This window comes from Cygnus olor, chromosome 3, assembly GCF_009769625.2.
Source record: "Cygnus olor isolate bCygOlo1 chromosome 3, bCygOlo1.pri.v2, whole genome shotgun sequence".
Lineage (NCBI taxonomy): Eukaryota > Metazoa > Chordata > Aves > Anseriformes > Anatidae > Cygnus > Cygnus olor.
In genome coordinates, this window is record NC_049171.1 from 88,256,670 (window position 1) to 88,398,366 (window position 141,697).

A 141,697-nucleotide genomic window follows, 5' to 3' on the forward strand; every position below is an offset into this window, starting at 1 on the left:
TAGTACAATCTCCAAGACAGTGGAGAGTGTTGGTATTATAAAAAATAGGGACATCCCTGGTGCCTTCTGCTGCTGTTATACTGTAACCCAGAGGACAGATAACTTAAGAGCAGTGATGGCCTGGTATATGCCCAGAACAGTGCTACATTTGTCCTTTGAGAGTATTTCTAGGGCAGCCTTCATAATCTGTACCAGCAGAAACAGTGACAGGGATCAACGATTGCTTGTCTTTCTCCTGAGATGAGGCATACTGGAGAACATGAAGGAAAATGAGCTCACTTCCTACTACATCACTAAAGGTATTTTCAAATGTTTTATAATGCTGTGCAAGGCATACAGGAGCCACTGTGCACTCAGCAGTAATTTACATATATTTCAAGATATTCGATGCTGCAAAGAGCCGTACAAGCTTCAGTACCTTGCCCAAGAGGAGTGCAAGGAGTTTGATTTCTCACCCAAAAAGTGTCACCTGCTCTAACAGGGCAGCTGTGCTGTGGGGTGGAGCAGGGAGGAGCTGAAGCATTTTGGCACACAGGTATACGTCTTGTTTGGTCAAAGGCAGGAGAGCTCAGTGCTCTGATGGGAGACTGCCGTGCACCGCTGGAGCACAGCACCTTCCCTCCCTGAAGGAGGCCTCTGAGGAAAGCTGCCTGACCTGAGCCCTGCTGAATGATGCCCGGTGCCTATCTTCTTCCCTCCTGGCTGCCTGACTGCTGAGCTGCTTGTTTGAGCCTGCGATGGCAACCGATGGGAGAAACTGCTTTCAAACTGTTTAATAACAGTGATGGTAACCTCTGACCTTGCTGAATAGCAGTGCTTTTGACCTTTCATTTGTTAAATAATACAACCACTTACTTCCCGATGCTTATCAGTGTTTAGTAATTGGGGTCAAGACAAAGCAAGGCAGAGTACAGTTGCCCACCAGACTTTGCTGAACCAGGAAGAATTTCCTTAAGCTACAGATTTCCTTTCTGATAATCTTCAGTCAGGACAAGCAAAGATTGGAGACTGGGTGGCTTAGAAGATCCATAACAGGCTAAAGAGCCGCTCAGCTGCTAGCATCTGGTTTGAATCCAGTTGTGGTTGACAGTGGCAGAAATTCATTATGGTCTCAGGTTGCCTCTCTGACTCATATGAAATGAGTATGGCTTGCAGTTCTCGTGTTTACTGGCCAGCCAGCCATATCATAAAATATTAGTGCAAGAAATGGTTCTAGCAACATTGGTCGTTATATGAGTTTACGAAGCCTGAAAACGCCTGTTCCTGTAGGGAAAATCAGGCTAAGGCACAGTGGTAGGTGACAGTGTGGACAAAATTTTGTGGTCACTACTGCATGTTCTGCGTGATTCATGTTAAAGAGAAGTGGTTAACCTGCAGGAATCCAAGTTCATTTTTGTGAGACGTAAGTAAAACTAATGGGCCTGATTGCATGCTGTACAGCTCATCGAACATCTCGCTTGACAGACAAGCAGGTGACAACCGTTACAGGCAGCAACCCTTAGATCAGTGTTTTCCTTAGGTGTGAACAGGAAATAGATGAAAAAAGAAATACAAGAATTTATGATGTGACGATGGATTTAAATATATGTGCACATACATATATTTATGTAGTGCACATATAAAGATTTAAACTTCCTTAAGATATCAAACACAACTTTTATTTGTCTAAGCAGCTGGATGACCTCATTATTTATTTACTGACGTTTGTATTAGGCCGGTCTGCAAGATTTTTAGGGCAGGAGCTATTTCACGAATGTCTGTCTGTGTGTGATTCAGCAAAACCTGGCCCCACACAGTGATCCAAATACTGTAATTTAAAAATAATAATAATAAAAAGCCATCTACTTATGGATGTACATGAGTTAGATAGCAAGGTCAGTAAAATGACACCGTGCAGTGGAATTCTGACGTAATTTTTGCTGCTGGCTATGTAAGACGTGAGGAAAATGGAGCTGCTGGTGGTATCCCAGCCAAGGTGTCCTCCAGCTTTTTAGAGACACCTTTGGCTTTAGCCCTCTGAGGAACCCTGAGGGACGCCCGCCCCTGACTGCAAGCTTAACACACTGCTTGCCAGCGCCCCCGGGGCTCAGATAACGGGTTAGGGTTACACGGGCCTGACACACCCAGCCCTGCCCGTGCGACGCCCTCCCTCAGCCCAGCGGGGCCGGCCGCCATTTTCCTCCCGGGGCCGCCGCGCCGTTGCCATGGCAGCCGTTGCCGAGGCGCCGCCATTGCCGCCCGTTCGGGGCCGTTCCCCCGGCGGCACTACGGCGCGGCGGGCGGCCCGAAGGCCGGTTGCCCGGCGACGGCGACGCGGCGGCCATGGAGGCGGCGGGGCTGCCCGCCGCGCTGGAGCTGGCGGCCGGCGGCGGCGCGGGGCTGAGCCCGGAGAAGCGGGCGGCGCTGGGGGCTTCGCTGCCGCTGCTGCGGCGCGACTACCGCTTCGAGGCGGTCTGGTTCTGGGGCTGCGTCCAGGGCGTGCGCGGCGCCTACTACATCGCCCAGGGGCTGGGGACAGACCGCGCCGCGCCCCGCAGCCGCCTCTACAGGTGCCCGGGGGACTGGGAGAGGGAGCGGGACGGGCGTCCCCACCCCAAAAAACGGTGTGGGGGGAAGAGGGGGGGGCTTAGGGGTCTGGAGAGCGCCCCGAGGGATGAGAGCGCCAAGCCCCGTTGTCGCGCTTGTCGCCGACAGCTTGGACTGTGTGGAGTGGAGCCTGCTGACGCCGGTGACCAAGGAGGTGGAGGCGCAAGCTGAGAAGCTGAAGGGCCGTTTCCAGGGGGATCCGTCTTTTCAGTACGAGTACGCCGAGGTAAACGCGGAAGATGCCGAAAGATTGCTCGAAGACGGTAACGTGGTAAATACAACGAAACACTTTCAAACTCGTTTCGCTACGGTTGTACCCCACACACCAAATAGACTTTGCCTTGTTTGTAATAGGCAGCTGATGGGTCACAGGAACAGCCTGGCTCCTACTCGTTTAATCACAGAATGGTTTGGGTTGGAAGGGCCCTTAAAGATCACCTGGTTCCACCCCCCTGCCATGGGCAGGGACACCTCCCACCAGACCAGGTTGCCCAAAGCCCCATCCAGCCTGGCCTTGAGCACCTCCAGGGATGGGGCATCCACAGCTTCTCTGGGCAACCTGTGCCAGTGCCTCACCACCCTCTGAGTAAAGAATTTCCATCCAAGTATTCTTTCCAAACATCCAATTTAAATCTGCCCTCTTTTAGTTTAAAGCCCTTATCCCTTGTCCTATCACTACACTCCCTGACAAAGAGTCCCTCCCCAGCTTTCCTGTAGGCCCCCTTTAGGTACTGGAAGGCCGCTGTAAGGTCTCCCCGGAGCCTTCCCTTCGCCGGGCTGAACAACCCCAACTCCCTCAGCCTGTCCTCATATAATTGGAATATTCATAATAATTCTGATAATTGGCATGTGTCCCAGCTGCTCCAGGCAAAATTTCCCAGTCAGGGGCACTTCTTTCTTCAGAACCAGCACACTTTTACCTGGACACCACTGACTGATGCCTGAAAAGTTATGGAAGCAAGAGTGGGAGACAAGTGGGACTCCATATCTCCTATTTTACATCTGTTTAGAAAGGCTGTTTCTGTGGTTTGTTCTCTAGTTCTTGGAGTATTAGCCATAGGTAACGCTCCTTCCAAAATGCATGCCTTCAAGAATCTCCCTGTTCACAGCAGGTGGAATATACCCGCCTTCCTGTTCTCTGTCATTGTGTAGCAACAGCTTCTTGATTGAACTCTTACTTCAATTATTCCTGGACTTAGATATGGCTCAGAAATATCATTTCTCCTTCATGTTTTATTATGTGCAATTGGTACAGATCCTCACTGCAGCGTCTGAAGCTCTAGGCAGGAACTGCAGGTATCACTCTTTCTAACTGAATAGTCACAAGTAGCTTAATTGAGGGGGAGGAAATGGTTGAATGAAGGGAGGGACAGGTAATTCTCTTGGAAATCTAGACTCTCTGCTCCTAGCCATGTTTCCTGTCATATCTTATGAGAAGAACGGCTGATTTGTGATCATCTTTGGATAGCCACTGGGCACCAAGATGAGTTGGTTGTGGTTTCTATTGTCACACTGAGTTTATTTTCAGAAACAACAAGAAGGAAAGCCCTGCCTTTAAAATTTGCCTCTTTTTTAAAAGCCTGTGATCAAGGAGGAGGACCGCCTCATAGCTACGATAGACCAGATAGACAGAGCAGTTGGTATCATCCCCCGAGGTGCGTTTGTGAAGACTCCTCTTGGGTCTGTGCATGAAAACAGAAACTTTGAAGGTAAATTCTCATTGTCTTTATCAGAATCAATTGTACTTTGATCATAAAGGCAGTAAATGAAGATGACTTTCTCTCTCTAGCTGATGCTTTGATTTCAGGTTTATTTTTGACCTGGGTAAGATGAACAGGGAGGAGACAATCCGGTGCCACTCCTGCCATTCTGATTCACACCACAGAGCTGTGAATATAATCACTAATGTTCAGGTGCACGATTCAACTCTGGGAGGTGGGAGGAGAATCTCTGAGTCATTAAACCTGTAGTTTCATTTGTCTGTGTGTGGTTTATGCCAGTGTTTAGCCATTACAGCTGCAGTGAATTCATCATCTGCATATAGTATGTAACCAAATGGGCAGAGAGTTGGTCTTGCCCCAGTGCCCATTGCGTATCTGGGACTGCAGTTAGCATGGCCCACAATGCATCGGGGAGTACTGCCACCCACTTGTGGCAAGTCTGTGGACTTTTGTGGAGTCCGTTGGAGAAAGACTGTGATTCTGTCCTGTGGGCATTAGAGAAAGAACATAACTGTCTGTGATACTATGTACATTAGCCCAACTCACTGTATTAACGGTCAGGAATGGCTGTTTGCAGGTCTTTCTTTAACGGAGGCAAAAAAACTAAGTTCCTATTTCCATTTTATGGAGCCTGTTAATCTGAAGAATAAAACCCTGCTGGAAAAGGCTAACTGGGACCCATCCACTGACTTTCTGGACTCTCTGGAGCATGATATCCCACAAGGTAAAAACAGCAGAGTCAAGAGATGCAATGAAAGGGAAGGCAGTCTGCATAGCCTGGAAAACGCCGAGGAGACAAGGAGTGGGTTACAGTGGAGTTGGTATGCTTAGGGGAACCCCCTGCTAACCTGTAAACATTATTCTTTACTAAACGTTGTACTTAACTCCTTTTTTTAAAGCAATTATAAACACTTAAAATGGTAAGTGTACCAGGGCAGTTGCATCCTTACAAAAGGTCTTCTGACCACACCACCACTTCCCCCCTCTCGGCCTCAGTGCTGTATTCCCTCCTGACTTCTGTAAAGCCTGTGACAGCTGGTGACCCTATGGGGGGAGATAAATTCCCCGTCATTGGCGGAGTTACATGGTTTGGAGTATTTCACACCTTCCATCCCACCCAGTATTGCTTTTCTTTGCCTAAATGGGCTCTCATTAACACTAAGCTGATATCCTTGAGAGGCTGTGTTGAAACTTTATTTTGATAAACTGTGTTAGAAATACTGTAGTGTGGAATAATCTGTCCTCTAGCAGGATTATACCCTGCAGAAGGAGAAAGGACGATGTGCATACTGGACTGTATCTTCAGTTCACATCTCTACTGTTCTTCTGGGCAACTGTTAAATATAAATACATTGAACCTCATCCAAGGATTCCTCTGGTGAGGTATTTCTCTAAAGAGATGTTACCAGTTTGGATTTATGTTGCTGTTTTGCTTCTGGAGCTTTGAACAGGGATTTAATTTCTCATTCAGAGAGAGTAAATCATTATATCTACCACCTGGTCTGCAGCTGCATTCGTCGTTACTGTGCTACATTCTGAAGTACATAGAATTCTACAGAACTGCTTTACGTCTGTAAACTGGGAATGACTTTTTTTTTTATTTTTCCTAAAAAAACACTGCTTTTTGCTGATACAGTGCGTTTTTGGGCTGGGCCAAACATTTCCACATCCTGCTGTCTAGAAAAATTTTTGAGTCACAATCAGACTTTACGTTTGCTATTTTATTTCTGTTCTGGAGTAGGAGGATAGGATAGTAGCTGTCCTGTGCCAGATAGAATTGGCTGTAAGAACTGGAATATATATATATATATTTGCCCAATCTTTCCTCTGCCAAAATGGAATGGAGAATGAAACTAGTGAGCTCTGTCCTGAATTCTGAAAATTCTTGACTCTTCAGAGTATAAACAGCACTAAAATCAAAACTGTCCAACTTACTGGTAGTGTCCTTGCTGCAGTCATTTTTCAGAAATGTAGTCTGGACACACTGCATGTTTTTACGTACGCTGGCTCATTGAATTGCTCATTTAGACTCAAAAAGGGATATTGCAAGTGCGGTTAGCTCCTAGATGTTTCCTAAGAAAATCTTAGTTGCAATTTTGTATGGCAGTTAAGGCATTGCTGCTACTTAGATTTTTTTTCCCCTCTCTTTTTCTAGGGTTTCTGATGGGGAGAGTCTTTAGTTTTGTGAGACCTCCAGGCACAAAGCCACTGCAGCAGGAGATGAATCTGCAGTGCTTTGTGTGTTTCCACTGGGAAACTGGCACCAAGGGATAAGAGCCTGAAGGCTAGTTTGCATCACAGGGCTGGTTTTAGCCAGCTTCAGTGTGATGGGGAATGGCAGTTTCTAAAGATTAGAGACCCCATCCTGCAGTTTCCCATCTAGTTCAAGGGTTCAGGCAACTGGCAGGTTGTGCTGTATATTAGACACGAAGGTGGAGGTTTCGTGGAAGTCTTTAAATCAAATGTGACTTGTAGCTCTATTTTACCCAGTGACAGGTAGGAAGTGGGACTCAGACATGTCACCATCATGTTTGTCTTCCTGTGGCAACCTGAGGTTTGTATAAGCGTGAACCTTTGCCCTCTTTCCAGGAGGCTGTTGCTCTTAATGCAGTTCTCAGTCTCCTCAAAAAAGTTACCTATTAAAGACTACCTGAGTTCAAGTGTAGCTGAGTGCTTCTTAATGGAAGAGTAGAAGATTCATCATGGTGCCTGTGCAGCTGTGGCTATATTGTCCTGCTCTTTCTTGGACTGAACCTGGGGATTGATGAGATGAGCTTGTCAGGCTAAGGAAGTAAGATAGGAACTGATTAAAGGATCAGCAAAGCATGCACCCTCTCTAATTGCACTCTATCACATGCAGATAGGAGCTCTGACATTAAAGAAAGATCAACCCACCTCTTTAGCAAGTGTTCAGGTTGTCTAACGTACTGGTTGCTTGCAAAAATGTGGGGAAAAAAAAGGAAGAGGGGACAGACACAAGCTTTGTGCTGATTTTATCAGCGTGGCTCTGCCGAAGTCTCCCATTCTTGGTTGCAAAGCTTTTGAACTCTGGTTCTTGGATCACTTTCTTTCAACTCTGCCAGTACATGTTAGTCCTGATTGAGAGCAGACAATGCTTTTTCTATTTCTTGACATGTTGTTCACAGTTCTGGCAAATCCCCACATTTTGACCTGAAGCTTTTCCTGTCTTTCCTGGCTAGCTCCTTTCTTGAACAGTTGTTATCGGAGCCGAAGCAGGAATTTCCAAACCTATTGCATTCAGAATAGATTGTGACTGAAGCAGAGAATTGTTTTTGCCCTCAGCAAATAAATAAAAAGTGGACCAGTGGGTGAGCAACATCTCAGTGATGCTCACAGCCAGAATTGGCTAGAATTTCCCTAGTATCTTAAAAGACCTAAAGAACAGGACTGAGGGAGGAAAGGCTGCTTTTTTTTTTTTTTCCTGTCTAAACGTAACAACTCTGTTGGAATAGTTTTCTTTATTAATTGGAGACTGAGCATCTGTGATGGTTATCAAGAGGGTAACTGTCAGAAAGTGGCATGTCATTACAGGAGAACAGAGGTGTCTTACAGAATGGAAGGTTGGAGGCAGAGAGATTTTATTTGACAGCTGAGAGGTGGGAAGAAAGGAAGCTAAAACCAGGTTGAATAAAGGATGCAATGTTAAACGCAGAGAGTTTAGTGCAAGACTACAACAACTGGACTTTTATAACAAAACTGTCTGCCACCCTTATCTTTACCAGTGATATCTGTGGTGATTGCAGGTTCCAGATTCTGCTTGTGTGTCTGTCTTTGTGGTTATCTGTATACTTTTAAGAGTTCAGAATATGTTGGTGCTCCTCCCCTGATCACACTGTGAGTCTGTCTGCTTTTTCTTGGGATCTCAGCTCCCAGAGGCAAGTGATTGTGTGACTTTTTATAAAAAAACAAAACACAACAACAATTTTTTTTTAATGATTGGAGAGAAAAGTGGGAGAATGTGAACACTACCGTCTCATAAACAAATTCAGTCTGCTTACCCCCTTTAAGATCTCCAGCTCTGAGCAAAACTCATGAATTTGAGTGGCTTGACTCATGATTTTTGAACACGGATGCGTTGTGATACTGATCTTCTTGTCACCACAGTATCAGATCATGCAATGCTTCTTTCTGATCCAAATGGCCAGCTGGCCAAAACGTTGCGTGCTGGGATCTGTAGGTTTTGCTGGCCATATGTCTGCATTAAAGATAAGCTTGTTTGCTCTAGTCTAAGCAGACAATCTGCTCAAATTTATGCACAATTAGATGTAGCCTTTGAGCTGCTGGCAGATTGCCAGTGTCGTCCTTTCTGTTGCATGGAGTTTGGCACTATGGGCAATAGCATTTCAGGAACTAGAGTTGTGGCAGTTTTACATGTGCTTGTAGATAATAAAACAGCAAAGTAAATAGCAGTAATTCCTAGCATGCCTATAGTGTTTTCACTTGACTTAATGTTGTGTAGATATGAAACAATAGTCACTCGTCACGCACTGACACGACGGGGAAAGTGAAAATGGAGAGGGAAGGATGATTTTACTGTGACCATAGTACCAGTTTAGGCAGTGCTACATTCTGCAACGATGAAGGAAAAGGATGGGAGAAAGCCTAGGGTACTTGTGTAGAATGGAAAGCTTGGGAGGAACTAAAACAGTAGATGGAGAATTCAGCATTTAGAATTCAGAATTTAGGCACTTTCAAAATACACTTCAGAAAAGCAATAAGTTGACTTTGAAGGTTTGTTACAGATTACTGACTCAGATCACTTTGATATGGAGATAAGGGACACCAACAGGGCGCTGTTAAAAACCGATGCAGAAGGGGAAGTTTGTCAGAGGCAAAGGGAAAGAAAATTGTAGATAGGAAAAGATATGAGTGGAAACAGGATTTCTATGAGAAGAGTTTAGTCAAAAGTCATGGCTCCCAGTCAAGAAACAGCAACTTTTGGCTCAAAGCCTACCACAGTTTGTTGATGTCATAAGAGCAAGAATTAGAATTAAAAATCAATATAAAAGGAAATGCAGAAAGTCGGGTACAATTAATGATCAATATAAATTGGAATTTATAATGAATAAAAAATGACAAAGGAAGACAGAATAACCTGGAGTAATCCATTGCTGGCTCGTCTGACAACTGTAAGAAGGAATTTTTCAGGTATATTGACAGGAAAAGAAAGCATAGTAAGGGTACTGGAATCTGTCACTAAATGGCGATGGTAAAATAAGAACGTGGAAGGACAGAAATGCTCAACATTTTTTTTTTTTTTCTGGTTTGTATTTGGAATGAAAATAAGAATATGGACTTGCATCAAATGAAGACAATAAAATACTCTTTCAGGCGGTTTTCAGACTATTTGCTAAGTGAGAGAAGGATTAGACAACCTTTACTGTGGGCCAAAAAATGAAAATGGCAGAGCCAGTAAGTTGCTCCTGAATGCATTATCTCAGAAGACTTGTGGCATACTTATGATGCTAACCTTTAATAAATCCCAGCATTGCAGAGATACTCCCCTAAACTAATCTTGATTAGTAGTTGTGATTCAGAAATCACTGAATGGGTGTGTTCCTGGAAGGGGTCAGAAGGGGTTTCAGCTGGGACTGGTGCCAGTGCTGATATTCTTCAGTGTATTTATAAATTATGTAGAAATGCAGGATTGGTGGAGAGACAGATAATGACAAAGGCGACACCTACAGAGATCTGGTAAACCAGGCTTACTTAAATAAAGTACGTTTTGGTGTAAGTGCAAAATCAAGTATACAAGAACAGGGAGCATGAGCGAGACTGAGAATTGTATTCTGGAAGCTGTGGCTCTGAGAGGAAATCCAGGCACAACCCACTAAACACAAGCTCTCAGTCTGATGTTGAGACTTAAAAAGGCTAATATGATCTGTAGATGTATAAACAAGGGCGTAGCAAATAGGAACTGGGAGGTGACTTTACTTTTGCTGTACTACTGGTGGGATCAGGGCTGTATTACTGCACATTGCAAAACTAGAGAAGTTGCAGAAAAGAGCCACAGAATGATTCAAGGGCTGGTGAGAGACATAAACAGTTCAATCTGTTTATCTTGCAGAAAAGAAAACGAGAATGACTGTATTAAGCTGTGTAAATACTCCATGGAGTTTAAGTATTGGGTACTGAAGGTCTATTTAGTATAGCAGAGAAAACCATAACAGGAACCAGCAGCTGGAAATTATAGCTGGAAAAAACGAAAGGAAAAATCAGGTAGAAATCTTAAGAGTGAAATGATTACCTGCTAGCAAGGGCAATGGGTGAGTGCATTTCTTGGTATCTTAGCGTCATGCTGGATGTCATTCTGGGGGATGTGTCCTAGCCAAATGGAAGCACAAACTGCGAGTCCTAGACGTGAGTAATTGAGTTCCATTTAATAGCCAGTGGTATATAAGAGTCCAGAACAAATGACTTCCTGGCACACCTTGGTAAATTTGGTGACAGCTATGATGAGGATGTTTGGCTTCTTCATTGCCAGTGACGATGACACAAAGGTGACAGCGGGTTCCTGAGACAGTGACTCCAAGCGCAGGACTCTCAATACAGCTGGCTTTACTTCCTGAGCTGTAACACACGAAGGCTTAACTTATCACTCTTCATCATGGAGTGTGATCTGAAGAGCTGAGATTTCCTCAGATGCAGTTGCTGACTAACACAAGGAGAGATTTTACAGCATTGATCTAAATGGGTATACAGAGGGGGGATAATGGTGAGCCATGTCCACATGCTGCTTCAAGATTCAGTTAGAGGAGGCGTAGAACTGTCTAGACAGAAGATTATTTTATCTCTTCACCCAAAAGTGCAGTGTTTTGGGAGTGTTCCTTATACAGCGTTACAGACAGGGGTTTGTGGCTATTTCCTTGACTTTGCGCACTAGCCTTTCTTTAAACATCCTGAACAGTAGCCTGGGTTAGAACGCTAACCTCCTGTCCTCTGAGCTTCATTAGCACACTCTTTATCAGTTTTGCAAAACCTTGTGCTTAATGGGGCCTTGAAGTTGGAGAGGTTGCATTTTTAAGCGAGAGAGAGAGTTTCCTTTGGCCACTCTCAAGGGCCATTTTGGTAGCCTCATCTCGGCTGCCCCAAAAGCCCAGGTGCTGGGAGGAAGTGGGCCAGGAGACATGAACCTGCTTTATCTCCATGCATTAACGCAGCTAATTAACTCCCTTTCGGACTGCCCCCCCCAGGCGATTAATCCCCTATCAGCCTCCAGTCTCCAGCCATTCGAAGAGTCTGTGTCTGCAGAGGTATTTACAACCCCAGCAGAGAGCAAGTCGGGCTGTTATCAGGGCTCTAAGACAAATGGCTGCCTATCTCCCCAGTGGCCTTGCAAAATCCAGCGAAGTGCTATGCTGTGCTGGCCACCTACTTTCACCCAGCCTCCCTTCTCTGCTAACATTTCACAGATGTGACCTGAGCCCTCCCCTTTCATTGCTTAACAATAAGCAGCACCTCCCCAGCTCTGTGAAAGCTGAGAGCAAGAGCACTTCACTTCTTAGCCTGCCAAGAGCCACACGGGGACAAGGCTTTTTAAGCTGTCTCACTGAAATCCAAACTAAAAGACCCATAATGAATGAGAGGGCAGTGCTGCATGTTAGCAAGGAAAAAAAAGAGGTAGCCAAAATGTAAACCAAAATACCTCTTGTGGCTCATAGCTATCCTCATTCCTGTTTAGGAGAGGTAATCCTTAGACTCAGTGAATCTGTGAAACTGAGCAATGGTATCCCTTGGAGTTACCTGACATTTAAACAAGTGGTTTCAGCAACCAAACTTTATAGCACGGTGGCACGGAGGGAGTACAACAGATGTCTGTGGATCAGAACAGCTGGTGGCTTTCGGATGTGGGAATTGAACCGAACAGTTGGCTTAGTGGGTTATTAGTTAATTTTTTTTTGTTGTTTGTTTTATTTTGTTTTTATCTGGTACCTGAATTTCTCTGTTAAAACTGAAGTTAGCTATCCCTAGAAATAATTCTAGGGTGGCTGTAGCTGCTGCCTTCCAGCAGAGTGCACTATGGTGCCAGCATTGTCAGCGTTGAGCACAGAAAAGGAAACTACAGAAAAGTAAAATGAGAAAGAAAAGCACCAAGATCAGATTGAGGAGAAGGTAAAGCCTGGGTTCCCAGGCTGTGTGTGGTGTATTGAAATCCTGAACAGTAGGTAAGGAGAGGAAGAGATCCAGTCCCTTCGAGGCTTAGACAATTTCTGGAATGGTCACTGGACTTTTAAAAAGCTTTTTCAGCATCCTTAGTGACCAGAGGCATGCCATGGACGTACGCAAACACATAAGCATGTTTTCTACCTCCTTGAAAGGTAGAGACACGCTTCATTGTTGCTAGTGATGTTGGACTAGGGAGCCTGTAGAGGCCAGAGGCTTTAGAGGTTAGCTTTTAGAGGCCTTTAGAGGCCACTCTCAGAGTGGCCCAAGAAAATTCCCTGGGAACAATACAAGATACTGTCCCTCCTACAGGTGTGGTGCTGCTAGCTTAGGAGTTCAGTATCAGACTGAAACCTCCTCTGTGGCAGCACAGCAGGAGGACTCCAGAGCCAGCTGGAGAGCCAACTTTTGACTGGCTGTCCATGATCTGACTTGATTTCTGGAAGGGAGTCTGTTTTCCTTTGTCTTTGTGTCTGTGGGTAATAAAAGAGTGCATTCACTACTTTTGGGTCCTAGGTCTATATTACCTCAGGGGTCTTGTTTAGTCAGAGGCCTTGGGTGAGTTTATACTGGATCAGGGCTGCCCATCAACAGAGCTGTGGTGGGATCTTTCACCCTCCTGACTGCTGCAGTGAAATAATGAGGACAGAAGCGCAGTCGTCACAGCAACTTTCCAGGGATTGTATTTAAGATTTGTTCCTTCTCAGTAAAGGAAAACATTGCCCACCCTGTTTCTATTTCAGTTCCTGGTTCACTGGATGTGAAAAGGAGATGAACTTCTTGCTGAACTGATGGGGAAATGCTGGTATAGCCTCGGAACCAGAAATTGTAGTTTTATCAGTGTCAGCCTTGAACTAAACCCTTGTTCTAGGGAATGATGAAAAATTACTCGAAGAGGAAATCCCAGGGCAGCCTGTCTGTTACTGGAAGTCAGAATGAGCCCTAAGCAGGTCAGCTTTTGCTCAGAGCGATCTATTTCTGAAGGGACTCCACGTAACGAGCGGCGGTTCCTGCCTGTGCAGCAGCTGGCATTGGTGCCAGCTCTTTGCACATGGCTTTCCTCTGCTGTTTGCTGCTCCTTTCGCTGTAGAACTTTTGCAGAGAGGGAGTTAACAGGCATTGTCTGGTTTTGCTGTACACAAATACTGCATGGATTAAAATTCTGCATGCTGAAGGGGTGTGTGGCTGTGCGTAGAGGGAAAAGGTCCAGGGACAGTTGATCTATGGGTATATTTGTACAGCAGTTGCAGTGTGCATAGGTTTCTAGGCTATTCCAGGTACTAGAAGATGCTTAGCCATCTTTAGTGTTTGGAATTAGGTTTAATATCACCACAGCTGTACTGGGCTGTGTGGGCATGCTCTGAGTGACAGTATTCTCAGCAACTGGTAAACTCTTAGGTGATTTGGGCCAGAATTTGTATCTAGCCTAGTATGAAAACATCCAGTGTTCATGATCTGTGCTGTGCCATCTGTTCTTCATCCTAAGTCCTTTTAACTAGTCATGCTAACTTGATGAGGAGGTGAGAAGTACACCTTGGGGACTGACAGCGTTTGTAGCCTTGCCCCTCCTGCAGGAGAGTGAATTGGATGTGCTCTAAGCATTCAGTGGGTTTTGAATCCCAGCATTGACTGCTTTGTGCTCTCTCAGAATTCAGAGATCAATGTGAGGTTCTTTGCTCGTAATCCAGCCCCTGTTCATCATTATCACCTCCTCAAAGTGACCAGTGCTTTGTTATCAGGAGAGGCAAAATCTTACAAGGTGGCCATAATCTCCTCTGAGAGTCAGACAGATATTCTCCCTCGGGTAAGAAAGTGACAGTGACCGAAAGCTCTAGGGGGAAGACGGCTAGAACAAAGCTGTCCATTGCATCCTTTCATCAAACTGTTAATCTTTCTTTCAAAGACATCACATTTGTTTGGTGACAAAAGCCCCAAAGAAGCTGAATTGAGCCTGAAATCCTGTAGCAAGATTTAGAGGAAGCGTCTTTCATTCAGAGCGGGGAGGAGCGAGAGACTCCTTCTTTTTCTTCCTACTAACCAATGGGCTCACAGAAGTCCACGAAGGTGACGGATTAATGCAGGGGCTCCCCAGGTAGATGCTACGTGACTCCTGGCACGCTCCAAAAACGTTTCCACAGCGACCAGCTGAACAAGAAATATGGAGTGTGACGGGATCCAGCATAAACCTGTGCTTTGGAAGGAGGGTGTTTTGCTGCTCTGAGGTTTCTAAATTTACTACAGAGGACCCAAGATACAATGATCCATATTTTTGTTGTCATTATCCAAACAGAAGGGATTTGAATTAGTTTTTCCCGCTACTTAGAAGTTTTGATTGTATATTGTCTTGTTTCCTCTAGTGCACAGCACCATTCCCAATCCTTGTTCTGGATACATTCTGTGCCAAGACTGCATCTTTTTCGTAACAAAACAGCAATGACAAAAAATAAAAAATTAGCTGGTGGGAGAAAGGATTCTAGTGCTATTCTAATTATTACGCGGATTTAGGACTAACGGGCAATGTAACTGGGCTAAAAGGGAGGCTGTAATTAGATGTGCATTGCTCCTGTGCTAGCTCTTTCAGTGCTTCCCATCCTCTGCTGCTCATTTATGTCTGTGTATTGTCCCTTCTTTTGTATCAACATTGCTGGCTGTGCAGTCAGATTCCAGCTGGAAAAATAACTTTATTTTTGACTAGACTATTTTTCAACCAGATCATTTCCCTGACCTCGTTCACTGAGCAGTAAATAAAACACTTTTGCAGTCTTTATGATGGAGGAGTGATGAAGGCGGGAATAAAGGTTTGAGGGCAGAGGCTGCTTCAACTGAATTAAAGAGCACTGATGTCAGATGTCTAGGTGTGGCCTGAATTTCACCTGAATATTGCGAATGTGGGACAAAGCTGCAACCCTGGAATCTTCCTTGTAAGCAGGAAGCCTCTGAAGTAGGACTGGTTTACTTTGAGCTTTGGGCATGGTTTTATTTGTGTGTCAAAGATGTGGCAGGCTTTAGGACCATGCAAGAGCCTCCTGGCAGCATCTGACTGTTTGTAAGCTCCACTTTCCTGGCTCTGGTGGCTTTTTAAAATAGTAGTGAACCTGCAACCAGTCTGTGTTTCTATTTAATTGTTATTAAATAGTTACATGGGGAATTGGAAATATTGACAGCAGTGTTAACATATGGGGTGCAGGTGGTGTGTCAAGCAAGTGAAAGAAATTTAGTTTGCAGCCAGTAAGTGGCATGAAGGAGTTTGAGCCCCACATAGTGTTTGGATGTGTTCTTATGGCTGTTAGGCTGTGTGTGAAATGTCCGTGTGGTGAAATTTGTTGAGAGCCAGAGCATAGTGACCTTTCCTTACAGCTGCTCTGCTTTGCAATTGGTCTTTGTTCCCTACAGACAGTGAGTTAGAAGTAGGAAGCTCTCCCCAGCGTAGGATTTTCTGTTGGAAGGAAACGGAAGTTAAATCCCACGGGTGTAGTGGAGCGCTGTCAGAACTAAGTGCCTGGGGTCACACAGCCAAGCAGCAGCTGCTTTTGCAAAGGGAAATGGTTATGCTCGCCTTCTCTAGGTGTTAATATTTGTCCTGTAACTCAGTACTTTACTCTCACTCTGGATTGACTGCAGAAAGACACATTACAACCTGCTCTTGCAGCAGCATATTGTGTTATTGGTAAGTGCAACCACGGCGTAGCTGCTTTTCCCTTGAGGCATTTCCTTCTTTGAAGAGGAATTGATAATGCCACTTTTATGACCCTGTGTGAGCTTTTGCGACATGGAGTCTGTGTCAGGCTGTCTAGCTTTTAAAGCTGTTTCTTCTCAAGCTTGCTCTGAAATTAGGCATTGCTGAATCACCTCCAAAGCAGCAATGTTATGAGAGGTCATACTGAAAGTGGACCAGTTACGGCAGGAAACTTCTCCTGCAAACAGCCCTCTTAAAAGGCTTTTGTTTAAAAGCTAATGTTTCATGCACCCTCTGAATTACAAGATTCAGCCCATAGCCGAGACAGACGCAGGGGATGAGACAGGGATTTCTGTTGGCGACTGCAAAGGAAGAAGAAGCTGAGAAGAAGGAGGTTGACTTTTGAAATTCAGCCCTGGTGTCCTGGCAGCTGTTGGAAGGGCCATAAAAAAGGCAGCGGTTTAACACTGGGTGAGCATCAGGATCTTCAAAGTGCTTTCTTGTTTGGAAAGTTGTAAGGAACTCCTCAGAATTCCTGCCTGGGTTTGGAGGGGTGGAGGCTGCAGCCTGCTCCAAAGGGGGAATAGGAAGCTCCAGATCTTCATCCAGCGGATATTTTTCCCATGCTCTTTCCTCCCACACAGCAGCTCCCTCCCTTCCCTTCTGGAGCAGTAACAGGCAGTGCTTGGCTTCCTTAGGTTTGCTGGGTGCAGCTTAAGAACTATCTTGCTCGTTTAAAAATATGTATTTTGAAGATCAGAAACCTTACCACAGCAGTGTTGCCATGAAAAATCTCTAGCGTGAGAGTTATGACCTCCATTTCCCTGCACCTCATCAAGTGTTGCATGATGAGCGAGTTAACTCTGCTGCTTGATTTAGGGACAATACAGGCTGCACCTCATGCTCAGATGCAACTTAAAAGCAGTGTTTTAACTCTAGGAAAGCTAGTTCTTACTTGCCATCTCCTAGTTATAGTTGTATTCCCTCCAACGCAAAAAATAATATATATGTGTGTGTGTGTGTTTTCCTGACTACTTCTATTCAGGATTCTCAGTGTACCTTACAGACTGATGTTCTGAGCTTCCCAGTCACACATTAAGAGACACCTCGCCTGACAGAGGGGTAATGATGAGCACAGGGGTAATGATGAGCCAATGTTAGAAGGGATTTGAACCCTGCAACCTGCTTCAATATTTTTGTATTAATACAGACCCACACCTACCCATACAGTGATTTTACTCTGAGAACCATTTATAATAAAGGGAAGTTTATTTATTAAAAAATATAAATGCAGCATCTAATTTTCATAATTCTCCTGATCCCTTTTTATATTGCTTTATTAAATGCATTTCTAAAGCTTTCTCTTGAAGGAGAAAGAAGAAACGTTCATTTTAAGCTATTATTTTATGCTGTTCATTTGCTACTGACTAAAATAGTTTGAATGATTTATGACATTATTTAGAGCTCCTGCAAGAAAGGTAGGGCCGAAAAAACCATCATGTTGTTTGAAGATTGTGAGATTTGAGCTGTGATGGAAGACAATGCAGTTGTCTTGGATCTTTCAAGGAGAACAACTCCATGTCTCTTACATTCAAATATTAACTTTGTTTTCTGGACTGTTTCCTTGAATGTAGCTAACATGATAAGGTATGGAAAAAATCCGTACTGAGATACTGGACTCTAATTCAATTAACCTTTAACAAAAAAGACCAAAGTAAGCAGGCAAGTTCCAGAACTTGACTGTGATGTCTTCTTAGAAGGCAGACACCAGCATTGTGTATCAAATGCAGTTTCTGAATGGGTTTTGTGCATTGCAGGAGTGCAGTCTGGAAAAGTATACCGAATGAATTCAGCTATCAAAGATGATTAATGTTCCCAGTGATTTGGTTAGTAAATGATGGAAGATGGCGCTGCTGCTGCCATTTGGTTCTGCACAGTAAATAGTAGTTCTATGACTGGTCACTGTCATGGCTGAAAACAGGACCTGAGTGAAGATGGCATTAGAGTTTCAGGCAGTTACTTATAATTCGTCCTGTTCTCAAACCTACGTACGTTGTGATGGTCCAGCTGGGATTGCCCTTAAGTACCCTGCTTGTTTTGTTCAGATCCTCGTTTCACAAGTAGTCTTACGCAGCATCAGCAAAACTTTATTGTCCCCATTTGCATAGAAGTAGATGCAGAATCAAGGATCAGAGAAGAGCTGGGAAGTATAACAACATAATATTCCTCAAAGGTCTTGCATTTATGAAATGACATGTTTGAGCCCTTAGCGAGTTTGCAGCTTGGACTGATGGTAGGAAAATGAAGCAGTTGCCCATCACAACCCTCAGAGATCTTGCATAAAAGTCTTCAATTACATCTGTCCATTTCTGCCAGGTCTGAAAGTGTACGGGAAGCTCCTTTGATCAGTAGAGTTAACTGTTGATGCATACTCTACAGAGATTGATAAGCCTGTGTGACACTGGGTAAATGTTCTGAGGAGACCATGGATCCATGTACTGTATTGTCCCAGAACAAAGATATGTGGATTTAATCAAGCAGAACTTGATTTACTCTACCTTCTCTGTGAATTTGTCCAACAAAAAAAGTCTTAATACAAACATAGGACCCGAGAGCATTAGCCTCCCTGTTTTCCCTCGCACCTTTCCCACTTAACGTGCTCCAGGCATTTGTTTTTTGACTACAGATAGTTTGGGGCAGAGAGTTCATCTGTGTACATGAACATGAATGTATGCATATTTATATACACACATACAAGCTATCACATATACACAAGGTGCTGGATGCTTCTAGTATGTTGGGAGGCATTAGCAAACTAGATAATCCCTAAGGGCTTTCACCACCCAGCAAGGCAAGACACAATCCTATCCTTGACAGACTTGCTTTTCAGAGGACTGGTCCAAAATCAGACAATGGGAGTTCTTCATTGCATTATTTTCTTGTCAGAGAAACTCTTCCAAAAGTTTACAATCCTGCCTGCAAATCAATGTGTAAAGCTGCAGCAAAACCCGACAGTCTGTAGATGAAAGGCTTGCAGATCATTTCTGCAGCTTGAAGCTGCAAAAACCCTGAACCAAAAGAAAAGTCAGTTCAGTGTTCAGTGTAGAAATGGAAGTTATTTGTCACGATTACAGTCAGACCTATTTGCTTGCCACTTGTTGCCCAACACCTTCATGCATAGACTAGCTACTACCACTAGCAAATGCTGAAAACTTTAGAAGCAAAGTTCACAAAACAATTTGAAAACTCGTGACTTTGGCCTCAGCCACTGGATGATTTGCCTTGTAGTGGAGTGTTCCTCAGCTAGGCTCCCATGCTATCCAAGTAGTTTTTCAAGAACACGTGGATTTTGTAGGAGATTCATTCAGTCAGAATTTGTAATCTCTGCCTGAACCATGATGTGTGTGTTTACCCCAGCTATGACAAAGATCCAGCCATTTGTTTGCCTATGTGTGGCACTGGAGAGGCTGCGTGGGAGACTTGAGATTGCCTTGTATGGGAAACCACTGCTTATGGAGACACTAGCTCATGTTTTAACTAGGACCTGCACAAGAATCCGTGCACAGTACAAGGAAGGTGCAGAGATGGCATACCTGTACTGACCCTGCTCTGTATTAGTCAGTGTTTTGCTTTACTGTCATTTCCAGCTGTTTTGTCTGTAGTGTAAACACAGAGCTGAGTGAGTCAGAAGCAAGCCCTTCATTGCAGAAATCTCCTCAGTCTTTAAAGTCTGTGAATATCCTCTTTGTACTTCCCTACTGCAGCCAGGGTCAGTTTGTCAGAAAGTTCAGTGGCTGTCCCAGAAGGTGAAGGGGTTCTTGTGGTTCATTGAGTTCCATGTCTGCACGTAATCAAAGAGGGTACTTTAAAAGGTAACAGAACAAAGATGGCATGGGAATTATGTTGTGCGTATTATAATATAACCTACCCGTGCAACTTGCTACTGAAAGACAGGAGAAACAATCATGACCAACAAAGTTTTGAAAAGAACAGAAATACAGAGAACAGACAGAAAACAGCTGAGTGGCAGCACTTGTGACACCTGGTTTTACAGGACCTTGAATCGTGTTATTCCCTTGTCATTCTGCAGCCACCATACATATGTTTCCTTTCAACATCACTTCCCTCCTCCCTCAAGAAATTAACTATAGTAGTTGGCCATCAGCTGGGTAAGAGACTACATGTACTGCGAGGGTACAAAAGCCACGCAAACACCAGTTGCCCAAGCTAGCTGTTGCCTCTTGGCTGCCAGGCAAGCCTAACAGCCTATGCTTTGTGCAGCTGCTGGCAGACCAAACACTTAGCTTCAGGAGTTGCGGTCAACCCCTGGACCCTGTCCTGTGGAGATCTGTTGTACGAACTTCGGGTGTTGAAGCCCTTCATCAGACGTGACTAAAATTGGCCAAGAACCAGAAGTTCCTGGGAGGGGGAGGACTGGCAGCTGACAGCAATCACAGAAGCCCTTCCTCAGGCTAACCACGACATGAGTAAGCATGAGTCACAGTACAAATTGATGAACCTAAAATTATCTACAAGGATGAATACAGTCTAACTGGCCCAACAAATTACGGGCTTTCTGCTTACTCTGGAATTGGCAGTTTTTTGGCTTTGGGTACATGTAGGTTTACCACTTGACTCTAGGCCAGCAATAGCCAGATAGCTCCAACTGTGGGTGGTATTTTTTTTCTTTTGATTTGGGTCTGCTGCTTTTGCTTTTAGATGGAGATTCAGCAAGAACCTTCTTCCCCACGTTGCATCCTCTAGGCATTACTGATTTGGTGCTGAAGCTCTTATTTTCTTCTCCTTGGCAGCTCCTTGCCCCTAGCATTGAATCCAAGTTGATGCTCCAGCCCCCTCCCCTCCGGCATTGTTCCCAGGCTGTTGTGTCAAACACAAAACAAATACTCAGTGGCTCAGAGCTCCTTGCATCCAGGAGAAATTGCATTTTCACACTGGCTCTCGACTTCCTCTGCAGAGCCAAAGCAAAATTAATGCTGAAACTAATCCCTTTGCCCCTACCACGCACATCCTCGTCAATGGTGGAGCCAAAAAAGACTGAAGAGAATTAACCTTTTCTGTAAATTTCTCTGAGACGGGAAATATCCTGCTTTTAGCTTTCTTTTCTTCCTCTTTCCCAGTTGCTGCATTAGGGAAAACAGTCTTCCCTGAAGCAGGAAGAGTGCCACCTTCTCTCTATTAATGCTACAAGTGTATTTTGAGGAGAAATTTCATACCTGTGCACGTTTGTCCAGGATTGCCATATAGCTAGTAACTAGACCAAATAAGTAGCAGAGCTCGTTAGAGTAACTGCTGCCGATTCAGAAGCAGCCAAGAATAGCTGCAGCCTCTCCTAGGGATAAAGTATTCAAGTCTGGAGCTCCAGGGGACCCTTCCTGTGATGCACGTCATTACTGTTATGGCTGTAGGAATGTGCTCGTGTGAAACTAGACGCAAACACCTGGAAATGAAGGCAGCCAATAATGCTGAACTGCCAGAAGAAGAAACAGCATTGAGGTTTCTGGTCTGACTTCCCTCTTTTCAGGTGTCAGGAACTCCAACGTACTGATGCATTCTTGTGCACTGTTAATTTGTGAGGCAGACCCCACCATGATCCTTCTCCCTTGCTGCAGGAACACCGCCCTTCTTATTTGCAGTAGTGACTCATTAGCACATATTCTCCTACAGGCTCCTGGACTGTCCAGCCAGAGAAAGGCGGCGCTGTGGTGGTGTTGAGGAGTCTGCTCTGGCCGGGACTGACGTTCTACCATGTCCCAATGACTAAGCAATATGGCTACGTCTACTTTGGCACTGGTGAGAAGAACTTAGATCTGCCTTTCATGCTGTGACACGCTTCTCTGGGATGAGGACTCAAGAATATTTAGATTTTACACTTTGGAGATTTTGGTTATTGCTTATTCTATAAATGTGTAAAACCGCTGTACTTTGAGCAGTATTCTTTTGTGCCTGGACTCTGGCCTTGATTCTTGTCCTAGGACTTCTGTGCAATCCTCCCTCAACTCCAGACTGAATTCCCTGTAATGTGTCACTACATATTCTTCAGCCAGAAACAAAAGACATTTTCTTCCACGAAGGGCAAAGCCTTAGGTTGGAAATCAAACCTACGCGATCTTTTTGTGTACAGACACCACAACTCATCTGGAGGCAACACAAATGAATGCCTGCTGTCACCCATGAATGCCAAACAAAATTAGAGTTTGTGCCTGCTTTTGGAGTCAAAGTAGACAGCTGGTGCATACTCTAAGGGATCCTTACTAAACCCTGAATTAGAGAAAGGCCTATTGAAGACAGGGCTGAGTGTTTTGTTTTTCAGGTGTTAGGCTTCACCAAAATTAGAGGGGTCCTTCCAGCTCATGGCACAAAACTTAAGGAAAAAAAATAACTGTAGACATCACCTAGTTGTTTGCAAAACTTTCTCATTTGGGTTCACCTCAAGGCAATGGCTTTATCCAGTGACTTTTCCATTTGTAGAACTCACTGAGCAGAGCTACCTGGGCTAGAAGACATTATTAACTTCTGTACGCGGCAGAAGAAAGAAAAATATTTTTGTTTCTGAAGGGCTGCGGGTTTCAAAGCTGCATAAAACAAGGATGGTCAGACAGAGATTTTATCTCAGGATAGAATGAAGTGTTCGTTCTGTCTCCCAAAGCCAAAAAATCTTGGCCAGCTTAGGAGGCTGAATCTAGGGCTTCCATTTAAACAAAGTGAGACTAAAAAGAACCATTTTAAACTAATTTCATTTCCTGGGTAATATGGGTTTATCCTCATCCTTTGTTCCTGTCAATGCTGACAAGCATTAACTGATGATTCTGATGAAAGCAGTACATTCAGTGTTGATTTGTAGCTCAGATAAGTATCAAGGAAATGGAGCCAATAATGACCCTGATAAATTTAATAAGCTTTTCAAATGAGGCCCTTAACTAGCGCTCTTAAGCAGAAGTTGTCAGTGGAAGATGCACACATGTATTGTACAGGGAGAGAAATGGTGCCACCTTTTAGTTATACGATGGAAAATTGTGCACATCTCTCAGCCCAAAACTTTCCCAGGAAGCAGCCCCATCACTGAAAAGGAAGACTTGTGGTAAATGTATTTGCAAGGAGAAGAAAAGAGGCCAAGTTGTCAAGATCGTCAGCATTCTGTATTTGCTAGATCCAGGAGGGATGCACAGGCAAAGACTCCTGAAGACGTCATGTAAGACATACACATGCCTGCCTGGCACTCCACAGGTGTTACTGCTGCAAATTATGAATAGTACAGATTATAAAAATATTTCACTTCAGTAATCATTAATGTAATTTCCATTACTGCTGAGGAAACAGTGCTGCAGGAGGCTTTTTCTTCCATCAGTGTCACAGATATAGGAGCCCAAGTAAGGCAAATCTGAGTTGAAACACAATGGGGAATTACTATTCATTTCTGGGAAAAGAAGGAAACAACCTTTTCCAAACCCAGTAGTAGACTATAACAAAACAGAAACCTTCGGATCCTTTCTGGCTTTGAGGAAAAGTCTTCGCTTTTTCCAAATCATTCTGAACACTGAACTCTACTTTGCTGAATCTTGTGTCTCCTAGAGAAGCAGATCGAAGCTCATTCACTGGAGACGATATAGAACACTAATGACAGTTTTTGAATTTGGAAATTAGAGATACTTATGAATTTGAAAAAAAAACACACAAAAAACAGTGTAAAAAAAAACAGTGTAAAACAGCTGTACTCATTGACTATGCCAGTTCTGGACCCTAGTGGTTGAAATTAAGAGACTTGTGTGTATATTTGACATTATCCTTCAGCAAGGGGTGTCCAACTGGCATGGGAACTTTGCACCACTTAGGGCCTCTCTTCCAGATGGGCTTTGCAGATCTGACAGACCAACGGGTCAGATACCTGTCAAAACAACACAGATACATTTTAATTTGAGACTGATCACTGATAAAAGGTTTTGAGTGAAGCAGGAGCACACACCCCTTTGTCTGCCTTTGCCTCCCCAAGTGCCTCTTCAAGAAAGCAATTACAAATGAGCACAGCACCCTCAATTCAGAATGGACCACTGAAAAAGACCGTATGTTTTGGCACTGCTGTACCTCTGTATTGCACCCATTAGCACCTGCTTGACTTCCAGTCTCACAAAACAAATCAGGTGTAATCTCCAGGCTGCTGGTAAATTGTCCACCAGTAGCTAAAACTGGAGTGCCTTCATTGCAATTAAGTCCAAGACTGAATCCATCCGTCCCAGTCCCCTAGGGGAGGTGTTGCTTCAACAGCTTGCCTCAATAAGGTATACTAATTACAAAGTAATTAGCCTAACAGTGTAAAATAGTCTCTAAAAAGGGACTTGTTTACTTTCAGTGGATAAATGGTTATTTCTTCTGCACAGGATGGGCTTCTGGCCTAGCCCTGCATTTTCATAGGCCCAAATTTACTTTAGTATTCTCTGTACAATACTTTTCCGGCTTGCTGCTGCAGGAAGCCAGAACCTGAAATTAAGAGGTACTAGAATAGAATTATCGCAACTACAAATCTCTGTGAAGAGCAATGTCTGGCAAATATCCTCTGCTTTTTACCATTTGAAGTTTTAGACTTGGCTTTGCAAACAGGCAGGGGATTTCAGATCCAGAATCAGTTACTGGAAATCTTAGCCTGTGGCTGGGTGGCCTGCAGTTTTGTTAGGCTTTAAATCTTTTGCTACCAGTAGAGAGGGAACAGAAGTCCTTAGAGAAAGAGGAGTCTTTTCAGACAATAAAGATCCAAAGTAAAACCCCAGCGTAATCTGCACAAACAATGCTCCAACAAATTAGAATTTGGAACAGACTGATAAACTTTGTCCAGTGATGTTTGCATGCCTGTGTTGAGTAATCCCATGGTCTTAATGGAACCTCAATCAGTCATCCTCTCCCCAAACAGCTTTGTTACCTTCTATTTGTATCGAGCAATTTTGAGATATTAAGAACTTTGGACAGAGACCACGCGATGCATTTGAAGGCATTTGGCAGATTCCTGAGAACTACAAAGAAAGCTTGCTATGCCAGGCGGCTACAAACTATTTAACAGCAGCACGTTTTCCTAGGGCTTTCCTTCCTTAGCAATCCTGAATAACAAACATAGAAAAATGGATCATATTTGGAGGTCCCTGCCACTGAAATGGAGTCACTTCCAAAGTGTTTGTATTTGCTTTGAGGAGTTTATGATAGTTAAAAGACCTAGAAGCAGCAGAAGGGATACAGGAGATGGCATGGAACAAGACTCAGTCACTTTTTCTCACACGCATGCGTTAAATTAGTCCCTTTTGACCTTTAATGTTATGCTAGTGCATTAGTGGAATCCCTTACATAACACCACGAGGACAGGAAGTCAGAGAGACTCCTGTCTCTAATTTCAAATGCAAGGGGAGTTCAGAGAGACCAAACACAGGTCCCTACTTGGGAATCTGGCGGAGAACCAACGTAAGGCAGCTTTTTTGGGGAGAACTTGTAAGGGTATTTGACAGACGTGTAGGGCTAAGTCCTTCTCAAATTTCCCTTACTGTAGGGGGAGGTCTGTAGCACAAGTTTTGACATCTCAAGGCTGCAGTTACAGTGAAGGAGGAAAAAAATACAAAATAGTTTTAATCCATCAGTGTGCCAAGTGCAGTTCTGATCACGTGTCCGCACGCTTACGGGAAAGTGCTCCCGTGATAATAAATGATCTCACTGTGAGAAGTGAATGTGTGAATGTGAGATACACATCAATGCTGTGTGCAGGTTTAGACAGACAGTGGCTTTTTAAGAAATCCCTCTGTTTCTGTGTGGGGGCTGGAAGTGCACACCCCAATTCTGCATAGGAAGGAGGATTTAGTAATGGCCTGATTTGAAAGCTTTTGTTATTTCTCTTTTGAGCAGGTCTAATCCAGCCCTCTGGTCCAGGCTTTTGGCTTCCTTTGGGGACTGCAGGCTGGGGCTTTTCATTGTTAGCTGAAACAGACATTTGGACGCTTTCCCTTCCTGGAGCACATTTGCTTTTAGCACTTTTAATACTTGCTTTGTCCCAAACTCAAACTTGTCCTATTTTGTTTGCTGCCTTTTTTTTTTTTTTTTTTACCTTGATTCAGCAGTGGCAAAAGCCTGATGCCTGGGAGCACTTGGTCTACCAACTTCCTTTTCCGTTTTGACTAACCCCAGTTCCTACTGTTTCACAAAACAGTTTTTCTGAGAGTAGAAACAATCCACAAAACTCACATGAGGGCTTCAAAACCCAGCACACAAGACTTTCCTGTGCATTCTGCTGTCCATGTCATCTCTGGTGTTTCGTGAAATTGTACCCCCTTTTTTAGTCAAGTCACCCAACTTTCCATTATATCCAGCCACTTGGTCTGTCCTGGGGAGCTTTTACAATAACCTACAGATATACACTGGCAGATGGTCTGAATTTTCTCAACCAGCTGAGGGTTGTCAGGACAGAGCCTCCATGTGGTTGCCAAATGCAGCTGGTGCACAGTCTCCTAACCTGTTATTTCAGTACACAGAGCTCTCGCTCTGCTAAAGGGGGACAGAACTGCCAATCTCAGTGTGGCAACCCACCCCAGGGCTCTGCTTACCCCCTTGAGTATGATAGGATCCCAGGGAGCAACCAGAATTCCCAGACTCCAGCTGCACAAAGGACTAGTTTGGATAAAGTGCGATGAGAATCCTGGTGGAATTTCCCTGATGGGAAACGGCAAGATATAAAAAGCATGGAAACAGCTGTAGGTAGTGTCATTGCAGTCACCTAAAATCTCTGTGGCACATGGCAATCACTTTGCACAAATTTTATTCTGTGAGCAGGAGGGCCACAAAGCCTTCCCGCCCAGAGGCTGCTGCTTAACACCTAGGAAGGGGCACAGGACTTCCATGTGCTAGGAGAAATTACCTACACATGGGGCAATTGCAGCCCTGCATGCAGCTCAAGCACACCGGTGGAGTTCAAGGCTGAACTTCTGAACCCTCAGTGAGCTTTTTCAATCTGGCTCTTGTTTGGATTAAGAGCAGAAGGCAGAGGGCTACAGACTATGCAGGAAGCACTCGATCAAAGTGCTGGCAAAGACTGCCTCCTCCCTGCCACATCCCTTCCCTTGACACCTCTTGGTTTTGCTCACCTGCAGCAGCTCTGGCTCTTTGCTTTTGAATTCACGTGGTATGTGCAGCACAGTTTCCATGCAGATGAGAGAAACCACATGCTGCTGGCGTGAAACACTGATAGCAGTGAAATCAGATTCTGCTCCAAGGGATGAAAGGTGTCCACAGAGCCTGAGAACTTTGTAATTCATGAGGAGTTCATATGGAACCTGCCTGTTCCCTAACACATAGCAAATTCTTCAGTTCAGGTGATGGAGGAGAGGTTGACTTGGATGTTACCCGTGCCAATTTCTGTTCTTCCAGTAGGAAGCTGAAAATGGAGTGGCAGCTGAGCACTCAGAATCATGTACTCCGTATCTACGAAACCTCTTGCTGACAGAGCAAGGATGACCCAGGAACCCGTGACATCCTTCAGTCCTTTTGGGAAGGTAACAACTACACAGTGTTGTCCTTTAACCAACAATTTGGACCTGCCAAAAGAAAATGAGTGCTATATTAAGGTAGCATCTAGATGCTGGCCTGAACTCAGCGACTGTTCTGGATAGTTAGTCCACACTATCCACGTAGCAATCTCCATGCTGTAAACTGCTGAGCTGCTCAGGTTTCCACTCCTGAAATCAAGGAGTCTGACCTGCAACAGTGCTTGACACCTCCCCAAATGGTTTTGGTGTGTTGGTGGCCTGCACACATGACTCTGGAATCTGGAAATGGCCTATTGCTCCACACAGCGCTGGTGAAATCCCTGAGAACTTCCTCAGCCTCATGGGCTAGTGAAAATACTTCGTTGCTACAGCACTTAAATGGAACACGCCAGGCTGGAGCACAAATGGACTCAGAAATAAGAAAGTAACAACAGGAAGTTATGAAAGGGAGAACTTAGGCTGGGGTTGAAAGAACAATCCTTGGCTACAAAACAGATTTGCTTGTGGAGTCATCCCTTGGAAACAGTGAAAGCCCCAGACTGGGCCAAATATGAGAAAGTGAACTGTAGGGAGCAATTCTGCAGTGATAGGGTGAACTTCATTGGTTTTTTATGTCCAAGTGCTGCAGACAAACGTTATGAAAGAGAGGAGGAGGACTCAATTTACGGATGATGTGGGTACTCTGATGGCCATACTTCTGCAGAAGAGCCCATAACAAGTAAAGCAGTTAAGCAATAACGTTCATGAGATATTGCTGTCAAAAACAAATCAGGCAGAAAGTGAAAAGACAAAGAACTAAAGTCCAAGAAATGAGGAATACCATGGTTAGTCTCACCTGGACGGTGTCCGAACTGCAAGGGGTAGAACAGAAAGCTGTGGAGTGCTCCCCAGATGAATTCTGACCACAAGCTGCTCTCACTCACCTCCTACCACTCTGATGACCACAACTTGGCTCAAACTAGCATTTCACCTTCATGTTATACCTTCATCCAATCCTCTCCTCTATGTTACATCATATCCAGGATGGGTGCAAGGCAAATTCTTACCATTGTGCAGAGAAATTGAGGGCACGTACGAAAGAAGTCTGTACAATGGAAACAGTAAAACCTCTTCAGAAAATAGAGCAGGATATTTCTGGTTGTAAGCACCAGAAAAAATGCATTCAGGAGGAGCAGAGAAGGCAGAGGGGTTCTGGGTGATAAATCCAAACTTCACATCATTATATCAACTGCAGAACAGCACCCCTGACCCTTGGTAAAACAAGGCAGTTTACTGATAGTTCCATATGGTGGCGTGGTACTTTTTAATCTCGGCTAGGTGATAGCCAGTGCACCCAGGCACTTTGTATTTGAAACAGGCTCTCTTAGACAGGGTGAATGTGACGTGGGCCAAACATTCTGGCCAAGATAGCCACAAGCACAGCCAAGGTACTCTCAAAGGTATACATTAATACAGCTCCTCAGCCCTTCTTTATGCACCTCCTTAGCACCTCTGCCGAGGAGCCACAGGGCTCCTCCTATGCAGCTGGTTTGAACATCATCTGAGGAGCAAAGAGCAGATTCCTCAAGAACAAACCTGCTGGATAATTACTGATAAGTACTGCTGACTGCTGTGCTATGAAAATAGTCTCAAGCTGGCGAAGCACCTCACTTCAGGTCAGAGACAAAGCAGAAGTGTTTCATCTGTCTGGTTTGTTCCTCCTTCAGCAGCAGATCTCAGCAGTACCAACACAACCCTGAATAAGCTGGCCAAATGGAGCATCAACCATGACTTTGCATGACTGGAAAGAAACAAAAGGAATTGCTTATCCAAATGAAGTAATCTGCCAGACTCCAGCCAGGTAGGGGTTGCTGCTCTGAGGCTAGAAGGCATCCAGAGCCTACATCCAGAAATTGGATGCTCAGGTCTGTAGCGTAGTAGAGGTGCTCGGCTATGACTCCTGAGTCAAGCCGCATTCCCCACATTAAATCTCTTTCAATCTCAGGTGGCGTGAGTGAGCGGAATCTGTCCTTAAGGTTACCTTAGGCTTTTGTCTTGATCCTGTCACTTCACTCATTTCAAAGAGCAATGGTGTCCTTCAGAAGGGCAAAGCTCTTACTGTCATGGTCAGAGACAGACTACATCCCTGTACAGTGCTCAGCTCTGCCTATTCTTTTCACCTTGCAGCAGACCTCCTGTTTTAGGAGCACAGCAGGAACTAAGTGTCTTCTGTATGCAGAGTTTTCTTCCATGTGCAATGCAAGTCCCCGATGGCAGAAGAATAACGGCAAATGAATGAGGGAGATAGACAGCAGGAACAGAGGATGTGATTGGGAATGGATGAAATTCTCAGTATACTGGATATTACTAGCCACCTGTGAGAAGTACCCATCTCAGTTTGCAGCCATGATAGAAATTTGTCTCAAGTTCTGTTCTGTTTCCTCATTACTTTCCTTTGACCAAGGAGGGACAATCTACAGAGCCCAGCAAGTGACACCTCTTTCATTTATGCAAGCATCAGTACCAGCAATTGGCAAGCTGCAAGGGCAGGTATGCTCCTAAAGTTTTGGCTAGTCAGGGTTTTTTGGAGGAGACAGGGAACAGAAGAGTATATTTCAACACTACACACACAGCAGACACACTGGTGGTGTAAGGAAAAAGCCATGAAGGCAGGCAGATCTGGAGAGCACACAGGCTGGTTAACCCTGATGTTAAGGGATGTAAATTAACTGTGTTCCTGTCTTGGAAGAGCTTTAACAAGTAGCCCAAAGTGTGATCTTATGCAACTGCATATCATGGGACACCTCAGTTTCTCCTCATAGGTGTTCCCAGGCCTACAGCAGCAGTGAGGAAAAAAAAAGAAAGGCACTGTTACCTCTCTAAACAGAGGTAAAGAAGGCCACAACAGTCAGTACAGTGATCTCAAGCAAAGCTGAAACCCAAGGATTTGGAAGATGCATCATCTAGTTGTGCAGTATAGTGCCTGCTGTGATAGGCTCCCTGCAGACTCTGTTGATATCTTCATGGACTGACTGATACTTAACACTCCAGCAGGTCCAAATGCAGTGAAGAAAGAGGCTCAGTTAGGTGGGCAGTCCTGTTATTATGCCAGACAGGATTAGAGGATGTCCTGGTCAAGTCCTCATGGCATTGAACAAAGCAGGTTGTTCCACTTGGAAGTCCCAGCTCAATTCTCTCTCTGCCTTCCCCTGCCTTGTGGCAGCACCACAGGTTGAGCACTTCCCCAGTTACCACGGACTTACAGAAGGCTTTAGAAACAATTACTGAGGTAAGGAGAATGTAAGCCTGGACAACTCATTTATGTGGGAAACTTGTGATAGGAATTCTGGCTTCATTCCCCAAATAACTACTGGTTAGGTGTCTTCAAACATGTTTAGTCCTTGCAGGGCCACCCGGCCCCATCAGGTTGGAGGATGGAAGCAATTAACGGCTCCTACTGTAAGTGGTGCCAGCTACAGTTAGTTCCACAGAGCAACATAGAAAGCACAGGTAGTGGGGCAGGAAGAGTCAAAACTCTCACAGAACCACAGTGGATAAGATTCTGCAAGGAGACACAAAGCCTTCCCCTTTCAGTGCTGTTTCATCTCCTCAACAGCTCTGTTCTCTTTTCCTCAACTGTCTCCACCCCGCTTGTTACATCTCCTTGGTGGGAGGAGGAAAACATGGGTGGTGTAGGGAGGGACTAGCAATGTAACAGGGAGGGCTTGGATCCTAATCACTAATTAAGATCTGTTAATTTTAGAGATTAAACATTGAACATATCTGGAGGTATCCTTTGTTCTCACTAAAAGCTTATGGAACAATTTATCAGAGTCAAGGCATTGGATCTGGAGTCCTGGTGTGATTCCAGCATGACAGAGGATTTACCATTTCCCATCTCAACCTGCTGTGCAGGGTTGCTATGTGAATGCTAGCTAGATAACGTGCTCCACCCCACAGCTGCTAGATAGACGCAGCAACTAAAGAATCTCAAAGACTTCAGATACAGGAATAACAAAGCTTTCAGAATTGAAGTATTTGATGGCTACAGGGCTGCACCAAATGTACTCCTCTAATTTAGTTCTCGCTGTTACCCATTGCACAGCCTGCCAGCATCTCTCAGGGACTTTTCCAAGGGCCTACCTCAAGTCTCCACTGCAGAACGTCAGATCTGAAATGCAGGAGTCTCCAGCTGCCCCAAGCCCTGCAGCCCAAGCTCTCCCAGCAACAGCCCCATGGCCTCTGGTAACCCCATGGCTTGCTAATGCAAAGTTCATAAACCGCTCTGACATCCCCATGGAAACAGAGTGTGAGGCCATAAACAGGGGATTAGCACCTCCTAACGCTGAGCAAAGCGCAGAAGGCGACAGCAGTCTTTCAGTTTGTCCACCAAAGGGCAGAGGCCATTCAGTCCTGGGAGGGGGAAGAGAGCGTGTTACACAGGAAGGGCAGGCTGAGGGCGAATCATTGCCTGCAGTCAGAAAGGACAAATGGGGATGGGGAAGAGTAGAACACTTCTGTGACAGGCCCTTGCTAGCTGCTCAGCCCTCATCTCACTGCTGGTACCCATCCTGAGCACACCTTTCTGTCCTAATTGCAGCTGGGGGCCAGACACTGAAAGGCTGAGAGAGAAGGGGCTGTTTGTTTCGGAGATGAGGGGGCTCAGCGCAGGTCTTATCAATGCTTATAAATACTTGAAGGGAAGGTGTAAAGAAGACAAAGCCAGACTCTTCTTAGTGGTACCCAGTGACAGGACAAGAGGCAACAGGCACAAGTTGAAACATAAATTTTGTTTGAATGCAAGAAAGCACCTTCTTAGTGTTAGAGTGGTTGAACTCTGGAACAAGCTGCCCAGAGAAACTGTACAAGGTTCATCCTTGGGGATATTCAAAATCTGACTGGACACAGTCCTGGGTAACCTGCTCTCAGTGACCCCGCTTTAGCAGGAGGTGTGGACTAGACGGTCTCCAGAGGACCTTCCAACCTCAACTACTCTGTGATACTGTGACTCCAGTTCTGTGGCATCCTTCCATGACTGCCCTACTGAATGTTACTGAACAGGAGGCCAGTGCAGCTGGGAAAGCGTGAGCAGACTAACACACATGGCAGTTTTCATCCTGTGGGGATAGATGGTCTGAATGAGATGCAGTTTGTCCTTAAAGACTAACAAGAGTTGTGACAGATACTGTTTCTCTGAAATGCTGTAAGTACTTTTTATGAAACCTGCTGCCTGAGGCATGTTCTACCCAGTTATAAGGAACTGCTTTTCCTCTTCCAATCTATCCCTTAATTAAAAAAAAGACAGAAAGATAAGACTATTCACCTGTTGAGCTTGGGTTTCTTGGGAATATGCCCTTCAGGAAGTCGAGGCCTGTGGTTTGGCAACAAACCTGAGATAGAAAAAGAAAGGCGTGAGAATATTTTGCAGTCCTTCCTTGCCTCTGTATCATCCAGAAGTTACATTACACCTCATAAGCCAGGCAACCCAGATCCCTACTGCTAAAACACAACTAAAGCACAAAGGGTATTTGTTCTTTCTTTAGCCATTGCTGAACCTGCACCCTAGCCAGAGAGAAATGAGGAGGTTCTGCTGGATACACTCTTTGAGAGGAAACACACATAAGACCCAGCCACTTGGGCTCACCAGAGGCTTTTGGAGAGGACATAGGACAGGGGCGTCCAATCAGATTCCATCTCCAGGGTGAAAAATCTATTAAGATTCTCAGTCCATTTAACTTGGATACATCTCATGTACCAGACAAAGACCAGCCCAATGCACAGACTGTGTCAACCTGGGACCCACTTCCAGGTCAAAACAGAGATCTTCACAATACAGATGGTCGACAGGTGCATTAATGGGGTCAGGGTCAAGCTTACACTAAAACAAGTCACTTCAGAAGCGGGTATTTAATCATTAGTAGCACAGTTACAGTCTGTGCCACTTCCCACATCCTTCTACAATGGCAGACTCATCTACAGCGATAAATGTCGACTGCTAAAGCAGGAGCAAGATGCATAGAAAGCAGAGCACATGGTTTCTGGTCCATCATCCTGTCCCAGTACTTGGTGCACAACGGCTTTGCTGGGTGACTGGACAATGAAACCTTACAGAGTTATACCAACAGGGTGGGACACCCCTCTCATGGGGTTGTCTGAGGAGGCGGCCAGGTACCTGCACGGTGAGCCATCTGCACGCAGACCGCAATCTTCTTGTGCTCCTCCAAACAGAGGCCAGTGGTCCGTCGCGGCAGCATCCCTCCGTCAGAACGGATAAACTGGCTCAACAGCAGGACGTCCTGAGGGAGCAAAAAAGGGCAGAACCATCAGTGCTGCAGCTACTTTAACTGCTGTCATTCTGAGATGGCGTGCTGGTCCTCACGCTGCGCACAGAGCTCAATACAAAGCAGAACAAGGATTACTTCCTACACTTTTGGCTGCAGCTTGACAGCAAGTGACTTTTGCTTGCCATCACTGCCTGCCAGCTTAGCTCAGTTAGGTCACTTAGATGGCCTAACTTTTCCCCTGCCTTCACTAGTGTAAACACATGATGTCAGCTCCAATCCTTGCTCCTTCCCTGTCACTTGCTCCAAGATTCTAGCTAAGACAATGTGTCCTAGGTACTGAGGCACAGTTACACAAGACCTACAGACGGACAGTGTTTACACAACTTGAGATTCCATCACAGCTGCTGTCCTAAAGGTCACAGATATGTTAGATCACCCCTGGCCCTTTCATTGTTCCCTCAGAGCAGGGCTGTTCTCTGCTACCTATTCCTCCAACTTTCATCTAGTTTTCCATGGTGGAACTTCCCTCTTGTCTCTCTGGAACAGCGGAGAGCAGGGCAGCATTCCAAGACCTTGCACGAAGCAGCTTGTTGTGAGAAAAGAGCGTGCGCCAATAAGAAAGACCTAACAGAATAAATCACTACTTTCAGCCTTTCGACTGTGCGTGCGTTAAGCAGGGCTGTTAAAGCCATGCTGGATGGAAGGAGCGCTCAGAGCACGCTGAGGGTTCGGCTGGGATTCAAGGATCATTTAGATCACACTGCTGTTGACCTTTCCAATTAAGTGCTCTAGAAATATAAAGCGCTTTTAATAAAAACAAAATTAAAGGGAACTGTAGAATCAGATAGTATCATAAGTCTACCATGACAAATTATTAAACACAACACAAGTGTCCCATTAACTTCACATAGTAAAACAGCCCTGTATTCAGATACAGCTCTCCATTTCCACACACACCCACTGCCAGAGCACCCTCAAGCCAACATAGGCACGTCTTGACACACTGACGTCTGTGTAAGTTGGCCCAAAGGGCTTTTGGGGCCTCCGTGCTGGTTTTCCCCCCCGTCTGTTGACAGACTTGTTGCTGGTTGAGAGTTTACTTCTCCACTGCTCTTGTAAACATTTTCATAGTTGAGGTAGCTGGAGCGTGCAGAGGCTGCTCTCAGGCTGGAAGGGACGTGCCAACAGGCACCCCGACAGCAAGGGAATTCAAATCAGGTATGTCAGCACTTTATACCCCCCTGTCTAGGGCAACAGGCAAGAACAAAGAGCACTTGTTGCTTTTTGTGATGGGTGACCCTGATTGCCTGTTGATCACAGACCTCCTCCTACCCCATATCTATTCCATTTTCCATAAAGAATTCCACAAAGAGCTCCCTGGAGCACTCCTAGCTTCATTTACTGCCCTTGCAAGGACAAACAATCAAGTGGACTAACATTCAGAATACATAGCTATCTAGGATTTATAAATCCATCCCCACTGCAGGAGACCAGCTCAGCTCTGAAGCGGGCTGTTGGAATTCAGCATGGCTTTCTGGTAATGACCAGCTCTGACAGATGCTGCCATACAAGTGCTGCAGTCAAAATACAGAGTTTTTTTTCCTCTCCAATCCCACCCTCACTACTATGATCATGAAAAACAAAGTTTCCCTCTTCCCTTATCTGGCTTCCTTTCTACCAGTTAATGCATTCAGGCTTATTTTCAGATTCGTCTCTTTGAAATAACAGCAGGTTAGGTAACTCCATGCTAATGAAGAATGACTTACTACCACCATACAGTGATGTATCCAAAGAACAAGAATAGCACAGTTGAGCAACTAGCAGGAAGCTCCCAAGAGGCCATCTGTGGGTAGAAGTGTCCTCAGCCCAGCTAGCATATCACCTTGCCAATGAGAACAGTAACCAAGGGACCATTTGATGCCAGCTGCGTTGGTGGAAACTGGACAGAGGCCAGCCAAACAGTCCAAGGATACTGACTTTCGGCCACTCCTGAAATGCACTGGATTGGATCCAGGAAGCCTAAGCAAACCTCCATCCCATTTTTTCCATCTTCTGTAGCCATCCAGTTCTCCAAATCACCTACACCTCCACTTGCTGTTTAGCACAAACATATCACTTCCCTAAGTGAGAAAGGGCTGTTCAGCTCCAAGCGCCTCGAAAAACTTCCTACACTCTTCTACTAGCCTGCTGTATTACTCTGTGGGGAAGAAGGAGAAGGGAGCTGATGGCAAGTTTGAGGCTGTTCCAGTCGTTGCAGCCGTGAAAGCCTGAGTAAGCCATAGGCTCTCCTGAAGGGTGTGTGTGGTCCAAGCGCTTTCGCATATTACCACCACGCCTCACGGAGTCACAGGGCTGTTATCAAGTGTTTCCATGCAAAGGTGGGAGGTGGGAAGCAAAAGGAGACAGTCTTTTTCTCCCTCTGGAAAAAGAAAAAAAATAGGGAAAAATCCATTCTGTTATTATCTTTGACCAACAGTGTGTCTCCAGCTGACCAACTTCCTTGTGTGACAGTCGTATCTCAAGTGAAATCATCTATGTCCCTGCCGCTGCAGTTCCAAACTACGCTCACAGCATTTGGCTCAAAATGCTGCACACTCAACAGAAGATTTGTCCATTTCAGAAGATCCCCGCAGTTAGCAGGCCAGGTGCCTCTCCCAGCGGACTTGTGCAGATGCATCTTACCACAGGGAGAAAGCAGACAGGTACAGCCAACTTTATGGGGCAGCTGCGGAGGGAAGTGAACAAGCATGTAGAAGAATCAAAGAAAAAAATACGTCTGGCAAGTTCTCGTGGTGCCGTCATGTTCCATGAAATTCACATTCTGTGCTAGTGGACAGCCAAGCCTGTAACTACAGATTTGCTTTAATCACTGGACAGCTCCCATGAGGCTGGACCCAGATTCCCACCCCTGTAATCTGCAGCATTTGATGAAAACAACTTGGATTGAATTAATCTATGGCTAACAGGCAAAGATTGCAGTTTGGTTTCCCCTAATTGCAGCCAAAGCAAGATGACATATTTACTGCCTACTCAGACTAATGATGTTTGAAGTGGATAAGGGGGAGAAGGAAAAACAAGTTTAGCCTTCACCTTTAAAAGGTCTGGATAAACTCGCTGAACAAAACACTATGCATAACATGTGAATAGATGGCAACTGAAACACAGAGGCATCTCTGCATTTCAGTATCCGCAGACAATTTGGAAAGCAAAATCCTTGACTGGTTACATGCAATTCATTAAAACCTTCATTTATCACAACACGAGTTCTGTCTGTGTAGCCAAATTACTACTGGGCTGTAGACAAGCCTGCCTGTCATTATTTCCAGTTACACAAGAACGTATTTCCTCCTTTAACCCTTACTCCTGGGAGCTGTACGCCATTCTCTAGGCATTTTGTAAGAGGATTGCAGGTTCCAACCCAGTTGCCTCCTGACAATGATGAAAATCAATTTTTTTTTAAAATCTGATGGCTGTGAAAAATCAAGTGAGGTCTGGGATTCAGTGAACAGACATACCCAGACGACAAACAGTGGGCATTTGTACCTCAGGCTCCTTTATCCTGAGCCTCAGTGGAGACTAAGGACTGAACTGGCAATGACGGCTGCAGCCCTCCACACCGCAACTGAGGCCGGTTGGAATCATGACCCGTGAGTGCTCACAATGCCTGTTTGGTTGATTAATAACTTCGGAGACATTGGTCCCCCAGTTCTCTGACAGCTAAAGTAACTCATTATGCTACTACTTTAGACTGTGCTAGTTGCCCATGACAAAAGGAAAGTCCTATGAGGTCATATTACTCAGCTCCCTCAGGGGCTAATTCAACACTTCCCTTTTCATAGTGCCTTATTCAGTCCAATTACAAGCGTCCCAAGCAAAAAAGCTCACACTTTCCCTTCTGTGCAACCGACTGATCTCAGCTTATCAATCTCAAAGAAACCGCTGTGATCCACCTATTCTGATCTCTTACTAAGCATGGGTTATAGGTTATGCTGTATGAACTAGCCTGTATCTTTAAAATAGCTGGTCTTGATTTACAGTCTTTTAGGACAATTCAGCCACCAATGAGTAAATTGTCTAATTAAACAGTTTAATAAACCGTTTAATTACCCACAGTTAAATGCCTGCATTTTATTATTTGAGTATTTCAAGATCCCGCTAGTCATCACTGCTGCAGCAAAGAATAACAGCTGAGAACTTTTGTGCAGAAAAGGGGGATTTTATTCCCCTTAACATTTAAAAGCCTATAAATCCACAACTGGCATTAAAATGTATAATGGACTTATTCAAGCAGAAGAGGTGATCTACTCCAGAGCTGAAATTTCTCCTAGCTCTCATCAACCCCATGGAGGAATAGTTCTAAATGCTGAGGCAGGAACCTTCTACAACTCTGATACGCTGGTTCACACTGCTCTCTTTAGCTTTCTGTCCAGACTCTCCTCTGCTCTGCAGCACGCATACTGGATGTATATTCCCAGATACACTTGCATTCAAAAACTACGCAACAGCCAGGGTGGACATGTGCCAAGGCTTCCTAAATCGTTGGGAACAACCTCAGCAATGATTCTCAAGACTCTGGCTGCAGGATCTCTCCTCCCATTTGGTTTTCTCCTGCCTCCATACTGACCACTAGAAATCAGAATCTAAGAATCAAACAGCTTCAACATGGAAGAAAATGTGTAATCTTAGTTCACAGCACAAACATATTTAACACTCAAGCTTCACATTGTCCTACTTCTTATCCTGGAACTCTGGCCCTACAGCACCACATTATCTCAAAGCACTTCGTTTCTCATTGGCCCAGTTATCTCTTTGTGCAACCGAGTCCTCTACCACAGACAGCAGTAGAAAATAAATCTTATTAATTTTCAAGATGACTCATCTCATCCCTGAGTATCAGTTTATAGTTTCTATGAAGTTCCTAGTGGGTGACTCATGGAATGCTTTCTGAAAATCTGTGGAGCGAGGCAGTTTAATGATGCTGTTGACTCCATGCATTTAGAAGTTATGTGACTCTAAATTAACCTTAGAAAACTATTTCCCAGTGTAATCGGTTTACTTTGAATACAGTGGAGTTCAGCAACTATGAAGAAGTGAGTCTTGCAAGAAATCCCTGCATTCAAACATGAACAAAACGAGTCTGATCTGCTTTTGTAGTACTTTCCATACCTTAATGATATTTGCCATTTCTCCTTACTTATTCTCACCTGCTAATTCAGAATATTTTAGCTTGCCCAGACTGTTGTGAAACCATACCAGAGAACACAGAACACTTTGCCCTGACATTTATTTCACTGTTTAATACTGCCTCTGGCCCGATTTGGAATCATTAACAACACTCAGATCCTAGACAACATCATTCCTGAAACACAGACTGACAGATGCTAATCTGCCATTTCATTTATATCTCACATCATGTTTCACCTGCCTGAAGTAATTGTATTTTATCTGGCACTGTTTCTGTACTCATGTTCTTCAAAACTCATGAGTCATAACTGGTCCTGTCCTAATCACTTATTAGGTTTTACTCTTAATTGATACCATTCTACTTGGTATTTGCAGCATTTCATTTACCAAGTAGTAACCATCAGCATCATTCTCTTTCCTCTCTGTTGTCTAGTATTTCACATGTTATTTTCAAAGCATTTGGTGATTCCTTAGGATTTTTTCCACACACAAAAAAAAAACCTGCAAAAGTCAAGTTATTTGTTAGTTAATTCCGCTAAGATCTTGGCACTACACACAATTCAGGCCTGCTGGTCTGTACCTAATTCAGTGCTTAAGTCTGTACCTGTTTTCTCCTGTTGCTTTACAGCAGTCATTTGCAAGACTGCGATTAGTACCTAGATATTCAAACAATTTTTCATTTGTGTGCATGTGCTCACACATTAGGACGGCATGCTTGGCCATCCTGCAACCAACATCAATTTCAGTTCCTCTGACTTCTTTCTTAAAGTTCCCTGTGTCCTTCTTACAAGCATTTATGTTCCTCCAAATGTATTTTTATCTCTGTCACCCTAATCCTAACGGCATTAACTTATTCTGACTTCTCTGTTGCCTTATCTTAGTAACAGCATGTTGCTGTCTGGTCTTCCTCTTTTCTAATTCCAGCATTGGGATTTTAGCTTACACAGGGGCACTTCGGTCTTTTATAGACTGTTTGAATGACCTTTTCTTGTGAAGCTACATTCTGTATCCTCTACCTCATACTCTTTATTCTGTTTTTGACTGTTGTGCTTTTGTTTAAAAGCATTACATAATTTCCCTGCCATCTTCCACATTTATTGTCAATCATACTCTCGTTAGTTAATAAACACCTCATTAGCATTTCCTGCAAAAGGCTTCAATCAACTGTTTTTTCCTGTTGCTAAGGGGAAAGGAAGAGAGCATGTATACTCTCTGTCATATCCATCAAGAGCTTCAAAAGGTATGCAGAACAGTTACTACTTCAGTGAACAATGACCTGCAACAAAACAGCAGCGCTTAAAGATGCAAGTCTAGTCAAGATCCAGTCAAGACTTTTGGCTTCTCTGGAGTTACAGCAGACCCGAATCTGTTGACTAAATATTGCATTTCAGTTCCGTTCTCTTAGAAGCACAATGTTGAAGGGCAGCTAGGCACATTAGAGAGATATGGCCTTCTCAGATCGGATGGCCAGCAATAACAGGCGTGTGCCTAATTCCAAACCTCATATTTGATATGAACAAATCCTTCTTTTCCCAAGAAATACTATCAGCCAAGGCAAACAATCACTAGGTAAGAAGCTCTTGTTATACCCAATAGAAGCAGAGATGGAGTTACCTATCTTTACTATACCTGGCAAAAGAAGAAAGGATCAGGTTGTGCAGTAGGCTAGACACGAGAGCAGTATTTATCTATGAGGATGGTGTAATGCTCCTTCATTAAACTTACCACGTAATCATACTTATGCTTCAGGTTCCAGCGACAGATGGGACACTGACCAGAGGGGTTAGGAGGAGTTGGTGCTGCAGCATCCTCAATAATTTTCCCTTCAATCTAGGAAAAAATTCAGAGGATACAATGGTCGAGCAAAAATTTCATAATCTATACCTCTACCTTCACCTGTGATTTGAGAAAAATCTATCACTAAGACCACAACATGTTGACAATTACTGCACATATATAAGGGGGACCGGACCGGCATTATACAACTCACTCTTTTATAGATCAATAAATCAAGCACTTCGGATATACACAGATTATGGGGAAAATAAGTAATCCAAGGAGCAAAGAAAACCATTTGATAAATTCTTGTGAATATTTTATTTAAATCTAAACTAGTTCTTAGTTAATGTGAAATTCTCATATTTGCCTGAATTCCATTCATTGCAATATTCCTTTGAACTACTGTGCCTTGCAATTGCAGTGATCCTTTAGCCAAAAGCCTTAAAACACATTTTTGCTGGGAATATCAGAATGTCACAGAATAGCAGATGCATGCTGTGGGCCAAAGTATGCAGAGGTTTACTAGACTATAAGCCAACACCAAGGAAAATTCTGAGCATAAGTCAGACCTAAGAAAGAACTGTTAGAAGATGTCTGCTGTGTGTGTGTACATATATATTTAAAATACACCAATATTTTTTTTCTAGTTTAATTCCCTGAACAATCCCTTTGGGAGATCATTTTACAATCTTTTCTCTATCACTACAAAGTGGTGACATCTAACACTCGACTTTTCTCAAAAGTAACATGCAAAGAAGTCTAGAAGGCGTGTGTGGGAGGAACCTGAGAAATTTGTTTTCGAAGTGTAGGTATTTTAGGAATATTAAGTCTATATAAGTGTGCGCTTGTCTTTTTTGAGGACTTATGAATAGAAGCAAGAGCTCTCTCAACTTGCAGCTGAATGGAGATGTAAAGACAATAAAACTAAGCCAGTTTTTCTTCAAAAACATTTTGGAAGTTTTGTCTGGTCAAATTAAGATTAAAACCATTTGGAACACCAACTGTTAGGCTCAAATAGTTCAAACACCAGAGAGTTTATGAAGAAATCCTGGATATCTAATTAAATTCTCCAACACTGTGAAGGAATGCAATGTTATTTTTAATAAAAAGCTGAAAACCTGGGAAGAAAACAGCATGATGTTTTCTCTAAGTTTGTATGGGACACTGACATCCAGCTGAAATGTCAGAAACAGCTCATACCATGTGTCTTTCTTGCCTAGTGATGGCAAATATAAGTTAGCTGTACTTGAACCTCTGTACCTCAAAGAGAGGGAATGTGGTCAATTTTTAAGTAAGATCCCTTCCTCCACAAGCAGGACAGCCAGTTTTACAAAAAAAAAAAAGTAATTATGAATATAAAATACAGGCCAGTATCTACTCTTCCACTCATTGGTAAAATTATTTTTAGGGAAGCCAGTCTATCTGGTTCCCTCAGAGTCCTGATTCCTGTCAGTCTTTGACTTCAATTTCATTTTCAAAATGAGTGAAGAACCAGAATACTGTATCAGTATCAATTTTTCTTGAGATAAATTTTGGCATACAGGTTTTAGTAATTACTCCCCAACTACTAAGGATTCTCACGTTGTTAACCCACCCAGTTATTTTTCTGTTAGAGAACTAAGAGTGAATATAGATGCTTGACATTCTCAATATGCTGATGAAACCCAGTTTTTTTTAAAATTCGTTCATCTGGTTCATGTCAAACACTTCCTTCAATATTGATAAAAGACAAGAATACATAAAAAGATGACCACAGAGAGATGGATTCAGAAAAGTCTGACATTGATTTTGTAGGATAAATGAAATGACCAGGGGATATACTGAGAAATGTAACAAATGGTATAGGTTGACCAACTAAAGGGCTGAGTATCATTTATGAGTATGGATGGATCCTAGGTTGATGCTAGAATATTATACAATTTAAATATCCAAGTATTCCTTATATTTCTACATTGGATAGGAACTTGAGAATTATGCTAGCAGAGAAACCATCTAGAAAAATAATGTGAAATTATACATCTAAAATATAAGTAACCTGCTCCATTCAAGTTTCAAACCCAAATATGACAAGAAGGAAACTCACTTTCAAAGGCATAAAAAAATCTCTTCCCTCCCTAATATTTATTTTAAAATAGGTTAGGGCTTTGTGCATTGTTTTCTAGTTATTCCCAAATGATTCCTGCTCTACTCTTCCAATGGTATTTAAACACTTCAAAATATCCATACTGCCTGCCTCTAAATAGATAGCTACTAGCACACATACTGTGAGCAGAACAATAACATTTTTCCACCGCCTCCAGAAATTTCTGTGCCTCTTCTTCAAAAGAATAGTTCTCTTGATGACATGCAATAGATCAGATGGTGTTAATCAAGCAAATTCCAATTCTATTGCTTTGGTCTTTTCCCTTCTGTTTTACAGCATAGCTGAGAAAAATGCAGTTCTTCATCTGAAAACTCAAAACCGAGGTTTTCTTTACGGAACCAGTATTCTTTTAGTATTTTGACAATACCTCCACCATTTTTTTTTTTTATTACCGAATATGTTATGAAATACAACCTTCACATCACCAACAGTCACTAAGGCACGCTCTGATTATCAAACACGAAGCACATCAAAGCCAAGCAACATGTGTGGCACATAACAACCCTGTGCTTGCACATCGGGTAAACTTCCTTTGTGTCTACTCATACTAATCATGGGGCTGAGATGATGTCAAGTGTCATTTATAAAAAAAAAATGAAGCAGAAGAATTGCCTTTTGCATCTCAGCTACTCAACACCTGTACTCTGGGCTTCCAGTTTTACCAGGGATGTGACAACACCACAGGTTTGTTGTTCATGGGTGACACTGACTGAAGCACTTCATCCCCTCACCAACACCAGGGCGATGAGACCCTGGCCTTCTCTGGCCAAACCATCCACCTGACATACACACGCTTGTAACACACTCCTACCTTTGTTTTGCCTTCATACCCTGTGATGCGTTTTGGGCAGAAAATCAACCCTTTCACCTTCCCTTTTAGGAGCCACCAGGAGAATTTATTTCCCTCTGAAAAGGAAAGACGCAACAGCACGGACTGCCACTGAGCAAAACATGTGGACAGAGACTTACTGTGGTCGTATTGCCTTCAGTCACCTCCACGACTGCACAGACAAAAACATGAAAAAAGAAAAAAGATCAGGAAAACAAAATAATAGAGTGAGACTAATTCAGCAAAAAATAACTTTTTTTGGGGGGGAAGAAGAAGGGTGGTGAAACAGAGCGAACGCTACCGTTTCCCCCAACCGCAGTAAGGCAACAGGGCGACGGACAGCCCGGGAGCCTCTCCGCGGTCCCCCCGGTGCACGTCGCCCAGGACCAGCCCCAGACTCACCCTCCCGGAGGGCTCGGGCCGGCGGCGAGGCCCAGCCGCGTCCCCAGAGCCCGGCAAACAGCCGCCTCAGCCCCCCGCGCAGCAGGCTGGGGGCCGCCATCTTCTCGTCGCCCTGGTTGCCGTCACTCCCGCTTCCGCCGGGGGGAAGGCGGGCTCCGCGGCGCCATTTTGAGGCGCGGCTGGTCCCGCCCCTGTCACCTGAGGGGAAGGAGGGAGGCTGCTGTTACCCTGCCCAACGTATTCTCCTTGGGGTGGTTTTCCTTTTTTTTTTTTTTTTTTTTAAGAGCTTTTTCCACCTCGAGGTGGAGGTGAACCTAGAGGTAGTGTTGATACCGTGTTACAGAGGCCTGAGCTATGTTCCTGCCACAGCTCCTGAGTCTCTCCTGGCTCTCCAGTGAGAGGAAGGACAAGGGCTGGTTTAGCTTAATTGTGTGATGAGCCCAAGGGTGGCTCAGGCTTCAGGAGTGCTTCAGGCAAGCTACAAGGTGTGAAGAAGGGGCTTGGGTCAAATCTATCTATTTCCCATCCGTATCGGCCAGGTCAGTGCATATTCTTGCACTGGCGTCTGTAACTCAGGTGAAGGTTTGAAGCACCATGTTGTCAGGCTGCAAACTTACTTGTGCTACAAGTAGCCCAGTTTAGATGCTTTCCATTTTTAAATGAGTATCACTTGCATTTGGCAGATCTTGGGCAGCTTGTAGCCTGCTGAGAAAGTACTTTACCATCATCTTTCTTAGCATATGTCCATGTCTTAGCTTCTTCCACCGTCCTTTGATGGAAGGTAGCCCCTTGGTGCCTGTTGAGGGGGTGCATGAAATAGTTGTGACTTTAGGTACCAAAGTTAACATTCATTTTTGATGGTAATACTGTGTATTCATGAAGAGCCTGCTGGTGTAGTTGAGGTTGAAATGATCTGTAACCAATAGCAAAGGTCATTCATGGTTTTTTCCCAAATGCTAGTTAGTTTTCAAGTCTCTCTCTCAAAAAGCTAAACTAATAGAATGAGAGACAATCGTTTGGGAGTTGCGCGTTGGTGGTTATTCATGCATATGCTTTTATCAGTGGTCAACAGTGTTCAAGCAAGATACTCTACATTTTTCTGAGTTTCTAGCTAAACTGTCATGTAAAAAATATAAATTGTGACAAAGATAACATTTAACATAATGTAAAATAAAATGTGATTTTACTATCTCCAGAGGTTTCTTCTCTCTCCTACCTCCTTTCTCTTGTTACGCTTGCTTCTTGTTACAGTCCAGTTTGAAAATGTATGCCCATCTGGGGCAGTGGGACTATGCTTTTTTTTTTTTTTTTTTTTTTTTTGTAGTCCTTGATAAAACTGGGCAGGTTCTCCAGGTGATATAGTCCCATTAGAGATTGTAGAGTGGGAGACCAGACCAGAAAATTAACGCAAATCTTTCTATGGCAGTTCTAAACATTCAACTCAGACTTTTCCGAAGAAGTGGGAATGAAGGCAGGGCTTCTGTCCAGACTCATGTGCTCTATGCCAAGCAATGAAAACAGGGCCATCCCAGTTATTCAGAGAACAAATTGAGTAAGAACGCTAGCCGGAAGAAAACTCTTCGTCTCTTGTTGGATTATGCTATATAATGATCCCTAGAAGCAGGGTGATCTTCAGCTTGTCCAAAAGTTTAGAAATAAGAGCCAAACAAAATATTTACTGCCATCCAGTCTGGAAATAACTTCCTTATGAGGAAAAGGAACGTTGCTAGACACAGTGATGTAGCAATGTCACATTTTTGTGATTTTTTTTTCTTTATATAGAGAATTTTATCCTAGTGGAAGGAGTTTGGTTGCAACAACCTGGCAGGAGAGTTTATTCAAGGGTTTAAATTAAACCCAATTTCCTCTGCTTGTCTCACGTGATGGGGAAAACTAAAGGACTGATCATTTCAATGGGATAGAACCAATCGACAGTAAGCACAGTGCTGATTCAGTATGGTAAAGATAAAGAGACAGGCAAGGTTGGGTGCTGTTCAAGAGTTTCTCCATGTCATTTGACTTTTCAATATTGACGTTTAAGCAGTATTGTGGTTTTTGGTCTGAGAGAGGCTACCAACGTGGTGATAGGTCAGATAACAGTATGAACTCCTCTAGCTCGTCTCACCCTCAAACAAAGGCTGTCTCTAAATGAATTAGTGACACATGATTTAACACAAAGAAGGAAATTAGTTGCTTTCGTAAAGAATTGGAGTCTCTGGGTAGAGTGGATCCTCTCTTTCTCCAGGATATTTTCTTTGCCTTCAGAGTGTTTTCTACAGCTATCAGCAATGCAGACCATTGAGTCCCAAGGAGATAAACAAAGTTTGTGCCAACTTGGGTTGAAGCCCATCATCTCTTTCCAAGTTTGGAAATTTGACATATTTCAAATTTCCTACAGATAATTTTAAACATGTTTTTTTCATCAAGCCCTTGTATTTTGGGGTAAAAGAAAAAGAGTTGTGAATGTTATGTCTGCATACGCAAGAGAAAAGTGGCTTTCTTTCCGTAAGTCATTTTAGCCATGGTCTGTATTTTGTCGACACTACAGAAGGTGGTTGAGTTTAGATAGAAGTGAACATTTCCGAGGAATAGAATGGGATGTCACTGACCATTGAAGAATGAATGCTTTTCCTTTTTGAATTAAAATTAAACCTGTGTTCAAAAGTGTGGAGCTGGTCAGAAGCAAAGAAATACCATATTTTGGATGAGAAACTTATGTCCTAATTGCTTATGGCCTCCAAAGATTTTATGGCACTGTTCTCAAAGAAATGGTATTCCCTTGTTTGAACTGCTTTTGGATTAGATGTTGTAGATGTTCTGTAAGGCACCATTTTTCTTTTCATACTAATTTTTGTTCTGCTCTTTGGTCTTGTTTGAAAAAATAGAATATGTTTTGCCTTTTTTCTTATTTTTATAACATATTACTTCTTTCTATTTCCAACAACAAAGAAACTTTTCTGGTCCGTTGGGCATTTTTTGGTCCGTTGGATGCTAATAGATGACATGTATATCTGCTCCAGAGCTTTACCCGTGCAAACATCTTGTGAAGGCTGAGGCTGTTCCAAGGCAATATGATTAAAAATCATAGAAATCGAGATGGAAAAAGCTATTAGGTCATGTAGTTCCCACACGCACCCCCCAGAGCAGTACAGGTTTCCAATGGTACGTTTTTGGTGCTTTCCAGAAGGGGTCACTGCAGGTCAGTGTTCACTTTGCATCCAACAGCCCGCCTCCCTTCCTCCTTCTTGAAAAATTAGGAAACCTTCTGAATCTGGTGATGAATACGTTGCAAAATGTCTAGAATTTTTATTATAGCATGTGATTTGATGTTGGGTGATCAAAAGCAGAAGAAATGTGTTCAAGTCCAACAACGGATCATCCAGGATTTTATATAAGGAAGTTCAGTGAGCTCTTCAAAATGACTTGTTACCTATGTATGTTTAGCAAGTGCTACAAATCCTCAGAACTGCTCTGGAGCCACTCTGTTGTAAGGAGAAAGATTCGCAGGTTTGTCCTGTCTGGTAGTCCATACTTAGAAAGAGTGCATTACAGTAACATTTTATAGTCAGATAAAAAATAATTGAAATAAAACTACTGACTGTAAAACAAACAAACAAAACCACCACCAACAACAGAAGTGACAAAACCCCCTTAATCTTGAATAAAAGAAGGGAATAGCTAACACTTTGCACCAAAAGTGCAATTCATCATACTCACCCATTCAGAGCCACTGCGATACAGAGACCTCTCTGAAGATTGTCCAGTGTCACGAGCCTGTTAGGGCTCAGGGACTGTGGCAGGGTTCATCTCATTTATGTGAATCGAATGTCCTGGTTGAGAGTAGCCAAATCCTTGTTAGCAAGACAGGCCTGCCCATTCCACAAAACAACAGCTAACCCCAAATGCCCTTGTCCATGTAGTGACAACCACCTTCTGAAGCGGACTTGAGAAGGTGGGAGAGATTGATCTCAGGACAGAATTTAATAATTTTAAGTATGGAGGGGGATGAAGGGGTGACTGGAGATGGTAAGAAGGAAAAACTGTAAAGAGAGCAGGGGTTCAGGGCAAGGAGATGGCACTGGCAGGAGAACGAGCAACTCACTTGGAAATAACTTGTTTGTATTTTTGAGGTTTTCTTCTCTTCCTGGTGGATATGGTTATTTTTCAAAGTAAAATAACCAAGTAATAATTTCATTACTTTTCCTTCCAAGAGTTCCAGTAAAGTGTAAACAAGAAAAATCCAGTGGGAAAAATAATCCAACTTCCTTTTTCAATAATGCTTCAGTTCTGTTTCTCCTTCTCCTGCCTCTCTCCTTATATATTTTAGATGCTACTGTTCTCATGTGACATTGCTGACACCAGCTGAAATACCTCAGTGATGACATTTATTAGAGGAAAAAAAATTAGGTTCACTGAAATTCACTTTTGATACGGAAATGATAAGTTCTAAGATTTTCAGTGTTTAAAAAAATATGAATAGCTTTTGACATTTTGGGAATGTTCCATATGGGCAAGTCAAAATGACGGAAAACAACTGAACCCCTTGCACTGAGATTTGATCTCTGGCAATTAATATGGATTGGCAATTAATCTGCATGGGAGAATCATAAGGAAGAAAAGCTCTGCAACAACACCATGGCAATCAGACCGGCAAATATCCAAAGAATTAATTTTTCCAGCTGTTGTGTCTTTTTTTGTTTTTCTCAAGCCAGGTGAAGGAGGAACTTCAGAAAAACAGACAGTGGAAAACATTGACTTTGTAAGCCATGGTTGGCATTAAGACCACTGCAACACTGAATGCTCAGATACCAGTGTGCTGAAACACAACAATGTTAATTTGCATTAAATGAAGTCAGAAGGTGTATCTGGGCCATAAAACAACGGCTGTGTTTTCAGACATTTCGAGGCTGAATTGTAACAAACGCTCAGTTTGATTTCAACAACAGACGTGCTTCTAAATGGTGAAGACGAGCAGGAGGAGACTAGGATTTCTCTGGTTCATTTGCATGAAGGCAGCCCTGGGGTGGTCTTCCACTGGGGAGTCACGAAAACCTGAAGCCAGCTGTCTGAATCAGCGTTTTGTGCTGTTGGCTGCAGCACGTATAACCTCAACTCAGTTTCTCTCTTACTGCCACCAAAGCCTGAAGCTTACTAGAGAGGCCTTGGGGCTGTGTAGGCAAAGCCGGTGGTGCCCAAACCTTCCATCTGTCAAACTGTTGTATCACTGTAGAAGCTGCTTTGTTGAGTATTTAGTGCATTCATCTGTAAGCTTCATGTTCCCAGTCTCTGAGCATAGGAGGATCCAGAAGCTCAGGCTCTGATCGCTCTGGTCAAGATTGACACGGAGCTACCAGGGTGCAGGGCAGGCTCTGCAGACCATTGCAGCCAGGAGCCAAACACCTAGGCTTGCATCGAAATGGGAGTTTTGTAACGAGGCATAGAGTCAAAACGGAAATTGTTTGCAGGGGAGAGTGCCAGCTGGATCTATACTTTGCAAGGAGAGTAGAGGCTCTGTCAGAATGACAAACTTTGCAGTCCTCTTCTTGCTCTTCTCCCTGTTCTCAGCTCCGTGAGTTTGAAGTGGGGGAAGCCCGTGTTGTGCTCTGATGTTGGACCATGATGGGACGTGATGGAGAGATCTCCAGCAGGGTTTTCCTCTTATGGCTCCTCCAGCCAGATGGCTTCAATCTACTGACCAATTCTCTGTGCTTTGTGTGAGGTCTGTATGCAATTTAGATGGAGCCTGTTCTCAGCTAGTTTTGCCTTTTCTTTGCCCCCCTCCCCCACATGCACATACGTTCCCAACTGACCCTTTTCATGCTTCCCCTTTTCTCTAGCCATTAGGGGAAATTATGCTGGCACCATATAACAAATATATCAGCTGGATTTGCCTCAAAGCCCTTCACTTCTGGAGGCTTTCAGTCATCTAACTCCTCTGAGTATTTCTGAGAATAGCGCTCACTTAGGCAACTCTGCTGTTGATGTAGCTCCCAGACTGGTATTTCTTTGTGATTCTGCTGTTTTCCAGCTGGTGAAAAGTTCAGAACGTGGTGCTTCTTATACACACCTATATACCTATATTTGCTACTACCCTGAGTCCTGACAGATTGGTCGTATCAACAGAACCCTGTTATCTGAACCTCGATCTATCTTTGCATTTTGCAAACCTGGAGAGAATGTATTTTGCTCTCTCTCTCTCTTTTTTTTTTTTTTCTTTTCTTTTTTTCTGATATTGTTCAGCACTGAAAGCCTCAAATATCATGACAAATAAAAGCAGGGACTGCCCTTTTCACTGCATTTTTATAACTTGTACCAAGGCTACAATGAGTAGCAGACAATAGGAGACAGTCTTATTACGGAGTCTTCTAAATAGAAGACAGAAAAGGACAACAGAAGGGTGATAATGGCAGAATACAGTAGGACATCGCTTGTTTGTTTTGTTTAAATCATCAGCAAGCTTGTTTCCTGGACTGGTATGTTGGAAAAAAAATCAGATGGGCTGAAGTGGAGTTTCAGGTGATAGTTGACAATCTATTAAAAACAGTTTTACTTCATCCCTAATTGTACGTGACTTTTGCTTTGCATTGTGTTGCATTTTTTGTTCAGTGACCCTTACTTCAAGCAGTATCCAGGGAATTCTTTACTTTCATTAATCAGTGGCCTGGAAGCGGGTTGGAGGCTGGTGGAAAATAAAAATTGGCCTCTTTGCCAGTCAGGTGAAAACACGATATACTCTAGCATTTATTATGGCTTCCTGAAATGAATCCAAGTCAGACAGATACCTATCTGTTTAGAGACAAGGAAAAAGGAATTTGTCTTGGGGAAAGAAGGGAGTGGGAATACTTCTGTGACATTTTCCACTTCTCCTGGTACTTGGGACTGTAGGGACTCCAGGCCTCTGCCATGTTGTGCAGCTCAAAGAGCTGTTCCGCTGAGGAGGATTTCCAAAGTGCATCACAAGGCAGCACTTCTCTTTTCCTTGCGTTTTCATTTTATTTCTGTCAGTTCTTTCTGGGAATGGCATTCAGTGTGTGTATGAATAGTAACGACAAACAATTCCCATTTTGATATCTGAGGCAAGGAAGCAAACTCCTTTCCTGACCCCAAAGATACTTGTTTCTGGTACCCTGCAGATCTACTATATAAACAAGAAGGGCTCTGCCTTCTTTTCCCCCCCCAAACAGGCAGACAGAATGAAACTGTTAACTGTAATCTCATGGAGTGAATCAGAGAAGAATATGAGCTTGGCATACAACAAGAAAGCTGAGACAGTGCTCGGCAGAGATGAAAGTGAGATACTGATGGCCAGAGTTTAATTGGGTTTTCATAAAACATGCTGTTCTTCACAATTTGGCTAGCATTTGATAGTTTCTTTTTATGAGTCTGGCAAGACAATGAAACTTCAAACCATTTGCTTTGCAACTGGAAAAATGAACCAGAGAGATATTCAGAAGAGCACTAGGACTCTTTGTCTCTTGTATTGAGGAGAAGCAATTCAGCAGCGAGGGAACGAGAGCCTCTTGCAGTCATACTAGCACAGTTTAGCAGTAAATCAGCTCAGCTGCAGTCCTCACCACATGATATTCTTTAGTTGCCACTGGGGAGAGTTCTGCTCATCTCCAGACAAGATTTTGACTTGAGTTAATATTTATTTCGGTTTTTACAGATGTGCTGTCCGGTGATGGATGGGGTGTGTTAACCTTCTACTTTTTCACACCTGGTCCACACCTGTTTGGGATCTCATTCCCTGCCCTACTGGGCAGCGGCTCTTGAACTGTGCTGGATCCTGGATCACAAGCCAGCTGAGGGTGGTGAACAACTTTGAAACTCTTGGCCAGAGGGCTTTTTGTTTTTAAAGTCAGAGAGGTTGATAGGTTTTGTTTTGTTCTTGAGTGAATATTCATTCTCATGACAAAAACATTTCACAATAAGCTGTTCCCATTTGACAGCTCTTTGGCAGCACATGTGTGAAATAAGTTGTTTTTTTGTAGTCCAGCTCCTAGCGGGCGAGAGTAGCCCTGCCTCAAAAAGGCATTGGACTTTCATTGCTCTCATTGATAGTTTAATCAAAGAAGTTATGGACTAAATATTCCACAGAGTCTAAACTCGCTAGGGAACGTAGAACCTGATCCTCCAACATACTGTGAAGAAACTTGTTCTCATCTTGCCTGTTCAGTTCCTTTTGGGTAAGAAAGGGGCTTTGGTCTCCAGGGGTGTGGATTGAAGAGCATGAAATTCAATACAAAAATTTTAAGACCAAAACCAAATGGCATTGTTTAGAATCCTGTTATAGCATGTTTTTTTCATTTGCACTGCAGGGGCTTTAAATATTAGCATGTGAACACTGGCCAAATTTAGGTTGGTCAAGACTAGAGAGGACTGTGAGGAAGTTCAGAGAGACCCAGCTAAGCTTACTGAAAAGGCAGCTCAATGGCAAATTAAGTTCCCTGTAGAATGCTAAAAGATAATGTGTGCTTGGGAGAAAATTCATTTGCTCAGTCATCTTAAAGTGCACTAATTTAATTCTTTCACTTTAAGAAAAGAGCTGAGCATTACTGCTGACAGCTCAGTTAAAAACTCCAGAGATTTTTTTTTTTGCAAGGGAGACATGGACATACTGGAGAGAGTCCTTCGCGTGAAGATGGTGGAGGGTCTGGAGCATGTCTCATATGGGGAAAGGCTGAGACAGCTGGGATTGTTCAGCCTAGAGAAGAGAAGGCTCAGGGGGGAATCTCATCAATGTATATAAATACCTGAAGGGAGGGTGTAAAGAAGAAGTAGCCAGCCTCTTTTCAGTGGTGCCCAGTGCCAGGACAAGAGGCAATGTGTACAAACAGAAACATAGGAGGTTCCCTCTGAAAATCAGGAAACATTTGTCTACCCTGAGGGTGATGGAACACCAACACCAGTTGCCCAGAGAGGAGTGGACTCTTCCTCCTTGGAGATATTCAGAAGCCATTGGACAGCCCTGGATAACTGGCTCTAGGTGGTCCTTCTTGAGCAGGGGGATTGGACCAGATGACCTCCAGAGGTCCTTTCCAATCTCAACCATCCTATGTGTGTGCTTCTCAGTAGTACTGAGAATCACAGAGCTGAGCTGTGATTAACTTATGGATAGACCAGCATGGCATTGTAGGTTATCGATCAGAGCTCAAAGTCAGCTGCTGGTCAATATGATGTGGTCCCAGGGCCGGAGTACAGGTCAGTATGAGGAGCATCTCCAGAGCTTGTTATAGTGGAACCAGGAACAATGGAGAAAGGAGGGTAGCTGCCAGTCAGGAATGAGGGATGTTGGCAGAGCTCAGTATTTGGAGTAACTGGTTATTGCTAAGGTGTTTCCTTCTTCCTTGGATGCCACTATGCGTCAATCTGTTTTTCTGCAATTTCCCTTTAAGAATCCGAATCCCCCTGAGCAGCAGGTGATCTTGCCTATAGTGGAGAGGAATAAGCTTGGGAAAGTTTTGTTAAAAGAGAGCAGGTTATAAAAACAACCCTCTCTGCACGGCTTGAACCTGTCAGCATGACGCTGCCGACAAGGCAGCTGGAGGGGAATGCGGTGGGCTCGTCGGCCCCGAAGCAGAGCAGCCCACACAGCCTGCAAGCGTTGTGGCCCCAGTGTGGGTATGGGGGAGGTGTGCCTGCCTTGCCAGGTGGGCCCTGCATGGCAGTCATATGCTTAAGTGGCCGTAAACATTTAATCAAAGCGATCGCTTTGAATCCCTGCTCTGCCAAGAGCTTGAGAGGGGAGAGGAAAGTGCGTGTGATTCTGTATGGGCTGCTGGGCTCATCTCCAAAGTACAGGGTGCTTGTGAGTGTCCTCTTTGGGTCAGTATTATTGGCCCCTTGCAAGAGAAATAGCTCTTCGTAGGGACAATTCTCTCTGCAAGTGGCTGCAACGTGAAGTTTTGCTGTTGTCCAGAGCTGCAGCAGTCAAGAAGAGCTAGAAAGAAGGTGGTCAAGGGGCTGGGGAAGTTTGTGTCACCGAGGTCTGGGATGTCAGTCTGCCTGGGATGTCTGTCTTGGTGTCTTCTTTGGGGTCAGTAGTCCTAGAGCAGGGATTGCTGCAAACATTTTCCTTCAGGCAAACTCACCGTGTTGGCTCCTGTTGGCTATTCTCGTTTCCTCTGTTTGCTGGAAACACTCTGCCAGTGCAGGGCTTATGTGCAGTTTTCCTGGAGCTTGGACAGTCAGCCAAAACAGCAGGAGCTTTTTGGAAATGACAGAAGCCAGCTGAGGTCAGTTCTGATCCAGTAGGAACTTTACTGAGCCAGTCTTGATTAGGAGTCACTTTCATTAGGCCAAGTCAGTAGGAAATATAGAGAGCTGGCTGAAAAGGTGTAATTCCTGGGGAGCAGCTTTGGATGGAAATCACCTCCTGGATGAAGGAGTAGGAGCCATGCTGAGTTATTTGCTGCTATAAGGGACTTTGCTCTTGACCAGCTGAACTGGACAAGGCTCTTGAAGTTCTTCACAACTTTCATCATTGTATACTGAGACCGTTTCCAAACAAGCAGCAATGGACCTGTAGCTTTTGCATAAGGAGTAGCAAAGTTTACTGTGCCCTTTGTGGGTGCCCCTACGCCAGGCTGGAACCTTCTGTGCTCATGGTTGCTGTCTAAGTCCACTGTGCAGCCCTCACCCCAGTTGTATGAAGGCTTCTTTTGATCTTCAGATATATGCCAGAAAACTATTTCCTCTCCTTGGCCTCAGAGCTGTGTATTTGTAGAAGAATCATATCATAGCATGACGTGCTAATGTATGTAGTTCTGTGTTGTGGCATATTCAGCATGCCATGTAGCCATGTAGTAGCGTAGGTGAGCATCCCCTGCTATGTGTGCATCCGTCAGAGCAGCTCACCCTTTCTCCCAGGATTATTTTGCTTCCTCCTTTCTGAGTTGTTACATCTTCATGATTGCATGGATTTTCTTGGGATGCTTCCAGGCTGTCCTGCTTCTAATGCAGCATCTGATCCATGTTTTCAGGTGCCTAGCTGAGGATGCAGGACACCTGGGTTCAATTTTGTACTTTGCCCCAGACTTCTTGCATGACCTTGGTAAGCCATGAAGTGCTTTTTCCAACATGCTTTTCTTGTGACTGATCAAATTACACATTTTTAGAAGCAAAAGTCAATCTCTAACAGAAAAGCAAGAATAAGCTTTTGCATGCTGACTGCTCATGAAGTATGGAGTACCTGCATGTGGTCTGTGTGGTTGTACTTGAGAAATAATAGCTTAGAGTAATTACCAAATGATCAAGAGCATTGCTACATTGGCAGAGCCACCTAGTGGGAATATGGTCTGCATGACTAGAAGTCTTTGCTGGATAGGGCACTGTTTTCTGCCTGCTCTCTTCCCAGCCTCGGGCTCTTCTCTTTACCCAGTGACAAACATGAGGACATTATAGTGTTGCATCAGTTTAAATTCATCTGCATGAGGGTTTTTGCTGGCACAGGTACATCAGCAGCCCTCTTTGGCTGGATGAGCTTTCCAGTGTTGGACAAACCTTAGTCTTTGAGTGCCTCAGGGACTTACCCATAACTGGGGTGTAATTGTGCCTCTCTTCCCTGTAGGTCTGTATGAAGATGAACACATTAAAATTAAGAATTGCATGAGCTGTAGCTGAAGGGGTCAGTGGCAAACTCTAATAGATGCAGCACCATTCAACCGAGATTTCATAAGGTGTTCAGTCCCCAATGTATGAATTGAAACATTCACTTGATAAATGGAGGTGAACACATGCATGAGATGGAGATGCAAATCAGTTCAACATTTCATGAGTTCTAGGTACCCTTTGCTATGCTTCTAAAGATACCCATGTTTATATACAAGGAAAGAAAATGTAAAACATGAGAGCATTAAGGTGATCTGTTTACTTTGCTCCTCACTTGACTTGGACAGTGTTTTGGTCATTGGTTCTCAGTCTTGTCTCTCAAATGGAGTAAAATCATTGAACTGAGGATTCTCAAGGAGCAAGTGCAGATGATGGTACATTTGAGGCCTTTTAAGGACAGTAGTTCTGAGAGCTAGTGTGTGACTGTATCAATTTCAAAACAAAATTGTTTTTGGATGGGTCCTTGAAAGCTTCTGCTGGGAGAAGCTCTGTGACCTGATCTAGTGCTCCACACATCAGACTCTATGATAGGAGCTTTTTCCAGCCTGACCTGTAAAAGCAGTTCCTTCTCTTGGCCTAAAAACTGATGGGGCAGTTGACCTACCACTTTTGGCTTCAGGAAGAGGCTCTGATCCCATTGGTATCAGAAACCAACGTTCATTGTGGCAGCTACTTTAAGGTCAGCATTTCACATCAGTGCACACTTGGCCTTTATACTTTCAAAGCAGGTATTTTTATATTATTATTATTATTATTCCTTTCAGGTGCTAGGGGATAAGAGGCTCGGAACTGTCTGGTAATGGAAGAGCAACATGATGCCAGGGATTGTATTGCTGGGAGCATGTTTTAACATGGTTGTCTTATAAACTGAGAATCTGGGTCCTCTGTAGGAATCAGAGTTACAGAGAGTAACAAAAATACAAAATTTATTAATCTTGTCCAGTAATCAGTTGCTGGTAGTGTGTGAGGACAGTTTTTGGAAAAGACTGCTTCTCATTCTCTGTTTTCTGAATTGACAGATCTGTCTGTCCACTTACCTGCCTACCTTTACTGGGCACGCACAAGGTGATGGTGAAGAATACAGACCCTGAGTGAGATTTTGAGCTAGATTCTTCTTGGCATATGATCTCTGGTCTGGCACAGGCATCTGGGGGAGGTCACCAGGAAGCCACATGTAGTTTCCTTGTCATATGGGGCAGTCATAATGTAGGTTAGAGTACGCTGAGGGCAGTTTGTTCTCATGCTACTGATGGATAAACTCCACAGGCTCTCATTCTGATGAAGAATCAGATAATAAAACAGAATTCTGCTGAGAGCTCTGCCCCTGTTGAGACATTTTTCTCACTGGGAAACTCTCCGCTTTGCACCCGCAGTCCAGATGATATGCATTGAGTTTTGCAAAATGGCAGGGGTGGAAAAAAGACAGAGAAGTGGCGTGTAGTCTCCAGGCCATTTCCTTCAGACCAGGAATTTTTCCATCCCATCTCCCTCCCTGTGTTTTTTATAAATGGCAGAGAGGAGCTGGACTGTAGCTTACAAGTCATGCTGTTGTTGTTGTTTTTGTAGTATACAGTGTGCTCTGTGACATGAACTGCAAGCGCTCTGTGAAGGGCATTTTGCCCTTCCACACGAAGATTTCAGCCTGCGCCCCAGTACAGCTCTGCCGCTGTCTTCTGATGGGAGGCCTCAGCACGGGGAAACACGTCCTGGGAAGGCAGAACAACGGGGCGGGAATTAGTCAGATGCAGAGGAGAGGGGCTCGGTACTAACAGCCAGATAGGCTCTGACAGCCTCACACCAACGGGCCACTCTCCTCTACAGGGAGTTTACGAGGCCTTGGCTTGTGTGGCCACCTCCACTTATGAATGAAAATCAAAACCAGATTGATGTCCCCCTCCCAACAGCAGCTGCCTGGTTTTTTGCATAAATTGTGCTCCCCTGCCCCTCTCCAGGGGAGCTCCATAAAATAAATGGATTCATTACATGCGGATTTCCTTTTCCTTCTTCTCTGGAGAAACAAAGAGCCTATTAGACACAATATGGAAATGCACATACGCATGCACACACGTGCAGACAACATGAAAACGTGCACGTGCACATGCAGTGCAGAAACTCCCTCACTCTCCCATCTCCCTACCCAGACAGTGCCATAAAATACGTGCAGAAAACCCCTTCTCCTTCACATGCACAGCTCTGCCAAACACACAAGCGTGTATTCATTCGCACGGATCTGCAGCTTAAATTCCGAACTAACGAGGACAGGAAAGCCCAGGGCAAGTTGCCTCCTCCCTGAAGGTGCAGCACTGAGTGGGGTTGTGTTCCTCAGCCAAAGCCGCCCGTAGTGGCTGGGAGCGGTGTTTTTACCAAGAGCAGAAGGGCCCTGGCTCTCAGTGGGGTAACCACAGGAGCTGGGGGGCTGCCAGCTTGCCCCGTCCTGCTGCAGTAGAGGAGGGTGCTGTGTGTCTGAGGAAAGGCAGGGGGATGAAGGTAGGGAAATGGTTGGGAGCCCTTCATTCCACTCATCTCCAGGTGGCGGCAATACTGGCACAGGAAAGAACTGGAAAGCACACCTCCCCTGGAAATCTCTGCCAGTGTACAGCAGGCACAGATGCAAATCTCACACACCTGTGCACCAGGGTGAGGGGCACGCTGCAAACCCCTCGCCAGGCAGCTTACACAGAGTTAGGAGATACATATATTCACCTTCTGGATGCTGCCATCAGATGTCGGCCACAGAACAATAAATACGATGTGTGTGGATATGTTCACATTGTATGCTAAAGCTGGGTCCGAGCCTGGGTTTGAGCACTAACTTTCTTCCCATGCAAACTGTTAATGCCCTCACCTTCAGGTCCAAATCCTTCCGACTTCAGTTGGGAAGCCTTTGGCACTCCGAAAGCCTCAACGGGGTGTTGTGCTGTAGAAACAAGAGGCAAAATCCCACACCACTAGGAAACCGATCGTCACCTTTGCCAGGTTGACTAGGAGTCACCTCCTAGTCACCCCCACCCATCTGATTTGGGAGTCAGGAATGGAGCGGAGGGGGAAGAAGGGAACTGCTTTCTGTCCCTACTGTGCCTTAGGACAAGGGAGGAGAAGGGCAGCAGGGCCAAGCTGAGGGAGGAGGGAAACCAAGCACCACGGTGACATTTGCTGGGCCAAAGCCCAGGCCACGCTGAGGACATGCCATTAGTGTCTGAGCTGGAGACAACCCTGCCAAAGCTCCAGTTTTTGAGGGCAGGAACTGAACATCAAAGTCTTTTTTTTTTCAATCTGGGATCCAGACTACTGCAGAGTCCTTCTTAGCCGTCAGAAAGGAAGCGGTGAAAAGCTGAGAAGGCATAGGAGCAAGCTGGAGTCAAGGGAGACCTGCTCAAAATGAAGGGGTGTGGAGAGCAATGTTGCCCTCAGGAGTTCAGGTGCATGACCCAATAACCAAATCTATCAAATCATAAATGCCTCAATAGCGTAAGAAGATAGAAGAAGATAGCGGTGTTTTCCTCAGGCCTGGAATACTGGGCTTTGGGGTTACGTTCACGCTCCATTGCTAGCTTTTTCTGGCAGCTCTGAAGAGTAGGAACTTTCCCTTATAAGATGCATGTTTTCGAATAATTGCGTGAGTTGGAAAGCCAGAGCTTTAGAAAAAAACAGTAACTTGAATGAGATGTCTGATGAAATCCAGAAAGCCAGCACCATGGGGGAAAACAGACCCCACAGAAAAGGGTTTCTGAGGAGCTGCCGAGCAGAAACCCTGTGACTGAGAGAAGCTAGCAAGAACTGAGATATGAGGCAGCTCAAAGAAGTTCATATTGCCTTAAATTCAGTATTCTAAGCCCCAGGGTTTCAGATATCTCAAACTGGACCATGAAAATTTATGTTAACTTTAAAATTATAAGCTTTTATAAAAGAACATATGCTGCATTTTCTCTCCTTGCCTCTTGGTTTCTGAGTCTTAAAGTTGCCTTTGAATCATGTTTTTTAGTTTTCCCCACAATGAAGAGGACTAGAAACTTGTCTTATGTAGAAAACGTGTTTTCACCTAATCATCTGTCATCAGGATCTGGAGCTTTAAGGAAAAACAGCAACAGTATAATGAGATCCACAACCCATCACAAGCACAGTGCTACTTCAAATGGCTTCACTTCACTGGTGTCTGACAAGACTTTGTATACACAAATTCAGAGATTGCAATCTTGACCCTGGAAACTCTGGAGCCTTGGAATGGCCAAACTGGATGAGCCCCAAAATCCATTTATTCCAGGAACCTGTCTCTGGTGTGCTGATGCTCTGATGCTGTCTCTGATGCCTTTGCCAGATGCTTCAGGGGAAGGTGCAAGAACTTTGCAGTAGGCAGATGTAACATAATCTGTTCCGCACACTTGAGATCGCTTTCTGGTTCCTACCCATTAGAGATGGGATTGGGACCAGGAATACAAAACTGAACTTCTTTTCCAAAAGTACTGTTAGCTATTGTTATTATTATTTTTTTCCTTCACATCCACATCATTCTACAGGTTTTTTTCGTAACGCTTGGCCTCCCCAGCTTCTTGTGTTAAGGGTGGCTTAGTCCAATTGCATGTGATGTGAAGGAAATTATTTACTTTGATGAAGTTTGAACTGGTTGCTTCTTCATCTTATTGAATATCTGTTTATCCTTGTGTGTTCAAGGGCAACAGCAACAACCAGTTGTCTTTCCTTCTATGGATATTTTGCGTGCTTGCGTCAAGTTGCCTTCTGGTTATAGTAATGTGTGTTGCTGGGGATTTGTGCAGATGAAACTCCTTACTTGAGGCTCCCATGTACTTTACCTGCTTTCTTGTACAGACCCCACTTCTCTCCAGTGTTTTTCCCTCCCTGTATGTAATCAACTGTGTTACCTGATAGCTGAGGCACTCAGCTGGGACTGAGACAGCCTCTGGTCTGTTCCTTGCTGTGACCTTTTGCAGCAGCATCTGCCCCTCTAGACTACAAGCTGTGTGTGTGTGTTGTGCCTGCAAACTGTGAATTCAGCTGGAACCTCTATGCTCTGCTGCAATGCGTACAGTGATTTGTAATAATACACACTGAAATATACCCTCACCCCTCTTGGCAGCTCTAATGCTCTGCAGCTCACAGTGTTGTGAACCTCCTCACAATGGGGTCGGAGGTTCCCTGTGAACTGGGAGCTGTGGTGCCCCGGTGCCCGGGCTTGGTGGTGGGGCTTGGCCCCAGAGCACAGTGAGGCCGGTGGCTTGGAAGGGACTTGGCCCTCCCGATTCTTCATGGGAAAGCAGAGAGCACACCATTCTCTCTAGAAACAATCCTGCCTCTGTCTCCTTCCTTTGCTCCTTATCTCCGAGGACATTTGTATGCAAATAGGATCAAAGGATCAGAGATGCGAGATAGACCGCCTGAATATGCAGGCGGTGCACTTCAGAGCAACCCATCCTCAGCTCACAAGCGAGCGAGGAGGAGGGATGGATGCAGGGGATCAAGCCCTGACCCTTCTCTGACAGTCACCCCTCTTTCTTACACTCGGGAGGCACTTGCTGCTGTTTGTTGAACCAATAGCTCCCCACTGAATGGAAAACCCAGCTGGAGATTTGCCTGTGATATCTGACACTTGTAATTCACGGTATGTTGGCCAGTTCTGCAAAGTGGAGCGGGAGCACAAACAGCCCCGCATGGCTTGCCAGCCACGTGTGGGGTTCAGTAGTCACAGTGTGTGTGGGCTCCTCGGAGAGCAGAAACCTCTCCAAGCAGCCATGGGCCTGTGGCGAGGGCGAGGGTGGGAGCGGGGAGGAGGGATGGCTCCCCGCTTCGGGCCCGAGCGCAGGGACGGGTGAGGTTTGGTAACTCGTGGATTTGCTCAGGCCCAGGGGCTGGTGGGGGTTTGGAGGTGAGGAGCTGGGCCAGTCTGTTGGAAGGAGGGAGGAAGGTTTTGTCTGTGCTTACACGGGGCCTTTTCAGCTTCCTCCTCACCACAGTCTGCCTGCGGGGATGGGGACTGCAGCTGCCGCCGCAGAGTTCAGCCAGGGCTTCCTCCCAGAGGATTGCCTGTGGCTTTGATCAGCCAAGGCCATGTGTCTCTATCGTGGCCTGCTCCCTGGGCACAGAGTCCGCCTGTTCGGACAAGTGGGGGTGTGCATGAGCTCTGCTGCACTTACAGCCCTGCCAGAGTCAGGGCTCGCCGTCAGGGTGAGGAGAAAGGTGATTCCTGGTGCAGATTGCCAGTGTGACACGCAAATGGATGAGTGAGGGGAGCAAGGTGCATCAGCTCCCGGCCCCTGCTTTCTGTGCCTGGCCCAGTGAAGGAGGCAGAAGGCTTCTCCTGTGCATTTGCCATGTCCTGGCAAATTACTTGTGTCCAGTCACTCCTTCCTCAGCAGCTGGGGTGTACAGCAATAAACCTGCATTTCAGGCACTGGTGTTTTCAGGTTGTCTTGGCAGGTAAGCCCCAGCAGCAGGAGGATGTACTGGTCATGGGAGGGTAATATTCAGCTTGCTTACAGTCTGCGGACACCTCGCCTGCTCGACACATATATGCTATGCCATGGCTTAGCAGAGCTCAGGAGTGCACATTGGAAACCATTCCCTGGTTGTCTTCTTTGGGATACTGTGCCCATCATTGTGATATTTAGAATAAAAAATCATTTAGGTTGGAAAAGACCTCTAAGATCGTGAAGTAATTTAGGTACTTTCCAAAATGTTGAAGATCTGAAGGCTCAAAGCTGGGAGTCTTTACAGGCCTCTGGATGGGCCTGCTGGCCCTGCCTGCACCCAGGCACACAGCCCCAGCTATTCCCTGGTTTGCAGATGGGACTTCTTCCCCCTGTGGTGGAAGTCTGAAGGTAGAACGGGATCTGGCAGCCTCTGCGGCTGGTATTATAAACCAGCCTTATAAAATATGAGCAAGGGAGCAAAACGCAGCAACATGAGAGAGAGAGGAGGAAACCACCAATTAGGAGCAGCCCCTGAGGGGATGCTTTCTCGGGAGCCAGGAGGCACTCTGCCAGCAGGGCTTTTGGAGCGGGATGGGGCCGGCTGGGAGGGCAGAGACGGGGGCAGCAGCCTCGGCAGAGCCTTTCTGCAGTCAGGACGGCTTGGTCCTGCAGTGCTGGAGCTGCTGCCTCCAAGCAGGGCAGCGAGAGGTGCAGGCACCTTCTCTTGCTCTTCGGCTGGCCGAGGGCCAGCACCTGGGAACAGGGGGGAAGAGCAGGAGGAGCGCTGGGAAGCTGTGCCCTCCTTAGCCTGGGGCGACAAGCTAGCGACTGGGAATTGCTTCCTCCAGAAAGCACCTGGGAGTATTTTGCAAAGCTCTCCTGGGAGCCAGGTTTCCCACAGGATGGCTATTGCATGACTTTGAGTAAGGTACACCCTTGCAAAATGACCCCACAGGTGGTGCCCAGCTCCAAAGGCAGCCCCTTACACGTCAGAGGAGAGGGCCCCACCAGGCGTGACTCGGGAGAAAATCGGGACACGAGGTCTGGGCCCCCTTGTCAGTGCTTCCTTTTGACAGTCTGGGGAAACCCAGAGGTTATGCAGTTCCTGGCCTGTAGGGCAGTTGTTGCTGGCTGGGAGTCAGAGCTATTGGCGGTGGTGGAGTCTGCTTTGCAGTGGGACTGTGCTTCTGATAAGGAGAGCTGAGGGCTGAACGGCCAGGATGTGGCTTGTGGACCATGTACTTCCCACTGAGGAGGAGTGGGTGTGGAGCGTGGCTTTTATTTGTTTCAGTCTGTCTTATTTTGCAGTCTTCCTGGATGTGCCGTTTTTTTAGGGCTATGCTTAGGCAAGGGGGCGTTGAGGGAGGAAGAAGTAAATACTTGCCTGGGCCCACCAGATGACACATCTTGGGTGCTGTTTACAGAGACTGTCGAGGAGAACATTCCTAGCGTGTGGAGAAAGCTGGACTAAGCTTGTGGGAAGCAGATCTGACTGTGGACAGCCACGAAATGGGCAGGCGAAGCCTTTGCTCACCCCTCACCCCAGTGGTGACCTTGACCCTTCCCTTGTTTTGGCAGCAGCAATGGTGCTGCCCTTAGTGGGTTGGGATGCTCGTGGATCTGGGTGATAAATGACCATGCAAACAACCACAGATGTGCTAGCAGCTGGATGGGGAGGCCGGTGTTGGTCACGAGTGTTGGATGGATGGAGGTGCTGGAAACTCATGGCCAAGACTGAGGGAAGGGAGGGGTGAGATCCCTCTTGTCTGACAGTTGCTTGCACTTAGATGGGCCTAAACCACTCATACTAGTGCTTCCAGCAGCCTGAAACACCTGAAATCACACCTATTTTTTGGGGGTGCCAGGGGGAACTTTGGAGATTTAGGTCCTGCTGTTTTCTTATCAGTGAGGTGGCTCATCAGCTGCCTAGCCAACATCTCCTGAGATCGGACTTAACTACCCTTGTAATGGCACTGGGCTGGTCATTGCAGGCATCCAGAGCTTTGCTTCAGTTCTTCAACAACTGGATTTGTGCTCTGGGAGAAGTCCAGCTGTCCTCACTGATCCTCCCAAGTGCAAGCGGTGCCTCAGGTCAGATGTGCCAGGCAAGGAGAGCTGCAGCAATACTGAGCACAGCGGCTGCCCAGAGCCACTGTGGGTAACATGGCACAGAGCATTTTGATGATGCTGTAAGCAAGAGTTCAAATTTTTGCTTGGCTTGTAGCAGGGACCAAGGGCTCAGTCTCTGGCATCCTGGACATTTTCCCCATCCTGCATGTTTCTGTATGGAGTTGCTCTCCCTCTGCCCAGGAGAGCTATTTCATGTTTTGTGAGTGATTCATTATGCTTTAGGAGAGGGATTTGAACACAGGTCTTGTCCTGTCAGAAGAACCATGGCAATCTAACGAACCAGTCTGCATTTGATGTAGACTTTGAATCTGGGTCTCCCACATCTCTCTTGAGTACCTAACTTTGATCTCTGTGATCTGATAGCATTGGTAATTTCCCACAGAAAGGTTCACTTGCAGTAAATTGATTTTTTTTTTCAATCAGGGGCAAAAAGCTTACTTTTTTTTTACTTACTACCAGATCAGATCAGATCTAGTACAGACATGTCAGTCTTCTTCCCAGAACAAAATCTGCACTAGAAATCATCTTGCATCAGCTGAATCTCAGAGACAGAAAATGCACCACCACAAAGTAATCAGTAAGCATTTTGTCTACCAGTATGTGCAAGTGAAAAGTCAGAAGAGAGTCTTAGTTTGGCACACCAGGTAACAGAAATCAGACTATGTAACATTTTCTGCCTGACTAACCATAACTAATAAGAAAAATAAGGTGAAGAAGGTAATAGATGTTAGAATGATATCTTCTGAGTCACTGCAGAGTGAAGCAGAAAGTCCTGATGATTCAAGGTTTGTCACTTTCCCTTGCTGAACCCAATGGCACGTTATTGCCAGGAGAAACTTGGCTGTAGGAAGTGCTGTCTTCCATCTGAGATAACAGAACTGGGATCTTTCCCTTCATCAGTGAGCGGTCCAGTAGTATTTTTCATGAGGAATAAAACCCTGATCATAGGCTCATGACCAAGACTGTGCGCAGAAGACTTCACCGTTTCATTTTCAAAATGGCAGTGAGATCTCCCTTCTTTTCAAAGTCATCTTGCTGTGTGACAGTGTGCACATACATTAATTCATTAGTCTATCTGAGGAGCTAGTTCTCTAGCTCATTAGAACAAGTTATGTTTATTCTTCATGTTGCATTACTTACAGCCTTTGTTTTTCTCTGCCTTTGCAGTGCTGAGATGCAGACTCAGTCTCTTGTGGAGAACAGAGTTGTTTGCATTTTGCTCCAGAGAAGGTCAAATCTGTGCTCTTCTAACTTTCTTTTTGAAAAGAAGTGTTACTGGGAAGATGCTTCTGGTGACACACAGTCTGCTTTATAGATCCTGTGGACTGCAACAACTAGGGTGTAATTATGTTAATTAACAAAGACAACCTTTATTCTTTCTCTGCCAATTGTTTTTGGAGTGGCCTTCTGCTGTGGTGCTTCTCCAGTTGTCCCTCCTCCTCTCCCCTTCCCCTCTGCCCATCTCTTGGCATGTGCCTGGACGTCCCCCTTGCCCACTGTCCTGGCACCTTTGGAGAAGCACAGATGTGTCTCCAGTCCAAAATCCTGCCGTGGCTTGTTGAAAGTCTTCCAGCAGCAGGGAAAACTTTACATTTAATAGCCAAATCAAAAAAAAAGGAAGGGCTGTAGGTGGGGGACTCATTTAATTTCTCTGCCTTTAGCAGAAGCTGCTAAAGGATTTCCAGGTGTTTGCCCCCATTAGCCAGGGTGTCTTGTTGCAGATCTGTCGAAATTGCGTGCACAGCAGCAGTCATGGTTGTTGCACTGGTGAGCTAAAGAGGGCACTTGAGGCTTTTAGGCAGCAAAGACGGAGTCCTGTGAAAGAACTAACATATGGAAACCATGCAGACCATCCCCGGCCTGCTGGCCATTGTGGGCCTCATCCCCACCACCTCTGCCAAGCCTGGCCGTAGGAATGATGTCAGTGAGTCGCTCTATGGGGTTCTGGAGAGCAGTGAAATGCACCCAGTGAAGTCAATGATGACATTTCCAGTCCTGGGGGGTTACACGACCATGGATTGCCCCCCTCCCCTCCAGTTCTGTTGGATGTGGATCTGGCAGCCAGACCCTTGCAGTCATGACTTTCAGCTTCTTGAGTACAAGTCATTATATCTGGGACCAGAGCCAAGGGGGACTGAAGGAGACTTCAACTGGTGTGAATCCCAGCAGCACGTCTGCTTAGCAACATAGGTTTTCATAAATACAATATCCACGGCTCTGCACTCTCTCCTGTTTTTTAATTTTAATTTTTTTCTTTTTCAAGCAGAGCTCCATGTGGGAGCTGGGGCCACCCCTAGGACCACTGACCCTCTGTGGCCAAGACACTTATTGAAATGCTGAAGGTATCAGCCACCGGTCTTTACCCGCTACCTCCCAGATGCTGCTCCTCACAACTGGGCAGTGGGAACTGCAGTCGCTGTGGGCGCTGTGGTAGGGCAGGCAAGGAGCATCTCCTCTTCTTCCAAGCAGTCACACAGTGCCTGATGCCCTCTGGCTGCATCTACTGGGGAGCTGTGCTGCAATATCTTGGTGCCAAATGGTGAAAACCTGAGAGCAGACAAAGCTCTGAGGAAAAAAAAAACAACCAAAACTCAACAACAACAACAACCAACATTGAACCACACACATTAGAGGCAATCTTACTGTAGATTCAGTTTTGGTCGAAGGCATCCTTCTGAGATGTACCTGGCCTCAGACCCACTTGGCATTTAGCTGGGCATGATCCTGTGTCCTTGCTTTTAGGAGACAATGTATGTGAATGAGGCTCATCCTGCTTTTTGCTTTGTCCCTAGGCACCTCCACAGTTCCCGCTGGGTTCAGTGGGTGGGACAAGAGCTCTTCCAAAGAGTGATGCCAAAGGACTGGAGCAGGACTCCAGGGCTCCTCTCCCAGCTCTGGGAGAGGAATTGACCTAATGGATAAAGCAGGCCCTGGGACTGCTGAAATCTTGTCCTAGCAGGGGAAGGGGTGAGGTTGGGTGGACAGAAGAGGAGTTGAGAAGTTGAGAAGATAGGGCTGTAGCCCTATCCATAACAGAGTCCTTTTCTGATTGTGGTGGCAGAGGACATGGGTCAGGACTTATCAGTCTTCTGGACAAACCACCCAGAAGCTTTGTTTGACTTCGATTCTGATCTGAGCTCATTCAGCTTTTGTCTGAGGCCAAATCTGAACCCACTCCTTTCCCTTTGAAATGGTTTTCCGCTTTTGGCATAAATGGGAAAAAAAATGACTTCATTACATCCCTGAGTAAACAGATCCCACTCCATCCTCAGAAAAGGAAAGCTGAGGATTCATTTTCCTCAGGACCCAGGGCAGATGAATCAGAGAGCTGGACTTCCCGTGCCTTTGAGGCTGACAAGAGAAAGTGAAATGAATAAGGACTGCAGACATGAGGAAGCGGAGTCAGGAGCCGGAGCCCCCACATTCAGGGAAGGTGGCGTGTGCTCGACGTGAGGAGGAGGAGGGAGACCTCCAGCCCCGTGCGTCCAGAGAGCTCAGCTGTTGAGTCAGCTGAGCCGCGGGCTTTGCGAAGCACCGAGGGGGAAAGGGTGAGCAAAAAGCCGAGAGCGTGCATGTGTGAGAGAGACGTTTCACCTCTGGCGTGGGGCCAAAGGAGCGGCTGTGTTACGGCGGCCCTCAGGGACACACTTGCAAGCACGCATGCTGGCTTGCACACGCACACCCTTGCTCACGACCACGTCCCACTGACAGCGCACGGAGGCTGCTCCCAGAGGCCAGCCCCAGTTCGTGACGGTCCTGCTAATGGCCAACATCTGGCGAGATAGCTGGGGTGGAAAGACAGCTGGGGCCAGCAAACACTTTCCTTGGCTATGAGCGAAGGGGAGGGCTGTAGGAGACTCCTCTTCTCGAAAAGCAGCCTGCAAACACTCGCTCCTGGTTCCTCTGCAGAGAGCAGAGGTTGAGCTGCTGTCTGCTTTTATGTTTGTGTCATAAGGAGCTGCTGAAAGACAAGGCAACAGTGTGAAACCCTCAAACCAGAGGTCCCTAATAATAGCCATAATAACCAAGCAAGTTTTGCCAGCCCAGCCTGGCTTTGCCAAGAGGCCTTAGCGTTAATATGGAAGCACAGATATCCTCAACTCATGCTGTTAGGGAGGATTCATTAGGGGATTTTTTTCAAATGGATGTGGGCTGTTTACAGGTTTGGGCACTACACCCTGTCTCGCCCCTGGAGGTTATCTGTGGAGGGTGAGATGCTCACACCTCGCGGAGGCTGGAGGATCCCAGTCCTCCGTGTCGGAGCTCTGGGAGGCAGGAAACCTCCCCCGTGTCTCAGCCTGACTGAGCCTGGGCTGTGGCTGTGCCAAGACAGCTCTTAGCAAACATACCAAAGGCTTTCTGAGCATCGGAGCAGTGATATTATCCAGCTCTGCTGTTATCATCGCCTCCTTCTTGGGAGTACAGGTCGGAGTGCTGTCAGAGAGGGAGAGAGCGATAGAGACGGGGGTATAGAAAGGTAAAGGAAAGAGACAAGGTCTTATACAAATAAAGCAGAAATTTTTGTGGATGTTGTTTCTGCCGTGCTGGGCCTTGGGAACAGCACCCTTCCCACTCTCCCATCATCTCACCATCATTCGCCCTCTCTCTAAGGCACGTGTTGTGCATCAGAGTCCCTCTCCCCAGCGCTGCCTTCAAACCAGAGCTCTCCTCCACCTGGGGTCAGTGAAGCCGGGCTCTGCCCTGGGTCTCTGGCTTCCAGGTTGAGTGTGGGACCGCAGAGGAAGGCTGAGGTTAGATTGTGGCCGTGCAGCTGATTACTCCCCCAGACATGCGTATGCGTGGAGCACCACCACCGGACACTGGCCACACGTCCCACTTGCTCACCACTGACTCACAAGAGACTGGAAAAATACAATCCCACTCTGATGATGTGATGAAGATGTATATTCTCCCTAGTAATACTTGAGTAGCGTATGTGAGCAACCAATCGGGATATTCGGCGGGTGATGTTGCTGCATTGATGGTTGGGATGTTTATGGTATGACTACATTGAGCTGAACAGGGAATGACTCGGGTAGCAGGCCTTCATGACATCTTTGAGGTCGTTCTGGGATGATAATCATCAGTTCTGAGGATACTGGCTCAGCCTCCCTCCCCCTCCTTTCAAGCCCATCAGACAAGCATTGGGCAATCAAAGTCCTGAACCCCAGGTACTGAGGAAACAGGGGAAATCTTGTTGCCTAGTGAGACATTTCTTCTAAGAGGGAAGGAATTCATCCTGGTGGATGTTGCGGGGGGAGCTCTCATCAGAGGTCAGTCTGTCTGGGGCACCATGACAAGGCAGTGGGTCAGCTGCTGGTGACCAGAAAACAGGCAAGGCCTTGCCACCATGTCCCTCCTCACCAGATACTCCTGTGGGGTGGCATCTGGGCACAAAGCCCTGCTGAGGGGCCTTGGGATGCTCCGCAGGGGACCAGCCACCTCCCACCTCAAAGGCTGGGAGGGAAGCACCAGGTCCTCGCTCGGAGCCGGAGGGGTAGCCTGTGCGGCACACATGGGCCGGGGAATTCCTTTCCTTTTGGGATGCTCGGGATGTGGCCTGGGCTGCCAGCTCTGCACAGCTGGGTCACAGATGTGCTGCTCTGGGGCACACTTGCAACATGCCCGCGTCTTTGCTGGTGGGCTCCAGAGAGGGCCCGCAATGATTTGAAGCGCAGACAAGAAACTGCATGCTTCGCTGCTGTGTCCTTTCTTCAAGGGCCCACCCAAAGAAGGGTGGTGGCCCGGCTGCGGGGTCAGCAGAGGTGTCCTTTGTGCCTTCATACCTCACCCCTTTTGCACTCGCACACTTTGCTTGAGGGCCAGACAGCAAGGGGGAAATCTCTGATCTCCTGACGTGTCTGATGGGGGCACTGGAGAAGAAGAACCTCCAGCCATGTTCTTCCAAGCTCTGGTGGAAACCCATTTTTCAGGTGGAGTAGCTAGGAGGCTGCAGGGTGTTGCTGGGATGTAATACAGTGGCTGAGGCTGCTACATTTCTGTCCTCTCTCCTTGACCAGCACAGGTCCCTGTATGCTGAGTGTTTGGGAGCTGTGGGAGCTCCAAAAAGCTCCAGGGTGTCTGAGAACCTGAGTAGCAGGTCCAGAGTGGACCTCCAGCTGCGGGGCACTGCAAGTCAGCGCCACAGAGACATATGGCATCTGTACTGCTACTGGAACTAACTTGCTTCTCTCTGAGCACTGGGGTACCTTGTCAGCTCAGGTCTGCTGCTGGGGAACAAGAGCTGAGCCTGGCTCCTGCCGTAGTGAAACGATGGCAGACAAATTGTGTAGCAGGAACAATGAAGCCTACGGAGATCAAGGGAAGCTTTGAAGCACCTGGCTCCAAAACTGTGGCACCCAAGCTCAAAAAACCTATGTCAGAGTACAGCAAGAGACATATCCCAGGTCAGCTCCTGCATCTCCTGCTTTGCTGAACTGTGGACTTCTGAGGGTGCTGTGGCTGTATAAGCCACTAGGGAGAACAAAATCCTGAGTGGGACCCAAACTGCTGATGGTGGGGCCCAGGGATTGACCTGAATGGTGTGTTTTGGCATTAGGAGATCCAGGTCCACCCGGAGCATCCGGACCCAGGTAGTGACAAGTGAGGGAAGAGGACCCCGGGAGAGGAGAGAGGAATTAAAAAAGAGGTGGAAGGAGGCAAGGATGGCTCAGTCTGGGGCTGGGGTGAACCGATGGCAGCGTTTCTGTTATCACTTTGCAAAAGGGCCTGCTGGAACATCTGTCTGCCACCACGACCTCTCAGGCGTGGGCCAGAGGATGTGCCAGGAGCGTTTGTAGCCTGAAAGCTTTGGCGTCAACGGTTGTCTGCATGGTGGATGGGCGCCCAGGTGCGTGACGGAGTGGGGCTGAATCTGGCTGCTGAGCGTAGCAGAGGGTTTAACGCCCTCTCCACTGGTGATCAGCTTGCTGCAGGCTCAAGCTGGCGTGTCGGCTCGGGGAGCCTCGGTGAGAGCACTCGTGTGGGCAGGCGCTTGAGTTTAACCCCCCAGGTGGCAAGAGCGTGCCAGGGAGCTCGAACCGCATGCCTGGCGAGGCAGCCCCGTTCCCAACCCCAAAACTGTCCGCAGCTTTCTGCCGGTGCGAAGGGGTCTGTGTCTGTGCAGGGGGGGCTGGGACGGTGCTGTTCAGGCAGGGGCTTCCCCCGTGTCCCGTGGCGATGCTGGCGGGCTCCCCAGCTGCAGCCGGGGCTGGGCGCCGTGCCGGCGACGCTGCTCTGAGTCACGGTGTGTCTGCGTGCCACGCAGCCCAGCCCCGCACGGCGAGCGGTGCGCCTGCGAGCCCTTGTCCCAGCCTGCACGTAAACCATCCCTCCGGCCCCCCGTCCTCTGCGTCACGGGGGTCAGGTCCCGGCAGTGGGATTTCCCAGCGTTTGCGTGCAGACAAACCTCCCCGCAGCTGGATATAGTCCCCAGGGCACAGCTCGGGATCAGGCAGGAGTCCCAGGATGGGCGATGGGGCTACACGGACCCCTGGAAATCTTTTGCTGCTGTAAATAGCGGTGCCTGCTGTCACTGTGGGTCGCTTTGATCTTTCCCCCCCACCACCCTTGGCTGCTGGCAGGGCTGTTAACACAGCTACGGGCTTGGGAGCACCCGGGGGGATCGTAGCAGGGGGCTGGTGGTGCAGCCGTGCTTCTGGGAACATCCCTGGGCGGGTGGGAGTCCCTGGGGGGCTTGGCTGCGTTTTGCGGGGTCTGTCCCCACAGCGAGCACAGGGACGGATGCCCCATCTGGTGCTGAGCCCTCCGTGCGGTGCCTCGCATCCGCAGCATCCAGCCAGTGTGGCAGATGCCTGGGTTGCAGGTAAGACGTGGGGGCAGCAGGGAACTGGCTGAATTTGGCTCTCTGGGTGTGTGAAAGGAGGGTGCCCCCCCACCCCCTTCCCCTGAACCGCATCTCACTCGCTGCGGGTGGGAGGGAGGAAGGAATATTTTGGCATCGGCCGTGCACGGATGCCAAACAAGCAGCCAGCAGAAAGGCAAATATTTTGGCTGCCCCAACACATCTGTTTAGAAGCAGCTCAACCCCAATTTTAAACAAAAATGGGGAAGAAAAGACATTAATTGAAGACATGTCCCGAGGAACGCCAGCCCTTGGCTGGGGCCCAGCATTGGCAGCTTTGCTGGGAGATCGTGTGTCACACAGATGAGGCGATAGCCCGGGCTCCGTTGCGAGCCCCCCTCGCTGCTTTTGGGCAGGTCGCACGTGCCCTGCGGAAGCAGAGGGAGGCTGTGCACGGCTGTGCGGACACACAGCGCTCTCGTGGGGGTCCGTCTGCTCCCAGCATCACTCCTCCGCACCGCCCTGCCGCATCCTGGCACAGCACCGTCCTTTTGTTTGGGGCGTAGGGCTCCATCTCAGCGGTTGGTAGCTCCCATCCTGCTCCCGCTTCGTTTTTCATGGGAAGGATCCAACCCCAGGGATCCTGAAATGGATCAGCTGTTTTCCCGGCAGCCCCTGGCTCTGTGTGTGGGACTGGGATTACCAGATTGGGAACAGCTGATCCCAAGGCTGTTGACAAACCCATTAAGAATTGGTGAAGCTTTGACACTGCTCTTCTGATAGCCTCCTTTGACTGACTTTGGACATTGCCAGATATCTGCGTTTGAGATTTTGGGGTTGTAAATCTCTGGGGGTTGGAACTGGATGATCTTGAAGGTCTCTTCCAACCCAGACCATTCTCCGATTCTGCTGCGCCCAGAGGCAGAGCTGCAGAAACAGCTTCAGGTGGGAAACTGGTGCGAGGAGTAGAAATGGGAGGTCCCTGAGCTTTCCATGCGCTTCTTCAGCGAGCTCTGCAGCCCCTCCTGAGCTCGGTGGTGTGGCAGGTACCTGCTAAACTCACGGGTGAGGGTTACCTGAGCTATGGTGACGGAAAGGCACACTCCCCCAGGTCCCTCTGTGCTGCAGCACCCAGTAGGGGGTTGAAGCCCCCAGAGACGGGTCTGGGCTTCCCAGCGGGGCCCCCTTTGGGTGGCAAGGCTCGGCGGTGTCACCAGGGCTGCCCTGGTGCCAGCCGGGGGGACATGCCCACGGACCCCCTGTCCCTGCTGGGGCCGGTCGTGCTCTGGCAAGAAGAAAGGCGATGGTTAACTGCAGCGCCCTCGTGGTTCTTGCACGGCCTCCTCCGCTGTATGCAGCCGGCGTCCGGGATGTAATAAGCACTGATGCTGGCTTCCCGGGCGGAGGCGAGGGGGGCAGGGAGTGTCTCGGAGGAAACCCTCGGCTCATGTCAATCAGCGCAACTTTTTATTTTACAGATCACGCTGCACAGCGCTTCCAAGTATGAACAAACCTAAACGGAGACAGCTGGCAGGGGCTCTCGTCATCTAACTCCTTCCAGATGTGCGGTCGCATGCCGCTGTTTCTGACTAATGACATCTCCGAGGAAATCCCTGGGGACGCGGTGGTGATGGGGCGGGAGAGGGGCACGCCAGGAACCTGTTGGTGGGCCGACAGCATCGGCTCCCCGGGGGGCTGCTGCCTGGAGCCCCTGCCCGGAGGGGCCCCCGATGCCCCTTTTTGGGATCAGCAGGGCTTGGTGGATCGCACAGGGGCTGCTCCTGCCCCACGGAGCACCTGGGCATCTCTCTTCGGGTGGATACAGCTACTTAATCCAGAGCTGTGTCCTGTGGAGATAGCTGCTTCGTGGCCTGGAAGCCAGAAAACCACACTTAGTACGGTTGTGCTGGAGCGAATTAGTGATGTTTGCTGATAATGAGTTGAGGTTGAAGCGTTTACGCTGTTTGCAGCCTGGGAGCCTGTTCAGGTCTCCCTGCGTGGTGCCTCTCTGTGCTGCGGGGATGTCTGAGAAATCAGACTGGGTGGGAAGACTCGTAAATCCTGCCGCCCTCCTGCCGAGATATCTGCCCTGCACGTCCCCAGTTTATGTTCCTGCATGGCCTGGGTTGTGCTGGAGCCATGCGGGGTCTCCAGCAGGTTTAATTGCCTCGCACCTCTGTGGGAAGGCTGTGCCAGTTTTACGGGCTGGGTCCTGGTGCATGCTCGGTGGCGGACCAGAGGCGGGTCAGGAATTGGGGTGACCAGCCCCTCTGGCCCCAGGCGAGGGATCATGTCCTCACAGAGCATTGCCTTCTTCCCACTGTCTTTCTGAAAACGCAGCCAACCTGCGTCCAGGATTACTTCTTAAATGGAAGAGTTGTTCTGGGTCTTCCCATGGCCTCTTCTCTTCCCCCTCCTCCCCTCTCCACACCTTTGTAATTAACCTTTGAACTCTGGCTAATCCTGGGATTAGCGTGTCACGGGCTGTCGGATGGGGGTCCCACCACCCCTGGTGCTGCCCCAGCATCCCTGGCAAACTTGCAGGGGGGTCCGGAAAGCCAGGTCCCCCTTGGGGAGGGAAGAGGCTCCCAATAGATGGGGGAGAGCTCGAGCCTGGCGGGTGGCGAGGGCTAATCCAGGGTCACCCGAGGCTGATGGCAATCTCCCAGAGCTTGGGGAGCAGGGGGAGAGGCAGGAGGAGCTTTTGGTTGCCTGAGGCAGGATCTTACACACAGGAATGGGGGGTGCTTTAACATCCCTGCCCTGGGCCTTCTGCAGGGCAGATCAAGGCTACATGGGGAAGGGGAATCCTGATGACTTGCTTTTTTTTTTTTTTTTGTTGGTGTAGCATCTCCACCAGGACAGGCAAGGTGTTGGGGGGCATCTGGGCTTGCAGCAGCATGGCTGCAGCTCTCTGTCCTTCCTGGGGTGAGTGAGCAGGTCGGCATGAGCTGGCGGCTTGTTGGCACCTCTCCTCCCTACGTGGAGCTGGGCCCGGGGAGCTGCAGCAGACTGGGAGAGGAAAGAGGCGATAAGCCGCGTCCCCGCCACGCGATACGCTGTGTGTGCACAGGATGTTTGGTTTCCTATCGGTCCCCTCCAGAGACGGCGGGGATGGGGAGATGTAGGGACAGGTTTTGTGGTTTCTTTAATCTGATAGTTTCCCTTCCTTTTTTTTTTTTTTCGGCCGCTTGCAGGGGATTACGTGCGTGAGGCACCTGAGCTGGCACGCTCTGTCCCAGCACTGGCTGTGCTTGCAGCGAGGTGTGCTGGGGGCTGGTCGTCTTGGGCATGACTCAGGCTGATGAGCCCGCTCCTGTCCCGACAGGAACACCTCGCTGGAAGGTGTCTTTGCCTCCTGGAGGCTGGCTTGTTCCTGCTGCCATCTCGCGTGGGTGCTTGGTGAGCCACCCGTGTGCAGGGGAGCAGAGGATGGATGGATGGACAGGCTCGGCGCGAAGGACAGCATGCACACAGTGGTTTCCATCCCCAGGGGCTGCAGTGTCACCTCGTCTGGCACGTCCCAGGGGAAGAAAGAGGGGGTGGGTGGGAGAGGGTTTTTAGGACGATCCCGATCCCACTGCTGGGCAAGCCTCAGGCAGGCGCTGGAGAATCCACGGCTGCAAGGGAGGAAAACTGCTGGGGAGCGGCACCGGCAGCTCCTGCAAAACGCTTTCATTCATCGCCAGCCAGGCAGGAACCGATGCTGGCAAAAGGCGGCGAGAGGATGCGTTTCATTCCCAGCAGAGCCGGCGGGGGCTGGTTTTGATCAGAAGCGATCCGGCACTGGATCTCAGCAGGGCCGATGGCTGCGACCCGCCGCGCCGCGCGGCCAGGGGAGGCCGGCTGGTGTTTGCCTTCGAAAGGGGCCTCCCGTGCTCACGGCGCTCGCAGTTGAACGGCTTCCAAGGCGGGTTGCTTGTCTCCTTTTTATCGCCATTATTATTTTTTAATAAAGTTTCCCCATTAGCTTCTAAAGGCGTTGTGGCCGAAGGGCCTGGGGATTCATTTCCTCTCCCTGGCCGCTGGCAGGGCTCGCCGGCCAGCTTGGCGCTGCCGCCAGGGCTTGGCCCCGCGAGCAGGGATTGAGGCGCTTTGGCATGGTTTGGAGAGGGGTCTTGCACTGTAGGGTTAAGTAAAATCGGGGGAACAGTGCGAACATAAATTTCCTTGTGTGTCGTACGGGGAGGGGTGGGAGCTCCTTGTCCTCTCCATGACTTCACTCTCCTCTAGATGTGCTGAGAGGTTTTCCTCCAGGCCACAAACAGCATCGCTTATTGCTATCAACTGTGTTATTAGTAACAATAATCAAAGCTCTGATATTAATATTAATGCCTAATATCTTCTGCTATTCATGGAACTGAGGGCACAAAGGGCTCTGCACAGAGAGGTGACACTGCAGATGCCACTAAGTCTTCTATTTCTGCCAGCTTCTGCGTTTTGTTTTTCCTCTCCTTAATAAAATAAAAAAAAGCTTTTGCTGCCCTGTTCCTGCACAGAGATGCCTGACCCAGGGAGGCCACCTCCAGCACGGCCAGGGGGAATCTGGTCCCTGCCAGAGGATGTGGCGAGTTCAAGGCTTGTTCATGGGGAACCCCCACTGATGCGGGGAGGGGGCAGCAGCCCCAGGGAAGGCAGAGGTGGAGAAGCATGAGTGGGGGAGGCGCTGAGATCCCACCAAGGGGTCTTAGCCCAGGCAGGCATAGGGGGATCCTGGTCCGGGGTAAGAGATGGCCAAGGAAAGGGTATGTTCCCTTGGACATATAGAGCAGCAAGGCAGAGGCACAAGTGGGAAGGGAAGGTGCCTCGAACTGGAAAATGCCATGTGCTGGAGCTGTGTGTTGCAGTGGGTGCTCTTCCTCTGCCTTGCCACGGGGGCTCTTTGCCCGTGGGCTGTGTGTCTCTCTTGCTGCAGCACCTCACCTTCCTGCCCAGCTTTGGTCCCTGGCTGGCTTCGAGGAGAAGCCGTCCACTGCTAATACAGGTCACTTCTCTTGCCCTTCTCTCTGCAGCTGACAAGCTGGAGATAACGTATCTCCCCCTCCCTTTGCCTCGCTCCCCTTTCCCCTTCACTATATGTATTTCTCTCTCTATCCATCCCCGTGACTGAAACTTGGCAGGGAATTCAGAGATACGCTCAGTCGTCAAAATGACTGCCCCAAGGAAAGCCCTGAGGCGGAGGGAGCGGGGGGGTAACGTGCTCTGGGCTGAACTCCATTGTTTCCACATCAGCTGTGACCGAACTTCCTTCTCCCTTTGCTACAGCCTCAGGAGACCGTGGGCTGGAAGCTGCCCGTTGGGGGTGCTCGGTGTGGGCAGGGGCTTTGGGTTTCATCGCTGCTTCATCCTCCGCAGTCCTTGTGCTGTCTCCCTCGTAAGAGCCTCATGACCAGCTCTGAGCTCTGAAATGACAGGAAAGGAGGCGAAACAGGGATCCGTTTGAAAAGCATGCAGCCTCAAGCAAGGGAGCACTGTGGCCTTGCCAATAGCTTGAGGGGAAAAAAGGGGCGGTGTGGTCCTGGAGTGGATTGTGTAGGGAAACCCAGAGAGGCTTCCATGTGTCGCGGCTTTCATCCTCGGGAGAAGGGGGCACAGGCTGAAATGCCAAGGGGCCAAACTCCAGGCAGATAAAAGGAGTTGTTGTGCAACCCTGGAAGCTGGCCGAACACTAAAGAGCAGGACGTATGTCGTATCTTTAATGACCAACGGGCAGCGTTTGCCAATTGCTCCATCAAGTGCCCCAGGTGGTGCTGGTTAGCCACCGAAGCCAGGATCTGCAGCAGCTTCGGTCAGGGTCTGGGCTGAGTGCAGCGGTGAGGAGCTGGCCCCTGCAGTCAGGAGAAACCCCATGCAGTCTGCTCGGAGCCGGTGATCAGGTCTGGCACGGCGAGAGAAGGGTTAGTGGTAGCTGGCTGGACCATGCCCTCTTCAGCCTCCCTTGCTCCACCTTGGTGTGGCTCTGGTGGCATTTTTACAGCACCGAGCTGCTGCATCTGGCTGTACAACAGCTCTGGGCAAGGCTGGGCTTTGATGTGCTGTGGTTTTGTTCCTGCAGCTCCTGATCAGAAGTGTTTTAGGCAACATCCCAACTTCCCCACGGGGCAGTGCAGATGCGAGGCTTCATCAGAGCAATAGCAGATATGAGGGAAAGCCGCAGCTGTTCCCATCTGAGCCTGCCCAGTCTTGGGCTTGGTGGGAGCAAGGGGATGTGAGCAGCCTGCTCAGAGCGGGGCTTTGGGATTCCCTGTCCGGATAAGGCAGATCTTAGGAAGGACAGGGACAGTCAGTCTTCATTAGCCACCCTGTCCCCTAATTCTCCAAGCGTGTGGATGCTGGCCAGACCATCTGAGGTTGGCTCGTCACTACTCAGAGTGTAAAAGTGCCTCACGGGTTCTGTTAGGAAATCTATGGTGTTCCCCGTGTGGGATCTTGGGCAGCCTCAGCTCCCTCACTGACTTCAGGCATCCACCAATGTGCTTTGAAGGAAGCCAGACTAGAGCATTAGCTGCGATGGCCCTTGGAAGCCACCATCACCCGAGCGGAAAGGAGCTTTATGAGCGTTACTGGAAGCTGCTGTGGCTGAGTTACCAGAAATAAACCACTTCAGTTTGAAGCCAAGTGCTTGTAGACCACTGCATTTCCCACTCTGGTAGCTGGGCCATCTTCCTATTGCCTCTGCTTGTCAGCAGGGAGATATTCTGTAAATGCCACCCACTGCTCTTTCTGCTTAGAGTGGGTGGCAGTGGGGCAGGAAGAAAAAGGTGGGTGCATTGCCGAAGGTTCCTGTTAGCAGAGATTTATATATATATATTTCAGAAGTGCCTTTTCTGGGAACTTCTGGGTTTCCATAGAAGTAGCAAGAATAGCTCCTAATTCACAGGCAATTGCAGGGCTGGGGGCAGGAGGTAGCTGGAATGAGAGGGCTCTGCCCACAGTCTGGGAGCAGAAGATGTGTCCCCAGAGAGGCACAGATGCCTCAAACTGAGGCTCTGCACACATGGGGGTGGCAGCATAAGTGGCCTTTGGCCAGTGCATCCCTGCCATTCTCCTGCCTGTCTTTGACTTTAATTAAGCTGCAAATTTGACTTATGAGCTATGCGTCAACCTGCTCCCCTTCAGGAAGCACGGAGGATGATGCCTACACAGCCATCAGCAGCTTTCTTTTCCTACCGCCCCAGAAAAAGTGAGCATTTTTCCTACCACTCCAGGAAAGTGAGCATTCAGCCCCGGCTCCCAGGGGGAAACTGAATCAAGGAGGGATGTGCCTTCTGCACGCAGAGCAGGGAGTCCTGATCCCAATGCTTTAACCTCAGATCCGTGTTTGTTCCTCCATGGAATACCTGGTGAAGAGGCAAAGACGTATGGGATATGTAAAGTTTCTGCGGGGCTTAGGGCACATGTTGTGACTGGTGCCACCTCTGTTTTTAGATGCAGCATCATCTGCCAGTTCAAGACTCCTGATAATTTCCCTTGCCGAGCCTTTGGGTTTGGTGGAGACAGAGAGCCCACCACCAGACCCCTTTGGCTGTGGGGATGGGAGCTGCCTTTTCCACCAAGCTCCTTTTTCAAGGTCTCTGGGTGGAAGGAGCGGTGAGCAGCCTCTGGGGCCAAGACCGGGGACCCATCAGCAGCACGTTCTCCTTGCTGCACTGTGAATGTGGCGGGACCAAAGCACCAAACCCGCCAGTTTGGCCTGGATCCTAACCACAAATAGCACAGCCAGCTGCCAGGCAGTGCCTGGTTTTCTGCCCTGGAGTCGGGGGAAGGAATGTGGGTGGTTTTACATGCCAGGGCTATCGGTGCAGCGGTGCTCAGCCCATCTTGGCACTGATGGCTGGCCTTGCTGGGTGTTGAGAGCCAGCACAAACCCTTCCCCAGGGATGCAGGTGGTCCTGGCTTGGCTGCCCCAGATGATGACCCTGGGTTGGGGCAGTACCCAGCTTTGGAGCTGGTCAAGGTGAGGCCAGAGGGTATTTCTGTGTTGAACTTGCATATTGAAGCCTGCCATAACATCTGGTAGCTCACCGTGCATGTGGGGCTGCCATACCCCATCACGTCATCCCATGGAGCTGGGATGACTGTCCCCAGCCAGGGGTCTGCCAGGCCACATCATCTGGCACAGGATCCATTCCTTCTCATCATCCCTCTTTCCCAAAGCCCTCAGAGGCCCATGGGGAGAAGGCTGTGGGCTCCACAAGCTGTTCCTGTGACCAACAGCCTGCTCTTTGCTGTCTTTCAGTCTCCTCCCTGTGACATGGCTGGCAGTGCACTTGCTGCATGGCTGGAGGGCTGGTTTTCTCCATCACTTGGCAGGTGGGAGCCTCGCTGTGTGGTGGGAATGGCCATGGACATTGGGCTGTGGGGTGAAGGATGGCTCCTTGTCACAGAGCAGGAGAAAGGCCAGGGCATAGACCCAGAGGGCTGTGTGCATCTCTGCCGAAAGAGCAAGGGGGGATTTCCCCATCCTTGAACCAGAAGCGGGCGGCAGATATTTTATCTTCATCCCAAATAATCTCACGACAAACCCTGTTCTCTCTCACTCAACCAGCAGAGGAGGTAGTAACTTGTTCAAAGGGCTCTATCAACTTAAAAACATGCTTCTATCTCAGTTATTTCCATCCTGCTGCTGAGCTGTGAAGTTCCTGAGAGCCCAGGAGTGGAGAAAAAACGCTGGGGCTCAGCTGTGGGTTGGGTTGTGCGGTGCGTGTGTCAGCACTTTGGGTGCAATCAGTTTTCCTCTGGTCAGTGAGTTTCTTCCGTTGTTTGGGTGGGCCTTGCACAAGCCTTTGGGGGAAAGCAAAGGCTTTTCTAGAAAGTGGAATATATGACTGTGAAACCACAAGAGTGATGGAGGGTCTCCGGCGTGGGTAGAGGAGCCAAAACAGCTCCTGACTGTCAGGATATTAGTCACCATCACTATCACCTTCCTGGCGTGCTGCTGCCTGCTACCAACCTTTTGTCAGTGTCCTAATTCACCATGAATCATGTAGAGTTTTGGGAAGACCACGCTCTCCTCTCAATCTGTACAATTCCCAGTGCCTGGTGGCTACTACTGTGACATAAAAAAATTGTCCATAAAATAGCCACAACACACTCATTTTGGAAGCAGACAAGAATTCAAATGGGCAGTTTCCCTCTATACTTAGGAGTAAAACCACAGGTCCTGAAAAAGCTCCAGTTGGTATGAGGCTGAGCACGTGTAAGCATCCATGAATATTTGAAGTATGATATTAGGAAAAACTTTCTAACTATGGAGCAAGCTAACTAAGGATGAAATGGGAGCTCTTTCCTGTGATGTTTTCAGAGGGGCTTAGACTGATATCTCCCAGATAGTGCTGCTGATGCCTGAGCAGGGTGCGTTTCATGTCCACTTGTCTACGATCCATCCTACCTTCCAATGTGAAACACAAATCCCTGTTCACTGTCTCTGTTTTTAGACTCGGAGCTCCCTGATGGGCTCATCTGAGCCCAACGAGGTCACTGCACCCATGGATGGCTATCCTCTGCCAGGGGTTTGTTGTCCCAGTGACTGAAATGGCTCCTGGGGGAGGGCTCTTAGAGCAGAGGATGGAATAGGGGAGTGAAGTAAAGGTGGCCAAAACCATGGCCTAAGTGCAAACACTGCTGCTGTGATGCTGGTGGACACTGCAGGAATATCTGCAAGGGCAGTCCAGTGTGGTATCAGCTCCAGGAGTGGCTGGTCTGGCAGTGGCAAGGCAGCAAACCCTGCCACACCTGGGTGTGACAGAGAAAGATTGGACCGAGCTCGCCTGCCCATGTCACCAGTCATGGGGGGTGGGGGGGTACCCAGTGTCCTGCCAGAAGCCTGGAGTCAGAAGGTCTGCTCTGTTATCCTGGATAGACAGGATCATCCCACCACGCTTCCAAGAAGGAAAATTACCCAATTAGTGGGTAATTATTTCAGTTTATTTAAGGCAACAGGGGTAGGCAGTGTCACAGCGTACAAAAGCAGAGAAGGGGCCTAGTCCTTCACACAACCCTTGGTGAAGCACTGGGATGTGTCAGGTGCTGACAATCTGAACTACGACTGGATGAACTCATGAAGAAAAAGCCCATCCAGAACTGTTAGATATGAAGACACAGCCTCTGGCCCAGAAAATCCCAAGCCACCATCACGTGGAGGCAGAGAGAGCATGTGGAGGCCGTATCACTGTAGCTTGCCCCGTCCCCTGCTCAGAGACGGGGCAGCAAAACCCCGGCCCCCCCGGCCCCCGGCTGCACAACGGAGGGGCTGTGTGACCTGCCGGCTCCAGACGTGGTTGCTATAGGAAAGGGAAGAGGCTGGAGGGAATGCCTGGGACCTATTCACACCCCCCAGCCCCGATTCACAGTGCCCCTGAGGTAATGTTTGCCTGGCTCGCCGTGGCCTTGCCTGATAAAGGGGCCTCCGAAAAGCAAGGCGGGGGGAAGAGCTGGCCGGGGCTGGGAGAAATATTTGCCTTGAATGCTGGCAACGCGTGGAAATGGGGAGGTGGCGGGAGGGACAAGAAAGGACCCTTTGAAAAAGGGGGAGGTGGAAGAAATCGGGTGCGGGGTCTGGCTGCGCATGGGGCCGTCGGGGCTGCCCCTCACAGCAGCTGGGTGGCATGGAGCTACCAGCATGGGCACTTGTAGCCAGCTTTGTGTCAGGTACTAAAAGACAGGAGGGTTTATAAGCCTGCCTGAAACTCATCTGCCTTTCCTTCTGCCTACCTGTCCCATCTTGAATGATCTCGTTATGCAGATTATTGTTATTATTTCTGCTTTTGTGTAGCCAGAGTGCCGCTTGGCCCACTATAATGCGGGATAGGCTTTGTTCTGGAAAGCCCCTTCAGCTGCACGTGAATTCTGGGAAAGAAAAGCAAAATTCCCATTGCCTAAAACCCAGCAAAACAAACACCGCCCCCTCCTCCCCCCCAAATATCCTGCAATATTTCCCTGCACAGAATAGAGCTGGATGAAGAGGAATTTTGGCACAGGACAGGCACTGGCCACCTCTTAAATTTTTATAGCTGATCTTAACAAATGTCCTTTTTGTACATTTTAGCGTTCTCCTCGACAGGCCTGATCAAAGCGGTGAGACAAGCATGCGGCTGCTGTTGGGATGCTTTGCAAGATGGAGGCTGCGTCCAACATATGAAGCAAGAGGCCATTTTTAAACATCAGCAACGAGGCCCAGAGGTTTCCTCCCCAAGCTGTTATCTCTGCTGTGATGGAGGAGTGAAGAGGGCAGTGGGAACATCTGGCCTCCGAGGTCCAGAGAAGTAAAACCAAGCCCACAGAGGAGCTGTGGGGAGTTTTGGGAAGGCTCAGCACAGATGGGTGAGTGGATAAGAGTGTTCACGGTGGCCAGAGCTCAGCATTACTGAAGCTTGGGGAAGATGCATGACAAGGAGCCAGTCCAACCAATCCTTCACAGGACCGTGTTTCAGATGAGCTGCAGCTGCTTGGCCAGGAGGCTCGGTATCGGTGGGCACGGCTGGGTCGAAAGCTCTTCCCAGCGTGGGTCAAAAGAAAACAGAAATGGGAGTGGGATGGAAGGGGGGAAAAAAAGTAGCAAGCATTATAATGGCATTTTCTCGTGGGAAGGGAATATAGTCTACAGCCTTGGTAAAAAAGAAACAGAGGGGGCTGGGGCACTGCTATTGAGAATGGCTGGGAGCATGGGAAAGCGCTTTTATAATGAGAGAGGGAAAAGATGAGGGTGATTTAGGATAAGAAATGTTGTCGTTGGCTTCAACTAGAAGGAGAGCAGGTCTGCTCCTCCTCTGACTTTTTGTGTGGCACCTATCATCGTTGGACGCGAGTAGCTTGCAAAGAGACCAGGCTCCGAGCAGGCTGCGAATATGGTTTATAAACACCTCTGCTTACCCTGAGAAAAGAACGCCCTAGAAGGGGCTTTCTCAGCCTTCCTTTATTACAGGCAGTAGCCCCTCACTTAGGAAAAAAAAAAAAGAAAAAGGAAAAAAGAAAAAAATGAAGCCCTCCTGTGCATTATGGAAAAATAAAAGCGAGAAAGTGCCTGGCTGATGACTTTGTGAGGAGAAATGGTGTTCAGAGAGATGGCTTTGGACCTCAAAGGACAGTGATGCGGGTGGGAAAAGTAGCAGCACTGCTTTGCTTTGGGATTTAATAACGCTTCCACTGTCTTGCCACCCCCTTGGCTGCCTTTCCACAGATAGCAATGGGGAATGATGCACTGGGGATATGCAGGGGAGCAGGGAGGGAATCTGGGACTTACTGTAAGCTCTGTATTTCATTTCAGCATCTTGATTGGGGTCCTGCCATTGGGTCAGTTGTTGTTAATCCTCTATTTGTATTTACCAGATACATCTCTCACTCAGTTTTCTGGAATTCCCCTACTCTGATGGGTGATGCAGGCTGCATCGCTGAAGTTTAGCTTTCATTCATGTGCAGAAGAAACCAAACTCATTTGAAGTTTGCTGTTGTTTAAGCTCAAAGCCCCCCTGCCCCCTATTTTTGGTCAATTTAACAGCGATCAAAGGATGTTTTTACTCTTGCATAAAGCTGTTTCTTTAAAGCCTGTGTTGCAAGTGACCTGGCGAGGCTGTGCACTGATGCTGAGCCCTCTGAGAGCTCCTGTGGTTAGCACGGATTAAAGGAACTAGGTCAGATTTCTAAACTATAGCATACATGATTCTGCTGTTCCAGCTGGACTATCTATAAAAGCTGGAAAAGAAAATCAGAGTCCTGGAAAGAGGTTTTGTTGGATGTGCACTTCCCAGAACTCCCCCCCAAAAGCAATCCAACTGTGCAGGCTAGAGCAGAGAAGCTTCAAAAGGTTTTTCCTAAATCAACCCAGCCTGTTGAAGTCCACTGGGAAAGCTTTTGAGAATTTTGCTCACAAGATGGATGGATAATGCAAAAAGCAAGAAAGCGATATGGAAGAAAAGGCATTTTTACACATGGTGCCACTCCCAGCATTATTTTATATGAACCAGGACATAGATAACTGTTTCTCTTTCAGGCTTAAGCACAGGTATGAGGACATCACCGTCCACTGCAAAACAGTGCTCTCTGGGCTGGAACAGAAAACTGTTTCCATGTAGGCAGCAGCACTGCAGAACAGCTTGGGATAAGCAAGGAGAAGAAGTTTGGCACCCATCAAAGCTACTTCAAAGGAAGAGATAGGCAGACCATGGCATGCCACTGTCCTTGACAAGAAATGTGGGCAGCATCTCCACCCACCGGGCAGAGGGGCTGCACTATCCACCTTGTAAACGTTTTTCCATCCCCAGCTTCTACAAAACAGTGCCGGCCAGCCTGGACCTTGGCCAAAGCAACATCCTGGTTCCACGGCAAGTGCTGTGGGATCCGGCCACACGTGACGAGGACCCCAGCTCTGCGTTGCGTTGGGAAGAGACGGCTATCGTGACCCCTGCTGCGCCCTGGGAAAGTCTCTTGGCTGCAGCTCACAGGAAGGAGAAGGTTTGCTTTCTTCAGATCCAGGATTTCCTCCTAGGCCCTCCTCACATGCTGCACCACATCTTAACCCACTCTCGCAGGCTGGGACCACAGAACAGTATGGAAACAACACCCAGCCTTCCTGTGCTTGTTCTGGGGCTGGTCCCAGCTGCCTGGTGCAGAGAGGAGCCCCTGCCTCTGACCCAATGCTGCCCACAGGACTGGGCAGCCTGGGCACGGGCTGAGCACGGCAGACTAGGCTCCCCAGCGTGGGAAATTTCTAAAGAAGCAGCCTTCTGTAAACCACATTTTCATTTAACCAGTCTAAATATATTTCAGTTTCAAAACACATGCTTAAAAATAACTTACAGAAATATTTATGTGGACACTGAAAGGAACTTTCCAGCTTTGGGGATTCAGCCTACAGCCCACTGCAGAGCCCACAACTGGCTTCCTGTTCAGTCACTCCTAACCTGTTGTTGAGTCTCTTGTTTTGAGAGCGTTGGAGTCTCTTTCTCATTCAGTTATCTTGCTTCACTCCACCCTGCCTCACAGACTCAGAGGGCTTTGCTTCAGCAAGGTCAAGACTGATACCGCAGGGCAGCTTTTCTCACAGCTGCAATCGTTGTAACTCTCTCAATGGTGCGAGTTTTCTTTCAGACCAAATGGGAAAACATTGCCTTACCTGGGATAACTCAGCAGCCCCACAAATGAGACATGGCACATATTTAGGAACTCCCTCTCCCATTTTTTGCCCCCTGTACCATTCATTCATCTGGATGTCTCGGTCCATGTGCTGCTTGGGGCAGACCTCTGTCCTTGACAAATGTATGTCAATGTAGTACAGTGGTGTGAAAGATCAGAGTTTGAATCTTTTGAATGGTTTGGCAACAAAAAAAGTAATGTAAAGCTAAAAATTAGCTTCCCGCCTTGTGTTTTTCACCATCATTTGTTCCTTGCTATCACTAATGTCTGCTGGGGCACTGTCAGCTATCGGAGGGAACAGACGTGTACCAACCACATCTCCTCGTCTATGCAGACAATCCCCTTTGCTAAAGAAAGGCTGGGCTCTCCCTAAAGCATCACAATAAGAGCATGTCAACCAGTCAATATGCTACGTCATATGGGAGAGAAGCAGTCTGACGGGTCAGGACAAAGGTTGGCTGATAAAGAGGTGTTGTGTCATGTGCCCATGTGTCTCAGCTTTTCTAAAGACATCCCTGTAACCCAGGAATGTTTTCTAGGAGGCTGGAAATGTCTCAGTTTTTCATGTCACCAGATTTTATTCTTAAATCACGACACAGTGTTTGTTCAGTACATATTGCAGCACTGGTGAGAATCTGTCCCATGTTTAGCAGGAACAAACAGCCCAGAAGAAGGTGTGCTCACTGGGATGAAGGGTATTTGGATTACAAGAGAGGTCAAATGAGTGCAAACCCCACTGAAGCTGTATGAGCCACTCAGTCTGGTCTAGTGCTGCAGGAGGGACTGTGCTGGAAAGATGAAAGCTGGAGAAGTTCTGCTGCGAGAAGCATTTGTGCTGCTGTAGGGGCAGTAGCTCGTGTAGGAAAAACACAAACACTCGATCAAAACTAGCTCTGTGATGTCTTTCATGGGAACAGTTTGTGACAATCTAATACGTCACCACCAAGGAGTCTCTGGTTTTGATTTTCAAAGTAAGGTTCAGAACCCTACTGGCTTGCAAATGATTTTGCCTCTCTCTCTTCTCCCCATATTTCTCTTTATATGTAGGGGCTGGAGAGGCGTATGTGGGCGAGCGTGTTTTAGTGTTTTTCATAAAATATAACCTAAAACTTCATACAAAGCTGTGGCAACAGACTCTAGGTCACCAATTAAATGCAGCTAGCTCTGAAATGTCACACAACATCTATTTAAAACAGTCCAAACTCCAGGCTTGGATTAAGATCCGTGCATTCCTAAAAACACAGGATTAAACTGAAAGCTCAGATTTCCTTTAAAAAAGAAAGCTTCCTGCTCTGTGACTGCAGAGAAAAGATCAAAACCCTTAGCTAAACAGAAGTGATGCAACAGCTTCTTCTGGGGGCCTGAGTTTTGGAGGGCACTGATCAGTGCTGTGGTCATGTATGGTGATGTAGTGGTACCACCGGTGGCAGGGCAGGAGAAAGGACAAGCTGCTGTGTGAGGTCAGGAACATGAGGCTGGGGCAGGAGCAGCTTTGCCATGGAAGAAAAATTGTCATCTGTCTGCCCCTGAGGTAAATTGCTGCATGGGTTCAGGAACCAGCAGCCAGGAAGCTCTTGAACCAGTGATGTTTCTGGAGAAAACGGACCCAGATCCAGATCCTGCGGTAGCAGCTAGGAAAGGGGGAGCTGTCCTGCTCACATCAATGGGGCTTGTCCATAGCAGACCCCAGCAGGCACTTGTCTGGCAAGGGACATGGGGAAAAAGGAGGAGAGCACAGCAGATAGCTTAGCTTAGCGCCTGTAGGGTAGTGGGGCTGAAGGTCCCGGGTGCCCCAACTTGGCCCAAAAAGTACCACTGGAGATGAGTGATTTGGAGGGCTGCGTTACATTTGCAGTGGGAATGAGGGCAAAGCCCGTGCTGGGGGCAGAGGTCCCCAGGGCCTGCAGCATGAGAACTCCAAGAGGCCCTGCAGCAAGGGGACCAGCTCCCACCACGCTCTGGAGAGCCCAGGCCAACCAGCACACCAATTTCAGACCAAGCCAGTAGAGGTCACAGTAGGTCCAACAAATTCCCCATGCCCTCCTCCCAGCCCAGTCTGCCCTCACATCTTAAACAGTTCAGCTCTGACTGACTGGAATTAAACCCTCTTCCTACTCAATGGCCTCAGCAAGCCCAATGAAGCCAGCCTGTGTCCGGCGTGTGCTATTTAGGAGGGGGAAATCAGATGATGGTGAGCTGGGCTGTGGCCTGGTGGTGCCTACCTTCCCCACCGTGTGCTCCCACTGTAGCTAGTGTATGTCTTGGAGGTGAAATCTGTCATGCGGGTGTGGATGTGTTTTCTTCCTGTCATTCCACAGAGGGAAAACACCAGACCTGCCAGCTCGTCGGGCTCCCTTATCTTCCCAGACCTCTCACCTTCACCCAACCTGTTCCAAGTTCATGCCCAGCCTGGAGGACATTCCCACCGCCCAAAGGTGGTTGGGTCTGCAGGGGATGGGGCTTTGTGCCTGTCTGTGCTGTGTCGTCCACAGGCCAGCAAGTGCTCTAGGACAATCGCCTGAGCATCTTCATGCTATGATTGAGGTGGTTCCTGATGTTCTGGGCTCTCTTGGGGTCTTCCAAGAGTTGGGACATTTCCCCATGGAGGGACTGGTAGGCGTACTCTCAGCCAGTCCATGCCCCTGCTCAGCTATAGCCCCATGAGGAAACTGCAGGCATGGCATACACCTGACAAAATTTGTAGCTCTTTGTACAGAGATACTGTGAATTACCTTCAACCATTTCAAACAATAGAATCTTGGGCAGGGAAGAAACCAAAGGCAAAAACTGTACCTTCCTTAAGTAAATATTGCAGCCACGCAGCTCTGCATGCAGATCGAGGTCTGCACACAACCAGGCCGTGGCTGGCTGGGGTCTCCTGTGGGTGACAGGATGTCCTGCCGGGGCATCTTCCTGGATGGGACTTGCTTGGCACGATGCCTTGATGGCTTTGGAGCCCACCACGGCTACGACACATGGCATTGCCACCACCAGCAGGACCTGAGTGCCCAGGCTCTGCTGCCAAAAGCACGAGAGATGGCTGTGGCCTGGTGAACTGGGAGAGCGAAGCCTGGCTGCTGCTTCCTGAAGGCCTCTGCCACTGGAGGGGGACAGAGCACCTCGCTGCGCAGGTAGGTCCCCCCCGCACCCTTCCCAGAGGAGACCCTCCCATGCCGCAGGGCTTCCACCGAGTTCAGCCTGGTGGATGGGCCACTGCTTGCACTGCCGCACCCTGGAGTGGGTCATCGCGGGATTGCGCTGCTAGCAGAGGAGGGGAGCCATTTGGCAAGAAGGGAGCATTTCACACAATAGCAATGAGTCCACTGGCAGCTCAACACCGCCAAGCCTGCCACCACGGGTGTCGCAGCACGTCCGGGGAGGGGAGATGCACAGGAGCCCAGTGGGGGCCGGGAGCTCTCTGGAGATGGGTCTGTGTGTTCAGGTGCTGCCTCTAAACCCCTTCATGTTTCAGATGTGCTCCTGATGTTCTCTTATTTCCAGGTGCTTTGGATGGGCCATTCCCATCTCCATCTTTTCCATCAGCCTAGGGCTTGAACTGCTGAAGCTGGTGCAGTGCCCTGGCCCATTCCTGATGGTTTCTGCAGACCACAGGGACACGAATACAGCTGGGATGGAGGCAGAGGGGCTGCACCAGCTGGGCTCAATGCCATGCCAGGCTGCCCGGCACCACCTGCACAAGGTACCATATGGGGACACCAACAGTGGGATGGGCACATGGCTCTGAAATGGCACATTTTTGATGACTTACTGTGGCAGGATGGTGCTGGCTCCCACAACGCCAGGGGATGCGTGGCGGGGAACTCACTGAGGAGAGATGGTTCCTGCTCTGGGTGGCCAGGTGAGCAGCTCATGCCTTGTACTCTCATGGAGCCCTGGTGCCATTGTTCTGTCATAATGATGGCTGGTGATGATGGCAACAGGGACCTGGGTGGCAGCTCTGCCCCCACATTTTGGGAGGGTGTCGTGAGCTGGAAGAGGTGGCTTCCACAGCAGGGTACCCCAAGGAGCAGGCACCTTTCTCCTGACCAGCTTGCTCCGGCCGACGAGACCTGATCGATGAATGAAGCCGGGGCCTGGCACGCTGTCAGGAGCAGGCTGCATTGTGCAACAGTGCGTGATGCAACTGAACTTTACATAACCTGATGCAACACCTATGGCTGGAGTTTAAAGCAGCAGGTCCTGGATGGCTGCTGTATGGTGTACATACCTCCTCCTGCATGTACACATGTGAGGTCAGCCGGTGGGAGTGGACAGCAGCACTGCTCCAGGCAGCTCAGGCTTTGCTCTTGGGTTTGAAATCACTGCAAACAAACAAACAACTGTGGCTCGTGAGGGGTGAGTAGACCACGAGCAGAGGCAAGAGCCAGGCACATTGCAAACAGCAGCTGTGGAAATGTCCTCCCTGCAGCTCAGCCCATGTTCTTCATTCCCACCTGCAGCTAATCCTGTCCGAAGCCTCTTTCCTCACTCGTGTCCCGCAGCTCCTGAAGCCTTCTGTGGCTGGGGTACCTCAGTCTCCATTTGCAGCCCCTCACCGCCAGATGCTCCTTGCATGGCATCTTCCACCAGGCTAAATCATGATTTTGAGCTCAGTGTTGTGTTAGGCAGCCTTGAGGCTCTGCAGATCTGATGCTTAACCTGGTGCCTTGGGGAAGGTGGCAGTACCCCTTTCCTGGGGCAAGACACCAATGCTCTTTAATATAGTATGAGGCAAGGCATCACCCTAAATCTGCCTGTGGCCTGACATCTGCTGCTGTCTGTCCTGAACCTCAGGCCAAAGTAATTCCTCATCTTTTCTCTGACATTTATCATATTTAAGCTAAAAGAAAACAGAGGGAGGTTGCTGGCCTGCTGTTTTCTGTACAAGCAGTGAGAGTTTGCAGCTGTTGGGAGGTCTGGCGTGTGTGTGGTGCCCGAGCAAGGCAGGGGGAGCAGGGGCACACCGGGGAGGGATGATGAGCCCCAGAAACAAGCCGGTCATGACAGCCGTGGTGGGGTGGTCCTGCCATGCCCCTCACTGCCGTAGCATCACGCCAGTCCAGGCTGCAACACTGCCACCAGGAGCAATGTACTTGGGTTTTGGGAAGCCCTCCTGGGACGTGGCAAGAGAAAGCAGCGGAGCCCAGAGGGAGCCAGGTTGTCTTTCTGTGTGAGGATCAGCCTGGCACGACCCCAAGTATCACCTGCCTTTCCCTTCCCCCTGCAGAGGAAGCTAATCCTGGGCACTGCTGTCGCTGCCAAGTTTGCATGGAAAATGCCACCAGCAGGAGCCAAGCAGCAACCACTGAAACCGAACTGGGAGGGGACGGCGATACAAGCTGGTATCCCCTTCCTGACGTGACTCCTACCTGTGAGTCACCGTGGCCTCAGTACCTTTCCAGCCATGCTGCTGCGCCCGCAGCTGGTGCTTGAGTGCCTGACTCTGGTGAGGTGAAGCCTCTTCCCTTTCAGCTTTCTGAGCCAGGCCCTCATGATGTAACACTGCAGGTGAATTTCCACAGCTCTGCCAGAACACAGAGTGGGGCTGGGAGATGGTAAAAATGCCTTTCCCCAGTCTGGTGCCTGGACCGTCCTTCTATCTCCCTTCCCAAAAGGTACCCTTTTATCTGTTCCCCATCCCACCCTCCAAAAGTGGTGCTCTGGGGCTGGAGAGACTGTGCTGGTGGTAAAGGGGGTTATGGCATGGCCCTTCAGGGCTGCAGCAACACCTCCAACCACTTACACACGACAGCCTGTGTGCCCGAGCTCCAGCCAGAGAGGATTTACAACACAAAAGCATCGGCTGATGCGGAGATCAACCGGTGCTGCAATCGGGTCACAGATACTCTAAATCAAACCAGATCTTTACATCCTGGAGCTGCACAGCCTGCAGGGAGCAAATAAATGGTTAAGAAGACAGGCTGAAGTGCCAAACGAGAAAGCAAAGTTTGCTCCATGCTCGTGGCCAGGCTGTAGTGGGAGAAGCTGCTGTGTGTATGCAGCACGCGCTCATCCGTGACCGTGTGGCTCTTCATGTTATGTCTGAGAAGGAAAGCAAAACAAGAAATGGTGACCAGGGTGGGATTATAATCCAGGAATACCGTGACTGCTGAAAAACCGAGGAGGAAACCGCAGGCTAGTAGCTGCTGTTAAACTAACTGGTGGAACGCTTGCCGAGATGGTGGAAATTTTCCCAGCCCCTCTCTCCATAAAGGCAGTGGTGGTAGTGATGCATTTGAGCTCCTGAAAAATGCAATAAAAACAAACGAAAAACAGCAAAATGAAACAATTTCTAAATATGTGTTGGTAAGGAGGTGGGGGGGCTAAGGAAATTACTAGCGTGTTGCCAGTTTGGAGAGAGTTTAAATGCTGCGTCAAGGGAGCGGTTAGCATGTGGTATGCAAAATGAAGCAATCCAAAAACGGTTATTAACTGAGGCTGATTTGCCCTTAAAACGTGCTCTAGGAACTGCTGTGTCAAAGGATACAGCTACTCTTGGTGATGGGGAGTTGCAACAGCATCAAACAGCCTGAAATGAAGGGTTTATTTTTTTTCCCCTTTGGGGGACAGTCACCTCTTTTGGGTGAAAGTCTTTTGGGACAATATCGGAACCAAAACATCAAGGAAATTAAGCTTTGCTTGAGGGAGAAGGGTGTTTTTGACTCCACTGTTCTCCTGAGGCCCCATCTGCGTGACAGCCTGAAGAAGGGCAGGGCTATAACATGGACAGGACTTGGGATGATCTCCTGGGTTGCTGAGGGAGGTTGTGGTGAGGGAAGAGGGGGCTTTAGAGGATGTGGTGTTTCCCTGCTCACAGCTAAAAAAGGCTGGCATCCTTTGCCTAGGTCTGACTAAGCAAAACCTATCAGCCAGATGGGGATGCTGAATAATGACAAGAAGCATCCTGTGAATAACGCACACGGGGTTTTACTCCAGTATAACAGACTAGCGTGAGGAGAGCTTCCTCACCCTCGTTTTGGGAGAGGGCCACAGAGCAGCTACTGCAAAGCACGTTTAATTTGGAGCTATGCAGACAATGTATGCGTTAGTGGAGGTGACAACGAGGGATGTCTGCAGAGGTGCTGGTGTGGCTGTCAAGAGCGGTTGTGGAGCAAATGAGGGAAAAGTGAATTTTCCAAAGACCCGGCTGTGTGCTGTGGGACTTGCAAATGATTTTCATAAATCACCAGTAATGCTTGGGGTTATTCTCAAGGCGCTCTGACCACGAGATATGTCACAATTATCTTCCTTTCTGGGGATAGGCAGTTATTACCAAGGGGTCTTGCCCAATACCTAGACAATATTACAGTCCCTAAATAGACCAGTGCACAAAGGACAGAAGTAATGTTGATCCACATGATGTACCAAGGCTCCAGATGAAGCAAAGAACTTTGTATTATCAACAAGCAAAAAGCTGCCTGTAAAATTAGCTTGCAGCACTTCCCCACGGGCCTGAAACACTGGTGCAGAAAGCCAGCTGTTGGGGTAGGACACCGAAAAGACCCGCGCTTAGGGCTGGCTGGCATCGACCTGCAGCCCTGTGCTCACATCCCCGAGGAGATCCAAGCATCGCCTTGGGAGGTCAGCGGTTGAGCCACAGCTTATCTCAGGAGGAAACAAGTTTACTCTGGCTGCAAATCATCAAACACTGGCTTCGGTTTTAGCAGTTGCAGCCTGGTTACACAGCCAGAAGGTTTTCTGGGGTAGTCCCTGCTCTGGTACTGTGGTAGGAGATGCAGTGGCTGGCACCACGAGCACCCGTGGAGTGACAGGTACCCTGATGCAACATGAAACTGAGAGCCAGACGGGCCTGGCTGAGGCATCTGATGATATGATGAGGAGATGGGCTTAGCACACAGCCTCTTCCAGCCTCCTTGGCTGGAAAGAGAGTACTGAAATACATGTCCAGGTTGCCTAACGTGTGGCACCAGAGCAGTTGCTGTAATAAATCCCAGGTCTAGTGTACTCCAAGAATTACATGATGGCCTCTGGGAATAATAAGTATGAAAGCCCTGGCTAGAAATTTGGTTTAGTGGCCAGACACTGATACACAAATAGGAGGAATGACAAAACGATGTCAAGGGTATTAATAAAGCTAGTTGGGAAATTTTCCATCAGAATAATTCTCCGATGGAAAATGTCCTTTTCGCTAGCTCAGCACTTTCTGTAAGAAAATTGCAGATTTCCACGGGGAGAATCAAACTGAAGGATCCTTGGCTCTTTTTCCACGAGGAGCAAACATAATCGCCGAGAGCGCTTGCGGACGGGCGCGCGGAGGTTGCCTTCCCGTGCAGCTCCCAGCCACCCAGCCTTCCCCTGGGGACCAGAAATCCCAGGCGCAGCGGAGCAGCCAGAGGCAGCCAGAGGCACCGGAGGGCTGGGAGCTGCCCCGGGAGCTCCCGACAGCTCACCTGCAATCCGCTGCAGCCAGGAAGCCGTCAGTTTTCCTTTTGGTCCTGGCGAAGCCTGGCTTTTGCGGAGCTCTAATGAAAACAGCGGGTTTGATTTTTCAGTCTAGTATTTTGCTTGAAAAGGAACTCGGTTACTATTGTTTTCTTTCTCGCTGGAAGGGATTTCTATTTCCCAGCCAGCCCCGGGTATCAGCGAACACTACACTTGCTTAAATATTCTCCTTTGTGTTCTCAGGAGCGGCCAGCTGCTCTAGGAAAGCAAACTTAGGCAGAACTGGGCCATTTATGGGACATATGTTTTTGATTGCAGGAAGTGCCCCTTGTAAATGGCCTGAAGTGCTGCATATGAATGCTACTAATTTAACACAGACTAGGAAAGTGTTAAGATTAGTATTTTCATGGACAGGAATTCCTACATGCATTGTAAGTGATGAAGGCTCACTTTTTTGATGTCCAAAAAGTTGTGTGCTTTTATCTAACAAAACAGTATCAACTCTGTCACTTAAGCTCCTCGCTGTCATGCCGTAAGAGGAGCAGGGAGAAGATTTGTTCAAACACACAATTCAATGATCCAAAACAGAAGTTTGGATAAAGTTAGCTTACAGCAAAAAAAAAATAAAATAAAAAAAATCTGTGAATTTTCTTCTGGCCTGGCAAAGACATGTTAATACAGATCTCTGCTACAGTCATCCACAGTGCTGGAACACAGATTTTTCTTGCTTGGGCGTGCTAACACCTGATTTCCAGGGGGGTGTTTGTTTGAAAGTGATAGGATCAAATGGCCCCACATAGTCATGCATGACTCTGCTGCCTTGGGATTGGAAAAAAATCTGTGCAAGAGGTAACTCTGAAGACTTGGGGAAGTCTTGAGCAGTCATGACAGCCTGCTCGTCTGACTTATCAGACGGAAACAGCATTGCAAGCCTTGGAATTAATTGGGATAATGGAGTGAATGAGCTGGGCTCTCTTATCAGTAATAATGATAATAAACCCACGCCTTTGGGGAGAGGCTAGTGATCGTGAACTGTGAGGTAGGTCAGCTGGCAATTGTTCAGCCAGCAACAGATGGGGATACGCAGCATCTTGGAAAGACCAAGACCCTTTCTAACATGCCTGCAAGCTGTTTAGACATCTGATTTAAGGCTTCCACATTCAGGAACATCGGTTGGAATCTGCCGGTGATCCAGTTTCCTGGTCAGTGAGATGGGAATGCTTTTGTTGCAAGAGCGTAAAGTTTAACTAGTTCTTGTCATGAAGGACATTGCAGTTCTCCAGCATTCCTAACTGAGGTGTTATGTATTGCAGGAAAATGTTTGCTTCATGCTTGCTCTACCACCCTCATGTCCTACTTTTCAGAAGTTCCTTTTCTCTCTGAACCTCTGACCTTGGCAACCAGACCTCGAGAAGGAATGATACTTACATGTGGGAGTTGTCTAAGGAGTTGATGGTGCTGCTCTGCACAACTTGGTGCTAGGGTCAGCTTCTTCAGCGCCCCCTTCTATACCTTTGTGGCGGTATTCTTCCTGCTTCAGCTCTATGCAGGGGTCCTTAACTGACTTTGTTTCAAAACTCCCAGAATCTCTCTCTTTTGTTGTCATTTGGGATTTGTCTCTTTCAGCAGTCGGCCATAGGGTGCTGATAATGAGCTCCAAGAAGTGTCCCAAAGGACCATAAGGGAGCTTTGCTCTTCTTTGGCCAGCTTTCAGTTCTTCCCTGCTCTCCTGCAGAGCTCGCAGTCTTGGTGCCCTTCTATCTGAGCTGTGGGATGGCCCTTCTCTGGCAGTTCATCCACTTCTCCTTTCCCCTTGCTGAACTCTCAGCTTTTGGAGGTTCCCCACCAGACCTAACGCTGAATAGATTCATCACATTTATAGCAGATAAAGTTCAGCAGAGCCTTCACGGGCAGGGCCGGGCTTGGCTCGCTGGTGCAGGGTCAGCTAGCATATGGTAACGTTTTCATCCCATGCCCCAAACGCACCACCCTCCATCAGTTTGTTAAGACAGGTGACTAACGTCAGTCCTCTATGGTATACTCAGCTTCCTAGGAAAAAGATGCTTTGTTTGTGGGAGGATGGAGTTTTCTTTGAGGTTTACATCCCTTGTTGGAGAAGGAACATCAAAAACATGTGCCTTCCTTTTGTTAGCAGTAAGTGGTAGGGCTTGTGGTGTCGGGTCCTCCGTCACAGGGCAATGTCTGAGAAAAGATGACTGTTTCCCATCACGGTAGAAGGCCCCAGGGTGTCCATGGAGGGCTTGTTTACATGAGCTCAGAGGGCCCCAAGGATGTTTCGTACAAGTACCTGTTACATCCAGTGCAATGCTGCCATCCTCAGCAGCAAATCCTTGGGAATTTACTTGCGTAAATGTAGAGGGATATGCTTGTATGTATTTCTGAGTCATGTCCTGTCAGCACTTCCTGCACCAGTTACATGTGTGGGTTAGATAAACAGAAGAAAAAAAATGAATAAAATAAATGGTGTTCTGTAGAAATGATCTCAGTGACCATGAGTTTTAAATGGTACAAATTCAACAGACAGTTTTAATACAAGATTCATATCAAGTTTATAAATCTCCTCCTCTTGGCTGTTCTGCATCTTAGCCAGGAAAACACACATATTTTGGGAAGCTTTAGCCCTTTTTCTGGGGTATGCGTTAGGGTGTTCTCTAGCTACAGAGAAAGCAGGCTGTCTTATTTTTTGTCCCTCTTCCCATTCATCGTGATCTTGGTCTTACATGGGTGTAGCAGCTGATGTATAAGACCTAGGACAGCTGAATAATTCATTGGCAGGACTGCTGAATTTATGGAGGGGATCAGATGACAGGGTAACGGGGTTCTGGACTGGAAGAATAAAGCTCGCAATATTAAGTTTTGGATGTTCCATTTGGTGGTATTGCCAAGAGGGACTGAAAAGTGATCTGATTTCAGTTTGTTGCAGTGCACTAATTAATCCCAGTTAATGCACACAACTCTGCTAACCGAGTCCCTTTCTCAGGTTGCCTGTAAACCCACCAGCAAACTTTCTTCCCTACCAATTCACTTAGAAAGGAGGCTGAAAAGAAGGCTTGTTTGCATTTCCCCCTCTTTTGTCCCGATGCATGGGACACTGGCTACTGCTAGAGACAAGATGTGGAGGGGTGTCATGGTGATGTTAGCGGCACACAGAAATCCCTCCGAGGGGTGCTTGACATGGCTAATATATGTGTTGTAGCCCTAAGGAAATGCCAAATTTGGGGTCAGGAAGGTATTTTGATTAGATTGGCAGGAACAATTTTTTAACCTTGTGTAGTTTGTGGTGTGCTCTGCTTTCCCAGGGCCACCAGGAGATGAGGGGAATGATGAGGCATTTTGTGATGTGGGTGATGGAGGAGATGGGGGTGAATATCCTCATGGCCTGTAATTGCAGGGACTGGGGCAGATGGCCTCAGTGATCCTACCCAGTCCCATACCCGTGTAGGTGACAAATAGCTGCCTGCCTCTCCCCTGCCTGACATGTAAGGGATGTCTTTTTGCTTTGCTTCCAAAGTTACCAGCATCGCGTGCAGATCTGACGTCTCCTCCGCTGGTTCAGTACAGAGCAGCCCCCCGTTCCCCTCTAGAAGTGGCATTCCTGGACCTTGCACCCTGGGTCCCTTCCACTTTGGGACACTTTCCCAGCCCCAGGGCTGCGGCAGGTCACGGGAAGTGATAAGCTCCCACATCCTGGGAGGGGATTCGGCACGTGTCAGGGCTGCCAACCTTGCAGCGGCACGGCGATGCGGGGCTGGCACGGTAAGGGGTTTTCCTCCTGGGAAACGTTTCATAAAGCAGCAGTTATCTCTGTCGCGGCAGGCAGAGCTCCTCCCCGGCCTCGTGCTAAAGCAGGCATTGTGTGTGTGCCTGTGAATCACCCCGAGCACACTCAGGAACACCGAAATGTTGTGCCATGTGAGCAGGGGGTGTGCGAGAGGGACGGGAGAGCTTCAGGGGCTGGCTGTGTGAATGCAGGCATCGAGGTGCAAAGCAGCCCCATGGGGCGTGCACTGAGGATTTCTGCAGCAATCCTCACCGTGTGCCAGTGTGCTGCAGCATTGCCTCGTGCCCTGTGGAAGAAGTGGGAAGGGTGGTGGGCAGGAGCCCCCCAGCTGCCTTGTGCCTCCTCCAGCTCGTCTGCACTCCCACAACCAGGTCTCCACTACCCCTTCAGGAAGGCTTTCTGTATCTAAACAACATAGTGCATTAGGTGGAGGATTTTGTGATGTGAGGCTGTTCCTGGGAGCCTTCACTTGAAGGACCTCAGCGCTCCTCTTTTTTTTCTGTTTCAGGGAAAAGCTTGGTTATTTGAGGAATGGCATGTGCCTGGCACGGCTGCTGGTATAAATTAGCAAACCCTGTCTGGGGGTTTCTACATAATGCCCCTGCTTACAACGTGCATTTATGGATGGAGCTCACTTGTTTTCTAATGCAACGTAGACTAGAGGAAACCTGTAAAAAAGTCTTCACCACCCTTGGCTCCCAGGTTTGTGTAGTCATTACTTCATGGCTGCAGCTCTTGGTAACTGTGTTAGGTGTAAACACAGCTCGTGTATGGGTTGCTGCTTCTTAGCTCATGCCAGGCAGATCCAAACTAGGAAGAAGGCAGACATTTTCCAGTGGTGAAGACATTTTTCCAGTGCTTCACTGGAGCCCTCTATTGTGTGTGATGGTGGCTTCTCTGTTTCTTGATGTCTCTGGATTGCAACTGGATGCCCTTTTGGAAGATACGCCTGGCAAATAAGTGATATTGGTAAGTGAAGAACTGAGTTTCAGTTTCATGGCTTGCTTTACACATGAGATGCCACTCTGTTTTGGCCCGAAATCTGAATCTCAGCCTTGACCAGCACCTAAACACAGTGGCATTTGGTGCTTTGGAAAGAGCTTTGTCTTACAACCAAGTGGCGGTTCCTCACAGACAGAAATGCTTTGCTGCCACCAAGGATGAGCATTGATATTGGGCTCTGCAGGGACATGGAAGCTCTTCCCTAAGTGCCTCTTGGAGGCTAGGTCTGTAAGGATGAGATGTGGTGCTCTGTGCAGGGATTCCCGTGCAATACCAGCTCTGACAGCTGAGCAACAGCTGGCTGCAGATGATTGCCAGTATTAATAAAGGAGGCTATGTGATGGATTTCCTTATGTGGGGGTCACTAAACAAACAGAGCTTGAGGAAACCCTGCCTTCTCTAGGAGCAAATGCAGCACAAAACCTTGTCTTGTTCTGACGGGCCAGCAGCGGGTCCTTCTCTGCTGCAATTTGCAGCTAATCCTGTGTGCAACAGCTTCAGAAACCGATCTGGTGAGAGCAGCCCCTCTGTGCGTCCCTGGCCAGCTTGCTAGCTGTGAGGGAAACATGGGAGCTGCAGAGCATGATGATCCCTTGGGGGTTGCCGAAATGATCTTGCAGTGCTTTTTGGGAGAACCTGCGACAGTCTGCAGCAAAGCTTCCTCTCTTCATGTTGGTGTAGGCAGAGATACCTGGATGTCGGGGATGGGAAAGTGTGCCTGGGTCTCTCCACTTGAGAAGTCCGAATGGACCTAGATGGATTATGTTATGTCTTAAAAGAGTAATGGGAGGGGGAACGTATCCACTTTTCTACATCCATGGGCAGCATTGCCCTCATACCATCCCTCTCCAGTCCTCTCCATCCCCTTACTCTTTGCTCTGACTCTCCCTGGCCCCTCTCACGTTTGTGGCTTGCCTGCTGTCCGTCCCCAGCCTGGCTGTGTGCCACAGCTTGCCCTCCCCAGGGCTGTGGAGGCTGGAGCTGGAGGCTGGAGCTGGCCAGGAGGTTAAGAGTCTGATAGGAGCTGCTGGAGCGAGGGAGGGCAAGTCACTGACCTCCCAGCAGGAGTGACACAGGAAACCCGTAATTACATGCTTGTGACAGCCACGCTGGATCATCTTAATCACACTGCTGCCCTGTCAGAGATGCTGCCTCTTGGGATTAAGGAAAACAAACAAGCTGAATTGGCACCGGCAGCAGTGGTGGCTCCGTCCGGAGATTGCCCGGCGCATCCCAGTGCGGCGGCCCTGCCAGATGGTTGGCCTGGCTGTGAGGAGAGTGTGATGGGGGCTGAAGGCTCAGTGAACAAGCTCATCCCAGTAGACCCTGATGGCTCTGTCGCTTTTACTGGTGGCTTGGAGTCCTCTCCCTTTCTCAGCAGCTCTCAAAGCACACAACAGTCGTGGCTGACTCCTCCACCACCTCTTGGACATTCCTTGCCCTGACTTTTTCACGCTGTGGTTTGCATCGGCCAGCTGAGGCACAAAACAGATGCACACAAAGCTATGCAGAAGCAGACTTTGAGCACGGCAGTGCTGCTTCCAGACCCTGTGTCCCAACCCTTGCTCTGCTGCCCTTCACTACGGAGGGAGCACTGGTGTCCTGCCCTGCAGTAACCTTATCCACACTGCTGGCCACTATTTTTTATTTTATTTTTTTTCCAGTGATGGCTAAACATCTCCACTTTTGCAGTGTATATTTTGCTTGAGCTGTTTCCCACCCTCATTTCCTTAATGAGGTAACTCCACCTCTGTTCCCATCCCCACCTATTGGAAAAAGTCTGGACATCCCTCTCAAAGACAAACTTTACATCACACTGACCCATCCTGCAGAGCAAATGGAAGTTAGTAATGTTGAGCTCAAACCACTCTTCTGCTACCCTGAGCTGAGCCAGAGTCATTTTTCTCCCTTTTCAAAAGCTTCTCTTGTTTTCATGATTCAAAAAGTTGGACCAGCTCTTTTGTCAGTTGGAAAAATAAAAAACAACCCCACCTCCCAGCTTTCCCTTTCATTTTCTGTCTTGAAAGCTTAGTCCTTTCATCATGGTCACAGGCTCCTCCAGCGTTTTGTCCCCCCTCGCCCCGCTCCCCTTCTCAGTGGGACACAACCCTTCCCTGAGTCCCCGTGGTGTTAGGCTGGCACCTTTCCCTCCTCCCTGGGGCAGGAGGAGCTGCATCGGCCCCACCGTATGGGAATGCTGTGGAAGGAGCCAGTATCTTTCCCAAGGAGAAGCAGCCCAGTTAAAATCCAGAGTGGCTAAACCCTGGGGAAACGTGAGGTTTGTGGAGATAGCTGTCATGGTTTGGGCTTTTCCTCCTGGGCATGGAGCTGTGCCCGAGACAGCCCTAGCGGCAGAACCCTGAGGTGGAGGAGATGCCGTGGCCACGCTGGGCTTTGCCAGGTGATGCTGTACAGAGCAAACCCAGCCCTTGTCCTTGGAAGGTCACACATTTTGTCCCTGCTATCCAGTGTCCATGAAATGGTGTTTGACATGGGACCAGGGCCTCCCTCCAGCAGCTGCCCGGGTCAGCACAGGAAAGAGTGCGTGGGACTGGGGACAGGCAGGTCCACGATGCATCCTCAGAGAGTGAGGGGAGTGAGCCCCAGGCTGGGGGCTCCGGGCTTCAGCCAGCCCCTAATCCCGCATACAGCTGAGAGGATCAAGAGATAGAAAGGTTGCTCGCTGCAAATCCTTTTGAAGTCGGTTCCAACTCTTTTGCTGGGAACTCGCTGGCCTGCATGCCAGAGGGAATGCTAAGTCAGGGAGCTGTGAGGAGTGGGGCTGTGCTCATCCGTGGGGCCACAGGCTCCAGAAAACCACCCACCCCAAAAAAGAGCAACAAATAAAGCTGCCGAGGGCGTGAAAGCATCACGTTTGAAGAAGCCCCTCTGCCACAGCAGGAGGGTCCCTGGCTGCGGCTCACTGGGATGGCCTGGCCGAGGAGACGGCTGCCATGGGGGTGGCCGGGGGCACGGCTCCATCCCCGACCCTCTGTGGCTGCGGGTTGCGGGACGGCTTGCCGCAGGCTCTGCCCTTACACAAACAGGCTTTGCTTCCCTTGCCGTTTCTCTTAATGAATTCCTCCTCTCCCGGCTGTTGTTTTTGGCCTCCGGCTGACTCTGTGGTTTTCCTTCCCCTGCACGTGATACAAACATTGCTCGCCGGCTGCGTCCTCCAGGTGACGGACACCTGTAGCTGGGCCCTGGGTGGGTCAGGCCCAGGCACAGGGGTGCGAAGAGGGCCCTGCATAAAGCACCCAGCACCTCCAAAGCCAGAGGGACACAGGGACATGGGACAGCAGTGCTGAGCTTGTGGCAAGGCCGGAGCCTCCCCGAGCACCCCGGTCTGGGGAGCAGGAGCGGTGCCGCGGCCCCGCTGTGGTGACAAGAGACCAGCCACCACCCTGCGCTGGCCCCATGCTGCCAGCCTGAAGTGCGCAACAAATTGGTAGAGTAAGTAAAAATAACAGTTAAAAAAAAAAAAAGAAAAGCATCCGTATTTAACAGCCCTTCCCCGCCTCCCCCACTTCCAACTGCTTACCCCTAAAATTCCTCTTGGGACACAACTCTGAGCGTTCCTCTGAAACCACCAAGACTAAAAACTGCCTTGCATTTCTAGGCAAGCCCTGAACGCTTTCTCCCCTCAGCAAAAGCAGGGGCTGTAAGGAAAATCCACGCCATCGCAAAACCCATCCTAAAAATCTCAGGGCTGGCAGCCCCGGGTGCCTCTGCCCTGCCTGCGCTCCTCTCTCCATGCTGCAGCCCCTCTGCGGATCCATCCTCCCAGCCCGTGTCTGCCCCTGCTCCCGAGGCCAATGCTCCCAAACCGTGGCCCCAGCAGCATTCAGCCTCCCCGGTTCCTCTCCCCAGCCCCTGCTTTCCATCCTCCCTCCTTTTTTCCATGAAGTCCTGCTCCCTGATCACCCATGCTGTGCCTTCCTATAACCCGGCCCCCTCTTTTTCCTTATCTCATGGGGTTTCCCACAAACACGGGTTCTGTGTTGTCTTACAGCAGATGCTGCAGACATCCCTTTGGCGCCGATGGCTGCGAAATGGTATCACGTATAAGGGGCTCTCCTGGGATAGAGGCGTAGCATCTATTTCTGGAGGCACAGAGTAATTTTCCTTAGCGAAGTGACACCAAGCACCTCATTTAAAAATAGAGAGAGGAGCCTGAATCAGCAGGTGAAGGGGATATGAGGTAACCCGGGTAAAACTTTTCCGCCGCGACACGCACTGGGCACAGACAAAGGGCCACACCTGCGGTTTCACTAAACCCTCTCACCTGATCCAGCACCGCTGGTTACTGACTGACGCTGGCAAATTCCAGCCCGGCAAATCCTGCCAGGAATTTCTTCCTGTAGGTATCAGCAGTGCACTGCGATCCGCCTGCCACCAGAGCAGCAGCCGGGGCTCCCGGCTGCGGGCTGGCTCAGCGGGGCCGGCAGGACCCACGGGTGCTGGGTCTTCTGCAAGAGGAGGTTGGGCTCGGCGGTGACCTTGTCCCATTAATCTGGGTTATGTAAGATCTTCCCGTATGGGCTGTTGGCGACGTGACACCTAGCTATTTAGGCCAACGTAGTCCGTGACAAATGTGACGGTCGGTTTTGGGGGAGGCAGGCGGGAAGGCTCTCACTGTCTCGGACCCTGTTGGGAAGGGAACCAGCTGGATGTCCTGCAGCCGGGACACTCCTCAGCTGACACAAATTTCCCTGCCCCGCTGCTCGGGGGAGATGCCCGATTTCAGCTGAGCTCAGCAGTCCTGTACCCCGGGCCTCTTTTCTGCACAAGAGCTGCTTTAATAAATCAGCATGTTCCCTCTTGACCATCCTGTTTAGGGCAGGAGGGGAGAAAAGAGGAGAGGGTGACTGAGATCTGGGTCCTTTGCCTCTCCCTTGCGGGTTCACAGCTGGACTGGGGTTTCCCCATGGTTCTTTCAGAAGCGGAGCAGTTCCTGCTGCAGCTTTAGTTTGCATGTATGGCAAAAGAGCAGGGGCTGTGGCTGTTCCCAAGGATTCAGGGTGCAAGCCCCTGGTAGCCTTGGAGGCAGAAGCTTGTGATGGAGCTGGTAGGAGTTGGCACGTGTCAGCTCATGGTTAACGGTGGGGTGGTTGGACCAAATGCAGCACAGGGAGCTGCAGTTCACAGTGGTGCTGCCACCAGCTTGCCTACAGAAACTGGTGCTGGACTTAATCTGTGTCCTTTTTCCCCTTCTGCCTCATCAGGGTGGCATTTGCACCCTGAGGTGCTGTCAGCCTCCCAGTTTCCATTCCAGGTGCAATGCGTGCCTGCCCTTTGCATTGCAGTGCCTTCAAACAGCACCAAAAACTTTTGAATGAGAAAGGAAAATGGAGAAAGCACTGCTGGGAATGAGTGCTAGTCTGGCAACAAACCGTGCTGCTTGCAGGTGTCTTCAGGTAGCCACAGCTGGGTTCTGACATTGTGTCTTAGGTACCCCCTGGCTTGTCCTCTCTGCGTTTTGTTGCCCTGCCTGTTTTGGTTGCAGTCCCTCAGAGCAGGGCTGCGCTTCGCTGTGCTGTTCAGCAAAGCCCCGTTCTCTCCCAGGAAGCTCCACTTGGGGCCTGCAGTGCAAAACCAATGAATTTACCCAGGGACATAACCAGCCTTCCTTGCCAGGAGATCTGATAGGGGGCTGGGCGGCTCTCCCTGCTCTGTCAGGGGTCTCAGCTTTGGACCCCAGTGCTGGCACCACGGCAGGATGCCACCGATCTGCAGGGCACAGCGGGGAGCACCAGGCAGCTTTCTGATAAGTGCAGATGCCGTGATAGCATTAGACAGGATGGCATCTTGGAGACATCGAATATTCATAAACATTGCCATAATCCTGGCTGTTTTTGTCATTGTGCATAAAACGCTTTCTTTTATAGGAACCTCATCCAAGATGTCGCTGCCCTTGAGGTTATCAAACAGTTCCCTGAGGTCTCTGGATTTTTTGGCTGTCAGTGGCTAAAAATCCAGCCTTGCACTCCCATGGTGTCCTTGTTACATGTCTCAAGACCCCCAGCCAGACCCCGGGGCTGGGTGCCCAGGGCACCCTCCTGTGCACAGGGGGATCAGCCAGGCCGAGCTGGGAGAGCTCACACCGCCGTGAGCTGTTGATGTTCCTCAAAGCCTCAATTTATTATTATTATTATTTTTTTTTTTCTACCAGGGAAACCTCTTGGGGACAGCCTTTACCCTGAGACATCAGTGTTGGTTAAGTCAGGTCAATGTCACCTTTTTTGTTTAAAAATGGCAAAGTGGTTAGTGGCAGCCTATCCGAAATGGGAGACATGATACTGTAAGAAGTTAATTTATTTGTTAACGTAGCTTGAATTTACCCAGTAAGTAAAGTAGTGTAGCCTGGATATAAAAGCTGTTTCCCCTATGAGAAGCTTCACTGGTGACAGCATATTTCTGGGAGGTATTTATGGCAACCCTGGACATGCAAAGCCCCTGTGGTGGTGCATTGCAGCAAATGCAGCATTGCTTCAGGAGAATGAGTTTCTACATGGGGAAAACCCACTGCTGCAGAAGACACTCACTGGGTGTTTGGAGATAAGTCTCCCTGCGAGGCCAGCGTGGACGAAGGGGATTGCTCCATTTGCACCAACGACGTTGCCATTTCTTTAGATCTTGAAGCCTTCAGTCCTTGAGGCCGCCTGTCAGACACCTTTCATCAGGAGCAAATTCTCCTGGGTTGGAATTTGCCTCTGGACAGGGTGAGAACCGCTCCCAAATACCACTCGCCCCGATTACTCCCTCCCAGTCGGTGGCACTGGCACTGAGGCTTTGCGCCGCGCCTCTTGGCCGTGTCTCCATGCGAGGACGTGTGTGCAGCCCTCCTGGCTTCCCTCCAGACGTGGCCCCTCCGGAGCAAGGGTCCCTGGAAGTTTTAGTGCCTCTTTGTGGACTTGGAGCTGGGGGGAGAGGGTGAAGGAGTGTTCCGAGCGCCTCGTCATCAGGGCGGGCTGGGGCTTGCTGGCTGCACTTAGACAGGATCGCCCTGGTCACCCAGTTCATCTCTGCCACGGTCACACGCTGTTATTAGGTGATTATGTTTTGGTATCTTCATTGTGTAATTAGTCACATGCTCATAAACAATGTAAATAACCCCTAATGAGTTAGTAAATTAATCACTCAGTAATGACTTCCAATGTCAGGAACCATCCACAAAGAACAGCAGCTACTTTCAAGTTTTCTTTCTTTTCTTCTGTGTTGCAAAACCATCTAGCATTTTTTTTCCCTAACGCTGCAGGCTATTCGGCTCATAAGCCAATTGACTGGAGAGGATTTACTCACCAATTAATCCAGAAAATTTAGCCCCATTGTTTCACGTTACTGCTGATTTTTATTTAATTATTTATTTTTAAACAGCTATATAGCAAGTTTCTCTTCTATTTTTTTTTTTTTTTTTAGATTTTATTTTATTTTACTGTAGCATTGATAGTCATAGGTAGATCCTTGGCTCTATTCTTCTGTGACCTTGCTATTTTTGAAAGTCTTTTTCAGGATAAATACAGAGGCCAAATTCTTACCAAGAGAGGAGCTGCTTTGCACATAACAGCAAGGATTTCAAAATGGCCATGGCAAAAACTAAATCTGGTGCCAATCACAGCTTATTTTTCACACAGGTGTTGTTTTTCTTTAAACATGTTTCCAGCCCCAAGTGTCATCAAGAAAAGCTTGGGGACCGTGGAGTCTGAGGACTTGAAGACTCCGTGATAGACATGAAAACTTCAGCATAACATGTTGGATATTAATTTCTCATTTTTAAACCAAGATCATGAAGTTTTTGAATCCTGTTTTGTGCTTTTGGGTGCCTGGGATTGCTATTACTGTGTTAGATTGGTGCTCTTTATGGTGCGCCTTTTAAGCAGTGATATTTTCTTCTGCTGCCAACCCAGGGAGGGGAGCCCAAGACCAGCTTCCCCCCAGCACTGTAAGTCCTGTTGGCCTTTGGCATTTCCTATTGTAGTGTTGGAAAAAGGGAGCTCGAGTACTTTTCAGAGCTTCAGTGTGTGGTCAGAGCCATACTCCTACTTTTTTTTTTTTTTTTTTGTAAAATAGACTGTGCCGTTCTTTTTCAGAAGTGTTTATAAATTGCTGACACACGTCCTTCTCTTTTTTTTTTTTTTTTTTTTGACAAATTCGTGTATTTCTGGAGTCAGGCTGCCATAGTAGATAACCAGAGGAAAGCAGTTTTGTTTGGGAATGACTTTCAAAGCTCCCTAATTAGCTCTCAGTCTGTTTTGGGACAAAGCCACGATATTTCAACTATGCTGGCAGAAAGAGGGTTGTGTCCAATTTCCAGTTTTTGTGTGTGAAATGTGATTTTCGGATTGAAACTTACATTTTTCACAGCTGGAATACGAGGAGCGCATGCTGGTAGCTTGTGCCCAGATTCAAGTCTCTGTCCAATCTCATTTTGAGCAAAATATCTACCCCAATCATGCAAAACCAGACATGGGATGGAGCCTGTTCCAAGGCTTGGGTGTTCCCTCTGGCTGCGAGTCCACTGCTCCTCTCTGCCCCCACCAAGCAAAACATGCATGTGCATAAGGGAGGAACAGCTGTGCTGTGTCAGACCAAGGGTTTTCGTGGAGCCCAGCATCCTGTCTCCAATGATGGCTGATAGCGCATGCACAACACACAGTCTAATTGGAAGGCAAATGTATAGTGATATGTCTCCCAAACGCATGCCAGTCTCCAACAATTTGTGCTTTGGGGACTTTCTGAGGCAGACCTACCATCTTTGTTGATTTTTTTTTTTTTTAAATTTTTCCATACATTTGTCTTGCTGTATTTTGAAAAGGTGTAAACTTCTAGCACCCACAGCATCCTGCGGCAAGGACTTCCACCGTTTAACTCCTGTTGTGTAAACGGACACCTCCTACTGCTTGCTTTGCTTGCCACTTTCATTTGATGCCCCTGGTTCTTGTAATGTATGCTAACAATTTCCTCAGATGAGTTTTCACCGAGGCCTACCCACCTCTCATGCTTTTGGTTGCAAATAAATACCCTGTGGTATATTCTCACCCTGAGGAATGGAAGGATGTGTCTTCATGTGTCTCTCTCCTCCTCTTTCATGTGCCTTCCAGGTACTTTCACTAAAATCTGGGAACACAATGCAGTTGTATAAGCTTGTATTTTCTGGTGATGAATGTGACCAAGAATGCTTGAAGCCTCTGCACCTACAGGGGTAATTCCCTGTCTCTGCACATTGGTTCAGTATGTCCTGCCGTGATGCGTGGAGACACCAGTGAAATGCCGTAGGTGGCATTTTGTACCAGAAGACACCTTTACCCAACAGTCTCCACAGGCACAGGCCTTGATTTTGCAATGGGTATGATCTAGGACAGCACTCAAACACACGCTTAACTTTAATCCACACGTGCTTAAGTGCCTCTTGGTTATAGGTTTGCTCCGCATTTGTTATTAGATGTGTGTGTTCAAGAACCAAGAAAACCAATTGCTGAGTTCATATTTTACATTCTCGTTTTGGACAGCAATGCCTGCATGTATTTTTTTTCCTTTTGGGAGTCCTCCACATGGCCACTGACACCTAATGCAGGAGCTGCCTGGATGATAACCAGCTTTATTAGCTGTTTCACATAAGCAACAGGCACCCTGGGTGGTGCTGGGTCTTGCCTGAGCTGCTCCATGTCTACCCAGCTGCCAGCCTTCTCCAGCAGGATTAGGGCTTCACGGTATCCCTTGAAACATCCCCATGTTGCCGCAGGAGGATGTTTCCCTGTGGCTGTAGCTCCCCATGCGAGTGCCACCATGCTGGGATGTGCAGCAGGCGGTGCACTTTGGCCACAGCGGTGTCGTGCCATTCCTGGAGCGTCAGTGATGCCGTGCTGTGGGTTGCTTTGCCCTACCTGGTGCTGTTTGCATAACAGAAACTGTCTGTCTGTTATCGCTGCTGGAGATACGAAGCTCTGATTGTTGCGGTTGCAATATGCACAGCCTCCCTGCTAGGGTGCTCAGGCATGCGGTGTTTGTTCATGTTCACGTGCTGGGTACACAACAGCGCTTACAAAATTTTAGCACACTGCTCTGTGAGATATTCTACCAGGGAGTCAATGGTGCCTGGTTGAACTTTGTGTCTGGAACTGCTAGGGGCTCTTATAAAGGTACATAATAAATGTAATACACAGAGTGCTGTTTTTTTTTTTTTTTTTATGGCATCTAAGGCACAGAGCAAGCACAGCAGGGTATCCATGCCCATGTCCCATCATGGCAGTGGTCTGCCCTTCTCTCAGCAACGCGTTTTTTGTGGCTCAGGCAGTGGGAGGCTATTCACAGCTCAGTGCCTACCAGCATTCCCTGCAACTTAATTCCCTCGCAGAATTTTCCACTCCTTATGTGAGGCAGTTAAAATAGAAAGGGAGGGATGGCAGCGCTCCGTGCGATGGGGAGCCAGCACAGCTAACCAATTTCGGAGTATGCTGAGGGGTGAGGAGCCAACCGGAGCTGGTTTTTCCCATTGCTTCTTGCTGTGGATAGTTTCCATCTGCTGCTGGGGGGTGAGCTCCAGATGAGTGGGACTTTGGCAAGGGAGAGGGCAGGAAGTATGTGTTGCACAGAGGACTTGACTAAGCGAAGGGGCCTAGGAGTTGGCAGCTAGGGCCAGCTTGGTGAGATCTTGGCTGAGTTTCTGGTTACCATGTGGACCTGAGGAGTCATGCCTGCAACCATGCCTTCCAATCATGTATCTGGGGTATTTCAATGCTGGTCATGTTTCTGAGCAGTCCATGAGTTTATGATTGATTATTCATCATCTCTTGTCTCCTGACGAACTCTCAGCAGTTAATTTCTTGGAAATTCCCAATACTTCAAAATCAGAGTTACTTCATTTTCTTGGATCATGCTGATCACCTCATTTATGGTCTTGGATGTTGTTTATGGTCTTGGATGTTGAGTCACATACATCACCCCTTGGTCTTGGAGGATGAGCCTCATGCTTGGAAGGAGGCACCCACTGGAAACAGGATTTCCCACATAACCTAGCGGCATCCCTTCCTATTTTCGCAGATGTTCCCTGCAGCAAATGTCCTTGGCTGGGGCAGTGCAGGGAGGTGAGCACACAGAGGGTGAGAGCAGAGCCAAAGTGAATTCCAATTTCCATTCAAGCAGAAACCTTCAAAGCATTTGGGCCTTTCTAAACAGGAGTGTATTCAACTCTTCCTCATTAAATCAGTGACACAGGAGAATGCCTTGTGCATGTTTTCCACGGGGATTCAGCCTGTTCTTAGCCTATTGTCTAAACTTATATCAATGACCTTTTAAAAGACTGGCTGAAATTCAGTCAGACACAATTAATAGATACTTTGCTTCCACTTGACAGACATGCAAGGTAAGAATGAGGATGTTAGCATGCTGGCCATGCGAATGAAAACTTTGTCACGCTAAAGTATTCTTGGCCAGTTCTGGTAGTGTCCTAAACCAAAGGACAAACCACAGCACAAAAAGCACAACTCCCGAGTTGTTTTGAACACCTCCTTCTCATAGTGGCTCCCATGCTCAACACCACACAGGCACGGTGGCTGATTTACTCATGGAGTGGATGGGCAAACCCTGAAAGAGAAAATACAGAAGAGAATCTTTCTTTGAGATCATGCAGAAGGTCCTGGAGAGATCTGGGAAGGGGACTCGTGCCTGCTGACTCTCAGACCAGAGCTTTATCTACTTGACAAAGCCCCATCTCCCCAAGTGATCCACCAAAATCTCCTGAGGTAAGTTTCATTTTCAACTTGGCCTTGAAAGTCTGCAAAAAGGACCTTCAAAACAAGCAAGTATTTGGCAAACAATACGCATAATGCATTTGTCTGGGAACATTTTGATCCTCTCACAGGCTGCCAGCAAAGCAGATGCAAGGTGGAGTGTTTGATTCATTCACTCATGAGGAGTGTGGTCAAGTGAGGATGAGTCCGGCCACATGGCTCTGTCTGCATGCTAGGATGATCGAGGTTGGGACTTCATCTGCTGGGTGAAGTACACGCTTTAACTGGGGGTCAGCACAAAGGAAGAGTCTGGTATATTTATAGGGGATTTTTAAGGCCCATTTTCCAAAGGAAACAATGCCTGTTTGGCTGTCCATCCTTCCCTCTTCAAGTAGCAGTGATATGTCAGCCAGTTTCAACCACATCTGAAAGAACAGTAGAAGTTTCAGAAATACTAAGTTTGTGGCTGTCAGAGTAGATAAAATGACACAAACCGGTGATTTCTGAAGGAAAGAGAGGGAGAACCCAGCTGTTGCACCTTCTGTTAGCCATTAGCTGACCACACGATCACCACGTGTGAACATGGCCTGCCCGCCAGCAGGTATTTAACTCTAGATTATGCACACCACTACTGTCTCTAACACGTAGAGTGATGAGGGTTAATGCAGTGGGTGAGGAGAAGACGTCTGGGGATGACAGGCACCCCCTCTTCTTGAGGAACCCTGGGCTTTGTTAGCCCTGTTGTTCAAAGGGCATCTCATTTCCTTTATGTGTGGGCAGTGCTGAGGAATAGCTGAGCCTGGCATTTTGCCGCAAGCCTGGGAGTCCCCATCTCCTGCGGGAGCGCGTTCCAGCATCCAGGGCCAGCTCCAGGGCACGCTTTGTGTCCCACACACGTTCCTCCCTCCATTGTTCGATGGTGGTCTCAGCCTGCCGGGACACCATTGTCAGCAGTGGCCAAAGTGGATAATGAGCAGAGGGAGAGCTGGGAAGACAGCACAAGTATACCAGGAGAGTAATGAATGATGGCCTCAACCACCCAAATAATAACTGGCTGTGTGAAATACCAACTCAAATGAAAACAGGTTGAGCAAGCTTCTGAGAGCGCTTGGGCCAACTGTACACTGCTGAGGGTATGCTGAGCACACCACACACCCTCATTAAGTAAACACTGGCCACCAGTGTAGTGGTAGAAGCCCTCAGCCCTGGGATGGCCACTCAGAGGCACCCGGGACACCCGGTCCATCTCACCGCGGGAGCTGTCAGCCACCACTAAGTGAGGACACCCAAGGACTTTCTAAGCGAGAGTTACGTGACTGCACGTCTGAGCCGCAGGGACGTGTCAGACTGGCCTGGCTACTGGTCCCTGAGAGCCTGGGAGTCTGGCTATTAATTTCAGGCACTGGGATCAGATCCATGGTTGGAAGCAAAAGCTCTCTGCAACGAAGCCACTGCACCCTGGGGCTGCCTTGTGCGTGGCCTTTGCGTGCCTCATGTTATCTGATAGTTCAGATAAAAGCCCTATTCCCCTTTAAACTTTTAAGCGCTTTATAAATTATCAGAGGGCTTTAATCTCTTTTTCATGAGATAAAGGACCTTCTAAGCCCCAAACTCTAATTGAGTGGCTGTGGTTGTTTTGTTTTAAGTCCCTCTTTGGAGGAAAGCAGGCCCGTCATCCTGAGAAATACCTTCCAACGTGATCTCAGCTGGAGCCGAGCTCGGCTGTGGTGGTGGGGACAGGCCCAAGCAAAGCTGCTTGGTTTGGGCTCGTGGAGGAAAGCATGAAAAAGGATGCACCAAACAGTGGGTATAGACAGAGCCACCGCTTCGCCGTTTTAAGTTAGGAAGGGCACGGAAATTCTGCAAAAGCCTTAATGTCAAAACTGCCACCCTGTATTTGCATCTCTGGGTAAGCTGATCCTCAGGTATTCATTTAGCAATCTGCTTTTGGACCTGGTGCTTCTGCCTTGAGTGTTCCCTGTGCTCCAAAGGGACATGAACATCAGACATGAGAAAGTGGCCTCAGCAAACCATTCTGCAGTTTTCAGCTGAGCACATCTGCACCATTCAAAGGATCCCCCTGACGGCAGGGACAGAAGGATTCCGTGGCACCTGCACGTCCACTGCTTGGATTTCAGGCAGATTTACACAGAGCTGTTCATGAGCTAACTGATGTCTGGGAGCCATCTGTGGGAATTATCTGATGAATAGCTTCATAGAACAAGCGGCAGAGATTGAAACAGAGAGAAAGGGATGAGAGAGTCAGAAAGAAAGATGTCTGAAACTGGGCAAGATGCAGCAGGAAGAAATTACTCTGCAATGAATTCTGTGGCGGGGACTCAGCAAAAAGTATTATCCAGACCCTGTCCCCAGGCTGGAGGGCAGGCTTTTCTGGTCCCACCTCTTTCATCCTCAGAAATTGCCCCATGCCTCCTACACAGTCATCCAGGCTTACAGCATCCAGTGAAACAAAACGTGGTCGCTGTGATGGCAGCTGCCAGCACTGAGGGCAGGCTGAGGGTGAGTGTGGTCCTGCCTGCATCAGGATAAGCATTTGTAACCCCTGCAGAGAGGGTGGGCAGCCTGCACAGCTCAAGGCTGATGTCGCAGGGAGCTCCCAGTCCTGTGCCAGGTCTCTGAGGAAGACATAGACAGAGAAGAGGAGTCACTGAAAGACAGGGATGAAGCTTTGGGTGGTGTTAGTATTAACTCAGGCTATGAAGAAGCAGTCCAAGCTGGGGATTTTGCATGGCACAACAAGGCATTGTCACCCTGCAGTCAGACTGTTTGAGCAACAGGGGATAAAACTGCTAAGATGTCCCTAAGCCATCTCAGTGGCGTGCAGAACGTGACACGTCCTCCAGCATGCCGTGTCCTCAAGGAAGCTGGTAGGGGGACCAAACTGCCACCATGCCATTAACGAACTAGCATGGGGCATCAGTACCTGACAGAAACAGGCTGATACAGGCAGGAGAACACTGCTCTCAGCAAAAACAGCCACTGTCAGATCTGCTCCTGATCCTTAAGGCAAACCCAGGAAACACCTTCAAAAGATGAGTAAGGAATTACAATCTGTGACTTTAATGCATGCTAAAAACCAAGGATGCAGCACCAATACTGGTTGGATAGTGCTTTACAATTTTCCCCAGCTTCCCACTTTTCCACTAATCCCCTGCTGTTCCCCTGGCAAGAAGTTCTGCCTCTCCTTGTTACATGCAAGCTAACAGCACTTACCCCTCTCCCCTGCTAGCGTTTCCTGCTGCTGTGTCTGCACTAACAACCCCCTTTCCTTCAGAACAGCTAGCTGATTGACACACTGAAGTTCAGCTTGTTTGCAGTCTGTGCTTAGCTTGAGGTTTGATGTCTCTTTCAGACCTGAAGTTAGCTCAGGTTCCTGACAGCTTGTCTGTCTTTTCCCAGATACATCCTTTGGTCTAATTAGAAAACTCCACTGCTCTTCCTACAAACCCTGCCATGCTGATAAAGAAGGTGGGAGAGGAAAACCTTTCCACTCTGTCTCCCACGCCAGGAACACCCATCACTCTGGATCATGATTTTTTTCCTGTGTCTCTCTTTGCTGTATCCATCTCTATCAGTGTGGCTAGGTATTGCTGTGAATAAATATTTAGCAGAACAAAGACGACTTCAACACAAATGTTTTGGCTAAAATCAGAGGGTGCAGCATGTCTGGAAGACAACAGCCCAGAGTTATCATTTTTCGTATGTGGCTATTCCAATTCTGGACCGTGCTCCCTGCTCTCCCACATCTATCCAAAAAATAACACCTGAGATGAGAGTCTTCAAAACACCTCCATTTTGCTCTTGGGTGAAAGGTAAAAAATTGAAGGCCCAAGTCTCAGAGGCAGGATAAATGGGGCCAGCTTAGAAACTGAAGAGATGGAGGGGCTATAGGAGCCTACATAGCAATAGAGGTTAAAAATATTGTCTAAGCTCCTGAATGAGAAAATGATGGAGTTAAGGTTTTCTGTGCACCTAGGATGCATAAGGTGATCAGGTAGTATATTTATACCATCACATTATATTTATATATATATATTTTTCTGACTGGAATGGATCTCAGGATTGGTGGATATGAATTCAGATTCTCTACGTAGGAAACCAGAGATGTTTGTGGGACACAGTCTTGGTTGTGGCAGCAGTCAAAAGATGTTTGAAGTTAATGAAGTTAGGGTAAGCCTGGCAAGTGTTTCCAGCTGATGTTTGGCAACTGGGATTGGGATGATTCAGCAAGATTTTACAAGGCAAATGCTTACTTCTCTGCTTATTTTGCAGAGAAGGTAAAATTTCCATCAACAGCCCCAAATGCAGACACGCTGACATGGAGAGATGCAGATGTTGCAGTGCAGGACTGGTTCTGCACTTTGGGAGCTACATGTGGACAAACAGAGCACTCACTTCGGGCAGAAACTTTGCAGCATGGAGCAGCCAACTATGCCAAATCTGTTCTGTGTGAGCATCGAGCTCATAACTGGATCAAAATTCAGGGATATTTTTCTTGGGGACAGCAGAGACATATTCTTGGCAGCTAGGCACTTCCCTTGCTTAATTTCATACTCTTGCTTTAAACTGGAAACTCTCAGTTAACCCAGTTGTAAGCACTACTTTTTGAGCATGGACAAAATAACCTTTTTTTCCCCCCCTTCAATTCTAAAAACAGTCAAAACCCCTAGATGTGTGTGGGTTTTTCTTTTTTTCTTTTTCTTTTTCTTTTAACAGCCTAAGGCAGATGCCTGGTCTGGAAAATGTCAGCCCAAGTGGTGAAAGTGGCAAGTTACAAGCAATTGAAACCAGGGCTGGGAGAGACGAGTCCAATAGGTGCTAGTGCTTACATTCTCTAGGATGGAGCAGACCATTCTCAAGCAAGACACAATCATCAAAGCATCCTGGGGAAAGCATCAGGGCGGCTTCCTCGGTGGAGATCTGTTTTCTCTCACTGCTACAGCATTAACTTTGCCTGCATCCTTCAGCATTTGCAAAGTGCTTTGCCTGTCCCAGGGTGAGCCTGGTCCCTGGAGCGGCGAGCAGGGTGTTTCCTCCCGGTGCTGTACAGAGTTAGCAGGCAGCTGTGGGCACCGGGCTTGTTGCTTTTTGCCAACCTCATCTGCTTGGGAAGGGCCCAGAGACTAGTCCTGCAGGAGGCTGTGATTCACTCTGTCTACAGCTTTTTTAATGAGACCATTTTCATTGTCTATGAGTGCCGGGCTTGAGAGCACGTTGGCATCGGAGGCTCTGCTTGGGACCAAGCTAAGAGCACGAGTGCTGTGTGTGACGTTCTTGGGGATGCTAAGAGGGCTGGCACATTATGGGCCAGGGTATATAGCCTGATTGTACACCCTGGCCTTGCTAGCCCTGAGGTTGTGTGGGATGAGGTGCTGCCACCCACCTCACCGCTGCCAGGAGGTGGGGGCAGGCAGTGGGGCTGGGTCCTCCTTGGGGAGCTGAGTGCAGCCTGGGACCCACGGACAGCAGGGAGGGCAATCCATTGCCTCCGTATTTCTGGGCAAGCAGCTCCTGTGGAGCAAGCCATTAAGGAACAGCTGCGACTGCTGCTGACTTGTGTCAGAAAGGCTTGGTGTTCAAGAGGAGGGGGTGTTGAAGCAAGGGGGCAGAGCAGCAGGAAGCAGCTGGCAGGCAGGTGAGCATCTCCGTACCGCCTGTGAAACGCGTTGCAGTTGGCTTTGCACATAAGGCGCTCCAGCAGCAGGATGGCCAGATGTGTATAAAACCATGAAAGATCAGGCATTGAATTGCGAGTTGTGCCTGTGGGGGCGATAGCCCTGCTCTGCATTAGCAATGTGGCACCCATGCTGCTTGGCGCAGCACCAGGCCTTTGGCCGCATGGTGCTCCAGCAGCAGCACACCCATGCGCAGCCCTAACTCGGGCAATATTAGATCTGACAGGAGACGAGGGTTACACAGAGGTACTCTGCTGTTTTTTCTCCAATAGCTAATTGGACTTGCATTCCCGACTCTCTGGTTTCCCCTTTGCCTCAGTTCATGTGATATCCTGAGCTAGCACTAATACCTGCATGGCAGTGTTATTTCTTCATCATCCGTGGACTCTCTGTGCTCCTTAGCCTCAAATATCTTTGCTAAAGGACACGGTATTTCTCTTCTCCAAGAGGGTGATGGTGGAAGGCAATCCTCCAAAAGTTTCATGAGCTCCCGTGTTGTGTTGGTAGTGGCTGTGGACAGTTTCATCCCCTACTTGTTTACACGCAGAGCAGTCTCCCTGCCTAGACAAGCACGTATTTGCTCCCCTCTGAGACATGCAGCAAAACTAATGTAAGGTGGACAGTGGTTGGGAGGAGAGCACCTCCTCTCTTGGAGCCTCTCCAGCCTTAGAAAACCCTTTCCTTTGGGGCAGGTGTTCAGTATTACAAGGCCCAGCGGTCTCATGCCAGGTGGGCAGATGAAGAGATGCAAGCCCCAACCTGGGTGTGCAGGGGACACCCGTGCAGCCTAACACTGGCTTTTCTAGCCCCTCCTATCCAGACACCTCCTTTGATACCCAGCTCTGCTTCTTCTGCCCTATCCCTTGGTCAACAATGAATTTCACCCCTTCATCTTCCTCTGCCTTCCCCTCCCAGCCCCGTGCCCCCTCTTAGGCGTGCATGCAGCTGTCCCTCCTCAGCAGCAACCAGAAAGTGTGCCAGAAGTCATGGATGGGTTTCAAAACCGCTTGGTAAGTCCTGGATCCTTTGAAGCCGAGCAGGAGCTCCCAGAGAGAGGCAGGTCTTTCTATTCTCATTAGGATTATATGCTTTCGGGCCAAACTTAGCACACAGTTACCAGGCTGCCCAGAATGCTTGCCAGAGTCTGGAGTTTGGAAAAAGCAGAGTAAGACTTATAAAAAAAATAAAAAAAATCCTAGACAGAATAGCCCAGAGGCTTTGCTTCTCACAGCTAACGTTGCTATGTAGCTTGGCTCTGGCAGGCTTTGCCAGCTTGCTTACCACAGGCTCCTCTTCTCAGCGCAGGAGCCAATTTGGATGGAGACACTACTGTAACTCTGTTCCTCCTGGCCTGGGGTCTTCACAGTTTACTCTGCTAGTGGCTTTTAGCTGGGGACATGTGAGTGTGTAGCTGTGTCAGACCGTTTCTCCTCCTCCTCTTCTCCATTTGTCCTTCTAATGCCTAACGCTCTGCACTGTGCAGATGTGAGCTGAGCCTCCCCCTAGTTTTTGGTGGTGGGATCCTGGACCCTGTCTGTGCTGCTTTATGCGGCGGTGTGAATTAGTACATGTCTCTCCTTGTTCTTGGCTTCCACTGATCACCAAGGGAAACTGCAGCCCCCTGATTTCTAGCCTGAGGGGTTTTCTTGGATATTGCTGTAAAGGTCAGAAATATAAAATGAGAAAGGCAAAGCTGGAGAAGAAGAGCCCAGCTCCCTGGGGAGATCCCGGAGGAGGTCAAGCCAGGTTTGACTGTAAACTATAAGCTCTTTCAGTCAGGCTGGGACAGCACACACCGTCCCTCCCTCTACCCTACGTGCTCATCTGCATCCATCCGCTCCGTGATTTCACAGCAGGAGGAGGGCGGGCACCTTGGGAAAAGCCCAGTCCTCCTCACCCAGCCTGGCTTGCAGCATGGAAAAGTCTCCAGCAACCGCCCCACTGCCGGCAAGAGGGTGGCGGTGTGGGTGTATGTGTTTTGGAGAGGGAGAAGCATGGCACCTGGGGGCCTGAGGAGCATGCCCAGGGCACAGGCACCTTCCTCCTCCATGAGCAGCACCAGGAGCGGGCACGTTGTGCACGCAACCACTGAAGCCGCCGCTGGGCGCGGGGCGGGATCACACCCAAACCTCTTTGTTTTTGCAACACAAAGGTGGAGACGGAGAGTCAGCGAAGGGGAAGACCTGCCAGCCTTTTCCTTCTGGCGAGGCGTCCTGCAGCCGCACCGCTGCGCGGCTGGGCTGCTGGCAGCACGGCCGGCTGGCTCTTCAGCACTTCTGCTGCTGCTCTTCAGGGGATGGGGTTTGCTATTGTCCTCGGTGGGAGCTGGGCACCATTAAAAACCCATCTATTTCAGGCTAAGCTGGCCTCTATTACTGGCAGGCTCACAGTGGAATTGAGACATGTAGGGGTATGGTTTTTTTAAGCAACATTTCTATACTAGGAAGTGTAGCCACCGTTACTCCAGCATTGAACTACGATTGCTAACTCATCCCATCTGCTGAAGCAGCTTGAACAGTGTTGCCAAAACACCCCTCTGCAGAGCTCAGTGAAAGAGCTTTGTAAGGGCAGCTACCCTGGGCCTGATTCTGCCTTGCTCTCAGTGCAGGCATTTAGGGCTGGGGATGTGTCCTCAGCTCTGGGGGACCACCAGGCCCCCCCAACCCCTATCAGGCCCCAACACCCAGAGAGCAGTGCACAAAGTGCTCCAGAGCTCTGCAAGAAGGAGGTGTACTGAGCAGGGGAAATTGCACCTGTTTCCCACCTAGCCAAAGTGAGCTGCAAGGGCAGATTTGGGGGACGGAGGGCACAGGCGGTGGGAGCAGCGAGAGGAGGACACCATGCCCTGGCTGTCTGGGAGGGCGCAGGGAGGCGGCACGGGGAGCAGGGCTGTGCTCTGGCTGCTGGAGGTGCCAGTAACAGTGCTGGTCCCACCCTCCTGAAATGGGCAAACCCCTCCTGGCAAAGCAAATTTGGTGCTGAACGGAGGCCGGGATGAGCGCTTGCAATCTGTTGAGTGGTGTGTGTGTGTGAAAACGACCAGGCAAATGCTAACTTGCCCTTCTCTTTCAGGCAGTTGCAGTGCACATCATCAAGATCCTTTGCAAACAAGGGGGTGCAGCAGGATTGTGGGCAGAGTGCTCAGATCTGAGGGCTGATGCCAAACTGGGCAGATAAGCATCTGAATGAGGAGAAATCATTCAGATGAAGAGCTGTCTGATAGAAAGCAGTGGAGGTGGATGCCTGTCCAGAAGAGTCTGCTTCGCTGTCGAGTCTGGGAGCAAAGCAAAGCCACAAGTTGGTGTTTTAATACAGGAACTTGTAGCAGAATTTGACAGTGCTGCTTGGCTATGAGGAAGATTTTTTCTGTCCTCTCTGCAATGGTCACACAGTGATGCCCCCGTCTGTCAACCCTGTGCTGCCTCTGCTTGCCACTGGGAAGTGCGAGAGCTGGGGGAACTGAAGAGCCAAGGCTTTTCTGTGCAGAAGACAACTCTTCTCCTTTCCCACCCCCACCCCGCCTCCCTTCTCTGATGAGCGGAGCAGTGGGAATGGGCTTAAAGCCTGTGTCAGCCCTGCCTTGATCTCCATGTGCACTCCACATCTCTTGTGACTTTGTCAACACAGCAGGCCAGACGCTGTCTCTGGCGACAGGGCTGACTCCTGGGCAGCTGAGCAGAACAGAGCTGAGGTGAAAAATTCCCCCTGGGAGAGATAAGCCAAGCTGTCTCTCATGTCCTATCCCCTGCTTGTCCCCTCTGTCAGGCACTAATGCAAGACAGGGAAGAGCTCTGGGGACAAGGGAAGGGGGATGCTGGGGCAGGCAGAGGGAATTTAGCTTGTCACCTAGTCAGAGAGCTCTGACTCTATGCACCAAAGTATTAGAGACTTCAGCACCTTGCTTTAAGACATTCACTGGCTGAACTTCTGTCATCCTGGCCCCTTTCTCCCTTGTAGTACCAGCTCACATTTTTTTTCCATTTTAAAGGTTCCCATGTAGTCAAATCGGGACAGGGAATGAGAAGGGGGTCTCTGGAAACACCTTTCCACAGTAGATATATGCTGGCATGACAGTGAGGGTGCCTTTGAGGTGGTTCCTTGAGAGTCTTGCTCATTGTCTGGAGCAATAACTGCAAGCCAAAGTCCATCATTCCTGTATGTCCTCCTTGTGACAATAGGACAGAGGTGCCAGTCAGGCAGTGTGAGATTAAGCTCCAGTGGTTTCAGCACTTGAAGACCTGGTTTCAGCTCTTGGAAATGCTGGCCAAGAGGGCATGCAAAGACCTTCATCAAACCAGCCTTTAGCAGCCCAAACGAGGGAAAATGCGGCAGCATTTCAACGGGCAGCTCTCTGGGTAGGTCTACATCAATGCTGCTCCCCTGTGCCACCAGCCTTGACCTTCAGCGAGCCATCGGGACCTGGCAGCATCCTACCAGCACTGGGCCAAATGTTGGTATGCAGGGGTCTCCCCAGCTGGGGCAGGCCAGGTCCGGGAGCCTGGTGGGGAGAGATCATTGCTGGTGGCCCCTGCAGGACCTCACCCACGTCACAAAGGACGTCAGCTCCAAAACCGCTGATAGGAGCAGGGATATTTCTGCACGGAGGAGTGTGTAGGGGGAGATTTGGAAGAATATACAGACTCAGCACCCCTCCTCCCCCTGGACTTCCATCTGGGGCCCTGTGCTGGGCTTTATGACACTCGTTAAGTGGAGGTGGTGGCAGCACAGTGGAAAAGGACGAGGCTGTGGCCTTCCAGAGTCCTGGGAGTGTGGAGGATTAGGTGTGGGCAAGCTGCTTTGGGACAACTCCACCCAAAGGCAAAACCCTCCGGTGTAGCTGGGAGCACTGGTTTGACCATCGGAGGCCTCACCTGCCTCTGCAGATTCTTTGGGGCTACTGAAATGGTTGCACCTTACCTAAAGGAGTGCAGGAGGGGACAGTATTTGTCACAGTCACTGAGAATGATGCTAGTGACAACAGCAAGACCATACTTGGCATGGACTCAATCACATTTTCAGTGCCCCAAGGTTCCATCTTATGTTGACTAGCCATGCAGTTAAAGGTTCTCTTCTACCAGCTAATTGATCTTTACTGGACCTTTGGGCAATCTCTCATAGGTGTTATTTTAAATACGCAAACCCAAACCACCCCTACTGCACGCCACCTGAGGTCACCGAAATTGCAGCAGGAATGAGTTTGTTTGCTGCATCCCCTCAGGGAAACCGGCCAGCTTGAGACTGCCCACCATGTGAAGTGCCATCCTTCTAACTCCATCAGAGGGGAATGAACCTAATGTTCAAGGTTGTCTTTGGTCTTTGCATAGCTGCCCCTGTTTTGCAGGCAAATATGGCCACGTAGGCCTTACAGTGCTTTCTAATGAGGCTGTTTCCTTCAGGAGCGAAAGGAGACTGGGCGCCTTCCAAGATGAGATGCTAATGGGAGTCAGCATATGGCATGTACATGTAAATTATAACCCAGCTACGTGCTAACATGGCAGCACCTTCCTGGCCCTATTTGCTCTAGTCTCCCTGCTGCCCCAGGGGTGAAGGACTCCATTCATCCTGTGGGCCACCCAGCTCTCCAGCAGAAGAACACTGAATTTTTAAGTGATGGATTTAGAGCTACTGGAGGGAAATGGGATCAGCAGGCCGAGAGACCTTTCAGCCAGTTATCTTTGCCTGCTCAGGGTGCAGTACATCACAGGCACTCCTGAAGCACTTTGTGCCCCATGGGGATCCCTCTGCCACTGTCCCCACACCGGCCCTGGCTGCTGTCACTGCTTCCTGCCATCGGAGCCAGCCAAGAGTCAGCTGCAGCATGCATGGAGAGGAGAAGCAGCCTTTCTGCCACAGTGGCATTTTGCCTCTCCGATCCTCTCTGCTGCTCAGAGATGCCCTCCCCTCAGAGATCCCCCTCCCTGCCTGCATGCCTGACAGCTGGAGACCATCATTTCTGTGCCAGCAGCCGCCGTGTCAGGGAAGCGAGGGGACGCAGGAGCCCAGCACACAGAGCACATATACCCCTTGGAAAGCCCCTCAGCCCTGGCCCTGGTGGCTCCAGGCATCAACAGCAGGCAGCACTGCTGAGGACCTCTGCCTTCCCCGCCTGGACTCTGCCTCCTGTCCCTGCACCCTGTGCTTTCCTTGAGGGCTGCTGTCCCAATTCCTCATCCACTCGCAGTGCCGAATGTGGTGCCACATCTTGCAGAGCCCGAGGGGAGAGGGGCAAGCCTGCTTCACCCAGCACAATGTATGATAGCAGAAGAAAGAAATGGGGGTGTCTGCTCAGAGGTGCACACCCCAATCCTGTTTGTCAGAGCTGCTGTTTTGCTTGTTAATTGCTTGCTTTCCATTAGGCCCTGAAGCTGTTTCTCATGTTGCAGAGGGGACGGGGAAGTGGCAGCCTGCCTGGGTGAAGCCACCAGGCCTGCCGAGCAGCACGCTGCGATGGCGGAGAGGAGCCAGGTACTGAGGCCGCAGGCCCAGGCGCTGTATGGAGCAGGGGTGGCCAGCTGCTGGCCAGGCCTGCTGGCCTGGAGGCTCTCAGGAGAGCCAGGCCTGCCCCGGTGGGCCCTTATCTCCCTCCTGCAGCACCCGCAATGCTGATAAGGGGCTGTGGGGAAGCCTGATTTATGGACCCCCCAGCGCCTCTGCCACTGCGGCTCCATCCGGCCCCGCTGGCCTGTGGGGATGGGGTTTTCCTGGGAGAGGGTGTTTGCATTGTGGGGGGTGCCTGTGCCCTTGACAAGGGTCACATTGCTTTTTAATTTCTTGCTGGAAGTGCATCTGGAAAGTTCAGGCAATTACTGGCTGGGAGACTCCCTCACAAGGCCGCAGTATTTATGAGCCCCCCCCAGCCTGGGGGGTGCCAACCGCAATTAGAGGAGACAAGGGAGTGAAAGTTGCCTGCGGTGAACTCCAGCGGTGTGGGGGAACAACCCACAGGCCACTAGCAGAGGGAAAAGGGCAGTAGATCTGTGGTCTAGCGGGGAAAAGCAAAGATATTGTCCCAGGGAGGAGGTGGGGAGGTTGGGAAGGGACAGCAGCAGCATGTGGGATAGGTGGGACATGAGTGTGACAGATACGGTATGAAGGAATGTGCTGGTCACCTTATGGTGAAGATATGGGGTGCACGAGGAGGATAACACACGCGTACATTGACGTCGTTTGCTGTGCCTGAGCCCTCAGTGGTGTTCAGAGTGTAATGATATAACAGATGCTGGGCTTGAAGATTTGTGCCTATGCACAGCCCTCCTGGGCCCCATGGAGGGGCTTCAAAGCATGCTTCAGTGCATATACATCCTTTAAATGCTGCATGCTGATGAGGCAGCATTAAGGGGTCATCAGCCTGATCCATTCCCAAAAATTTTTTGCCTGCATAACCCAATTAATTAAGGAAAGAAAAAGTCATCCTGTCCCTCCCGTTGATGCGGCAATGCTGTCAAGAGTCTTAAGACGATGTGTTGTTCTGCTGGCAGCAAATTCATCAGGATAAGCCACCCTGGCAAAGGCAGACCTTTTGCCAGGGAAAGCTGTGTCTCCACGGAGAAGGTTTGCTACAGCATTTTCCGTGCAAAAAAGGCCTTGTTGGAAAGGACAGTGAGGTGCCCTAAGTGGTAGCAGATGGAGAAGTTTGTGATCGAGCTAAGTCAAAGTGGTGGAAGAAGACTGGCTGGTGGCCCCCTGTCCCCACAGGTCCTGTCCCCTCTGTGATCTAGTTCACAAAGTGGGAAGTGGCTGCTACCAAGCCGAGCCTGGTGTGCCTTGCTAGACTTGGCCCAGGTCTCGTGCACTGCATTAGCTGCCAGGGCAGTTGTGCTGCTTGAAGACACGCACCCATCCATGAGCCGGCAGGCTTGTCCTCGCTGGCGTGTCAGTGTGAGAGTAGGTACATGCATACAGTAATTGAAGAGATCAAGACTGAGTGCACCCAACAGACCGACAAAGCCAATTACCCCGCAGGAATTTCTGCTCCTCAGGCTCAGATGGTGATTACAAAACCTTTGCCATTAAAAATTAGCCAAGGGAGAGACTTGTTGCCAGAGTCCAGTAGGAATTTCCCATGCCCATCTGATACAAAGAGCGACCACAAAACATGCAGATGCCAAACCATGAACACCACCTTTTCACTGGCCTGGCCTTCCCCTGTGCTTAAGGAGGTGGGTAACATGACACATGGGTGCATGTATATCCACAGACACAGAGCATGTGTCCACATATATTGGCACACAGAGCAAGCAAACCGTAAAGCTGCAGTAATAGGAGGTTGTGAAACCCAGAGTGATTGCACTGACAGCTCCCATTTCTGGCTGTGTGCTCTGGGCCCAGCTGCAGGGTCTCGGGGTGAAGGCGGAGGAGGGATGAGCGCCAGGGGGAGGGGGTCTGGCTGCTGACATCCCCCGTCCTGGAGACTGGAAAAGAAAGCCATGACCTGCCCACACCCTGTGCAGGTGGCCCCAGGACCGCTGGGTGCGTGGGGTGGAGGGAACGAGAGTGGGAAGGCTACAGCTGGACCAGAACTACAAGCCTGACTGCCCTGCTTCTCTGTTACAGTCACGCTGTCTCCCTGGCCTCCCTGCTTGGTTTGGGTGTTCACTGCAGAGTTAATAAGATTATAACTCCAGTGTTGCTGGTAACTTGTGTTTCATCCACACCCACATCCCTATAAATCAGAGATGCTTTTTGACTTGAGCTGGCTGGTCAGCCAAGGAGATGGGCTAGAGTACAATCCCAAGGCCGCTGACATAACTGCTCTGCAATGCGGGTGCAGGCTAGCCCCTCACCCACGCTCCTAGTCCTCGAAGGGCTTCCTACAATCCGCCCCCTTTCCCTGGGTCAGACAGACACCTCTCCTCCCAGTTCTCTGGGAAAGGGCTTAGAGAGCTGTGCAGTTTTCCTGCACGGCACTCGGGTCTGTGGGATAAGGCCCCAAAAGAACGGAGGGGAGCCAGCAAGGCACTACTCCTCTCTTGCAAAGTTGGGTACCTTGAGAGGGGAGACTGGAGGGTAGACTGCACAGGATCGTCTGACCATGCAGATGAACCCTTGCTGGCATAAACCCTGCTCATCATAAAAGTTGGCTCCTGCAGTAGAAGACCTAGGGATAATCTGTCCTCTCACCCTACGCTGTCAGTCCTGCTATTTTTCATTTCTCCTTCCTGTACGGTTTGGTAGTAGAAATAGTAAACCTTTTTATAATAGTCTGTTTTCTGGATGGTGGTGGTGGTCGTGTGGAATTCAATCCTGTGCAGAGAAAGTCGCACTAGGCCAGAATCCACTGGAATCTCATTAGGCCCAAACCATTCCCGATGTATTCAAAGGGAGCTAAAAAAGCAAATTACCTGGTGTTATCCCTCTGTACTACATGAGTGTCAGTCTAGTATATTCCCCTCTCCCCCATATACTGCCTGATTTCAGTTTTGGTAGGACAGACAACGCCACTGGAAACCTCTTAGCAATAGGTCTGTGAGAGCTTCCTGTGTACCCAGTACTCTTGGTACCCTTGCAGCCATGTGTCACTTTCACCACTGTGCCATGCTGCTGTTTCTGTTTCCTGACTAGGGAATAAGGTGGGAGAAGGGATGTGATCAAGTCACTTGGCCTTAATTCTCCTGCCCGGGGAGAATTAGTGAGCACGATGAAATTTTTAGAAAGCTTCACACCTCTTCTCTAGCAGACCTTTTAAGCCTCATTAAAAGTCGCTCCCCCCAAATGAATTTGCTGGTACAACTCTGGCCCTGGCCCTGCAAGGAGCAATTTGTGGGTCAGCTTTGGAGCCCACACCGAGCACCTGTCAGTTAATGAGGCCTGGAGGTTGAGCAGGAGAAGACACTTGTAGGAAACACATGGAAGAATCAGGGAGAGTGTTTGTAACCCCCCAGCACCTTGACAGCAATATTTGTGATTTGAAATAGTCTCTTGTACTTGTATTCCTGTTATAACCCAGTGGAGATACCCAATGTTGCTCTCCTGGTACATAGGCTGTGTGAAGTATACAGAACCTTTAGCAGAGAGAAACTTCATGCTCCAACTCAGGAAGAAATAATACTGCTACTTTGCTTCCTAAGCTCCCTTTGTTTTCCTGTGCTCCACATCTATTCCTTGCAGCCCTTCTGTCCTCTTATTCCCTTAAGGAGTTTGTGGTGGTTTGTTAAACTTGTTGTTTCTGCATGCCAGTGAAGTGCCCCCAAGCATCACTTTCTTTGTGTTCCACTCAGTCCTCGGCAAATTCACTATTTAGTTCTCCAGCACTGCATGGTGCAACTCTCAGTGCCTCCGTTTGCCACTGTTACAAATATGCCACTGAACAGTCTGGAAACAGGAGGTGCTAGCTGAATTTTTAGCTAAATTAATTCATCATACTAGTGTTAAACAATCCTTTATAGTGCCCTGACACTTGGAGAAACCTGGGACTGCTTATTTAATGAAATCTCTGGCTGATTCTGGCTTGAGTTAGGGAAAGCCTGTAAAGCTCTGGCACAGAAAGGCACCGTCAAACCTTGGTCTGTTCCTGCCCTTTTTCCCACCCTGGTTCCAGCCTGGGTGTTGGAGGCTGTGGTCCCACGGGCTACCATGCTGGAAACACTATGTCCTCTGAGCACAACCTTGTGAAGCCGCCTGCTGCTGACCATTACTCCCTTTCTTGATGTAGTGAAAGGATGCAGAGATGAAACCACCCTTACTCAGCCTCATGATCTCAGTCCAGTGAGTATTCAAGACGAAGCCTTACTGGTGCTGCATAGGATTGCACAATCCCAGCTTCAGGAGCTGCCATGTGGGTGTGCGTACACTCTCCGCGCTGGAAGAAGCACAGAGAGTTCCTTGTAATAGCCTTTGTTTCAAGGCTGTGGGGAACATCTTAAAAGCCTGTCCCTCTCCTATGTCAGCTGTAACTTCCTTTGCACGTCACTGGAACACACACAGTGAGTGGGAGAGGTAATGACAGTGGAAAGAGAAAGTACTCACAATATAAACACACTTTCACCTTGCACAGATAGCCAAGAGAGCCCAACAAATGGCTCTGCCAGGAAGGGAATCTCTTTCCAGCCTGGTGTGTCTGCTAGGGGAAGGTCACAGATGTGGCCTGCACAGACACTGAATTTTCTGTAGGGCAATATGATGCTGCTAGGAGTGCTGTCTCTGATGCTGCACTTGTTTACTGCGGTGTGGTGTGGCTCTGGGAATTGCGGCACAGAAATGTCCAAAAGGTTTTATACTTGGCACACATCACACAAAGCTGTGGCTTGGAAAACTCTGGCTGGCCTATCTTTTCTTCCAAATACTCAAGCAAAATGCTTGGAAATGTCATTCTGCAGAAAGTTTTGATTTCTTACTTTTCCAATTAATCTGGGGAGAAAACAAAAGTCCTGGAATTTCCCACAAAGCAGAATTTCTGTTTTTCAACCAGCTTGACTCAGCAAGATTTTTTCCCACAGGAATTTGGCCATAAGCATTCCTAACAGCTAGGCAGTTTGTATGAATCTCTGAAGATGGTGAAAGCAAGAGAAAAGTATCTCATAAGTCATCATGATGTTGCTGTTTCATAGCCATGTGTACAGAAGATCATCTCACCTTTCTCTCCATCCCCCCGTGCAAGTTTCCTGAGAACAGCCTGTGCAGATGGGTATCAGAGTGAGGGTCTGCAGAGGGTCTGAAGGGCCAGAGCTGACTGAGCTGTGCTGTGAATTGTTCCTTGCACACAGCTTCCCCCTTTGTTTCTCTTTATGAATGAGCTCAGTTTTTACAACAGAGTTTCTTGGTTGCAGTTACACAGAGAGCTCAGCCTTTTTTATTATCAGTGGATAACTGTCTTTCAGAAATAATGTTTTTTTGGGTATCATTTGTGCTCCTGAATTAATCAGTGGGGAAGGGTGGTGTGGAGAGAGTGGGGACGAGATGCAGTGAAGTGTTTCAGTGACTGTGCACCAGACGTGGCTTGAGAGGCCTCATCCTGAGCTTGGTATTGAGACCTGAGAGAAGAGCTGGACGTGGTCTGGTCTGTCCTCACCTGGATGGGATGTAAGAGTGATGGAGATTTTACCATACTTCTGTCTTTGTGTGGCTCCCTCTCTCAAAGTTGTTTCAGAAAACAAAAACAAAACAAACAAGCAAACAACAACAAACCCCAGCCAATTAATACCTGGGCTGCTTCTTTGCTGAAAAACAAAAATCTTGAGGATTCTCCTGGCACTGCTAACAGAGATTTGCTGAAACCAAGTATAGATCTGGAACTGCTGAAGTCTGTGGCCTAGGGACAGCTGGAGGTCAGACTAGATGTTCTGGCTGGCCATCTATGGCCTCAAGAGGCTGTGAACCTCAGATAAAAAACAATGTTACCCTGAGTCAAGTTCAAAGTCTATGAATTGAGAATTCAAGCCTGAGCCTAGCTCAGTGGAAAGGAACAAATTCATGGTATTTGATGACAGTGCAAGATGTTACTAGGAAGTTTCCCTGCTTATGCTTAGCAAAAGCCAAACAACTGACTGTGTTCATGGCCAAAACATTTATTTTCTTTATGGAGTGAAAACAGAACCTGAAGTGCAATAAATAGCTTCTGAATGTGCCTTCATCTCTGGGCCAGTGCAGGAGGTCTGACACTTTTAAAAGCCTGCTGGAAACTTGGGCTTTGATTGCTGCTGTCAGAATAGCTGCTGCCTTTTCTGTGGTTTCATCAGGGATGTATCCCCTGAATTTGTGCCTGGGCCTGAGCCTGCACTTGCAACCAATCTTGTCTGGTGTCCACCTGGTTTTCCTCATGCCCGTGATGTGGTTTCATCAACTCTGGGGTGTTCTGCATAAGACCACGCATGTGCTGACCTGCAACTGCTCTGCAGCTGCGGGTGGGGATGGCTGTGTGGAGCAGGACACAGGGAGTTTGCCAGGGTTCAGATTTCTTCCTGGCTGGGCTTCCCTCCAGTGGTGTGGATGCAACCAAAATTCATCCAGGTGGCTACTAGCAGGAGCACAGTCCTTTAGGCAAACATATGTGAGAACCAGTAAAATTTCAGTGGTTGCTTGTATAGTAAGGTCTGTGTGGTAGCAGAGAGCTGATTGTGGCTGCCACACTTTTTTTTGTTTTATTTATTTTTTTGATGAACAGCATAGTCAATAATTATCTGGAGCTTCCCAGATGTTTGGTAAATTTTTTTTTGTGCTTTGGAAGTTAGTACACTTTTACATTTTTAATGCTGAAAGATTGCAGAGCCTGAAAATGGCAAGGTGTGTTGTGATTTTTTTTTCCCCATAGGCACTTTAGTACTCCTGTATAGACAATGAATTGTTTAGTTCTGTTCTTGCTTGCAAGATGACAGAAAACATTGTGGCTTTTTCAGAAGTGGCTTCTGCAGAATGACGTCTCTTGTTTTCTTTCAAACTCGCAGGCAACACTGAAATGACAGCAACAGCTATGCTGAAGGGTGCAGGTAACTTCAAGACTGCTTTGCTGAACTGTTTAGAACAGTTCAGGGACACAAAGGGTTCACCTTGTTTGTAGATCCATTTCCAGCTCAAGGCTGAACCCTTTGTTAGAGTTTTCAGAGGGGAATGAGGTTTTGCAAAGGACCCCACCCTGCATCATTGTTAGGGCCTGTTGGCTGATAGACACACAGGACCATAGAAGGGCTTGGGTTGGCTGTTGTTATTTGAAATAGTTTCTGGACATATCTGTGGACATTCTATTTATCTAATTCATCTGAGCGTTGAAAACAGTGACGAATTAGGCTATCTAGAACATCTGTATCATTAGTTTAGGTCACAGAAAGGGGATATCTCCTGGCTTTGATCAGGAGACCTGTCCTTCCTTCCTGAAGAAAAATTTGTTCCAAGCTCTTTCTAAAGCTTTTTAATCAGCTACGCCACAAGCAATTAACTGTCCCCACCACATGCTTTCCTTCATTTCTGTCTGTCGAACAGGCTGTTGGTGAAAGTGATGTCAGGATGAAATTTGCTGTTAGCATGGAATATGGAACAGCCCATAGCTGCACAGGGAGATCAGCCAGGAGAGGTTTGAGCTGTGCAGGCCATGGACAAGAAGAGGATATTAAGGTCTGCAGCTGGCGGAAAGGCGAAGCTTGGACCTGGAAGGGATGAAGGTGTGGTATGAAGAGGTATCAGATGAGACCACTCTTCACTTCCTAATACTGTGCTATTGTCTGTCTCTGACCCCTGGAAACAACTTCAGGGATCATGGAAATATGGCTCTGCAAGGCTGGGAGAGAGGTTGTGAACAAGAAAATCTCACCTGTAAGAAGTCATCTCCAAAAAAAGACTCCAGGACAGGCTCAGCTGTGTGATATGGTGTGCGTATCAGTTCCACCAAGTTAAAATGGGCCAAGAGATTAGAAGGGCACACTTTTTTAACTCTTCTGGTTTTTTAGGATGTTCTTCAGGCTGTTTCTCTGCTGCTCTGAAAGTGTATTTTTGTTTTACCCCATGCTTTGTGAACTTCTGAGTGCTTTTGCTGTCCAAATAGAAAGTTATAACTGTGAGCAGTTATATCTGATTCAAATCTATACATTTAGGTGTAATTAACATGCCAACCTCAAGAGACTGGCAAACAGCCAACGTGCTCCACAGCACTGCCAACATCTGGCACCCTGGGTTATCAGGAGGAATCAAAGGTGTTCCTCTCTCCGGAAGCAGACGGGCTTTTTTGGCGTCAGGAATCTGTGTGCTCCAGGAGGGAGATACAAGTCACCAAGATGGTCATTATTTTCTAGGACATCATTTGGCGGGGTCCTCTCGACTTTCTTCCCACCCAGTCTCTGCTGCTCTTCTGCTCTCATCACAGGGCAAAGCAGAAAGGGCAGAAATGTTTCTCTTGTGTCTGAACTCGCAGAACATTTAAAATTTGGATGAGTGCCTAGATGGGATGGGTTCGGGATGATCCCATTCAGCATTACGATTCCAGGCAGGGCAGTGTATGCGCTCACACTGCATGCTTTCCTCCATGCCGGCGTGTATGGATTCACAGCTCAGAGGGCTGGAGTAATGTGGTACAGGTTGCCTAGTCCCCTCGAGTCTCCTGTGGCCCACACCACCACAGCAACATGTCTTGCATTACCTGCAAAGCAGAGGAGGAGATAATGAAGGGAATCCTGGTCATTAAAGTTGGGGTGTTGCTGACCCTGCATGTGTTGGCCCCCTTTTATGGGTACCTGGGGGGAAGTACATCCTTTGCAAGGCATTCATGATGTCGCCTGTGCTGAACAGTCCCTACTAGGGTTTCTTCGGAGAGCAATGGTGACTGAGGGAGATGCTCAGGCCCTGGTGTCTCCAAGGCTTCTCCAAGATATACCGGGTTGCCTCCTAGTTCACGAAAGGCACCACCGGGACCACAGGCAAGTAGCCTGTTTCTCAGGAGGCTGAATATTGCTCTCTAGTACCCTCTAGGGTTCACAAGACACAGGACCTGGGAACTCTTGGCTGTGGGATGAAGGAGCCCACAGCAGAGGAGCCTCGGGCCTGGGCAGGAGGGCGAAGGAGGCACACTGGCTACCTCTTGACTGCTCTCCTCCCGCAGGGCTCTGAAGCACTGTCTGCCAGAGGGATGTAACTCGCCCTGGTCCTGCAGGCCAGCCCGAGGCCCTCACATCACCTCCGTCCCACCTACGGGGCCGAGCCTTGCAGCAGATGGGAGGGAGCGGACTCTCCAGCCCACAGCCAAGTCACTGAATCACAGCATTTAGAGGCAGAGGCGTGGTAAGGATACTTGGGCTAAATCCCGACTCTAAAACAATGAGCCCGAGGGGTCTTTATTGTCCATCACAGTGCAGACAATAATATTTTTGTTGCCAGAGCAATTGCCAGTGGGATGGTGGGGACAGCAGCCCTCTACGTACCACAAGGCACAAGAAAATATTGCTCAAAAGTTGTGTCATGTTTTGGATAGCAGCTCTAATTTATTGCTTCTCCCTGCCTCTGGGGACACAATGCTGAGGCAATCCAGGAGTAGGGATGGTGCATTTTTGGAGCACAGTCAGGGCTGGACCGTCAGCATTATTTGTAAACACGGCTTAGCTCTCCTCACCAGGAATAAAAGCCACTTATCCTGCAAACAAAGCTTGTTCGACTGTAGGCCCCTTACACTGCTACTTCCCACTTCTCCTCTATTTCCTAAGGAGAAGATAAGCTTAATCCTTTTCATATTTTAATGATAGGGTAGCTAGCTTTTCAGTCCTGCTTTCCCTTTTCTTGTGTTTGGACTTGTAGCCATGAGCCCAACTCTAAGCTTTGCTACATTCATTCCTTCACAGAAAAAGCAAGCAGGAGGTGTTCCCAGGAAAAATCAGCCTGGGCTCAGGGCAGTACAAAAGATCTCTCTGAGCTGGCTCTTTTCCTTTACAGAGTCTCCTGGGGGGACGTCTGCCCCTGGTCTGTGGGGAGGATCTGCTCAGAAAGGGATCTGGGGGGGCAAAGAGCGAGGAGGGCCTGGGAGGAGAGAGCCAAGAGGCTTTGCCGTGGGCTGGCAGGGATGGAAGGCATGGCATGGGGCATGGTCAGCTCCTGCTGGGGGACACCCCATATGCCACCAGCAGGACCTATTTCAATGCAGTCTCCAAAGGAGTTAGATCCGTGGGCTGCTCCCCTTGAAAAAATGGGGTTGCTGGGGTGTCCTTTCAGTGGGGCCAAGGGAAACAGGGGGGCTGCAAAGAGCCTCCTGCCCTGGGGAAAGCAGCAGGAGAGAGGAGGGCTGTGGTGTATCCCGAGGCCATGACATCCCCCATGGTTTGGGGCAGTGGAGGCAGATGTGCAGCTAGGCCTCATTTGTGTGAGGGGCTGCTTGAGGAGAAGGAGGAAGCAGCGGGTAGGGCAGAGCAACCTGAAAACTCCACAAAAGCCAGGGTGTGACATGTGACAAAGCAGTCTGCTCGCTTCCCTGCCTTGTTCTCTCAGCGAAGGACTTGCCAAGGTGTGAAAGCGCTTGCTGTGGTGCAAGAAACCTTGGGGAGGAGGCAGGGCCAGGCCCGAGCCCCAAAACGAGAGAAATTAACTGCTGAAGAGGAGGGAAGCAACGTCGAGAAAGAAAGAGCTTGAAACCATGGAAACGGGTCTCCCCCCTCCTTCCCTTCACTCCCATCTGTATTTCCCAGAATAGATGCTGAACTCCGGTTTCTTTTGATGAAGCAGAGACTTGGGCCGGTGCGGTGGTGAGTGAAGTGGTCACTGTGAGGCGAGGTGAAGCGAAGGAACGGGAAGCTGAAGGTCTCCCTTGGCCCTCCTCCTGAAGCCGTCTCATCATCTAGAGGCAAATTAACAGTCCCCCTCTAGGTCACCCTCAAAGCCAGAGGCAGGGATTAGCAAGGGGAGTTCTCGGCACACAGCCTACTTTCAACACCCCCTGCTTGTTTGGTGCCAGGGGTTCATTTTCTCAGCTACAGAACTACTGAGCAAAATCCGGACGTCTTAGCTTGGCTCTAGGATTTCCCTCAAGAATTTATTCTTAGTGCATGCAGACCCCACTGCCCATATTGTGGATCCAGCAAGATTTCAGCAGCCGCTCCACCCACTGCTATTCACGCATGCAACATAAGGGTGAACGGCAGGAGATGGAGGGAGTGTCTTGCAGGGGAAAGTGAGATATGGAGAGCAACCGAGGAGGAAAGGGGAAGGGCTGCTGAAACTAAGGGCGAGGGAAGTGGAGGGCAAGAGTCTGATCATGCGTCCGTGGAAGCAGATGATGCAACTGGAGATTACTGGGGCCCTCTTTGATTCAGCCTTCAGAAGCGGTGTGTTCATCCATAACTACCGAAAGGGATCAGTTACGCTTACGTAGTGTTTGAAGGGGAAGGCAGCACTAATGGGCATCTTGCTTGAAACTGTACAAGGGGAACATTGGACCCCTGGGAAAGGCCATCTGGGGGGAGTATGGTGACTATGCAGTAACGCAGCCATCCTCTCGTCCTGTGTGTTTACAATGGTCATCTTATCACTCCACTTGCTGGGATGAACCCATTTTCAGGGTCCCGTTGTTACTTCTGCCTGGCTGATACTAGGTGAGCACCACAAAAATTGATGCCCCATCACAGCCTCCCTCTTACTCTGAAAAAAGAGAATCATCTACAGAGGCCTGTTCAGAACAACCTCTTCGCAGGGATGCTACTGGAGAGACAGAAACATGGTCCAGGTGAAAAGCTTTGTAATTGTTCTACTCTATTCCCAAGCATGAGATGCAGAGAAAGGGAATCTCCTCCCAGGAAGGTGAAAGGATGAAATAAAAGACCCATGAAACAAGCTGAAGATGAAACAGGGGATACAGTGAGAATTGCATCCATTACCAAGTACAGAGGAAATGTTACTCCAGGATATTATTGGATGAATGCCTATTGATATATGTATATTTATATGAGGTGAATGGGAAATGCTTAGCTTTGGGATGTACCAGATCCTCCAGTGAGGACAGACAAACATCTAGAGGGGATAATTTCTAGTTAAATGGAGTTCTACACTGAAACAAGTAGTTTTCATTGTAGGCAAGGCAGGAGCAGGCTCTCTTGCTTACCTCACAGACTCTGGCACTCAGGAGAGGTAATGAGAACAAGGAGCGCTCCTGCAACTGAAGACGAACCATAGTTTTTAAAACAGAGCTGAACACACTCTGTTCTTGGCAGCGCTCATGCTTCAGCTGTGTTGAGATCAGGCTCAGCTGCACCCCTTTGCAGTAATTGCTAGCGCAGATATGCAGCATACACAGCGCTGGGACTTCATGAGGAACACGGCCCCTTAGATGGATGCTCAGATTGCAAAACGCCATACTGAGCCCTCCCGTTGGCTCCAGGAAGTTTAATGTACAAAGAAAGTGCTTTCAAACACTTTCATCATGATAGACACTACAGGGGGCTGAGGAAGAAGCCTGTGGTCACATTAACCTGCGCAAGCTGGGGATCTGTGGAAAATATTATTCCTGGTCTATGGAGAGGAAGCCTTCCTCTTTGCAGTGGTATTTCTGGCATCGTTACAACCCCAGAAGCAGCTGAGAGCTCCTGGCTGGAATGTTGTGGGCACCTTGATACCGGAGAGAGCAATAAAAACCAGCTAAAAAGCTCTGTTTTATGTAAGAGCAAGCATATGCTACAGGTGCCCTGCCAAGGCAAAATACAACCCGGTTTATGGCCTTCTTTGTTTGTTGACATTGCGTGATCAGGACAAGAAAGAAAAATGGGAAGAGGGGATGGTTTGCTTGTTTCCCTGCTAGAAACAACAAAGTTCTTGTATTTGGGTCTTCCTTGATTTTGATGTATGTATGTTTCAGAACCAACAGATGTCTTATATCTAAATTTACAAAGCAGCGATTGTTAACAAAGATATATTTTTCCTATGTTTGTTAGGCACCAATATTAAGAAAAATAAATGAATCCTTCAACTGAGAATGCCTATGTGCTATTCTCTTTTTCTTACGATGTAAGAACTGTCTATACTTCTCACACTGTCTTGGTATATATGAGGCTGAGTATGAAAATGGAGAGAAATCACTCTTTAAAAATGCCACAAAAACATTATTAAACATCTACCTCTTAAAGTCTATAAATTCAAAGAGTTTTTCATTGGAAGACAACTTGAAAATATTCTTTAAAGATGATGCCATAATACAGAAATTTAGAAGAATTGCATTTAGAGGCAATCAGACACTTCAAACAGTTATTTTTCCCTGGTTTTGATTTTCATTATCCTTTTTTTTTACTTCATATCGTTTCTGCTCTGGCTTTTAATTCCTCCTGGAGGTCAGACAGTTGAGGCATCCAATTCTGATTGATTGCTGTGGAAATAATGATGAGGCAAAAGTGAGAACGGTGACATCATGGGAGAAACAGATGGTGAGAGCTGATGAACTTCTAAGAAACAAAGACTCTTCTGCCAATAAGCATTCCTAGAGAACAAGAAGAGAAAAACTGAGAAAAACAATCTTAGTGCATAATGCAAAGGGGGAGCACTTGGAAATTACCCTTAGACTGTCTGAAAATAAGGACAACTAGCCATTGTGGATAGCTTTTTAGACTCCCTCTAGGCCTTCAAGCAAAATTAAAACAGCACTGAACTGTGGAAGAGCAGAGAGTAGTAGATCATGCAGAGTGCAAAATCTCACAGATAATTCCAAATGATTAGGAAGATAGTTTAGAGTGAACTCACAAAAAAACTCCCTCTTTGCTCAGACATGTTTGGAAAATTTGCTTTTGGAGAAGCAGAGTCCTCACCAGGCTTTTCAGATATGGGGTGATAGCTGTGTCTTTAATGAACTTGTTGAGATCCTGATGTTGTGTAAATGTAGCTAAATTTGAAGAGGAATATGGATAAAATGACAGCCAGCCCTGATATCAAGGAAAGGAAGTTGCCTGCTGTCTTCTAGTGTGAAGAACATGAAGAAATGGTTGGTATGGGGAGGAGGGTGGCAAAGCCTTCCAGTTTCATTCTCCTGTCATGATACTGGCATTGCGATTACTCTGGCATCTAAATATGAGAGTACTTCGTCATTACTTGGTTAAAAGCCTGCTATCTAAGGTTGCTAGACTCTCTCTGGCTGCATCATTGTGGGGGAAGCAGTTACAATGCCTACTCTTTACAGGATTTGGAGGAGGTCTGAATGTGTCCTCCTGTCACGACGTGGACAAGATGAGGTCTCGCTGCTGACAAGCTGCAAACTGTGCTGATGAAGTCAACTGAGTTGATACACCTTCGTGGTGTAAATTTAGAGATGAGGAGGAAGTATTTTGCCTTGCTTTACTTTGGGGAAACATGAGCAAGCATTATGGAAGGCTGCATCATATTGACATTGCTCGGTAACAGGAGATAAGCAGCACTTCCCACAAATGGAGTTTTCTGTGGAGTCATTCTTCCCCTTGCTAAGACAGGGCAATCTGACTCCACCGATGGCAGCAGAAATATTTGAACCAAAGTAGTTGGGGCTCAGGGCTGAGGTTTAAGTCTAGCTGTCTTCAGGCATGTGAGTGGATAACACTCACAGACAAGAAGCGTACGGTTGTGATTCCTTCACAGAAAATCCTCTCCCTTATTTTCTATTACTATTTGATCATCATAGAAAACACAAGCATAGATATTACTTGATGCACTGCAAAAGACCCAAAGCCTGGTGAGTATTGAAGTGCTTTTGTATTAGGTGCTTTGAGGACCACACACTTTCATCTCACCTAACTTTTGATGTTTATGTTTGAGCTTACGTTCCAGGCAATCTTTATAGCCAATGGAGAGATATGTGCTTCCAGGACTTGGTTCATCTGAGCTTTTTCAACATCTACCTTAAAATGCAATTACCCGTGCCCCAGATTGCCTGTTTCTATCCACTGACTGTTAGAGTAAGTCTAGACGTCTAGCTCTGATGTAAATGCCAACATCTGGACAGGTTTATCCCACCAGCAAAACGTCCCCTGGTAAAATCCAGAGCAATTGCTTTGTTCTCTCGAAAGAACAATCAGCTAAATCAAAGATGAGAGCAGAGAAGAGTGAGGCCAAAGAAAAAGCCAAGGAGAAAGTTATAAAGGAATCAAATTCCCACACTACTCCTGGGCTGGTAAGGAACAGAATCTGTGTGGAGGCCCAGATTACCCCCTTATCTATGGATTTGATGGGAAGATTTTTTTAGATTTCACAGGGAGGAGACAGAAGGATCTGAATGTTTGATATGGCCTGCAGAAATCACCTAATAAGTACTGGCCCTGTATGTAAATGTAGTTATCACATTAGCCTAAACTCTATGACGATGTTCTGGCTGGAAAGAAAGAAAGAGAGAGAGAAAGAGAGAGAGAAAGAAAGAAAGAAAGAAAGAAAGAGAAAGAAAGAAAGAAAGAAAGAAAGAAAGAAAGAAAGAAAGAAAGAAAGAAAGAGAAAGGAAGGAAGGAAGGAAGAAAGAAAGAAGGAAAGTGCTGTGGTGTTCTAGAGGAAAGCAGAGCCTCTGTGGGTTAGATCATCCATTGACAACTGTCCTTGCTTATCCACACCAGGAGCAAAAAAGCAGGGCTATGTGGTGTGTCACCAAAGGACGCTGCTTCTTTTATCAGATCCCCCAGAACAAAGAAGCCGATAGATAGCTGCTTTTTCACATACTTGAGAGTACTTGACAATTTTTTCTTTTCTTTCTTTTCTACTTCTCCATCAAACCAACAGATAATAAATTCTGTCTTGGTAAATTTGAGCCTTTAAGATACAGTGTGAAAGCTACTGAACTTGACTAAGACAGCACAGCAGAGCATTATTTTGCATTTGCTCATATGTATACCTACATATGAATTCTGTTAAAATCTCCCTCTCAAACATTAGAGATGCATATGCTTTTAAATTTCCAATATTGTTTTGCTTGCTCATAAAGACAATTACTATTTTTTATGAGGAACACTATCTGTTTGACTGTGGTATATATTTATTATTGAGTTTTCTGCTATAAAAGGGTCAGTTAAAATTAATTTAGTGTAAGGGGTAAAGTATTAGTGTGACTAGTGGAAGGCAAACCAGAAAGAAATGTCATGCATAGGTGTGTATTCATATATGACTTGCCATAAAATACAACCTAAAATACGAGAGGAAGAATGTTGCTATAATTAAAAACAAAGGACTGGAAGCAAGAATATCTGGTTTCTGCTTTTGGCTGTGTCACAGACGCTCTGTGTGGCTATGGAAGGATCACTTCTCTCTCCCTTGGGTTTCCCCATCTGGAAAACGATCTAATGATACCTTCCAAAAAGGTGCTTGAGAAGCATGACTCATTAATATTTGTAAATATCTTGGGATCAAAGGGCCCGCAGATATACGATGTACCATATGATTATGCTGCTGTTCTTTGCCAATTTCCCTTCGCTGTGAGGATGAGATCTTTGTATTTATTGCTTGACTCAGAAAAAGGCCCCATGGGACTCCGTGTTTTTATTGACTCCAGATGAAGTTTTCTCATGTTTACAAATAAAGCGATAACTTACTGACCCCCAATGCCCACCGTGTGAGCCCAGCCTTGTATCTGGCTCCAAGAGTGGTTATTCCTGGTGCATGGCAATAATCAAAATGCTACATTTCGGGTAAGCAGAACCGGCTTTCTGTCTCATGGATGGATCCTGTGGGGCTAGCACAGAGGGAAAAGCCCTGGGTGGGTTCCAGGAGTAAGCAGACCCAGGCAGGCACAGGGAGCTCAGCTCTGCTGTAAGGAGTGCTCGTGGCTACAGATATTTTGCAAAACTTGACATGAAGCTGTTGTAGTAATGGTTGGTCCTGTGTTCCCTATCCTGGGATGTAGATGGTTTACAGTTCTTATGAGGCAAATCACTTCTGCAGCTGCTTCACGGTGGGGATGTTTCAGAGCTAGAAGAGCCAGAGAGCAGCTCCTGCAAAATATTTTCTCTAGCTGAAGGGAATGTATCATCAAACCAAAATGGTTCTGCAAATACTTGAAAATAAAACCAGGGTTGTAAACTTGCAGCCAGCTATTGGAGTGTGTGAGAAATTCTGAATGCGTTGGAGTCCACTGGTAGATAACAATTCCAGAGAGTGATTCTGCACAGCTGCAATCAAAGCATGTCATCAGCCCTTAAAATACAAAATTTACTTCAAAGTTTACTTATGGTTACTTTGTTGTCCAGGGAAAGCTGAAAGAGTTTGCAATCTGGTAAAATGAACAGGTAGCTTTTGGTTACTAGAACACTCACATCTTTTGAAGATGGGTAGAAACTGTGTTTTGCTTAAAATATAGTGGTTGAGCAATTCTGACACAGCTGCATTTCTCCAAATGCACCATACAACCCGTTGGAGAAGAAAGAAGTGTGGTGGCCTAAAGCCAACATTTGCTAAATTATGGGCAGGAGTTTTACTCAGGGGAAAAGTGCTTTAGTTTGGGGTAATTTAAAAAAAAATTATTATTCAAAAATGTTATCTTCATGGGAACAAGAGGTTGCAGGAGAGGCCAGGGCCGACCACTTTGAGCAGGAAATTATTAACGATTCTTATCTTCTGGAATTTGAGTAGATTTGGTTGGTGATCTCTATAGAACAATATTTATCTTTCCCTGGTGGACTTTCTCTTTGTCTCCACCAGCTATCAGAATTATAACCTGGCGTTCTGCATGAGTGTGCTTGTAACTGTGAGCTGAGGGACCGGGGAGCAAAGACAATAGAATTATGGTTACGGTTGGCAAATTGTGAAGACTTTCTGTTTAAAGGTTGGATGGTAATCACAGGAGATTGGGTTTTGTGATTACTAAAGGTCCTTCACTCCCCTTTCCCATGCGAGTCTTTGCCTATGCAGAGCTGCAAGAAAGTGCATGAAGTGAGACTTTCTTTTTTTTAATGCTATTAATATAAGTTAAGATTTCAGTCTGTTTTTCTGTGCTGTTTATGTTGTTTCTGTGTTTATGAGAGGAAAACCACAATTGTTCTTTGGAGATCTTCTGATGTTTAAAACTTTCACTCAAATTCATATCTTCCTCAATCTCCCAACTGCCCTGTACAAAGTTTCTCGTTTTCTTCTCTTCCTACACCACTTTATCTGTCCTTCCTCACTGTGCTATCTTGTCCCATAAATACCCCAGAATCTATATGTTTGTACGACTTCGACTATTTTTCTTACACTATCTTGAGCTATTTCTGCTGCATATGCAATAGTAAACAATGATAGCACAAACTGATGGTGTTTTTTACTCTTTGTATATAAATATGTCTAATCCCAGTTGTTGGGAGAAGTTACTC

General features: G+C 48.0%; 2 protein-coding genes and 3 long non-coding RNA genes across 10 annotated transcripts; 2 read left to right on the forward strand and 3 right to left on the reverse strand.

Moving 5' to 3' along the window:
- Window positions 1-2,319: 2,319 nt before the first annotated feature.
- Window positions 2,320-38,103, forward strand: RSPH9 (radial spoke head component 9). 3 transcript variants are annotated; one of them, XM_040550850.1, is made up of 5 exons: window positions 2,320-2,549; window positions 2,695-2,857; window positions 4,166-4,295; window positions 4,885-5,031; window positions 36,435-38,103. In XM_040550850.1, the coding sequence occupies exons 1-5, from the start codon at window positions 2,323-2,325 to the stop codon at window positions 36,464-36,466; spliced, it is 699 nt and encodes a 232-aa protein (XP_040406784.1). In that variant the 5' UTR covers window positions 2,320-2,322; the 3' UTR covers window positions 36,467-38,103. The 3 variants fall into 3 exon arrangements, with proteins under 3 accessions (XP_040406784.1, XP_040406783.1, XP_040406786.1); XM_040550849.1 differs by lacking the exon at window positions 36,435-38,103 and adding an exon at window positions 21,853-22,102; XM_040550852.1 differs by lacking the exons at window positions 4,885-5,031; window positions 36,435-38,103 and adding an exon at window positions 21,853-22,102.
- On the reverse strand, window positions 23,309-44,475 carry MRPS18A (mitochondrial ribosomal protein S18A). Of its 4 annotated transcripts, XM_040550845.1 has the most exons (8): window positions 44,296-44,468; window positions 44,034-44,065; window positions 40,868-40,972; window positions 33,847-33,970; window positions 32,998-33,064; window positions 31,818-32,087; window positions 27,294-27,743; window positions 23,876-24,070 (listed from the first exon to the last, which is right to left on the reverse strand). In XM_040550845.1, exons 1-7 carry the CDS (start codon window positions 44,393-44,395, stop codon window positions 27,518-27,520), a joined length of 924 nt encoding a protein of 307 aa, XP_040406779.1. In that variant the 5' UTR covers window positions 44,396-44,468; the 3' UTR covers window positions 23,876-24,070; window positions 27,294-27,517. The 4 variants fall into 4 exon arrangements, with proteins under 4 accessions (XP_040406782.1, XP_040406779.1, XP_040406780.1 ...); XM_040550846.1 differs by lacking the exon at window positions 31,818-32,087 and having other exon boundaries at window positions 44,296-44,475; XM_040550847.1 differs by lacking the exon at window positions 44,034-44,065 and having other exon boundaries at window positions 44,296-44,421.
- A 22,203-nt stretch (window positions 44,476-66,678) lies between these two features.
- Window positions 66,679-69,612, reverse strand: LOC121067781. The gene is made up of 3 exons (XR_005818445.1): window positions 69,047-69,612; window positions 68,807-68,891; window positions 66,679-67,022 (listed from the first exon to the last, which is right to left on the reverse strand). It is a non-coding gene; the product is annotated as an uncharacterized LOC121067781 (long non-coding RNA).
- A 12,565-nt stretch (window positions 69,613-82,177) lies between these two features.
- LOC121067999 lies at window positions 82,178-90,219 on the reverse strand. Its single transcript, XR_005818552.1, has 2 exons — window positions 90,161-90,219; window positions 82,178-89,990 (listed from the first exon to the last, which is right to left on the reverse strand). It is a non-coding gene; the product is annotated as an uncharacterized LOC121067999 (long non-coding RNA).
- A 113-nt stretch (window positions 90,220-90,332) lies between these two features.
- On the forward strand, window positions 90,333-92,666 carry LOC121067998. The gene is made up of 2 exons (XR_005818551.1): window positions 90,333-90,747; window positions 91,619-92,666. It is a non-coding gene; the product is annotated as an uncharacterized LOC121067998 (long non-coding RNA).
- Window positions 92,667-141,697: the final 49,031 nt, after the last annotated feature.

What these genes read in the sequence shown, in the direction of transcription:
- MRPS18A (XM_040550845.1), bottom strand. Translation starts at nt 44,395, where the DNA reads ATGGCGGCCCCCAGCCTGCTGCGCGGGGGGCTGAGGCGGCTGTTTGCC. An exon ending in GGCCCGAGCCCTCCGGGAGG is followed by an intron (nt 44,066 to 44,295) that starts GTGAGTCTGGGG and finishes TTGTCTGTGCAG; the next exon opens with TCGTGGAGGTGACTGAAGGC. An exon ending in CTGAAGGCAATACGACCACA is followed by an intron (nt 40,973 to 44,033) that starts GTAAGTCTCTGT and finishes ATTTTTTCCTAG; the next exon opens with ATTGAAGGGAAAATTATTGA.
- RSPH9 (XM_040550849.1), top strand. Translation starts at nt 2,323, where the DNA reads ATGGAGGCGGCGGGGCTGCCCGCCGCGCTGGAGCTGGCGGCCGGCGGC. An exon ending in TGAAAACAGAAACTTTGAAG is followed by an intron (nt 4,296 to 4,884) that starts GTAAATTCTCAT and finishes GGCTGTTTGCAG; the next exon opens with GTCTTTCTTTAACGGAGGCA. An exon ending in GGAGCATGATATCCCACAAG is followed by an intron (nt 5,032 to 21,852) that starts GTAAAAACAGCA and finishes ATTCTCCTACAG; the next exon opens with GCTCCTGGACTGTCCAGCCA.